The 144179-nt window shown below is 39.4% G+C and overlaps 7 protein-coding genes across 15 annotated transcripts in view; 1 reads left to right on the top strand and 6 right to left on the bottom strand.

Moving 5' to 3' along the window:
• The window catches only part of LOC129515737 (putative inactive serine protease 58), a 33056-nt gene extending 6773 nt beyond the window's left edge, over positions 1–26283 (bottom strand). The window contains exons 1-2 of the mRNA XM_055334772.1: positions 26247–26283; positions 7506–7647 (exon numbers count right to left, since the gene is read on the bottom strand). Coding sequence (XP_055190747.1) covers positions 7506–7647; positions 26247–26283 — 179 coding nt within the window. The remainder of the gene's footprint in view (positions 1–7505; positions 7648–26246) is intronic.
• Positions 26284–30443: 4160 nt separating this feature from the next.
• PRSS37 (serine protease 37) lies at positions 30444–35733 on the top strand. The gene is made up of 5 exons (XM_055334823.1): positions 30444–30477; positions 32703–32841; positions 34066–34319; positions 34896–35032; positions 35593–35733. Exons 1-5 carry the CDS (start codon positions 30444–30446, stop codon positions 35731–35733), a joined length of 705 nt encoding a protein of 234 aa, XP_055190798.1.
• An 18923-nt stretch (positions 35734–54656) lies between these two features.
• Positions 54657–55544, bottom strand: TAS2R5 (taste 2 receptor member 5). Its single transcript, XM_055334822.1, has one exon. It carries the CDS (start codon positions 55542–55544, stop codon positions 54657–54659), a length of 888 nt encoding a protein of 295 aa, XP_055190797.1.
• A 14064-nt stretch (positions 55545–69608) lies between these two features.
• On the bottom strand, positions 69609–70508 carry TAS2R4 (taste 2 receptor member 4). Its single transcript, XM_055334821.1, has one exon. The coding sequence runs from the start codon at positions 70506–70508 to the stop codon at positions 69609–69611; it is 900 nt and encodes a 299-aa protein (XP_055190796.1).
• Positions 70509–80120: 9612 nt separating this feature from the next.
• Positions 80121–81132, bottom strand: TAS2R3 (taste 2 receptor member 3). The gene has a single exon (XM_055334819.1). It carries the CDS (start codon positions 81130–81132, stop codon positions 80182–80184), a length of 951 nt encoding a protein of 316 aa, XP_055190794.1. The 3' UTR covers positions 80121–80181.
• Positions 81133–90399: 9267 nt separating this feature from the next.
• Positions 90400–106819, bottom strand: SSBP1 (single stranded DNA binding protein 1). 9 transcript variants are annotated; one of them, XM_055334831.1, is made up of 8 exons: positions 106632–106814; positions 105927–105993; positions 103732–103792; positions 102774–102914; positions 102474–102561; positions 100270–100358; positions 96997–97070; positions 90400–90695 (listed from the first exon to the last, which is right to left on the bottom strand). In XM_055334831.1, exons 2-7 carry the CDS (start codon positions 105948–105950, stop codon positions 97027–97029), a joined length of 447 nt encoding a protein of 148 aa, XP_055190806.1. In that variant the 5' UTR covers positions 105951–105993; positions 106632–106814; the 3' UTR covers positions 90400–90695; positions 96997–97026. The 9 variants fall into 9 exon arrangements, 8 of the variants coding, with proteins under 8 accessions (XP_055190806.1, XP_055190803.1, XP_055190804.1 ...); XM_055334830.1 differs by lacking the exon at positions 90400–90695 and adding an exon at positions 96357–96614; XM_055334833.1 differs by lacking the exon at positions 90400–90695 and adding an exon at positions 96357–96610.
• A 5464-nt stretch (positions 106820–112283) lies between these two features.
• On the bottom strand, positions 112284–143075 carry WEE2 (WEE2 oocyte meiosis inhibiting kinase). Its single transcript, XM_055334771.1, has 12 exons — positions 143033–143075; positions 133385–133413; positions 131487–131683; positions 129633–129684; positions 127509–127681; positions 126048–126169; positions 120816–120962; positions 120054–120161; positions 119842–119927; positions 118539–118709; positions 116720–116862; positions 112284–114158 (listed from the first exon to the last, which is right to left on the bottom strand). The coding sequence occupies exons 1-12, from the start codon at positions 143073–143075 to the stop codon at positions 114002–114004; spliced, it is 1428 nt and encodes a 475-aa protein (XP_055190746.1). The 3' UTR covers positions 112284–114001.
• Positions 143076–144179: the final 1104 nt, after the last annotated feature.

Genomic DNA, 144179 nt, shown 5'->3' with positions numbered 1-144179 from the left:
TTGAAAATTTCAGAGATAAAGAAAAAATCCTAAAAGCACTCATGACAAGAGATTCCTAACTTATATGGCAAGAAATATCAGATTAACAGCAAACCTATCCTATCTGGCAGGCCAGAAAGAGCTGGCAAGATATATTCAGGGTACTAAACAAGAAAAAACATGCAGCCAAGAATATTGTATCCAGCAAGGCTGTCATTCAAAATAGAAGGAGAGGTGAAGAGCTTCCAGGATAGACAGAAACTGAAAGACTATGTGACCACCAAACCAGCTCTGTAAGAAATATTAAGGGGGACCCCTAAGCAAAGAGGGAGCCCAAAGAAACAATTCACAGAAACAGGTACTGTAAGATAATACTATGAAGCTAAATTCATATCTCTCAATAGTTACTCTGAATGTGAATGGGCTACATGCTCCAGTCAAAAGACACAGGGTAGGGCAGCCTGGGTGGCTTCAGTGGTTAGCGCCGCCTTCAGCCCAGGGCCTGATCCTGGAGACCCAGGATTGAGTCCCATGTTGGGCTTCCTGCATGGAGCCTGCTTCTCCCTCTGCCTGTGTCTCTGCCCTCTCTCTCTCTCATGGGTAAATAATAAAATAAAAAATCTTAAAAAAAAAGACACAGGGTATTAGACTGTATAAAAAAGCAAGACCCATCTATATGCTGCCTATAAGAGACTCATTTTAGACCTAAGGACACCTCCAGCCTGAAAATGAAGGGGTAGAGAACCATTTACCATTCAAATGGTCCTCAAAAGAAAGCTGGGGTAGCAATCCTCATATCAGATAAATTAGATTAAGAGGGACACTATATCATATTTAAAGGGTCTATCCAACAAGAAGACCTAACAATTATGAATATCTATGCCCCTAATGTGGGAGAAGCCAATTATATCAACCAATTAATAATCAAAGTAAAGAGAGACATAAATAATATATTAATAGTAGGAGACTCCAACATGGCACTCTGAGCAAAGGACAGATCTTCTAAGCAGAAGATCACCAAAGAAACAAGGGCAAATGACACATGGGACCAAATGGATTTCACAGATATATACAGAACTTTACATCCAAATGCAACAGAATACACATTCTTCTCAAGTGCACATGGAACTTTCTCCAGAATAGAACACATACTGGGTCACAAATTAGGTCTCAATCGATACCAAAAGACTGGGATTATTCCTTGCATATTTTCAGACCACAATGCTTTGAAACTAGAACTCAATTACAAGAAGAAATTTGGAGGTTACCAAACACTTGGAGATTAAAGAGCATCCTACTAAAAGATCAATGGGTCAACCAGGAAATTAGAGAAGAGTTTAAAAGATTTAGCAAATAAAGCCTACAGCAAGCAAAAGAAGAGAAATAATAAAGATTAATAATAAAGATTAGAGAACTCAATGAATAGAGACCAGAAGAAGTATAGAACAGATCAATGAAACCAGGGGCTGGTTCTTTGAAAGAATTAGTAAGATAGATAAACCCCTAGCAAGACTTATTAAAAAGAAAAAAGACTCAAATTAATAAAATCATGAATGAAAGAGGAGAGATCACAACCAACACCAAGGAAATACAAACAATTTTTAAAATGTATTATGAGCAACTATATGCCAACAAATTAGGCAAGCTGGAAGAAATGCATACATTCCTGGAAACCAACCTACAAATTACCAAAACTGAAACAGAAAGAAATAGAAAATCTGAACAGATCAATAACCAGAGAGGAACCTGAAGCAGTCATCAAAAACTTCCCAAGAAACAAAAGTCCAGGGCCAGCTCGCTTCCCAGGGGAATTCTACCAAACATTTAAAAAAGAAATAATACCTATTATACTAAAGCTGTTTCAAAGGATAGAAATTGAGGGAATATCTCCAAACTCATTCTATGAGGCCAGCATTATCTTGATCCCAAAACCAGATGAAGACTCCATCAAAAACGAGAATTACAGACCAATATCACAGATGAACATGGGTATCAAAATACTCACCAAGATACTAGCCAATAGGATCCAACAGTACATTAAAAGGATTAGTCATCATGACCAAGTGGGATTTATCCCTGGGATACAGAGGTGGTTCAACATTCATAAATCAATCAACACAACAGATCACATTAATAAAAGAAAAGACAAGAACCATATGATCCTCTCATTTGATGCAGAGAAAGCATTTGACAAAATACAGCATCCTTTCCTGATTGAAAGTCTTCAAAGTATAGGGATAGAGGGAACATATCTCAAAATCATAAAAGCCATCTACAAAAAGCCTACTTTGAATATCATTCTCAATGGGGATACACAACAGGAATGCCCACTCTCACCATTGTTGTTCAACATAGTGCTAGCAGTCCTAGTCTCAGCAATCAGACAACAAAAAGAAATAAAAGGCACCCAAATTGGCAAAGAAGTAGTCAAATGCTCACTCTTCACAGATGACATGATATTGTACATGGAGAACCCAAAAGACTCCACCCCAAAATTGCTAGAATTCATATAGCAATTCAGCAATGTGTCATGCTACAAAATCAATGCACAGAAATCTATACACTAACAATGAGACTGAAGAAAGAGAAATTAGGGAATCAATCCCAATTACAATTGCTCTCAAAACCATAAGATACCTAGGAAAAAACCCTAACCTGAGAGGTAAAGGATCTGTACTTTATTAACTACAGAATACTTATGAAAGAAATTGAGGGAGACACAAAGAGATGGGAAAACATTCCATGCTCATGGATTGGAAGAATGAATATTGTGAAAATGTGTACCCAGAGCAATGTATACATTCAATGCAATCCTTATCAAAATACCATGGACTTCCTTCACAGGGTTGGAACAAACAATCCTAAGGTTTGGAACCAGAAAAGACCCCAAATAGCCAGAGAAATATTGAAAAAGGAAACCAAAGCTGGGGGCATCACAATACCTGACTTCAAGCTGTATTACAAAGCTGTGATCATCAAGACAGTATAGTACTGGCACAAAAACAAACACATAGACCAATGGAACAGAACAGAGAACCCAGAAATGGACTCTCAGCTGTATGGTCAACTGATCTTCGATAAAGCAGGAAAGAATATCCAATGGAAAAAAGTTATTTCAATAAATGGTGTTGGGAAAATTGGACAGCCACATGTAGAACAATGAAACTGGATCATTCTCTTATATCATACGTAAAGATAAACTCAAAATGGATGAAAGACCTAAATGTGAGACAGGAATCCATCAAAATCCTAGAGGAGAATACAGACAGCAAACTTTTTTAGCTTGGCCACAGCAACTTCTTGCAAGACACATCTATAAAGGCAAGGGACAAAAGCAATAGTGAACTATTGGAACTAAAACTAAAAGGCAATCTACAGAATGGGAGAAGATATTTGCAAATGACATATCAGATAAAAGGCTAGTATCCAAGATCTATAAAAAATTTATCAAACTCGGGATGCCTGTGTGACTCAGCAGTTGAGCATCTGCCTGCAGCTCAGGGTATAATCCCAGGATCCAGGATTGAGTCCCACATCAGACTCCCTGTGAGGAGCCTGCTTTTCCTCCCTCTGCCTATGTCTCTACCTCTTTCTGTGTCTCTCATGAATAAATAAATAAATCTTAAATATATATACACACACACACACACACCTCTTAAAATTAAAAAAAAGAACTTATCAAACTCAACACTCAAAAACAAACAAATCAGTCAAGAAATGGGCAGAAGACATGAACAGACATTTCTCCAAAGAAGACATACACATGGCCAAGAAGCACATGAAAAAAATGCTCCTGATCACTTGTCATCAGGGAAATACAAATCAAAACCACAATGAGATACCACTTTACACTGGTGAGAATGGCTAAAATTAACAAGACAGGAAACAACATATGTTGGTGAGGGTGTGGAGAAACAGGAACCCTCTTACACTGTTGGTGGGAATGCGAACTGGTACAGCCACTCTGGAAAACAGTGTGGAGGTTCCCTAAAATTAAAAATAGAACTACCCTATGATCCAGCAATTGTGCTACTAGTATTTGCCCAAAGGATACAAAAATACTGATTTGAAAGGGCACATGCACCCTGGTATTTATAACATCATTATCAACAATAGCCAAATTATGGGAAAAGCCCAAATGTCCAGACTGATGAATGGACAAAGATACACACACACACACACACACACACACACACACACACACACTGGAACATTACTCAGCCATCAAAAAGAATGAAATCTTGCCATTTGCAACAATGTAGATGGAGCTAGCGAGTATTATGCTAAGGGAAATAAGTCAGTCAAAGAAAGACAAATACCATATGATTTCACTCATGTGGAATTTAAGAAATAAAACAGATGAACTTAAGGGAAGGGGAAAAAAGAGAGAGGGAAGCAAACCATAAGAGACTCTTAACTACCCTACAAACTGAAGGCTGATGGAGGGAGGTGAGCAGGGGATGGGCTAAATGGATGATGGGTATTAAGGAGGTCACTTGTGATGAGCACTGAGTGTTATATATGATGAATCACTAAATTCTACATCTGAAACCAAATTTACCATATATGTTAACTAACTAGAAATTAAATGAAAACTTGAAATAAAAAAAGAAGGGCATGTGAATATTCTTTAACTTTGAACTATTACATTAAATCTCTATATTAAAATTTATAAAACAATGGCTACAAGAATAGGTTGTATATTCCTCATAAAAATGAAAGAAGAATTAAAAGGTACCTAAAATATTAAATAATAAAACAAAAGTATTTTAGACAAATATAAAAAGAGTAGAAATTCAAAATAGGTAGAAATTAGTCTGAATATAGCAATAATCAAAATAAATACAAATGGCCGAAACTTGCCAGTTAAAAGATAGAAATTGTAAATTGCATTTTTAAAAATCTTACTATATGTAAATTAATAGACATATTTAAATCAAAAAGATACAGAAGGGTAGAAAAGATATAAAATGATATACTAGGATAATACTAACCAACCAAAAAAGGAACAGCATTGGCATATTAATAACTGACAAATAGGATTTAAGACAAAAAATATTATCTATATGAGAGAAAGCAATAACATATAGTAATAGCTTTGATTTACTGGGAATGCACAAAGTACCTACATTTACATATACTTAACAAAATAGCCTAAAAATATTTTTAAAAAACAAAAAGTAATAAATTTATAGAACTATTTTGATAAATCTAAATACAGAAGAATATTTCAACATAAATCTATACATTATAGATATTAAGAAAAAACTTAGTAAGGATACTGAAGACTTGAACTACACAATTAAAGTTTGATATATATAGAAACTTCTACCCAAAAAAATGAGTGTGCATTCTTTCAAACACATGAGGATTTATAAAAATTGACTGTATACTAGTCCAGAAAGCAAGTCTTAATTCTTTTCAAAGAATCAGTATCACATTGATCATACTCTATGAACATAAAACAATTAAACTAGAACTCAAATATTTTTTTAATTTGGAAAGTTAACCCCCCAAAATTTATCCTTCCAAATTCTAAACTTATGAATGAAAGATTTAATCATGTGGACATTTTTTTAAATTATTGAGAATTAAAATAATAATGAAAATGGCTCTTTTCAAAGTTAGTGAACAGAAAATCCACAGGAACATATACATAAATTACTAGAAATAGTAAGAGAGTATAACAAAGCTAAAGCCATTAGATAAATTTATGAATGCCAACTGCATTTCCATCATCATTAATAAGCAGAAAATATAATTTTCTGAAAGTACCTCAATTAAAATATAATAGAAAAATATAAAGCATTTTAAGAATAAATTTAATAAGATATGTATAAGACATGTATGAGATAATATAAAACTATTGAAATGCATCAAAGGGAAACCAAAATAAGTAGAGAGACATGCCAGATCCATGGCTAGGAATAATCATGACCAGAAAAATATTAATTCTTCCCAACTAATACAACAAATCAAAGCAATTCCAAATAAATCCCAACAAACTTTTTCATAGAACTTGAGAAGTTGATTTTAAAATCTATTTAAAAATACTTAAGTGTTCCTGATAAAGAAAAACATGGCTGGCCTACCCTATCAGACATCACAAATTATAATAAAGTCATAATTATTAAGATATTGAGGTATTGGTCCATAATAAATAAACCAACGCAGCAGTAGGGAGAGCCCAGAAACAGACCCATGCACAGATAGAAAAACTTTGTTTTTTCAGATAGAAGAACTTTGATAGGTGACATAAGTGGTGCTGCACATCACTGAAGAAGGAACCATTAGATAAATCATATTTGGATACTTAGCTTACTATGTTTTAAAAAATGAAACTGGATTCCTACTTCACATCATTCATAAAAATCAATTCCAAATGACAAAAATATTTAAATATTAAATCAAAACTTTAAAAACTCTAGAAATAGGGACACCTGGGTGGCTCAGTTGGTTAAAGCATCTGCCTTTGGCTCAGATGATGATGTCAGGGTCCTGGGATCGGGCCCCAGATCACGCTCCCTGCTCATCAAGGAGTCTGCTTCTCCCTCTGCTTCTACTGCCCCCTCAGCTTGTGTTCTCTCTCTCTCTCTCTCTAATAAATAAATAAAATCTTTTTTAAAATAAATAAATAAATACATACATACATACATACATACTCTAGAAATAAGTATCTTTTCTGATCTTGGTATCATAAAGGTGTTTTCAACTAGGCACAATACTCAATAACCATGGGGCACCTGGGTGGCTCAGTGGTTTAGCGCCTGCCTTTGGCCCAGTGCGTGATCCTGGAATCCCGGGATCGAATCCCACATCAGGCTCCCTGCATGGAGCCTGCTTCTCTCCCTCTGCCTATGCTCTGCCTCTCTCTCTCTGTCTCTCAAGAATAAATAAATAAAATATTTTTAAAAAAGACTCAATAACCACAAATAACCATAAAAGACTGACAATTTAAGTGTTAAATTGAATTATACTCAAGTAAAGAGCTCTTTTTGCCAAAATACACATAAAGAGAAGACTGAGCCACAAACTGGAAGAAGGTATTTTCAACATATGTAATTGGCAAAAGAGTAATAACTAGAACATTTATAGAAGTCCTACAAAGCAATTTTTTTTAATTCATGAAATGTTCAAAGACCATGAAACAGTATTTCCCAGAAGAAACTCTATTAGCAGAAGGAGTAGGGTAGAAAAGGAAAGGAAGAAACAAGTTATGCCAATCATCAACTACTGATAAAGATAAAATTAAGAGTGTAACAAGAAATTTGACACAACCAGCAAAATAACAAAAAAGTTTGACAATACCCAATGTAGGAAAATGCTTATAAATTGCTGGCAGATGTGCAAAAGTGAACATTTGCATCCTCTATGGTCCAACAATGCCACTCCTAATTATATACTCTAGAGGTATATACCACGAGGTTATCATTGCAGGTATACACCAATATGTATATAAACCAACACACATTAATATACGGAGCCCTGCAGCCTTGGAGCCAAATGGACAGATCCCCATCACTTACGGTAAAAAGCAGTGTGCTGCTGTCAACACCCACTGAGGGGCAATCAAAGTTCCCACACAGGACTGATAACTGGAGCTCAGGTAAAATAAGTGGAGAAGAGGATTGAACCCTTCCATGTCTTCACTAACATATGAAACAACACCTGGAACACAGAGAGAAGAGAATCAAGGGATATAACCTGACTAAAGAAAACTCAGGGTGCTTATGGAGATTTCAGGATGCCAGTATCAGATAATATCAGCATTTACCACATATTAATCCCTCAGTCCCCTACTCTATGGTACTAGAGAACCATACTACAAACACTGTACTAAATACTTGATGTACTTTTTAAAATTTTTTTTCTAAAAAAAATTTAAAAAAATAAAAAATTTTTTTCTTCACAGGAAAAAAAGAACCTATGGGGTGGATAAATTTCATATTATTTTACTGATAGTTTATTGGAGAGACTGTCTTTTCCACACTGTAGTCTCCTTAGTCATAGATTGATTGACCACATAATTGTGGGTTTATTTCTGGGCTCTCTGTTCCACTGACCTATGTGTTTGCTTTTGTGCCAGCACCATACTCTTTTGATTACTACAGCTTTATAGTACATCTTGAAACCTGGAATTGTGATGCCTCCTGCTTTTTATTTCTCAAGATAGACTAAAATAGGATATTATGCAGCCATAATAAAGGATGTGATAGTGCCGTTTGCAACAATATGGATGGACCTAGAGGATATAACGTTAAGTCAAGTGTTACGGAGAAAGACGAATACCAGATGATTTCACTCGTATGTAGAATCCAAAAAAAAGAAAAAACAAACAAACAAACAAATAAAGAAACAGAAAGCAGAAACAGACCTATAAATATGGAGAATAAACTGACGGTTACCAGAGAGCAGGAGGACAAGGAATGGGAAATATGGGTGAAGGGGAGTGGGAGGGCTTCCGGGTATGGAATGAACAAGTCATGGAGATAAAAGGCACAGCATAGGGAATACAGTCAATAATATTCTAATACTGTTGTGTGGTAACTGATGGCAGCTACACTTATGGTGAACATAGTATGATATATAAATTTATCGAATCACTACACTGTACACCAGATACTAACGTAACATTGTGTGTCAACTATACTCAAATTTTTTTTAATTTAAATCATTAACTATTAGGACACTTGAGGCCATACAACTAGTGAATGATGGTTGGCTAAAGGATTCAGACTCCAGTCCATCCGATTTCAAATCCTATTTATGCACTTCTCTTCCGCAGGACCTCCCTGCTTCTCCTCACCCTGTTTGCTGCTTTCCAGAGCATCTCAGCTCATTTCTAATCTTCCAAAGGCTTAAGGATTCTGGGCTCTATCCACAATCAAGCAATGGAGCCTTTCCTATATAGCTCCTTGATTTTTCCTACTAGTCGACTGCAGGGATGCTCTGAAATTAGTCATCATTAAACCATCAGGAAAAAAAATTAAAATTAGGAATTTACGGGACGCCTGGGTGGCTCAGTGGTTTAGCACCTGCCTTCGGCTCAGGGCATGATCCTGGATCCTGGGATGGAGTCAGTCCCACATCGGCTCCCTGCATGGAACTTGCTTCTCCCTCTGCCTATGTCTCTGTCTCTTTCTCTCTGTGTGTGTCTCTCATGAATAAATAAATACAATCTTTAAAAAAAATAAGACTTTAATTCTGGCCTAAGAATAGAGGGAAAGGTACTTTGTACAGATACTTAAATACAGTGCACTACTTATGCTCTGGAAAAAAATTGTCTCAATTTGAATTCTGGTTGTATCCTTACTGGTAGCATGAACTTGAACAAATTATATAAATCTCTGTATCTTAATTTACTTACTTGTACACTGAGAGCATAACAACTTCTTTCCTAGGGTTGTTGTGAGAATTACATGTGTTAATATACATAAATTGCTTGGGAAATGTTTGGTATATAATGGGTTTTCAGTAAATGTAATTTCCTCCTAATGCAGTTTGAAGTAATTTTTTTTATTTTGAGAAAGTAAAAACAACACTCATAAGGAGACATAGACAAATTCCCTTCATGACTCCCAAAATAACTCAACATCAGATATTAATTGGTATCTCCTTTCTTTGCATTATTGCTATTTCTTTATCCATGAGAGCTCTATTTTAAGTTCCACCTCCTAAATAAAACTTTTGAGATATCCTATTCTGAACTGATCCCATTTCTCTAACTCCTTCTTCAGAATTATCCAGCACAAGCTCAAACTCTGTAAGACACCCTCCCAACCTCCCATGACTGGGGCACTCCTGAGGTTCTCTGGAGTATGTTCTCCCCACTGCATAAAGCAAAAAAAAAAAAAAAAAAACCCTCACTATTTTCCTTATTTCTGTGTTCTTGGTGGCATTTGGATGGTAGCTTCAACAAAGCAGGCTAAATCCTGCTTTCTTCAGTCTAGGAAAGGAGGCAGGAAAATATAAAACTATTTTTTAAGTTTTTGTTTTAATTCCAGTTGATTAACAGTTATATTAGCTTCAGGTGTACAATATAGTGATTCAACACTTACATACAACACCAGATGCTCATCACAAGTTCATCCCTTAATCTCCATCACCTATTTCACCCATCCCCCCAACCACCTTCCCTCTGGTAACCATCAGTTTATTCCTTATAGTTAGAAGTCTATTTCTTGGTGTGCCTCTCTCTCTTTTTTACCCTTTGCTTAGGTATTTTGTTTCTTAAATTCCACATATGAGTGAAATATGATATTTGTCTTTCTCTGACATATTTTGTTTGGCATAATACTGTCTAGCTCCATCCATGTCACTGCAAATGGCAAGAGTTCATTCTTTTTGATGGCCAAGTAATATTCCATTGTGTGTATATATACACCGTCTCTTCCTTATTCATTCATCAGTTAATGGATATTTGGGCTGCTTCCATAATTTGGCTATTACAGGCAATGCTGCTATAAATATTGGGGTGCATGTATCCCTTTGAATTAGTGTATTTGTATTCTTTGGGTAAATGCCTTGCAATACAATTGCCGAATCATAGGGTAGTTCTATTTTAAACTTCTTGAGGAACCTCCATACTATTTTCCACAGTAATTACACCAATTTTCACTTCCACCAACTATGCAAGAGGGCTCCTTTTTCTCCACATCCTCACCAACACTTGTTGCTTCTTGTGTTTTTTATCTTGGCTATTCTGACAGGTATGAGGTGATGTTCCATTGTAGTTTTGATTCTCATTTCCCTAATGAGTGATGTTGTGCACCTTTTCATTGGTTGTTTGTTTGCGTTTGTTATGTCTTCTTTGGAAAAAATGTGTATTCATGCCCTTTGCCCATTTTAATTGGATTATTGGATTATTCATTTTTGGGGATGCTGAGTTTTATAAGTTCTTTATATATTTTGTATATTAACCCATTATCAGATATGTCATTTGTAAATATCTTCTCCCATTCCATAGGTTGCCTTTTAGTTTTGTTGATGGTTTCCTTTGCTGTGCAGAAGCTTTTGATTTTGATATATTCCCAATAGTTTTTGTTTCCCTTCCTGCAGGAGACATATCTAGAAAGAAGTTGCTACAGCTGATGTCAAAAAGGTTACTGCCCTTGTTCTCTAGGATTTTTATACTTTCAGGTCTCACATTTAAGTTTTTAGTCCATTTTGAATTTATTGTGTTTGGTGTAAGAAAGTGGCCCGGTTTCATTCTACATGTGGCTGTCCAATTTTCCCAACATCATTTGTCAGAGACTGTCTTTTTCCCTTTAGATATTCTTTCCTGGTTTGCCAAAGATTAATTCACCATTCATGAGTTCGTTTCTGGGTTTCTATTCTGTTCCATTGATCTATGTCTATTTCTGTGCCAGGACCATACTTTTTGATTACTACAGCTTTGTCATATAAATAGAAGTCTGGAATTGTGATGCCTCCAGCTTTGCTTTTTTTTGTCCAAGATTGCTTTGTCTATTTTTGGTCTTTTTGTGGTTCCATAAATTTTAGGATTCTTTGATCTAGTTCTGTGAAAAATGGGTTGGCATTTTGATAGGGATTGCATTAAATGTATAGATTGCTTTGGGTAGTACAGACATTTTAACAATATTTATTCTTCCAAACCATGAGCATAGAATGTCTTTCCATTTCTTTGTGTCATTTTCAATTTCTTTCATAAGTGTTTCATCAGTGTTTATAGTTTTCAGAGTACAGGTCTTTCACCTCTTTGGTTAGGTTTATCCAAGGTAGCTTTCGGCTTTTGGTGCAGTTGTAAATGGGATCGATTTCTCTTTCTGCTGCTTCATTATAGGTGTATAGAGATGCAACAGAGTTAGGTATGTTGATTTTGTATCCTGCAACTGAACTCATGTATCAGTTCTAGTAATTTTTTTGGTGGGTTTTTTCAAGTTTTCTATACAGAGTATCATGACATCTGCAAACAGTGAAAGTTTGATTTCTTCCTTGCCAATTTAGATGACTTTTATTTCATTTTGTTGTCTGATTGTTGTGTTAGGACTTCCAAACCATGTTAAATAACAGTGGTTCGAGTGGACATCCTGTCTTCTTCCTGACCATAGAGGAAAAGATTGCAGTTTTTCCACCCAAGGATGATATTAGCTGTGGGATTTTCATAGATGGTCTCTATTATGTTGAGGAAAATGTTTCTTCCTACTGTGCTCTATTAAGAGTTTTTATTATGAATGGATGTTGTACTTTGTCAAATGCTTTTTCAGCATCTATTGAAAGGATTGTGATTCTTATCCTTTGTTTTATTAATGTGGTGTATCATGTCAATTGATTTGCAGATAATGAACCAGTCTTGCAGCTCAGGAATAAATTTCACTTGCCTGTCATGAATGATTCTTTTAATAGATTCAATTTGCTAGTATTTTATTGAGAATCTTTGCATCCATATTTATCAGGGATATTGGCCTGTAGTTCTTTTAGTGATGTCTTCATCTGGTCTCGTTATCAGGGTAATGCTGGCTTCACATAATGAGTTTGGAAATTTTCCTTCCAATTCTATTTTTTGGAAGAGTTTGAGAAGAACAGGTATTAACTCTTCTTTAAATATTTGGTAGAATTTGCCTTTCATGAAGCCATCTGTCCCTGGACTTCTGCTTGTTGAAAGTTTTTTGATTATTGACTCAATTTCTTTGCTGGTTATTGGTCTGTTGAAGTTTTTTTTTCCTCTTTCAGTTTTGGTAGGTTATGTTTCTAGGAATTTATCAATTTTTTCTACATTATCCAATTTGTTCGCATATAGTTTTCCATAATTTTATAATTGTTTGTATTTCTATGGTGTTAGCTGTTATTTCTCCTCTCTCATCAGTGATTTCATTAATTTGTATCCTTTATCTTTTTGATAAGTCTGGCTAGAGGTTAATCAACTGTACTATTTTTTTCCAAAGAAAAAGCTCCTGGTTTCATTGATATGTTCTATTTTTTTTTTTTTTTTAGTTTCTACATAATTTAGTTCTGCTGTAATCTTTATTATTTCCTTCCTACTCTTGGCTTTAGGGTTCATTTGTTGCTCTTTTTCTAGCTCCTTTAGGTGTATGATTAGAGTGTTTGAGAGTTTTCTTACTGCTTGAGGTAGGTCTGTATTGCTATATACTTCCCTTTTAGGACTGCTTTTGCCGCATCCCAAAGGTTTTGGACATTGTGTTTTCATTTTCATTTGTTTCCATATTTTTTTTATTTCTTCCTTGATTTCCTGGTTGACTCATTAATTTTTAATAGCATATGTTGTTTAACCTCTATGTATTTGTGGTCTTTCCAACTTTTTCTTGTGGTTGACTTCTAGTTTCACACTGTTGTGGTTAGAAAAGGTGCATGGTATGATTTCCATCTTTTTATATTTGTTGAGGCCTGTTTTGTGACCTAAAATGTAACCTATTCTGGAGAATGTTCCATGAGCATCTAAAGAGAATGTGTATTCTGCTGTCTTAAGATGGAATGTTCTGCATATATCTGTTGAGTTCATCTGGCCCAGATGTCATTCAAAGCCATTGTTTCTTCTTTTCTTTTTTTTAATTCAAATTCAATTAGCCAACACAAAGTACATACTTAGTTTCAGATGTAGAGTTCAATAATTCATCAGCTACATGTAACACCCAGAAGTCATCACATCACATGCCCTCCTTAATGCCCATTACCAAATTACCCCATCCCCCCACTGACCTTCTCTCCAGCAACCCTCCGCTTGTTTCCTATATAGTTAAAGAGTCTCTCCTGGTTTTTCTCCCTCTCTGATAACTTCTCATTCAGTTTTCCCTCCTTTCCCCTATGACCCTCTGCACTGTTTTTTTTTTTAAGTTTTTTTTTAATTTGTATTTATTTATGATAGAGAGAGAGAGAGAGAGAGAGAGGCAGAGACACAGGCAGAGGGAGAAGCAGGCTCCATGCACCGGGAAGCCGACATGAGACTCGATCCCGGGTCTCCAGGATCGCGCCCTGGGCCAAAGGCAGGCGCTAAACCGCTGTGCCACCCAGGGATCCCCTCTGCACTGTTAAGCCACTGTTTCTGTGGTTTTTTTCTGTTTAGATGATCTGTCCATTAATGTAAATGGGGTGTTAAAGTACCCTACTATTATTGTATTATCACTTAGTTCCTTTATGTTTATTATTAATTTTTGTTATATATATTTGGGTGCTCCTCTGTTGGGTGCATAAATATTTACAATTGTTATAACTTCTTGTTATATTGTTCCTTTTATTATTATATAGTTCCATTCTTTATCTCTTGTTATAGTTTGGGATAAAATCTAGTTTGTCTGACATAAGTATTGCTACTCTGGCTTTCTTTTAACATCCTTTTGTGTGATAAATGTTTCTCCACCCCCTCACTTTCAACCTGCAGGTGTCTTTAGGTATAAAATGAGTCTCTTTTAGGCAGCATATAGATGCATCTTGTTTTTTTTTTTTTTTATCTATTATGTCACCTTATGTCTCTTGACTGGAGTGTTTAGTCCATTTACATTCAAAGTAATTATTGATATGTATTTATTGCAATTTTATTACTTGTTTTGTAATGGTCTCTGGAGATTTTCTTGGATCCTTTTCTGTCTTTGTCACTTTTTTTTTCCAATTCAGACTTCTCTTGCTTTGTCAATTTATGTTTCTGGGTCTATGGAGTTTTCACCTGTAGATGATCAGTAGTAAAGGAATAATTATTTATATAATATCCCCCACTAACTACAACAGTGTATGGCATGAACATAATATGTATGTATTATACAAATGAATTAGTGAGCAGTTGGAATAAAATCCACTTTGTGGATTTTACTGGGAGGTACTGAAATTAATGAAATGGTTTTCTGCATCCATATGTGAAGCAAGCATCATCAGAACAATAAGAGTTAATGTTATATATGTGTGTGTGTGTACTTTTTTCCAAATTCATCTATGCATGCATTTATTTAAGAAAATATTTCCTGAATATTTACTACGTGCCAGGCAACACATTAGATGTTAAATATCAAAGGGTATCCAAGATAGAAGTAGACTTTGGATCCATGAAATGAGGGAGATAGACAGTAAGCAAATATATGAGGGAGATAGTAAGCAAATAAATACACAAATGGATAGTTATAAACTGTGATGATAAAGTAACAGTGTTCCTTGAGAAAGCAGAATAAGGGAGGGTAAATGAGGAATTGAATTTAGTTTGGGTGCACAAAAAAGTACTTGCTGGGTAAATGACAGGTATCTGAGACAGAGAGTTAAGAAAACCCAGCCATGGGAAGAACAGAATAAAGAGCTTTTTAGGAGAGGAACTACATGTGCAAAGGCTCAAAGAGGAGAAAGGACTAGGAGTGCTCAGGAATCTGAAGAAAGCCAAGAATATTGAAGCATAGAGGCCAAGGAAAAGATTGGCCTATGATGACCTTGAGAGGAGGCAGGGATCCCATCAAGCAGGGCTTGAAACCCATTCTCAGGAGTTTGGATTTTATTCTAAATGTAATTTAAAAAAAACTATTAAAGAATTTGAATGCATAGAAGTTATATGATCCAATCATTTTTTAAAACATCACTAGATTTTGATTAGAAATGGATTAGAGGGGTGCCTGGGTGGCTCTGGTTGTTAAGTGTCTGCCTTCAGCTCAGGTCTGAAGTCCTGGGATCGAGTGCCACATGGGCTCTCTACTCAGCGGGGAGCCTGCTTCTCCGTCTCCCTCTGCCCATTTCCCCAGCTCATGCTTGCTCTCACTTTGTCTCTCTTTCTCTCAAATAAATAAATAATCTTAAAACAAAAAAGTAGATTGGAAAAGGGCAAGAGTAGAAACACATAGGCTTACTGAGATAGACCCAGCAAAAGTGATGTGACTTGCACTGAAGTGGCAGCAGTGGAGCTGGAGAAGAGCACCTAAGTGGCGGGCAGTGGGGGAGTGGGGGAGACACACAAGGTCCACTTCAAAAGTAAAGTTGACAAGAAATCTAGTTAAACAGTATTTTGATTTGATATTTTGATAATAAGACACACATTTCTCTAACAAAGATAGTTAATTCACCTTTTTGTCATTATGTAAGTATTCAATCAATAATTATCATTAAAAGAGTCAAGATATTTTAAGATTAAAAGAGGCTCTCTTGGGCAGCCCGGGTGGCTCAGCAGTTTAGGCTTCAGCCCAGGGCATGATCCTGGAGACCCGGGATCGAGTCCCACGTCCAGCTCCCTGCATGGAGCCTGCTTCTCCCTCTGCCTGTGTCTCTGCCTCTTTCTCTCTCCTCTCTGTGTATTCTTATGAATAAATCAATAAAATCTTTAAAAAAGAAAAAAGAGGCTCTCATGCTCAAAAAAATTTAAAACTACTAACACAGATAATCTTCACCTTCCTTCTGACTTTAGAATAGTCCAGGGCATAAATTCTTATTTAATTCCCACAATCTATTCCTCACTCCAGACCATCTCTCATTAGCTTTAAGAAGTCTGCACTCCTACTAGTTCCATCTTACCTGTAGCAACAAGACAGAGTTCCTTCAGCCACAGGGACTACCAAGGAAAGCTGAGGAACAGGTTTCTCTTAATCAAGACTGAATTATATACCAGGTGGACCTCCCAACTAAATATTGGTCATTTGCTCTAAAAATGCTCATATTTCTTTCCACCAAAGCCCTAATGCCCTAACTCAGTCTTCACTGAGCTTTACAGTCACTGATTCTAAGAAGTCATTAGAAACTGATACATTGCCTCCTTACCCCTACATTCCAGTCAGTCCCTGTATGTTTTACCTTCCCTCTCCACCTGAGTTAGATTCCTTTATTCATCATTTTAATTATTTTCTTATTACTCTTCAGAACTCCCTTCTCCTAATGTCCTTGAGTTATACTTCAAGTGGGCAAGTCTTAACTCCATATTAACAGATATTAATCTGCCTTTCCGGTGTCTGCAGCTTTAACTTTCTTAATTCGTCACAAGCATAGAATACATTAACTACTTCTCCTCCTAGAAACAGACTCCTCTGACTGGTGTAAATTACATTTTTAATTTTTACAACTAAAAACCCCTGCACAACAAACATAGAAAGATTCTGAATAATGGAAAGAAGAAAGTGGACTGCCTAAGGGACCCAGGGGCTTAAGGAACAACATAACTCTAACTTCCCTGGGTATTCTTCTTACATCTCATAGATCTAAGATAGAGCACTGGAGCAGAGTAGCCTATAATCCAGAACCACTAAAAAGCAAAAACAAAACAAAAACAAAAACAAAACAAACAAAAAAATTCTATGAAGAACTGCTCCCCTTAGCCAAAGGAAAGGGGAAAGAGTGGTCTAACACAAAGGAACAATTTGACAACATCCACCCTACTCTAACCAAATAATAGTGGAAAAATGCCCACCTGCCATGGTTTCACCAAGGCTGAACAGGGGGTTTAATCTTCTACCTTCCCTCTAGGTAGAAGCAGGCAATACTCCAATTCCTCAACTAGGATAATATTAATGGGGCCCAGTGGAAATCTAAGCCTCTGCACAGTAGCCAAGAAGCTAATGGAAAAGTCTGAGGCAAAGCTAACAGTACTCTGCTTCCCTCCCTGTACCACACACGGCCCTGCATCTCCAGGACTCAGCAGGTTACCAAGCCTTCACCATCATTTGACAGATTGAATAAGGCTATGCAAGGCAGAGCTACTTTGAACACTGATTCCTCCATCTCCTGGTAAATGGATCCAGTAGATTATTGAGTTTCAATTCCCATCCTTCCACATGAAAATATCCTAGTGTATACAAGTCTTCAATTCACTTCACCCCTCCTTGGTGTGAGCAGAGCCCAACAGGGAACTAAGCTTCCAACCCTATTCAGTGACAGAGCTCCACTTTCACCTAAAGGATGTCAAGTAGTTGAGGGGGAAAGTTCACTTCCATTCCACTCATATTCAACAAGGTACTGAGGCAGCACTCCGCTTTTGCTGGGATGGTATAAGCAGGTTCAGAGAGAGGCTGAACATTGACCTTCACCAAGATCTGCAAACTACACCTAAATGGAGGTAACTGCCCGCTAAAAAGATTAACTAGGACTCAGAATCTCATAGCCTAACATCCAAAATAGGAATATCAAAATAGGAATAGGATCATCCATCATACCAAGAACAAAGATAATTATAACTCAAATGAGAAAAAATGTCAACACTTATATGACTAAGGTGACAGAACTGCTGACAATGATTTCAATGTACCAATCATAAAAAATACTTCAAAAAATACAAAAGAAACAATGTGTTTTTTCTGTTAGCCATTCTTATATCCTCTTTGGAGAAATGTCTGTTCATGTCTTCTGCCCATTTCTTGACTGGATTGTTTGTTTTTTTGGGGGGTCTTGAGTTTGATAACTTCTTTATAGATCTTGGATACTAGCCCTTTATCTGATAAGTCATTTGCAAATATCTTCTTTCATTCCATGGGTGGCCTTTTAGTTTTGTTGACTGTTTCTTTTGCTGTACAGAAGCTTTTGATCTTGATGAAGTCCCAACAGTTCATTTTTCCTTTTCTTTCCCTTGCCTTTGGAGATGTGTCTAGCAAGAAGTTGCTGCAACCAAGGTCTAAGAGGTTGCTGTCTCTGTTCTCCTCTAGGATTTTGATAGATTCCTGTCTCACATTTAGGTCTTTCATCCATTTTGAGTTTATCTTTTTGTATCATGTAAGAGATGGTCCAAGTTCATTCTTCTACATGTGGCTGCCCAGTTTTTCCAACACCATTTGTTGAAGAGACTGTCTTTTTTCCAATGGATATTCTTTCCTGGTTTGTTGAAGATGAGTTGACCATAGAGTTGAGGGTCCATTCCTGGGTTCTCTATTCTGTTCCATTGATCTCTGTGTCTATTTTTTGCCTCAGTACCATACTGTCTTAATAATCACAGCTTTGTAATACAGCTTGAAGTCTGAACTTGTGATGCCTCCAGCTTTGATTTTCTTTTTCAACATTACTTTTGCTATTCAGGGTCTTTTCTGGTTCCATACACATTTTAGGATTGTTTGTTCCAGCTCTGTGAAAAACACTAATGAATGGATAAAAAAGATGTGGTATGTATACATATATAATGGAATAGGACTCAGCCATCAAAAAGAATGAAATCTTGCCATTTGCAACTATGTGAATGGAACTAGTTATTATGCTAAGCAAAATGTCAGTCAGACAAAGAAATGCCACATGATTTCACTCATATGTGAAATATAAGAAAAAGTACAGAGGATTATAGGGGAAAGGAAGGAAAACTGAATGAGAAGAAATCAGAGAGGGGACAAATCATGAGATACTCTTAACTACAGGAAACAAACTGAAGGTTTGCTGTGGGGTGATGGGGTAAGGGTGATGGGCATCAAGGAGGGCATTTGATGTAGTGAGCACTGGGTATTATATGCAACTGATAAATCACTACATTCTACCCTGCAACTAATAATACAGTGTATGTTACCTAATTAAATTTAAATAAATTTTTAAAAATAACTAATGTAAGCACTCATGAAATAATTTTTTAAGTATAGAAAATATCAGCAAATAAGCAGAAGATGTAAAAAAAAAAAAAGAGAGAGAGAGAGAAATTTCCAATTTCTGGTTCCACATGTAAGAAACTTGGAAGTTGCCAATCTATCTTAACAACAAGTAAAAATCTATGCAGACCAAAAAATCAGCAACTCTTCTGGGATCCATAAGAGAAGTGAGGACACAGGGTAAACCACTGCCCTTAAGATTAGATACCCAGAGAGGTGAACACAGGAAGTCATGGCTTACCAAAGCAGAGACTCACAAGCAAAACCAACAGAGGGAACCAATGTCATGGCAGGCAAACCTGAGCTGTAATTAATGAACTGCTAGAGGCTCAGTACAGACAACCCTGAGAGTTAAAAACTCCAAAGGCACCCAATTATATGGGGCACAATCTGTGAAACATCTGTCTAGCTTCTAACCAGGTTCTCACAATAAATACTGGAAAGAAGTCCCCTCATGCTTCTGGCAAAGGGGAGGGAAAAGAGCTCATTTATAAATATACCAGTGCATTTTAAATATTGTAAATATATCATACTTCTTAACAAGGCCACCCTCAGGAGACACAACTTAGCCAGAGCCTAACCTGCTTGCGGTATTTTCAGAGACTGACTCACTTGGGAGGGAAATGCTCAACTCTAGCCCACTCTGACCATCCTATCCCACCTAAGGAAGAAGAAAAAAACCTGAGAAACACAGTCTAGAGGCATAGCCTCACTAAAATATTAAGATTTAATCCTAAGGGTACAATGTGTCCCTTCAGACCTCGCCACCACATTACTAAAGACCTATTTAAATCAGTTCCTTTGAGCCACCACACCATGTCTGGCTATGAAGAAAACATCCCAAAGCATATCAAGACGCAAAAAAACACAATTTTAAGAGGCAGAACAAGCATCAGAACCAAACATGACAGGGGGGTTGGAATTAGTATGCCAAGAATTTAAAATAATAATGATTAATATGCTAAGGGCACTAATGGATAAGGCAGACAGCAAGAAAGAAAAAGAAGAATGTAAACAGAGAATTATAAACCTCAAGAAAGAACCAAAAAATCAATGCTAGAAATTTTAAAACAATACCATAACAGAAATGAAGAATGCCTTTGATGGGCTTATTAGAAGATTGGACATGGCTGCGAAGAGAAACTTTGAGCCTGCAAATATATCAATAGAAACCTCCAAAGCTAAAGAGAGGAGATAGAGGGCAGCCCGGGTGGCTCAGCGGTTTAGCACTGCCTTCAGCCCAGGGCATGATCCTGGAGACCCGGGATCGAGTCCCACGTCAGGCTCCCTGCATGGAGGCTGCTTCTCCCTCTGCCTGGGTCTGTGCCTCTCTCTCTCTCTGTGCCTCTCTGTGTGTGTGTGTGTGTGTGTGTGTGTGTGTGTGTGTGTCTCATGAATCAATAAATAAAATCTTAAAAAGAGATAGAGAGAGAGAAGATAGAGAGGGGAGAGAGAGAGAAGAAAGACTTAAAAAGACAGAATAGAGTTTCCAAGGACTATGGAAAAACCTTTTTTAAAAATGTGTAACAAATGCATAATGGGAATGCAGGAGGAGAAGGACAAAAGAAAGAAACGGAAGAATACTTGAAACAATAAGACTGAGAATTTCCTTCAAATTAATGACATATATCAAAAAACAGATCCAGGAAACTCAGAGAGCACTGAGTAGGATAAATGCCAAAGACCTGCACCAAGACATATCATTTTCAAAGATAGAAAACCAAAGACAAAGGGAAAAGTCCTAAAAGAAGCCCAAGGAAAAAACACCTTACCTATGGAGGAACAAAGATAAAAATTACATCCAACTTCTCAGAAACCATGCAAACAAGAAGAGAGTGAAGAAAAATACTTGAAGTACAAAGAGACTAAAAACACCAGCCTAGAATTCTGTAGCCTGTGAAACAATCCCTCAAAGGTGAAGGAGAAATAAAAAGCTGCTCAGACAAACAAAAATTGAGGGGATCTGTTGCCAGTAGACCTGCTTTGTAAGAAATATTAAAATAAGATCTGTAAGAGAAGGAAAATAATATAGGTCACAAACATGGATCTTCTTAAAGAAAGGAAGAGCATCAAAGAAGGACTAAGAAAAGGTTAAAAAAAAGAAACCTTATTTTTGTTAATTGATATAATAGACACCAGTTTGCTCAGAATAGTAATAACAGCAATGTCAAGGATCTATGCTTACTTGTGTATATGCTCACATAAAAGTGAAATGAATGACAGCAATGATATAAGGGACAGGAGAGAGAAATCAGAATTATTTTGTTATTATAAGGTATTCAACATTATCCATGAACTGACATAATGTTTTTGAAAGTGGACGAGGGTTAATTGTAAATTTAGACTGCAAACTCTGGGCAACCATCTAAAAAACATTTTTTAAAAAAGGAAGTATAATGGATATGCTCAGAAAGGAGAGAAAATGAAATAATACAAAATACTCTGCTAAAACCACAAATGGCAAACAAAAAAAGTGAAAAACAAAAATGGGAACATAAAACAACAAATAGAAAACAATAGCAAATATGGTGGATATTAATCCAACTATATCACTAATCACTTTGAATGTCAATAATGCATACACATCAATTAAAACTGAATGAGAGGTCATCAGAGAGGGAGGAAAACCATGAGACTCTTAACTCTAGGAAACAAACTGAGGGTTGAAGGAGGAGAGATGGGTGCCAGATGGGGTAATTTGGTGATGGGCATTAAGGAGGGCAAGTGATATGATGAGCAATGGGTGTTATACGCAACTGATAAATCATTGAACACTATTATCTGAAATTAATGTATGTACTTTATGTGGGCTAACTGAATTTAAATTAAAAAAAATAAAATAAAACACAGAGATTGTGAGAACATATAAAAATATAAAACCCAACTGTATGTTCTCTACAATAAACCCACTTTAAATTATTTGAAGTTTTATTTAAGTAACCTCTACACTCAACATGGAACTCAAACTCATGACCTTGAGATCAAGAGTCACATTCTCCTCCAGATGAGGCAGCCAAGCACCCCTAAACCCACTTTAAATATAAAGACATAAAAATAAATAAATAAATAAATAAATAAATAAATAAATAAATAAATAAAAAGACATACAGACCAAAAGTAAATGGATGGAGAAAGATAGACCCCACTAACATTTCATCAAAAGAAAGCAGGAGTACTATATTAATTTCAGACAGAACAGACTTCAAGGAAAGTTATCAGAGATTAAGACAGGCATTATTACATTGTAGCATAGGGATCAATTATCCAAGAAGACATAACAATCCTTAGGGTGCATGTGCAAAATCACAGAGCATCAAACTTTGTGAGATAAGAGCTGCTAGAACTGCAAAGAAAAATAGATAAATCCACTCTCCTCTGTGAAGACTTCAACACCCCTCTCTCAGGAATGAACAGTTCCAGCAGGCAGAAAACCAGTCAGGACCTTGTTTAAGTCCACAGCACCTTCCACCAACTGGATATAACTGACAATCATAGACTGCTTTTGCAAAAACAGCAGAACACACATTTTTCTCAGGCTCACATGGAACACTCATCAAGACAGACCACATTCTGGACCATACAACACACCTACACAAACTTAAAAGAATTGAGAACCATACAATTTCTGCTCTCATGCCACAGTGGAATTAAACTAGAAATCAATAACGGAAAGATAAATGGAAAATCCCAAAATGTGGGGGGATTAAACAACACACTTCTGAATAACATATGGATCAAATGATAAATTGGACCTCATCAAAATTGAAAAAAATTGCTTTATAAAAGATACATGCAAACCTCCTAGCTGACAAAGGACTTGTATCTAGACCATATACATACTCTCAGACTTAATGGTCAAAAAAAAAAAAACAATCAGGCCACCTGGGTGGCTCAGTGGTAGAGCATCTGCCTTTGGCTCAGGGCATGATCCCAGGGTCCTGTGATCAAGTTCCACACTGGCCTCCCTGCAGGGAGCCTGCTTCTCCCTCTGCCTATGTCTCTGCTACTCTCTCTCTCTGCCTCTCATGAATAATTAAAATATTTTTTAAAAAATCTAATAAGAGGGCAGCCCCGGTGGCTCAGCAGTTTCGCGCCTGCCTTCAGCCCAGGGCCTGATCCTGAAGACCCAGAATCGAGTTCCCATGTCGGGCTCCCTGAAGGGAGCCTGCTTCTCCCTCTGCCTTTGTCTCTGTCTCTGTCTCTCTCTCTCTCTCTCTCTCTCTGTGTGTTTCTCATAAATAAATAAATAAATAAATAAATACATAAATAAATAAATAAATAAATAAATAAATAAATAATTTAAACCAGAGTGCATCTATACCCCAGAGTAATAGTGCATCCATACACCAGAGTAATAGTAATAAAAAGAATAAAGTGTTGATATACACACAACTTGGACAAATCCCAAGGGAATTATGCTGAGTGAAAAGAGCCAATCCTAAAATACACTGTATGATTCCATTTGTATAAACATTCAACAACATTAAGGGAATGGAGAACACTGTAGTAGTTGCCATGGGTTAGGGAGGGGGAGCCATGCGGAGGAGGGAGAATGTGATGGTGCATCCATAGAAGGACAACAGGAGGGACGCTGTGATGGTGGACTGTTCTATGTCTTCAGTGTGGTGGTGGGTGCATAGGCCTACACATGTGAAGTGCACATAGTTAAATACACCCACGCATAAAACTGAGGAAAGCTGAATAAACTGGATGGCACCAATGTCAATTTCATGGTTCACTATCATTTCCTGCCATAGTTATACAGCATGTTACCACGGTGGAAACTAGATGAAAGGTACATGGTACTCTATACATTTCTTACAACTTCCTGTATATATATAATTATCTCAAAATAAGAATTTTAAATCAAAAAAGGCGGTTGGAATTCTTCATAGTTCTTTTACACATTTCCATAAATTATTTTCAAGTAATGTTTTCCAACTCATTCCTATGAATTCAAATCCTGTCAAAATTCCCAAATTCCAAACTCTGCATCCCAGCTCAGCCCCTGTCATGAGTTCCCCACCCTTATATCCTGGTGGACATCTCCATTTGATGTTTCAAAAGTACTTTGAACTGAGTAATATCAAAAAAGTAACCTGTCTCCCTCTCCAAATACCTCCTTTTCCAGTGCCCCTGATTTTAGTAAATTGTACCACCATTCACCCAACCAGAAACCTGGATGACATCCTTTACTTTTTTCCTACCCTTCATTCCTCACATTCAACTGATCATGACTTCTATCTCATTATTGCCTCTGATATCCTTTTATTTCAGACTCACTGCCACTACCCTAGTCTACTCTGTTGCCCAGCAAGTTGCAACAGTCTCTTAAATTTCTCTTAAGATCTTTTCCACCTATAACCCATATCTCTGCCCAAATCCATTCTCCACACTACAGTCACGTGAATCTTTCTAAATCATATAGTAATAAAACTGATATTTTAAACTCATTAGGGGTGCCTGGTTGCTCAGTCGGTTAAGCGTCTGCCTTTGGCTCAGGGTCCTGGGATCGAGCCCCGCACCGGGCTCCCTGCTCAGTGGGAAGCCTGCTTCTCCCTCTCCCTCTGCTGCTCCCCCTGCCTGTGCTCTCTCGCTCTCTCCGTCATATAAATAAAATATTTTTTAATTAAAAAATAAAACTCTTTGGGATCCCTGGGTGGCGCAGTGGTTTAGCGCCGGTCTTTGGCCCAGGGCGCGATCCTGGAGACCCGGGATCGAATCCCACGTCAGGCTCCCAGTGCATGGAGCCTGCTTCTCCCTCTGCCTGTGTCTCTGCCTCTCTCTCTCTCTCTGTGACTGTCATAAAAAAAATAAATAAAAATAAAACTCTTTAAATGACTCCTATCATATCCAGGATCATTTCTAAAACTAAGGCTAGAAGACCCTCTACTATATGACTCTTAAACTACTTCTTTCCTCTTTGCTCCAGCCATACAGATGGTCTTTCAGTTAACATATCACACCTCATGCCCTTCACACTTACTGGCTCCTCTATCTGAAAGCCCTACTCCCTGCCCCACTTAACATGGTTATCTCCACTCAGTCTAGTATAGGTTTAGGAAGCACTGATGTTTTTGAAAAATGGGTATTTTTCTCACATTGCACATATGGAAATTGAGGCTCAGAGAGGTTAGGGTATTTGTCCCAGGCCATACAACTAGGTAGGAGAGCATAATTTCTTAATTACAGAGCCATACCAACTTCATTGCGGGCAAGTTACTTAATTACTTAGTTTCCTCATCAAAAAAAAAAGAATAATATTACTACTTACCTCACAAAGGTGTTATAAGAATCAAATGAGTTAATATGAAGAGAACAGTATCTATTATAAAAGCACTATATAGTTCTGTGCTTTTAAGTTAGCAGTGGTGATGGTGATTATTCTTATTATTCCACATTATATTTTAAAACCCAAGAGCAAAATCAACCTTTTCCTTTTGACCCTTACAGCAGAATACCTGCCTTTTTGTTTTCTATGTCTTTCATACGTTCCTATGCCCTCTTCCAGGCTCCCACCTCCATTCTCCCTTCTGGCATGCTTCCATATTTTAGCCCAAGAACTTTATAAGACATTAGGAGGAGGCTTGAGCCCACAGTAGAAGTTTTAGTTAGGTCCTACCGATGACTGAGCCTGTACATAAAATGAGTAATGTATCACCCATTTCCCAAACTTCCATGTCCCTGATCCCGCAGCTCTCCCTCCCCAATATATGGTGTCACAGTCTCACTCCCCAACTGAGTCCTAATGAACTTGACAAAGAATTCCCTTTGGTCACTCACCAGTCACCATCAGCAAAGTTAATAGGATACAATTCATGTTGACGCCTGAATCCTGTGCTGAGGATAAGGGTGTAGTGGAAACTAACAGGCACAAAGCAGGCAGAGAACTTATGTCCTGCGTGGGGATTCTGGGCAGCAGAAGGTGCAGGGGGGAGAAATGAGGATAAGGATTCTACAAAAGTCTGTCTTCTAGAGGTGTCTCCTGCCACTCTTGATCCTCTGCGTGAAAGGGGTCTCACCAGTCATAGCCGCCCACCAGTCAGTAGGCATGGAGGTCTTCTCAGGCTAACTGAAGCCCGCCCTATGGGAAGATGAGGCCCAAGGATCTGAGCTTTATCTATCTCAGCTAGGGAAAAGAATTCCAAAGCAGGAGTCAAGTAAACCGTCTGTGGAGTTAAAATTCATCCCAAGCCTCCCCTAGCCTCTCAGTTCTTATCACCAGTCCCTTCCCCCACAATGTGTGACCAGTCCTCCCTCTACATGTCCCATTGACCCCTGTCCTTTCTGGGCTACTCAGATGAAGCAGAGCTGTGTCCCGCCCTTCTGTGTGACATGGCCCCCACCCCCTCCCTTTTATGCGGGTGGTGCCTAGCCCATCCCTCCTCAGAACTGCTTCACCTGTACAGGTCGTGTCTCCCAACCACAGACACCATCTGAAGAAAACCAAACAATACCAACATAAGTGGCTCTTGTCAGGGCTCTAAATCTGTTCTCACTACATACCCTCCTCTGCTCTCTTTCTTTTTCTCCCTTCTCTATAGCTGCCTTTTCCAAATTGATTTTTGGTGGCAGGATATAACAAGAATATTACCTAAATAGAAAAATCAGGGTTTCACTCATACGTGGAATATAAGAAATAGTGAAAGGGATTACAGGGGAAGGAGGGGAACTGAGTGGGAAAAATTAGAGAGGGAGACAAATCATGAGAGACTCCTAACTCTGGGAAACAAACAAAGGGTTGCAGAAGGGGAGGTGGGTGGGCCATGGGGTAACTGGGTGACAGGCACTAAGTAGGGCACTTGATGAGATGAGCACTGGGTGTTATACTATATGTTGGCAAATTGAATTTAAATTTTAAAAAAATTTTGGGGGGCGGATCCCTGGGTGGCTCAGCGGTTTGGCGCCTGCCTTTGGCCCAGGGCGCGATCCTGGAGTCCCGGGATCAAGTCCCGCATCAGGCTCCTGGCATGGAGCCTGCTTCTCCCTCCTCCCGTATCTCTGCCTCTTTCTATGTCTATCATAAATAAATCTTAAAAAATAAATAAAAATAAATAAAAAAATAAAAATAAAAATAAAATTTTTAAAAAAGAAAGTCAGATAGTAGAATGAAACAATAACTGAATTAGAGTCTCTATAAACCAGATAATTTGTGGAATGAGGCTAGGAACATATATGTCTCCACATGTACAAGGAATCCAGTAATAATACTAACAAAAAATTAATAACAAAAAAATCACAGACATATAAGGAAATGCTGAGTTTTGTACACACACACATCCATCCACAGAATTCTAAGGTTATTTTTTTCAAAGATAAGCTTTAAGAATGATGTCCATATCAGATATCAGTATCCTAAAACAAAAAAGGAAAAAGAGGCACCTGGGTGACTCAGTTGTTCAATGACCGACTCTTGATTTCAGTTCAGGTCATGATCTCGGGGTCATGGGATTGAGCCCCACAATGCACCCTGCGCTCAGCAGGATGTCTGCTTGAGGATTCTCCCTTTGCCCCTCCTCCTGCTCTCGCTTTCTCTCTCTCAAATAAGTAAACCTTTTAAGAAAAAAGGGAAAAATAAATGGGATTGGCAAACTACAGGAAGCACTCAAAAGTCAACATAATATAAAAAGGTTATTAGTACTGAAATAAGAAAATCCACCCTTTGAAGTACTTTGTTAGGCCTGGAGAAAGTATGTGGGGCAGGGTGGGTGGAAGAGGGGTGGAGGAGAGAAGCTGAGAAGAAAGGGTTATGGAACACAATGAGATGAGGACCAAGGGAGGCCTCTACAGCATGCTAAGGGTTTATTCTATAGGCAATAGGGAACCACTGAAGAGATTTTAAAAGGAGCATGTCATTATTTCACATGCATTTTAGAGGGGGGAAGAAACAATTCTAAATAAAGAGAATGTCAGGTTCAGCAACACCAGATGGGCACATATATTAGTTCAAGCACAAGATTATGGCCTGGATTAGGATGACAGCAGTGTGAATGGAAAGGTAAGGATGGATTTAAGAGACTGCTGGAAGTAGGATGGTTTGAGGTTGAGTGGTGAGAAAAAGAAATCAAACAAGTAGGAGGTACAGTTATCTCCTAAAATAAGGAAAAGAGGCAAAAGAATGCATTCAAAGGCTGGGGGAATAAAGGGTAAAATTCTGACATGCTATATTTCAGGAACCTAAAGCAGATGCAAGAAAAAAAAAATGGTTTCTAGGAGACAGCTGTATCTGTGGGGATAGGAGGTCTGGGCTGGAGATACTAATTTGAAGCTCACAGACCAGCCTCCTCCAGGAAATCTGCTGTCTTTGGAAAGGCCTCAAACTCCCCTCCTGGTCCATAAGCTTTCTAAAAAAAAAAAAAAAAAAAAAAAAATCTAGAACCAACAACCTCAGAGTAATGAAAATATCTTTCTCTCTCTCTCTCTCTCTCTCTCTCTGAAGTTTCACAGTTTCACTCCTGTTAACTAATCCCTCCCTCACCGCAGAAAACCTTCCACAGCTCCATCCTGTCTTTGAGCCTTAAGCACGATTCAGAAACCAGCCCTACTCCCCAGTGAACTTCTGTGTTCACTGTGAAGGTCAGGAAAGTATGTGCCATGTCTCTTTTTCATTTCACACTTCAGGGAGTTTCTGTGAGGAAATGTATGTTTTCAAGATCCAAGAAAGCCAGTTGATTAGCTGAAGCTCGGAGGAGGCGGTTGAAAATCTATGTGTATCAACGATAAGACCTAGATTCTACTTCTAGTCTTTGCAATTTTGTGTGATTTTGAGACACTGATATAAATTCTGTTTCAGTTCTGTTACCTGCAGATCAAGATAAAAAATGATACCAGCCCCGCTAACCTTTCAGGCTTGTTGTGCCACTGGATTGAGATTATGGGCTCAGAAGATTTTGAAGGACTAGAGTGATACAAAGTATAATTAGTTTTATATCCCAGACTGACCTCATACAAAATCACCAAGGACAGTATCTATAAAGAATTTAGCTCAGGGCCTGGGATTTGGTTAAGTACTATTAGTGAAAGTGTTCTTCTAAGAGTGTGCTCCGAATTATCCGGGGATGACCCTAGCAGTTTACTACTGACTAAGAAATTTTTCATTAGGTAAAAAGCACTGACAGGTCCCGTCTTCTGAATTGTCACCAACACCCAGTAGGTCCTAGGTAATACACCGTAGAGCCTCTATAATCTAGAATAGAGATCATTCTCCAACTGTCAAAATAACTAGGTTCCCTGAGGGCTTTTCATTTCCAGATGCCTTTTGCGAGAAGCTGGTGATCAGGACAACAGACCAAGTTGGTGATGATGGCTGAGTGATGAAACAAACAGTGATCACAGGGAAAGATGAAGGAAGTGTAATAAAGATGGGAGGGGCTAAGCAAAAGTATAAGTATTAGGGGGTTCAGAGTAAACCTGGGGAGGTTCAGAGTAAACCTGGGGATACCGCCTGAGCTAAGGTGGTGAATCTTGTCCCCCACAGCCCTGGCCTCAGAAACTCCATATGGAAGATAAGTCCTGAGCCTGGAGCTCACTTCCCCATAGACAGCTGATTTGGGTAGATGGGCTTTTAGGGAGAGCAAGTAGAGGGACCTGGATCTGCAAGTCCTGAGCCTGGAGCTCACTTCCCCATAGACAGCTGATTTGGGTAGATGGGCTTTTAGGGAGAGCAAGTAGAGGGACCTGGATCTGCAAGTCTAAGTCTATGAAACTAGGCTTTTCTTTCTTTTCCTTTTTTTTTTTTTTCCTTCCCTAAAAGATCCAAGAGAGGCACAGTGCATCTTCCCTGGAGGAAAAGGGCCTTCATCTGTCTACCTGGAGTCCTCTTCTGCCCCCGTTTATGCCCAGAGCTGCTTTCCAAACCCATTTCATATCCCCATGCCTAACCATATCCACTGGTTCTACCAGGTGTTCCTGACAAGAACACTGTCCTGAGAGTTCCATACTCTGATCTTCTGCATCTCCCAAGGAAAGATCTGGACTGCTATGAAATTTATCTTCTATTTGGGTGTCCTTGCTGGTATGTATCCATGACCACCTACTCTGTCCTATAAGGCACAGGTTAATAGTCTAGGCTGGAGTAAGGCAGACTGGGGTGTGTGGAGGGTACAAAAGAAGAGCCTAGGAAAAATGGTCATGGACAGAATTAGGTATCTCTGCTCCTTGGACCCACCCAAAGGTTCTCAGGAGGCTGAACCCACCCTTCCAGTGCTAAGCTACGGAGTGGGTGATGGTGCTCACTCACCTTGGAGAATACTCAGCAATGAGCAAGGTGAGTCATTATGTGTGTCTCATCACCCACAGGGCAAGTCCCAGTGTAGTAAGAGGGACAGAGGACTCATTTTGAAGTCTGATATTCCCCGTGTTTCAAAAACTAAGAGACTCAGAATGTAGGGAATGAAGAAGGTAGAAACAAGATGACATGGGAGTGCCCTACTTCCTGCACCCCCTGACTTCCAAGAACTCCTTCTGATGGCATAATTTGCTGGTGAGGCACTTCCCACCACTTTCTGACTGCCTGTGTTGCATCACTATTAGCTGTGTGAGCTTGGACTAGTAAATTAACCCATCTGTGCTTCAGTTTCTTTAGTTAAAATGGGGATATTACTACCTGTATTATAGAGATATTATAGAGATGTTGTGAAATGTTAAATAAATCCATGTAAACCACTTAGAACATGGGGATATTACTACCTGTATTATAGAGATGATGGGGATATTACTACCTGTATTATAGAGATGTTGTGAAATGTTAAATAAATCCATGTAAAGCACTTAGAACAAGCTTAATGCCTCTTGTCCTTATTAATATGCCACCTTTTTTTTCCCTTGGGATTTCTGTGTGAACATAAAAGGGTGTAGGGAGGTATAGGCCAAAGCTTGGGAAGGATTAATGAAACAACGAAGGACAGCCAAGATAAGAATAGTACTTTATTCCTGACACTACAAGCAGCCTTCCTCTTTTTCTTCTCAAGTGTTTTTCTTAATTCATTTTTTAAAATGAGAGACTCTTAACTCTAGGAAACAAACTAGAGGGTTGCTGGAGGGGAGGGGGGTAGAGGATGGGATAATTTGGTAAAACAGAGCTACCCTATGACTCAGCAATTGCACTACTGGCTATTTACCCCAAAGATACAGATGTAGTGAAATAAAGGGGCACCTGCACTGCAATGTTCATAGCAGCAATGTCCACAATAGCCAAACTGTGGGAGGATCTGAGATATCTTTCAACAAATGAATGGATAAAGATATGGATAAAGATATGGTGTGTGTGTGTGTGTATAATGAAATATTATAATGAAATATTACTCAGCCATCACAAAGGATGAATACCTACCATTTATGTCGATATGGATGGAACCGGAGAGTATTATACTAAGTGAAATAAGCCAATCAAAGAAAGACATCATCATAAGGTTTCATTCATATGCAGAATATAAGACATAGTGCAGGGGACCATAAGGGAAGGAAGAAAACTGAATGGAAAAAAAAAAAACAATCAGAGAGGGAGACAAAGCATCAGAGACTCTTAACTCTGGGAAACAAACTGAGGGTTGCTGGAGAGGAGGTGGGGGGGGATGGGGTAACTGGGTGATGGACATTAAAGAGGGCATGTGATGTGATGAGCACTGGGTATTATATGCAATTGATTTATTACTGAACTCTACATCTGAAACTAATGATGTACTATGTTGGCTAATTGAATTTAAATAAAAAATATATATTGCATGTTCATATTAAAAATTTGGAAATATTAAAAAAAAATAAATTGTTCATAATCCCACCTCTCAGTCAACACATGCTAACATTTCAAATTTGAGCACACATTCATAATCTTTGTCTATCTTGGAATATTTCTTTATTAGGATACAGGTGATGCACTGTTTACACTCTTGATTCCTATGTCTAATTGCTTTGCAAACAGAATCAATTCACATCCCTACATTCAATGAAAGAGGGTCTTTTTCATTGTGGTTTCTGAGATTTTAATGTTATCAACATTAAAGCAAAAATTATTATTATAAATATTAGATAAAATGGTATGTCATTTTTATTAGAAAAAGAAGGTCAAACATTTTCACATTTCTTGGCCAATTCTTTAAAATTGTTCATATTCAAAAAAATAAAATAAAATTGTTCATATTCCTTTTCAACTAGGAAACTGCTGATTGTCTTATTTGTCTTAAGACCTGTCTTATCTCTTAAGAATGTTCTATATATTAAGAATACTAATTATTTTCTCAGGGACAGTTTTCTCTGCTCACTCTGTGCAAAAAGAAGACCATGCTCCCTATCTGGCATACCTCAGGTCTCACTTCAACCCCTGCGTGGGTGTTCTCATCAAAGACAACTGGGTGCTAGCCCCAGCTCACTGCTACTTACCGTGAGTGCCAGGGACCCTCACGCCCACACCCTGAAGCCCCTGTGACTCATTCTACATCAATGGTTCTCAAATGATGGCAACCTTCCTTCCAGGGGACATGTGGCAAAGTCTGAAGATACTCTGGGTTTGTTACAATGCACCAAGGAGGGTGCTGTGCTCTTGGCATCTATCTAGCAACCAGAGGCCACACCAAGGCAGCCACTGAACACCCTACAGTGTGCAGGCCAGCCCCCACAGCAATCATCCAGCTCCAATGTCAGTAGTGCTTCTGGTGAGGAAACCTACCCCCCAGAGCATGCCTCCTCAGTCTCCCTGCAGCTTTTTCAAGTTCTTTACTGAAAATATGAATGTGTCTTAATATGCCATATCAGTTAAGGGACTGCAGGTAACTGAGGGTGCACGCAAATTAGACAAACTGAGGAGAAGAGTTCAGTGCCCCCAGGATTATTATTGGAAAAGTATAATTACTACCCCTATGCTTAAGGGGTACAAGAAGAGGAGCAGGGAAGTGGAGGAGAGCGGGGGAGAGAAAGAGAAGGTGGGGAGCACCACGTGGTGGGACTGCCTGATAGGAAGCACTGTGCAGCAACCCTGCAGGAAGGGAGCTGGGTGGATCAATATTCCAGCCTCATTTTTCTCCCTCCAATTACTACCAAGTGCTTGCTATCAACCAAAACATAATCAGAGACCAGCGAACAGGAGAATCCATTGACTTAATCCACATATATCACCCTCCAAAGATAGAGAGCAGGATGAAATCGGGTTGTGAGTGGATCTGATGAAGCAAACAGCTCTAATACTTAGGTCATCCATTCTCTTAGCTGCACCATAATGGAAATGCCCATTTGGATAGGCTGGAGCTAGAGTAGAGGGAAAATAGTATTTCTATGCCATGCATAATTTTCCTCTCTTCTACATTAAAGATACTACATGAAAACACAGTGGATAAAGACTCCACCACTTACTGTGTGGCCGTGGGTGAATTACTAGTATGTGCCTCCATTATTTCACCTGTAAAATGGATTAAAATTAGAATCCACTTCATAGTTTAGTTGTGGTCAGTCAATGAGGTAATCCAAAGAAAGCAACTGGCACAGTACTACCTGACACATTGTAACATTCAATATCATCTTTGACAACAGTGATGATGATGATGATGATGATGATGATGATGATTGTGATGGTGATAGTGACAGTGATTACTTCCAACCCCTTCTCCCCCAGAAACCTAAAAGTGATGCTGGGAAATTTCAGGATCAGAGTCAGAGATGGCACAGAACAGACAATTAACCCCATCCAGATTATCCGCTACTGGAACTTTAGCCATACCTCCCCACAGGATGACCTCATGCTCATTAAGCTGGCGAAACCTGCCAAACTCAACAATAAAGTCCAGCCTCTGCCCCTCGCCACCAACAATGTCCGTCCAGGCACCACCTGTCTACTCTCAGGTTTGGACTGGAGCCAGGACAACAACGGTGAGTGTACCTCCCACAGTAAATCAGAGTCATCAGTTAGCGCTGAGGAAGAGTACCAGGTCCACATAGCTGAGAAGAGAGGAGAGGAGAAGGGGCAGAGACCATGGGTGATCTAGCAAAAAGAGATCCATTCAGAAGTCCAAAGCTCCTCCCTCCCCAGGGTGCTGACATACCACTACCTCCTTGAGGTTTCAGGTGCTGGAGCCACCAGGCCATCTGACTCTGCACAGAGGCCACACCATCCCTGACAGTCAGAGGCAGAACTCCCAAGGAAGAGGCTGTGCTCCTCCCTTGCATATAGGCTTGTTTTGCATGGAGAGGACATCTCTGAGAATCTGAATCAGGTCACCTCTTATTCCTCCAAGACTGGACACAGAGTAGAAAGGAAACTCTGCTTCTTAAACAGATGTAAAGGCTATTTTTAAATCCTCTGGATTAACTCCTATAACCATGCATAAGATCATTCCTTTTTGTTTCAGACATACACACAAGACACCAGTGGAAAGAGACAGTAGTGGTTGGAGAGACTCCATAACAATGGCAAACAGGAAGGCTTCTTTTATTGTCTTCCCTCAGGTAGACATCCTGATTTAAGGCAGAACCTGGAGGCTCCTGTGATGTCTGATAAAGAGTGCCAGAAAACCGAACAAGGGAAAAGCCACAGGAACTCCTTATGTGTTAAATTTGTGAAAGTCTTCAGCCGAATTTTTGGGGTAATCTTTTCTCTATATTCAGTTTTCATTTGCTTGTATGTGTCTAGTTAACCAAGCACAACAAAAAAAAAAAATTAGAAAGCCCTCATCCTCTCACAATTTTTTGAGAATTTTATAAGGCTGCAGCAAAGCCCCCATTGTGCCTTCAGTAATGTGCCCTCCTTACAGATGTCTTTATTCATTAAAGCATGTCATGTAGCACCTCCACTTTGCTACATTTATTATTTATTCTTATAGCTGGAAGTCAAAATGGGCTTAGAAAAATTCAAACTTTTCACAGTGGAAACTGGCTTCACCAGTCGAAATAAAAAAGGTTTGACTCATTTTATATGTGAGTCCTAGAGAGGTTTTTCTCGGACTTTCTCAAGACAAAACAAAGCTAGTCACAGCAAAAGCTAGATAAATGACTTCAGCTTCCTGTCTCCTGATCTGGTGCTGTTTTCATGATCTATCATGCTACCTCTAGGCAGAGCTTATCCATATTGGGGACAAGAGGTCTCCTATGACAAGATCTGATCATCTCTCTCTCTCTCTTCCTCTCTCTGCACAATCTCTGGTAGGAGGTGGCCGTCGCTACCGTCATCTGCAAAAACAAGCTCCAGGGGATTGAGGTTGGACACTTCATGGGAGGAGATGTTGGGATCTACACTGATATTCACAAATATATACCCTGGATTGAGAGTATCACTAAAGATAAATGACATCCTACTACTCCCTCTGCATCCCACTGGCTTTGTCATTGACTCTACCAGCCACTACTTTTCCCAAACTCAAAATAAAATTTCCAAGTAGAAATGTATCACACCAGTAGCCTATGTTTTCTTGGTTGTGTCTCTGCCCATATTCCATCATTTTATGAAGGACCAAGAATGAAATATAAAATGAGGACTTATCACACTGTACTAGGGCTACATACATTATCTCCTTTAATGCCTTTGAGGTTATCTTCCAACCCCACCTTACAAATGAGAAAGTTGAGAATAAAAAGAGTACTTACTGAAAAACAGTGGAGAGGTTCCTCAAGAAGTTAAAAATAGAGCTACCCTATAACCCGGCAATTGCACTTCTGGGTATTTACCCCCAAGATACTGCTGTAGTGAAACACTGGGACACCTGCACCCCAATATTCATAGCAGCAATGTCCACAATAGCCAAACTGTGGAAGGAGCCACAATGTCCTTCGACAGATGAATGGATAGAGAAGATGTGGTCTATACATACAGTATGTTACTGAGCCATCAGAAAAGACAAATACCCACCACTTGCTTCAATGTGGATAGAACTGGAGGGCATTATGCTGAGTGAAATAAGCCAATATGGCTTCACTAATATGTGGAATATAAGATATAGTGAAAGGGATTATAAGGGAAAGGAGGAAAACTGAATGGGAAAAAAATCAGAGAGGTACTCCAAACTCTGAGAAACAAAGGGTTGCGAAAGGGGGGTTGGGTGGGAGGATGGGGTAGCTGGGTGATGGGCACTGAGGAGGGCACTTTATGGGATGAGCACTGGACTTATACTATATGTTGGCAAATTGAATTTAAATCTTTTTAAAAAGAGGGCAGCCCAGGTGGCTCAGGGGTTTGGTGCTGCCTTCATCCCAGGGCGTGATCCTGGAGACCCAGGATCAAGTCCCATGTCAGGCTCCGTGCATGGAGCCTGCTTCTCTCTCTGCCTGTGTCTCTGCCTCTCTCTCTGTCTTTGTGTGTCTCATGAATAAATAAATAAAATCTTTTCTAAAAAAAATTTTTTAGGGATCCCTGGGTGGCGCAGCAGTTTGGTGCCTGCCTTTGGTCCAGGGCGCGATCCTGGAGACCCGGGATCAAATCCCACATCGGGCTCCCGGTGCATGGAGCCTGCTTCTCCCTCTGCCTGTGTCTCTCCCTCTCTCTCTCTCTGTGACTATCATAAATAAACAAAAAAATTTAAAAAAAATAAAAAAAAATTTTTAAAGAGTACTTAACATTATCTAAAGCTGACAGACATCAGAGCATGGAATGGAACTGCCAAATGTCAGGTTCTTAATCCCATGCTCTTAGCCCCAAAATTACAGGAGAGTCCATGGTATCACAACAGATTTTGGCTTCTATCTTCCTGCTACTTCTCATATTCAAAGAGTTTGAAGCTTTCTCTTGTGGCTAAGATCATAGATACTGCAATAATCTCTCCTAAGAATGGCCATGCTTTCTCTCACTGCTGAGCTGACTGCAGCAAGCTACAGGGAAAGAGTTAACAGATGGGTAAGAAGTGAAAAACAGAACCTCAGGACAGGGTCAATCGCCATATCAAGTCCAACAGGAAGCCTGGCAGCTCCAGAACAAGGTGAACTCATTTAGATCCAAAGAGAGTATAATCTCAAGACAGTAGGAGATTCCAGAGGCAGATATGGCTGAGAGGAAATGAAGGAAGGGCCAGAAACTGGGTTTAGCGACAGATTACGGGATTAACAAAGTCAAGAAAGTCCTTTGGTTGAGAACTTAGTAAAGAACCTGAAAACTGAAAATTCCAGGTATTCCAAATCTGGAAATGATAGAGAAATTCTGGATATCCAAGACACGAGGGAATACAGGACAAAAATGAGTAATCTCCTAGCCAATGTAGACTGAAGAAAGAACCATACTCTATCCTTGGACAATATTTTCTATATCCTAAATTTATTTTTTTTAATTTTTTTTAAGATTTTTATTTTTTCCTCATGAGAGACACAGAGAGAGGCAGACACAGGCAGAGGGAGAAGCAGGCTCCATGAAGGGAGCCCAACTCAGGACTCCAGGATCACGCCCTGGGCCAAAGGCAGGTGCTAAATCACTGAGCCACCCAGGGATCCCCTCTATTTCCTAAATTTAAAATGCAATCTATACTTTAAAGACTTTTGTGTTAGGCAGAATAATGGCTCCCCAAAAATGTTCACACTCTAATCCCCAGAACACATAAATATGTTATTTTACATGAAAAAGGTAGCTTTGCAGCTGTGATAATGTTTATGCACATTGGGATAAGAGATTATCTTGGATTACATGGGTGAGACCTGTGTAATCACATGAGCCCTTTAAAGTAGACAAGGAAGACAATATTTGGCCAGAGAGATGTGACAACAGAAGAGGTAGTGGAGAATTATACACACGAGAAGGACCTGACCAGCCATTGAAGATTTTGAAGATGGAAGAAGGGGTTATAAGACAAGAAATGTGGGCAGTCTCTAGAAACTGAGAATGAACCTCAGCTTCCAGCTAGCAAAGAAATGGGAACTTTAGTGTTATAGTGGCAAGGAACTGAATTCTGACAACAACCAAAATGGGCATAGAAATGGATTCTCTCCAATAAGAAACACAACCTGGACAACCTTGATTTTAGCCCATTGAAACTGGGCTAATTTCTGACCTATGGTACTATAACATAATAAATTTGTATTGATGTAAGATATTTGTGGTAATTTGTTACAGCAACCATAGAAAACTAATACAACTTTCAAAACACATTCTCTAAAAAGACCACTTTCTATCATGGGATATAAAAACCTTCAATGGTTGGTAATTTCCCTGAAAATAAACTCTAAACTCATCCAAATGGCATCCAAACCTTCTTGAGATCTCCTACCAACACTACCCTACTCCCAAAATATTTCTAAATACATCTTCTGCCACTTGACCCTGTGAAATGCAAATAAGAGTAAAAGGAATGTCAGAAGAAAATGTAAAAAAAGGCCCAATGCCCTCTGTCTTTTAAGTTGGCAACCTGGTCAAGACTTAAACTTCACAAAGTCAGATCCATTAAGAAAAATTCCTCAAGGGGTTCCTGAGTGGCTCAGCTGGGAGGGTGTCTGACTCTTGATTTCAGCTTGGGTAATGATCTCAGAGTCCTGGGATCAAGCCCCGAGTCAAGCCCTGTACTGGACTCTGCATTGGGCATGGAGCATGCTTGAGATTCTTTCTCTCCATCTCCCATACCTCTCCCTATCCCTGCTTGCTTGTACTCTCTCTCTCTCTCTCTCTCTCTCTAAAAGAAAAAATTTTTTTAAAAATTCCTCAAGCTGAAGGCAAGTCTTCAAGTGTTACAAAGGCAACAGTATCCCAGGCAAAGTCTTTCCTCTTTGACCACTGCCTATGACTTAGACAAAGACAAGGCATATCAATCACTGTTCAATCAACTCCTCAATGTAGGTTTTTTCTACCAATTTTTTTCAACCCCATTAATTAGAATGAGTTTCCCAGGCACAGTTACCAGCAACATGGGTTCTGAGGATGAATTATCAAGACTGTGAACCATCAAGATTTCCCTGAGTGCCAAGTTAGCTGCAGCTCACAGATCCCTTTCTCTTTGCTCCTCCCTCCACTCCTGGTTCCTACATCCAAGGCTGTACTGTGTTCGCTCCTTGAAGGAGGTACAGGTGATCTTCACTCATGTTATTTCACTGATCTCAATCCCCTACATCCCCAAAAGGGTTTTATTTTTTTATCTTTTTTTAAATTTTTTTTTTCCAAAAGGGTTTTAGATTCCATTCTGCCTTGGACAGAGAGGCAAATTTACTCCAAAATAAGAATACAGTTTTAAAAAGGGCCCAGTGAAGTTCACCTAGTTCTTGTTCTTTTGTTTGTTTAAATCTCCTCTTTGCATTATGGAGATTGTCAGAGTCAAACCCTCATCTGGAACCTAGAAATACATTGAATCTTGGGAGTATCATAACAAAATCTGCCTTGTTTGTTTGAATGAACTTAATAAAAATAGTGAAGGAAGATAAGCCACTATAGTTTGAACACCTACTATATATCAAGCACCATGTTAGACATTTTGACATGCATTATTTCCATATAACTCTTCAAAGTTATATTCCCCCACTTACTTGAGGTTTCTGAAAAAAGATATCTAGTACTTTGTCCAAGCCCACACTGCTAATAAACAGCAGATAAAGGATACAAACCTTGTCCCAGTGACTCCAAAACCTGTGCCATTACCTTTATATTTTTCCATAACTACATTTCTAAATACACAGATGTTTCCTAGATACTGAAACTTGCTTCTTTCCTCACATACAGCAAAAAGCCACTATTTAGATAACATAGGAAGTTTTATGGCTTTTCATATGATCCTTGATTTTAGCTCCTAGTGAAAAATTATTTGAGGCCTGTATATAGTGAGTCTTCACAATTCCTATTTAAATTTAAGACTTCTCTGGAAACCACTTCATAATATTCTAGTTCTACATTCCAGAAAATGATAGATTTAAGTCCAATATAAGCATAACTAGAATAACTTCACCATGATAGAAATAGGTGATTGACAATATAATTTCAACTTGTGTGTTTTGGTAAATAGCTTTGAATGAGGATACAAAGCCAAAACAACATTTTAAAACCAAATAGTTGGGGCACCTGGCTGGATTAGTCAGTTAAGTCTCCAACTCTTGATTTCAGCTCCGGTCATAATCTCAAGGGGTGAGATTGAGTCCCATGTTGGGTCCCACACTCAGTGAAGAGTCTGCTTGAGATTCTCACCCTCTCCCTCTCATTCTGTGCCTCCCTCCACTCGCACATGAGCTCGCATTCTGTCTCTCTCCCATTTTCTCTCTCTCCCTCCCTCTCTAAAATACATAAATATATCTTTAAAAAATATAAAAAAAAATAAAACCAAATAGTCCTATTTTGGATTAAAAAATCCATTCTCCTTTTACAAAGATTTTCATGTTTCTTAATGAACCAATAACATATTAGCAGAGATAAATTTAAACAATCTATAGATAAATGCCTGAAACATAAAGTTGAGTCAAGAATGAATTGTAGAACTATTAGTACATCAGCTTGGATGTACTATGATTGCTATTATAATAAACAATATATTATTTCTTAAAATAATATATTTAAGTCATAATCAAGGAAAACAGATTTTTAACCTGTTTCATTTTAGCCATTACTGCTTCTGACATAGATTTGAGCATAATTTATTTATCTTAAGGATATAGAAATTTCTATCAGTTATACATTCAAAAGAAAATTATTACCAAGAGTGAGGATATTTTCAATTCAGGACTATCAACCATATGTTATAGAATTACCTCGTGGACATAAATTTTTGTCCAAGAATTTAACTTGCAGACTGATGATTAACTCCAACATGAATTTTTTAAATACTCATTCTAAAATCTAGCAACAAATTGCAGAAATAATCATTAAATCTTTAAGATATTTAGATGAGTATCTACCTTGCTTCTCCTGATTAGAATATTCTACTGCAAGTGGATGTTAAGAAAAAAGAATAACTATATATATATCAATCATGTTCTGACTAACACCCATCCTAATCAATGTCACATCACATCCTTGGCTAAGGTGAATGCTCGAATGAAAAATAATAAGTAGCCAATGCAGAAGAGCTTCTGAAAAAAGCATTATGCATTTATTTTAGTAATCTTTTAAAGATTTATGAAGATACTGGTTTAAAAATACTTAATGTCAAATAGAGAATAATCTTGGCAGGGATGTAAGTGATATAATTTAGGTGTATCAGTCCACATTCTCTCAAAATTTATAGTTATTTGTTCCAGTGATGCTAAGGAAGATTTGAATAGAAAGGATCAGTTTACACACCATGATTGATCAATTGATCAATTGGCTTTCTTCCAAGAAATAAAAGAAAGACAATGCAGATAAAGAGACAATTGGTGAGAAAAAAATATTTTTCTATTTAGAAAATAGAAATCATGCAGCTTCCTGCACTATTCCACTTTCCCCCACAGCTACATAAATGTCCTCTTCTTTTGTCTTCTTTTGCAGCAGAGAGAAGTCAAGAACACTAGCCAGAAAAGATCAGAAAAGAAAAGCCTAGTATATCTGCCTTTTGTTGTTTATCTTTTCAGGGGAAAATACTAAATGCTTAAGATACAGTATTGTTGGTTAATATTTTGGAAAGACTATCATTTTTAATAGAACATTTTTTTTTGAAAATGTGGCTGGTTTATTAAGTTTTATAAATTATGCATATTAAAGTAGTATTTATTGTTCATAATTAACAAAAAGATTATTCACATACAACTGATCCAAATAGTATCTAAACGACAGAAGGAGAAATTATGTCTAGAATGGGGAAAAAAATCAGAGAATATGGAATACAAATATCCATGCATATCTCACACTTAATGGGTGGACAGAATAAACTCAAGTGTCTAAGAAGACCATCTTCATTATTGTTCCATACTCTTTTTCCACAGTAGAACAAAATCAGTGACAAGCTAATACAGGATGTTCATTCTCCAAGTATTAAAGACAAAAAACGTAGGTAAAGTGGCAAATTCCCAGTGAAAGAAGTAAAGAAAATATTCTTGATTAAGATAATTATTATATTTTAAGTCTGGAAAGAAGAAATTTTCAGAGCTTTGTTGAGTATATGGCAATAAATCTAAGTAATACTGGAGTATCAAAAATACAATTTCAAATAAGAGATCATTTAACATTTTTATATTATGAAGCAAAATTGGGAAGTACTGGGTAGATAAAAATCCCCCATGAGAGTAATCCAGATGGTCAAATACTGGCATGAAGAGTGAGATTAGGGCATCAGCCTGGAAACTAGGCAGACCTGTGGGACAAAAGGTTCCAGAAGTTAAGGCATAGGGAAACATAGCAGTAGACTATGGAAAAAGGAATTCCTATGAAACAAAGGGGATATGATGTCAAGGAAATTTGGTGGAAAGGACTATTGGTTCTATCTAACTAATATCTGTCAGGATTTGGTGGCAAGGGGATGACCTATTCATAATGTCAGAGATCCAGGCGGATTCTAGTCTGCAGGACTGGTACAAGCAAGGCAAGAGTCAGAAAGACAAAATAAAAGTTCTCAAGTAATAAGGAAAAAGTCAGGACACATTTTTAGCTCCAGATATAGCTGGTATGAACCAAGCAATAACCTGGGAAGGCCAAAAACCTAACTAAACAATATGTATTTCTGGAACAATTTTCTGCATAGGCTCCTAAACCACAAGACCAATGCAATGGTTTTTTTTAGAGTGTCTGCATTAACCCAGGGCAGTAGCATGTACAGGCGACCTGGATCAAGTAAGAATCTGCAGAAACTCATTATAGAATCTAGAACCTTAAATGAACACTTAGGGGAAAAGGCAAAGCAGTAAAACATAAAGAGGATAGAAGACATGAAAGAGAGGAAGGATAGTGTGGCAAATTGTATTTTCCAAGGACAGCCACAGTATCTCCCATCCCACAAGCTCTACTGCAAAGTGATCCTCCCACTCCCCTAACAAGAGGCAGAATCTCTGTAATCAGGGTTTCTCAACCTTGGAATTACTAACATTTTGGGTAATATAATTCTTGTTGTGGGGGCTGTCCTGTGCATGTAGGCTGTTCAGCAGCATCCTTAGCCTCTATTATAGGATGCCAGTAGCACACTCTCCTCCCTCAGGCACGCAATCACTGTGTCTGGTTGAGAACCTCTAATGCTTTGAAACTGGATGGGCCCTGTAACTCTTCTAACCAAAAAAAATGCAGCAAAAGGAATACCATGCCAATTCTGTGCACAGCACATAATCAGCCTGGCAGCATCTATTTTTTGACACTTTGGGAATGCTCCCACTTAGGAACTAGGTAACATACTAGGAGAAGCCCAAGCCATATGGAAAAGTCATTGCAGGCTCTCCAGCAGAGCCCCCAGACAATAGCCAGCATCACCAGTCAGCAGAATGGGTGAGCCATCTGGTCCAGCGAAGCTGACATCTGACTGCAACTGCCTGAGAGTCTCTGAGCAAAAACCACACAGCTAAGCCTAGGCAAACCATGGACAAATGAGAGATAATAATAAATTATTCTATTAAATCACTAAGTTTTGGGGTACGTATGCAGCACTGAAATAGGAAAGAATAAGAAGAACATCAGATGATAATATTGCATATATTATTTAAAATGTTGAACATCAATGTTACTAAAAGAAACTGTAGACAAAAAAAGTCAGTAATGTTTATCTTATAACCACAATACTGGTCATGAAATTCACTGACCATTAAGTATTTGTTTTGTAATTAAAAAAAAAGAAAACAGATATGCTTGAGTTGAAAGGTAAAGTTTTATTAGTGCCTGTCTTTAAAAGGGTTGGAATCATTTTATTTTATTTTTATTTTGAGAGAGAGAGTGCATGTGAGTGCGTTGGAGAAGGGGTTGGATCATTTTAATAAAAAAATAAATAAATGACGGGCATATGGGTGTCTCAATCAGTTAAGCCTCCAACTTTTGGTTTCAGCTCAGGTCATGGTCTCAGGGTCATGAGTTTAAGCCCTGCATCAGGCTCCACGCTCAGTAAGAGTCTGCTTGAGATTCTCTCTCCCCTTCTGCTCCTCCCTCCATTCACATTCTCTCTAAAATAACTAAATAAAACCTTTAATAAATAAATGAATGAAATAGTTCCACCATCTCTGCTCCCTAACAGCAAATTATTATAGTAAAAAATATAAAGTATACATTTTAGATTCATGTAGCAAAAACACATAAAAATATATTTTACGGAAGAGTGATTAAATATGGGCAAATACATTGTGGTGTGACATCCATTTTTAAGGAAAGATAAACAGCATGTTTCAGGGAAGTCTGAATAAACACACCTAAACAGGCAAATCATTTGTGGCCAATGTCCAGTTATACCAACTTTCTAGTTGTATTCATTCCAACTGTGAAACATTAAACATAAAATATAAGGATGGCTTTTATCATCTTGATAAACAACACTACCCTGAAAATTTTAGCCAATGCAATAGAATTGACAAGAAAAAATAAAGATGGAGAAGAAGCATGAAAACATGAAACATCAGGTTGCATTGAGACAATCACTGTGCAGGAGACAGAACAGTCCACTCTCTTGATTAGAAATCCCAATAGGTTTTACTGATTAAATATGGTATATACATGCAGTGGAATATTATTCAACCTATAAAAAGAAGGAGATCCTGCCATTAGTGACGAGATGGTTGAAAATGAAGGACATTATGCTAAGGGAAATATGCCAATCACAGAAAAACAAATACTGCACAATTGACTTCTATGAGATACTTAAATAGTCGAGCTTACAGAAACACAGAATATAATAATGATTGCTAGAGGCGGAGAGTAGGGGGGAGTAGGGAGTAGTTGTTCAATAGGTATCAAGTTTTAACTATGCCAGATGAGTAAATTCCAGAGGTCTACTGTATGACAAATTGCCTACAGCTAATGATACAGTATTACACACATGAAAATTTGTTAAGAGGGCAGATCTTATGTGACCTGTTCTTAGTACCAAAGAAAAAAAGAAACAAAAACAAAGGGTTGCAAGAAAACTTTGGGAGGTGTTAGAAATGTCTGTTACCTTGACTATGGTGCTACCACAGGTGTTAGCATAAATCTAATCTCATCAAACTATACACATTAAATAAGCACAGTCTGTATATTAATTTGTTATGTGCTGAATGCTGGTGTTTTCCCAAAATTCTTATATTGAAACCCTAACTTCCAATTGTTGTATAAGTGCCTGATAATTAGCCTTTTTCTATTAAAATGTAGACTGATATAAACTTATGATTGTTGAGCCATCCATTTCAAAGTCATCTATCTATGGCCAGCTAAGCAAATAGCTAAAGAGCCAGGGCACTCCACCCATGAAGTTTCCTTTTTAGAAAGCCCTGAGGGGGGACCTCTGGGTGGCTCAGTGGTTGAGCATCATCTGCCTTTGGCTCAGGGCATGATCATGGAGTCCTGGGGTTGAGTCCCATATTAGGCTCCCTATGGGAGCCTATGTCTCTGCTTCTGTCTCTCATGAATAAATAAATAAAATCTTTTAAAATAAAATAGAAAGCCCTGAGGGACCTAGATGGCTGACCACTTAAGTGATCTTGCTTTTTTCTCCCTGAGCTTTAATTCCAGCTTTCATGTTTTAAATTCACCAATAAAGAGTGAACTTCTAATCCCTAGGTACCCTACTCTTGACCCTAATAAAGGTAGAATCTCAGGTCTGAGCTTTCTCTCTATCGCTACCAAAGACCTCACTGCATGGCCCTTGAGCACACGCTATTGAAACTGTGAGTCAGAAAAAAAAAAAAAAGAAAAAGAAACTGTGAGTCACAAACCTTGTTTTCTCAAAATGCCCTGATGTTTGTTGCTGAGGCAAAATAAGAACCACTGAGGGCCAGTCTAGCCACAGCATTGTTTCTAGTGGGGAAGCATGTATAAGGCCTGCCACAAGTAGTATGGGCCCAAGTGAGTGCCCCCAGCCATTCGATAGTATCTCTATCTATAGGTTGAAATTAGCATAAAACACCAATACAATGGTATTAGTGGGGAGGTGGGGCCTTTGGGAGGTCGTTAGGTCATGACGGTGGAGCATAGAAGCCCTGAGAGTTCTCCAGCCCTTTCTAGCCCTCTTCCTGACCTATGAGGAGATAAGGAGAATATGGCTATCTACAAACCAGGAAATGGGCTCTCATCAGACACTATCCCAGGCTCCAAAACTGTGAGAAATGCTTGTGTAGGCCATCCAGTCAATGGTAATTTGTTATAGCAGCACAAACTAAGACCTGCTATACTTCAATAAAGCTGTTTAAAAATCAGAAAATATAAGGAAAATTATTTTAATGACAACATTAACCAAAACTAAAAACACATACAAATTATGGTCTACCTCTCTGAAGAAAATCACAAAAATTTTCTGGAAGGCATAAAATGAGACTTAAATAATTTCCTATTATAACTCATTGGAAAGAAATACCATCCTCTTAAATAGGAAAGTTTAATATCGTAACATTATCCAAAAAAAATGGTAATGAAGAAAAATGAGTAGTGGGATGGCTTGCCCTGTCCTACCAAATAATAAAATGTATTTTACAGCTTGATAATTGAAACTATTGCACAAGTATGCCTCTCAAGGCAGAACATGTAGCATTTTAATGAAAGAATTTGAACATGTATCTCTACAAACTATTTTAGTATCTTTAATATTAACTATAAGAAATACAAAGAAAAAAAAGAAATACAAAGAAATCAGAAGGTGAGATAATTTGGCTAATATATCCATATCTCTTTCTGTGGGCCATTCAAATTGAGAATGGGATCTGCTCTCTAGTTTTAATTTAGGCTTGCTTTTACTCCAGGCTTAGAAGTGCCTTATAAACTGTGCTACGTTCAAATGTGTGACATCCATCTTAAATGCTGACATGCAGCTGCTATCTCATCAAATGATCCAACAAACAATTATTCTGTAGAAGCAACAAGAAAAAATAGTGCTGGTTTAAATAGAAATTACAATCAATAAAATAAAAGATAACTCAAACCGCAGTGTAGATCTGGATTGATCACCATCAAAATCATTTGTCCTTAGCCTCAGCCAGAGGATGACCAAAAGGAAGTCTGAGAATAGAAAATCTAATTCACAATTCTACCTACCAGAAAATTAGCAGTCTGCAAAATGACCAAAAGCAAACTACAATCTACTCTGAAAAGAGAAGACAACAGATTCAGGATTCAGACTGAAAAAGAAAAAAGCAACACAGATTGCCCCACTTTGTACTCCCAGGCCAATTAAGTGACTGCCTCCTGCCCATTAACTCAGTGCTATTCATGGGCCATTTTCAAAAGATCACCCAATTTATGAATCTGAGAGTTAGCTCTTGAAAAACCCACAACCTCCCTTCTGTGGATATTGCTGATGTTCTGTTCTTAACAAAGTGTTTGCTTGCTGGAAAAATTACTAATAAATGACTTGGCTTTTGACATAGGCTTTTCTGATGATTTGTGTGTGGATTTTAACCACTCTTATAGCTCTTATCTAAAGCCAGGCCTCCACTTATTCATGAGATCTCATCCTCTCTCTTCTTAAGAAAATCACTCCAGATTTTCCCCTCTCCCTCTCCTTCTGACTCTCTCCCTATCCCTCCCTCCATCTCTTTCCTGGATCAGTCCCATCAACATACAATCATCCTTTTATTTTTCCCATTAATAATAAGTATCCATATCTCATTTCTCTTGCCCCCCTGCTGATTTTTGTCTCCAATTTACAGCAAACTTTAAAAAGGTTCACACTTTCTCCAATTGCTCTCCAACCCAATCTCTTATTCCAACTCAAACTCTGACTTTTACAAAACTTTCCCTCTAAAACTACTCTTTCTAAAATCATTGATGACTTAAATATTTCTATAAGGCCAAATCTCAGCTCTCATTTCTCTTGGCATTATCAGTATCATCTGACAGTCATTCTCTCTTCTCTGACAGTCATTCTCTCTTCCTAGAAACAGTTTCTTGACTTGGCCTCCAGGACGCAATCTTTTTCCCACTGACCTCACTGGCTACTTCTTCTCAGTCTGCTTTATTGACTCCACCACATCTCTCCATCACAGCTCCCCAAGTTTTAGTCTTTACTTCTTCTATCTACATACACCCACTTCCTTAGTGGTCTATATAAGTTTTACGATTTTAAATACCATACATACTCTAAAAACTCCCATTTGTATGTCTCCGGTTTGGACTTTTACCTTGACTTCTAGTCTCATTTATTCAACTGTCTACTCAACAGCTACACTTTGATATCTAATCTGTATCTCAAACTTAACATGTCCAAACTGAACTCCAAGTCTTACCTGAAGATCAATCTGCCCCATCCCTAGTCTTCCCCATATAAAGTGATGACAATCTGATGACCCTATAATTTACTCAGGCCAAAAATTTTGGAGTCACTTTTGATTCCTCTCTGCTGTCTCATATCCAATCTATAGATCCTGCCAGTTCTACTTCAAAACATTTCGACAATCTTACCACTTCTTCCTGCCTCCAGGGCTACCACCCTCGTAAGCCTGGATTATTACACTATCCTCCTAATTCAGCTCTTTTCTTCCAACTTTGCCTTATTAATAAACTCAGCCTGTTCTCAATACAACTATCAGTGATCTTTTTAAAAAAATTTTTTTTCATTTTGTTTTTATATTCAATTTAGTTAACATATAATGTATTATTAATTTCAGGGGTAGAATTTAGTGCTCATAACATCAAGTGCCCTCCTTCATGCGCATCACCCAATTATCCCATTCCCCACCCATTGCCCCTCTGGCAATGCTGTTTCCTAGAGTTTCTTATGGTTTGTCTCCCTCTCTGTTTTCATCTTATTTTTCCTTCCCTTCCCCTATGTTCATCTGTTTTGTTTCTTAAACTCCACATAAGTGAAATCATATGGTATTTGTCTTTCTCTGACCAACTTATTACCTCTATAATACCCTCTAGTTCCATCCACATTGCTATAAATGGCAAGATTTCATTCTTATTGATGGCTAATATTCCTGTGTGTGTGTGTGTGTGTGTGTGTGCGCACCACAACCTTATCCATTCAACTGTCAATGGACATCTGTGCTCTTTCCATATTTTGAGTATTGTGGACATTAGTTGCTATAAACTAATCTTTAACAAAGCAGGAAAAAATATCCAATGGAAAAAAAGACAATCTTTTCAATAAATGTTGTTGGGAAAATTGAACAGCAACATGCAGAAGAATGAAACTGGGCCACTTTTTTACACTGTACACAAAAATAAACTCAAAATGGATGAAAGACTTAAACGTGAGACAGAAATCCACAAAAATCCTAGAGAACACAGACAGCAACCTCTTTGACCTGTGCTGCAGCAACTTCTTGTTAGACACATCTCCAAAGGCAAGGGAAACAAAAGCAAAAATGAACTATTGGGACTTCATCAGGATAAAAAGTTTTTGCACAGCAAAGGAAACAGTCAACAAAACTAAAAGGCAGCCCATGGAATGGAAGAAGATATTTGCAAATAACTTATAAACAGCTAGTATCCAAAATCTATAAAGAACTTATCAAACTCAACACCCAAAATAAAAAGTGATCCTTTAAAATGTAAGTCATCGAGTTTTACCACTTGCCTCTGCTAAAAACAATCCAGTGGCTCCCCAACTCACTCAGAATAAAAGACAAGGTCCGCACAATGATCTATAAGGACCCTAAAAATCCCATTGCCCCTATGACCTAATCTTCCACCACCCCCTCTACTCCACCCACACCAGCCTTTTGCTCTTCTTTGGACATATTAGACACATATGCACTTCATATTTTACTTACCCATTCATCAGATGATGGAGAATTGAATTGTTTCTACTTCTTGACTGTTAGAAACAGTGTTGCCATGAACAGGGGTGCCTGGGTGGCTCAGCTAGTTAAGTGTCTACCTTCAGCTCAGGTCCTGTTTTCAGGGTCCTGGGATCAAGCCCCATGTTGGGCTCTCTGCTCGGCAGGGAGTCTGCTTCTCCCTCTCCCTCTCCCCACTCCACCCCATCTTTCAAATCTTTGAGTGCAGTAATTTCTAGAGATGAGTTTCATTACAGTTTAAAAATCTGAACCAGAGAATAGTCTCATCTAACTATATATATATATAGATAGATAGATATAGATATAGATATATAGATATATATATATTATATATATTTTAAAACAAACACAGGATAAATGCTTTCACAGCTACCTAATCTTTACTCATAATTTTGCCAGTAACTGATCATTGTGTAGAATGTAGAGGTCTTGAAGGCACTCTACTTAGTGTCCCACTAAAAGAAAGCACTTCAGCTGTTTTCAGCTTTTTTCTTAAAATGCATATATTGTTAAGGCTTTCTCCTTGAGAGTAAGCTGCCCCTGATAGTTTCTCTTGTCTTCAATCTATATGATTTATTTTTGCATCTATTTCCCCCCATTTCCATTATTTCATTCTATCAAAATAAGCACTGGCAATTATTTGTGCTTAGATACTTAGAATCATGCTCAGTTACATACAACATCAACTCCTTTAGTTGACTTGCGAATGTGATTTCACGTTTTTTTCAAAAGCCTTTAGAATTTCAAGATTTTCCTTGATGGTTATAACATTTCAGAATCTGCTCACTAACTTCATGACCATCAATCTACTATGTCTTTGCTAAAACTTTTATAATTCATTCCCTATATATAATCCATACAAAAATTTTCTGCCAGCCAGAAATACTCTTTAACTTTTATTCTTGGGGTTATTTGAAAATAGAAGGGAATTTTTTTTTGGGGGGGTGGATATTTTATAAAATAAAATGTAAGGCAAATTTTTTTTCTTCTGCATTCTACTGAGAAGTATCACTCATATTCATGATCTGCTTTTTCTCCCTTAAAGTTCTGTAAACTTTCTCTTGATAGTCTTATGATATATCCTTATAAACTTTCCTCTTTGATATTCTTAAATTCTTCTGTAATGTGCTCAAGTGTGAAGGGTCCCCCTTCCTTTTCTGTCTTGTTTGGCACTCTTTGTACTTTTTAAATCTGGTTTGTTTGTTATCTTTCTTGAACTCGGTGCAACTCTTGGTCATTAATTCTTCAAGTATTTCATTCTTTCCATTCATTTTTCCCATCTCCTCTGGGATTCCAGTCATACAATAACTACTCTGTTATTTCTATGTAACATATGGCTTTTATTTTCTTTTTCTTTTATATTCTTGATCTTCTTTACAGTTTCCTGTTACCTTTTAAGAGTTCTGTGAGCTGAACTCACAGTTCTTTAGTTATAGTTCATTAAGTATTTTTTTCATTTTATATATATGCATATATATATATTCCCATATATATATATTTTATTGAAGTTCGATTTGCCAACATATAGTATAACACCCAGTGCTGGGATGCCTGGGTGGCTCAGCAGTTGAGCATCTGCCTTCAGCTCAGGACATGATCCCAGTGTCCTGGGATCGAGTTCCGCATTGGGTTCCCTGCATGGAGCCTGCTTCTCCCTCTGTCTGTGTCTCTGCCTCTCTTTCTCTCTATGTCTCTCATGAATAAATAAATAAAATCTTAAAAAAAAAACCCAGTGCTTATCCCATCAAGTGCTCCCCTCAGTGCTCATCACCCAGTCTCCCCAACCCCCTACCTGCCTCCCCTTCCACTACCCTTTGTTCATTTCCCAGAGTTAGGAGTCTCTCATGTTTTGTCACCCTCTCTAATTTTTCCCACTCACTATGCCTCCTTTCTCTTATAATCCCTTTCACTATTTCTTATATTACCCATATGAGTGAAACCATATGATATTTTTCCTTTATTACTCAGCCATTAGAAATGACAAATACCCACCATTTCCTTCAACATGGATGGAACTGGAGGGCATTAAGTCTTTATTAAATCACCATCACCTGTATCAATTCTGCTGCTTAATCTAATTACTGAGTACTTTATTTCATTTAAAAATATATATTTCAGAAGCCAAAAAGAAATCAGACAGCAGGTGTGTGACCTAGAATCAGCCAATCAGAGGCTCACAGGAAGGACTTCAGACCTGGGAGCGATGACTTGGGCACATTCACAGAGGCAGTTTCAGTGTCAGAGGCACAATGCTCACAATTGAAACGTGAGTGGTGGTGCTAGCATCAGTCCCCATAGAGGTACTTGGTTATGTTCTCAGTTGTTTAAGCTCTCTGGTTCTCATTCTGATCTAGACTTTCCAGTCTCCCCAATGATTCTGTGAGATTGCCAATTTCCTTCCAATAAATGTATTTTCTCCTTAAGTCATTTGAAGTTGAACGTGCAATGGGATATGGGAAAAGTACAGGAGAAATGAAGCACTAATTTCTTCCTCCTATGTATTTGAGATTCTGAAGATATTGCCATATGTTATGGTTCAAAACAGTAAAGTTAAAAACATATTACTTAAATTATACAATTAATAATAAATAAAACTAATCAAATTTGGAGAGGAGAATGGTTTGGAGGTTAAATGAGATAATTCCCAAACTTTGATGAATAGGATTAAAAAGTTACAGTTTAAAGTTGATAAACCAAGTAAAACAGGCAAAATTAGAGTTGTGAAAGTCATCCCTAGAAGAATTAAGGCAAATGGCAAAATATAGCTAAATCTGGGCAGGGGACTAATAATGGGGAGTGGAAAGAAAACATGTTACTATTTAAAACTTTCTAGTCCGCCCCTAGGCTGCATCATACTACATAACAGAAAGAAAGGCTAGTGGTATCTGTACACATATGCACAAATGCACATGTGCATGGATCCAGCTGCAGCTCTGAGAATGCAAACTAGAAAAGATTTACATAAGGAATCAGTTCCAGAGCACAGATTTGCCTCCAGATTTGTTTTCTTGGATAAAACACAAAGCAGCCTCACACCCATCATGAGCTAAATCATGTTTAGAAAATGAAGGAAATCTAATCCCAAAAAGTGACTGGGAAAATGCAAGTGTTTTGTCCCTAAGAAGAGCAAGTCATAGAAACTTCAGTTGTGCTTGGGATCCTGGCTCCCATGGAACCCACCAATACCTTTCAAGTTGCAACAAACCTGATAGATTAGTTGTTTATTTCATCTGCTGAAAAATATTCATAAACTTGAGCATTCCACAGGAAACTCTCAGCATGAAGTCTTTAAGTATGAACAAGAAAAACTTAAGGTCTACTGGAAAATGCACAAGACCTAGAGTCCAAAACTCTGAGATTCTTTTTCCTGCCTCATTGATCTTGAGATGATGATCTTGAGCAAATCACTGCTCCAACCTGAGTTTTGTGATCTATAAATTGAGGACCGAAATATAACTACATAGAGTTGTTATTAAAATAAAAAGAGATAACGCGTTATCTCCTATATGTTGGCTAACTGAATTTAAATTAAAATTTTAAAAAAATCAAATGAGATAATGGGCAATATATAAGAATATCTGATAAAATGTAAAGCCTAAAACAAATGGGAGGTATCGTTATTATCATTCTTACAACTGGTCATGAGGGACATCTGTATAAAGATAAGCAGGGCGTAATGGAAAATTCATCCAACTACTAAAAATATAACCTATCTAGGTCCTGGCCTTTGAAGCTTCATACAGAAAATGACAGTCAAATGACTTTTATCATATAAGGCAAGTCTAGTGTTCAAAGAAACTTCTAGAAATATAAAGATGTGTTGTTTAATTTTTCAGTTAGATAACTAGACCTACTATAATAGAGAAATGGGAAAATTATTTGATATTTCATTTTTAAAAAGCTTATCTAAAATGACTAACGGATAATGGATAGGTGAAATTTAATAAAAATTAATGATCTTGGGGCACATAGGTGGCTTAGTGGTTGAGCATCTGCCTTTGGCTCAAGTCATGATCCCAGGGTCCTGGGATCGAGTCCCACATCAGGCTCCCTATAGGGAGCCTGCTTCTCCCTCTGCTTATGTCTCTGTCTCTGTGTGTGTATCTCATGAATAAATAAATATTAAAAAAATTAATGATCTCTATATTAAGTGTTCCTAATCCCTGTTCCCTATAATAGGAAAAATACAACTTATATATGTAATTTAAAAAGAAATGAAAAAAAGAAAAAAATAAAAATAAAAATAAAAATATGAATTATTTAGTATACAAACAGAATATAACACCTACTTTACCAAACATAAAGCCCCAGTCTTGATTTTTATAACACAATAAGACAGTTATACTTCACAGTGCCAAAAGACAAATAGTATTAGTTTTTATCCTGTATTTCCTATAGCTCATTTATTGATTTGGTATCAGAGAAGAAAAATTTTAAAAGATACGAAAGTCAGCTTCCTTTCAGAGAGCTACCAACAAGTGTCTCAAAAGGGTAGTCTGAGCACACATCTCTCTAGGATTTCCAAGCACACACTGTCTTCCACAGAATTCTCTGACAAGTCTGCTTCATCCTGGGATTCCCCAGGATCAGAATGACAGAATGAAGAGAAGGATAGGCAGCCATGACTGTCTCGGAGATGAAGACAACCAGGAGATCAGCAGAAGACTTGGAGGTAATGGAAAAGGGGCTGGCCAGGATATAAATCACATGAAGGATTAGGAAGCAGCCCAAGGACTTCAGTACAGTGATGTGAGCCTTGGCCTGAGCATCTCTCCTACCAGCTGTATGTACCTCCATCTTCTTGTGGTGTCTATACAAAGAGACAATCAGCATCCCAGAAGAAACAAGAAACACCATAAGAGGCAATCCACTTCCTGCGTTGAGCGTTACTATATACAGGTAGTGCCAGCTTTTAAGGGGGTACAGAATGCTGCTGTTGCCTTGAGAAGGATTATAGGGCTTTAAGCCAACATGCGCTACAAGTAACAAACTGATCATGAGGTACACCAGAAGGCACCAGAGACTCAGGCAATAGGCCCTCTGCTTCAGCCACAAGCAGACAGGATGTTCAAGGGTCATGATCCTCCTGCAGTAGAAGACGCTGAGGAAAGTGGCAAACCACAGGCTGGCCTGGCTTACCAGGATCCAGAAGATACTGAGATAGTGAAGCCAACGGCTACTCTGGAAAAATGGAAACAGGCTTAAGTCCATCATAATCAGACACTGCAGGAGAAATCGGCAGACAGCCAGGCCCAGGACAATGAGGTTGTATGAGGACCCATTGAATTTTCTGACCCATTCTCCAAAACTCCAGACCATAAGGACTCCATTTCCCACCAGGCCAATGAGAAATTCAGCCACTGCCACCACCATCAGCAGTGGTAGGGCAGCAGTCAGCATGGCTGGAGATAGGAGTCTCTCACTTCTGTCACAGAAGGTGTCCTGCTTCAGCAGATGAATGTGTGTGACTGCGGCTGAGCTTCAGATATCTGGGGGTGATATCACACTCAAGGTAAGTTTTCACACCACAAAATCTGGATTTGGCCTTGTCCTTCAGGAACCTGTCCTCCAAGACTGAACAGGTGCGACCAGACACAGAGAGTTTAGAAGTTATGATCCCCTCTCCATATTTGCATCCACATGAATGCACTCTGAGCCTATACTGAGAGATTTGAAACAATACCCCAGACACCAACTTCCCTTCTCCAGGGTCATGAGCTAGGATCTAGACACTAGCACATAATATATCAAGATTTCTCAATAAGAAGACCAAATCAAAACATTCTCAGGTTTTATACAGTGCCAAACGTGAGCTCATATTATAAAAAACAAATTTTATTTTTATGAGAAGTATTCTGAACATAAAAGCATGAAAGCTGAATAAACTCAAATCTAAAATATATTTCATTATCAAAAAATAATAAAGTAAAATATATTTCACTATTAAAGAGAGAAATAAGGGAAGTTCTAGGGAAGAAAACAAGCAGAGAAGAAAAACAGTATGTTTAAGTGCCAAATAAAAAAAATGGAAGTCAGAGAGAGGAGCCAGTACTGCTAATCAGGGTCTTTGAGGTCATCCATCTTTCATGATCAATTATCCATACACATCTCACACCAAGGTCTTAGGGGAAGGAAATGAGCTCAAATAAGTGAAAAAAGACTTGCCCAGTTATCAAGAAATATAGGAAAAGTGTTTCATTTAAATGTCCAGATTCCAACCTCCCTGGGAGCAGCCCACCACAAATGTTTATGGAAGGCTGAATTCTAAAACTGCCTCTAAGATTTCCACTCCTTAGTGTATATACCCCGAATAACCCTAGAGCAGGTGGGACAGTACATAAGACAGGTTGTTACTTCTGTAACTAGGTTATATTATATGCCAAAGATAAAGAGCTTTTGCAAATGTAACTAAATCAGTTGCATCTGAATTACTCAAAAAAAAAAAAAATTCCCCTGGGTGAGTCTAACTTAATCAGTTAAAGTCTTGGAAAGAAACTGTGCCCTCTTGCTGACCTGAACAATCTAGCTGCCAGGTTGTAAGAGACACACATGGCAAGAAACCATAGCATTGAGATTGGCCCCCAGAAGACAGCAGCAGAAAAACTGGGACCTTTGTCTAACAACCACAAGGAACTGATTTCTGCAAATAGCCAGTAAGCTTGGAAAAGCACCCTGGCTCCAGAAAAAAAAACACATCCCAGTCAACATCTTGATTGTAGCTTTTAAGACTCTGCGCAGAGGGCCCACTTAGGCTGTGCCTGGACTCTACCCACAGAAACTGTGATATAAATGTGTGCGTTGTTTTAAAGTGTGTTAAAGTATGTGTTGCTACAAAGCAAAGACAGTGGTCAAACCAGACCAGGAACTCTGAGGAAATGAGGAGAAGGAAGAACTGAATTCGAAAGAAGGAGGAAGGCTAGGAAGGCAACATGCTTGGGGAGGAAAGAGCAAAGCAATCTTAAAAGATCCTAGAAGAAACCAAAAACCTAGCCCCAGGCCCTCTGCTTCAGCCACAAGCAGAGAGTGTTCAGAAGTCATGATGTCCCCACAGTAGTAGACACTGAATAGCCAGCACGCACAGGACAATGAGTTTGTATGGGGATCCCTTTACGTTTTCTGATCTATTCTCCAAAATCCCAGACCACAAGGACTCTATTTCCAACAAGGCCGATGAGAAATTCAGCCACTGCCACCACCATCAGCAGTGCTAGGGTAGCAGTCAGCATAGCTACAGAAAGGGGTCTCACTGCCATTCCAGAAGGTGCCCTGCTTCAGTGATGAATGCATGTGGCTCCTGGCTGAGCTTTAGATCCTGAGGGTGATACAGTATTAGGGGAGAACATTTCATTTCTCAGAGTTTGGGTTCTGTCACTGTCCTTTTGAAATCCATTCTCTGACAAAGAAGGCACAGCTGTGAACACCAGTCACGTTCTCAAAGAGCTTCATTTCCATCTGCATCTGCATGAAGCTGGCCTAGAATCTAAGATGAAGAGCAAGCCCACAGCTAGATTGCCCTTCCAAAGGAAGCAAGTAAAATCTGAAGTACTCTTGAACCCTGCTCCCACACACCATAACTCTGCAAAACCAAAATAAGACATGCTGAGAATCTCAACAGTGGCAAACACAAAGCAGGGAAAGTATAATATTTATGAATAATTTGGCACATATTTATCAAATGCCTACCATGTGCCAGGCCCCTAAGGCAGGCTTTGGAGATACAATCACCACAAAAACAAAGTCCGTACTGTCACAGAGTTGACATTCTGGTGGGAGAGGCAAATAACTAATACTGTTCTAACATATTTGTAACTTGAATATATAAACCTAGCATTGTACTTATACACATACAAAGGTTTGTTTCAATGGCAGGGAAAACAAAGAAAAGAACAGGATAAGAAAATGAGTGAAAACAACTATGAGACAGGATAAATATTTATTGCTGAATATTACGTGCAGAAGAGGTCAAGGTGGAGAGAAATCTGGGAACCATAGTGCTAGTTCACTTCCATACAGAACTGTTATCAGCCACCAGACAAAGGGCTGTAATGAAGAAGTATATCTGGATAGTGAGAGCCTCAGTGTTCTCTAGTTTACCAGAGCAACCACTTGGGTTTACTTTTGATGTAACCTAACCATGTTGGTCATAACACTACCACATCTCTTTCTACCAAAGTCCTTTCCATTCATACTCCTACTATTCCACTACTCTGAGCCCTCCACCATTCTCACAGTACCTGAATCAAGGAAAAGAAGGCCATGAGAGACCAAGAGGAATATAACCATAAGAAGAGGCAGATGGGCAAGTTGTGGCTTTCTACTCAGCATCAACAGAGCAGTCTATCTTATAGAGCATAACAATATTGATAAGCTTCTGCTCAACAAAAAAACAACAAAATGAAAGGCAATCTACATTGGGAGAAAATACTTGAAAACCATATATATGATAAGGGGTTATCATCCAAAATATGTGAGGAATTCAATAGCAAAAAGCAAACAACCCAATTAAGAAATGGGTAAAGGACCTAATATGGTCATTTTTCCCAAAAGACACAAAATGGCCAACAGGTACATGAAAAGGTGCTCAACATCACTAATCATCAGGAAAATGCAAATCAAAACCAGAATAACATATCACTTCACACCTATTAGAATGACTATTATCAAAAACAAATAAATAAATGATGAAAAGTGCTGGTAAGGATGCAGAGAAAAGAGAAACTTTATACATTTTTGTTGGGAGTGTAAATTGGTGCAGCTATTATAGATATCAGTATGGAGATCCTTACAAACAATTTTAAAAGACCTATTATATGATCCAGCAATTCCTCTGCAGGATCCCAAAAAGGTATCTGTGCTCCCATATTCATTGCATTAATCACAATAGTCAAAACAGGGAAACAATCTAAGTGCCTATCAACAGACGAAGAAATTGTTTTAGATAGACACAGAGAGAGACAGTTCCCAATTTACAATGGTTCAATTTACAATTTCTCAACTTCATGATGGCACAAAAGTGACACACATCCAGTAGAAACTATACTTCAAATTATGAATTTTGATCTTTTCCTAAGCTATGCAGTATGACACTCTCTTGTGATGCTAGGCAGCAGCAGTGAGCCTTGGCCCCGAGCCAACCACATGATCACAAAGGTAAACCAAAAAACTTAACAACCACTCAGTTTTTCACTAATTCATTACATGATATATAATAGGCTTTGTGTTGGATGATTTTGCCACTAACTATAGGCTAATGTAAGTGTTCTGATCATAGTTAAGGTAGGGTAGGCTAAGCTATGGTGTACAGCAGCTAAATATTAAATAAACTTTCAAAGTACGATATTTTATTTTTTAAGGTTTTATTTATTTATTCATGAGAGACAGGGAGAGAGAGAAAGGCAGAGAAATAGGCAGAGGGAGAAGCAGGCTCTCTGCAGGATCCTGATGTGGGACTCAATCCCAGACCCCGGGATCACACCCTGAGTCAAAGGCAGATGCTTAACCGCTGAGCCACCTAGGCAAAAGTACAATATTTTCAACTTAAAATTTAAGTGATGGGGTTCACTGTAAGTTGAGGAAGATACGTGTGTGTGTGTGTGTTATTCAGCCTTAAAAAAAGAGATCCTGACATTTGCAACAACATGGATGAATCTAAAAGGCATTATGCTAAGTGAAATAAGGCAGAAACACAAAAAAAGAACGTGTGATCTCACATATATGTGGAATCTAAACAAGTCAAATAGAGAAAAGCAGAGGATAGAATTATGGTTATCAGGGCTGAGGAGGTGGGGGAAAAGAGGAGGTGCTATGTAGGACAGGTAAGTCCAGAGATCTAACAGACAGCATAATGACTAGAGTTAGTAACCCCGTATTGAATACTGGACCTGTGCCTAGAGAGTAGATTTCAGGTGCCCTCATCACACACCAAAAAATGGCATCCATGTGAGGAGATGATATGTCAATTAGTTTGACTGTCATTATCATTTTACTATGTATATGTATAATAATTCATCTTATTGTAGACCTTAAATATATACAATTTTTATCTAAAAAAAATAAAATGATTTCACATGGATATAGACAAAAAAGAAACAAAGAACAAGAGTTGCTTTCAAAAACTCAGGACACTTTCACCCCAGAAAGTGCCCTTCCTCTACCATGTTGCCAGACCAAGCATATAATTCCTTCCCCATTCTCCATCTGATACCTCCCAGTACTCGAACATTTTGTAGTCCTATTCACAGGCACCCATTTTCAGTGCTTCCCAGAATTGCACCTACTTTGCCACTAGACGGTGCTGAGGCAACTCTTTTGCAGCATCTGTTAAGCTGAGCAAGGTCATTTTCTTAATGAGCTGCATGAGTCCAGAAATTCAAAAATCGAGCAGATGAAGCAAGTGGTTAATAAGCATGTGTAACAGGAACAGAAATTATAAATTTGTGTATATTCATAGTCTTTCCAGTTTCCCTCCCCATCACCTTAAAAAGAGGTGGGCTTCTTACTCTGCTGGTCAGTTCCACCTCTTGGAAGGAGGTGTCTGGAGGGACAAGAAGGGGTACAGTCATGACCCACAGGGAGCAAGGATCACAATCCTTGAGGAAGTTTAAGAAAAGAATAATCAGCATTGCTGGGGTAGTGAAAGTAATAGAGTATACTTGGAACTTGGAAGATGAGAGAATAGGAACTATTTTTGTCTGATTCCATAAACATGAAAATTTGGGGAGAAAGCTAAATACAGCAGATAAAAGTTAGAAGACAGTCTAGAAGGCAAGGCTTAATTCTCCTTCTCTTGAGAGTGAGCTGGACTTCAAGACTTCTAAACAACAGACTCTGGAAACAGAAACAGAGTAACTGCACCTAACCAAGCACTCATGGGTAACATGACCAGTGAGAAGTCATGATGATATCAGGTATCTACCAACACCTCATAGCTGTTGGACTCCTCCCCAAAAGCCCACAACCCCAGTCTAACTATGAAAAAACCATCAGACAAACCCAGATTATGGAACGTTTTACAAAATGACTGAACAGTAATCTTCAAAATTGTCATGGTCATGAAAACAATGAATGATTGAGAAACATTACAGACCAGCAGAACCTAAGAACATCTGACAACTAAATGCAAGGTGATATGCTGGACTGGATTCTGGAACAGAAAAAGAACATGTATGACAACTGGTAAAATCTGAATGAAGTCTGTAGTTTAGTTCACAGTTAATGTATTAGCGCTAGTTTGTATCCCAATGAGGGCTGGTGCTAGCATGAAGATGTCAACATCAGGAAAACGGAGTGAAAGGAATCCGAGAACTCTCTGCACTCCTTTTGTAACTATTCTGTAAAATAAAATTAAAAATTATAACTTCATTTTTGTCAAGTTATAGACAACTCAGTTACATGCAGCCATTTGTATAAAAATTATGTTTTTAAACAGTTTGAGAATTGTGTTTCTCCAGAGGAGACTAAGGTTTGCCCATAACATTGTAGGATCATGCTAAGAAATGAGGCAAAACATTTCCGCTCATCCACAGGCAAGAGCTTGCAGGTGCATGTCAGTGCCAGCCCTCAGCAGGGCACAAACCTCAAGACTAGTTCCCTGGTGGGAGAACTTAGAAATGGAGTGTTTGGTGCCATTCAAGAAAGGCAACATGCTTCAAAGTCAGACAGATTCGAGTCTGCATCCCAATTCAAACAGTTAGTAGCCGTGGCCTTCAGCAGTCAATTAACTTCTCAGAGCATCAGGTCCCTCTTTATACAAATTCTGATACTGTACGATTCACCTCACAGGGCTATTATGATGATAAAAGGACGTATAAAATTACTTAGCCTGGTGCCTAGAAAATAGTGTTACCTAAGTAATGTTACTTTAGCTTTAATGTTACTTTTCTTTCCTTCCTTGGTGACTTCTCTCCACAATCCTTCCTTTCTATAAAGTCGGAGAGTGCCTGAAGTCTGCTATTATTCACGTATGTAAATAGAGGATGAATTGAGTAGCTGCCTCTAAATGAAGATGATCAGCATTTCTAGAAAGCAAGAATAAAGATGAAAGGCTGCTTAGCCCAGGCCTTTGACAGGAGTCAAAAGTATAGAGAGGTACATAGGAGTTAGAGAGCAATATCAATATCAATATCTTTATTTCCTCTGTTGAGATAACTGGATTCAGATTATAAAGTCATTGTCTCAACTATGAAAGCAGCAAAATTGAGACAAATAATTTTCCTGTATTTAAAAAAAGTCAATAATGCTTTGCAACCAGAACTAAATCACAAGAAGAAGTTTGGAAGGATTTCAAACACGTGGAGGTTAAGGACCATCATGCTAAAAGCTGAAAGGGTCAACCAGGAAATTAGGAAAGAATTAAAAAGATTCGTGGAAACTAATGAGAATGAAGATACAACCGTTCAAAATCTTTGGGATACAGCAAAAGCAGTCCTGAGGGGGAAATACATCGCAATACAAGCATCCATCCAAAAACTGGAAAGAACTCAAATACAAAAGCTAACCTTGCACCTAAAGGAGCTGGAGAAAAAACAGCAAATAGATCCTACACCCAGCAGAAGAAGAGAATTAATAAAGATTCAAGCAGAACTCAATGAAATAGAGACCAGAAGAACTGTGGAACAGATTAACAAAACCAGGAGTTGGTTCTTTGAAAGAATTAATAAGATAGATAAACCATGAGCCAGCCTTATTAAAAAGAAGAGAGAGAAGACTCAAATTAATAAAATCATGAATGAGAAAGGAAAGATCACCACCAATACAAGGAAATACAAACAATTTAAAAAACTTACTATGAGCAGCTATATGCCAATAAATTAGGCAATCTAGAAGAAATGGATGCATTTCTGGAAAACCACAAACTACCAAAACTGGAACAGGAAGAAATTGAAAACCTGAACAGACCGATAACCAGGGAGGAAATTGAAGCAGTCACCAAAAACCTCCCAAGACACAAAAGTCCAGGGCCAGATGGCTTCCCAGGGGAATTCTATCAAATGTTTAAGGAAAAAACCATACCTCTTCTACTAAAGCTGTTCAGAAAGATAGAAAGAGATAGAATACTTCCAAACTCGTTCTATGAGGCCAGCATCACTTTAATTCCAAAACCAGACAAAGACCCCACCAAAAAGGAGAATTACAGACCAATATCCCTGGTGAACATGGATGCAAAAATTCTCAACAAGATACTAGCCAGTAGGATCCAACAATACATTAAGAAGATTATTCATCATGACCAAGTGGGATTTATCCCCGGGATGCAAGGCTGGTTCAACACTCGTAAAGCAATCAATGTGATTGATCAAATCAGCAAGAGAAAAAACAAGAACCATATGATCCTCTCAATAGATGCAGAGAAAGCATTTGACAAAATACAGCATCCATTCCTGATCAAAACTCTTCAGAGTGTAGGGATGGGGGAACATTCCTCAGCATTTTAAAAGCCATCTACGAATAGCCCACAGCAAATATCATTCTCAATGGGGAAACACTGGGAGCCTTTCCCCTAAGATCAGGAATAAGACAGGGATGTCCACTCTCACCACTGCTATTCAACATAGTACTAGAAGTCCTAGCCTCAGCAATCAGCCTGCAAAAAGAAATAAAGGGCAAATAGGCAAAGAAGTCAAACTCTCCCTCTTCACAGATGACATGATACTGTACCTAGAAAACCCAAAATTCTAACCCTAACCCTAACCATCATCTAGAGAACAACCCAGCTGTTCTGACAGGTTAATACCGGTGCTTCCCCAGAAGAATGACCCCACACCCACCCCACTTAGCTAAGGGAGGATGCTGTGCAGTCTTTGTTCCTCCCCTGATGTTATCCTTACAAGGGATTCTCTCTCCCTTCCTCTCCCCACCTCAACCTCCATTAACTCAAATCACTTCCTCCTTGTTCACTTCCCTGCTGGGCAAATACTCAAACTAGTTCCCTTCACACTTTTTTTCCTCAGGGGATACAACTGGCATCAGCCAATTACCCAAAACCCTGGAGAGTTTTGCCAGGCTACCCACCTCCCTCTCTACTCCCATATCCAAGAGAAATGGGAGGCAGGGCATACAAAATTTGAAAAGAATTCCCAACAGATCCTAAATGCTTCTCACCTCTCCAGCCTTCCTTGAGAAGCAGTGAGTGAAACTAGAGGCTCCAGCTCTAACTTACAAAAAGAAGAAGAAGAAGAAGAAGAAGAAGAAGAAGAAGAAGAAGGAGGAGGAGGAGGAGGAGGAGGAGGAGGAGGAGGAGGAGGAGGAAGAAGAAAGAAGAAGAAGAAAAGAAGAAAGAAGAAGAAGAAAATGTATTTTAAATGCCTTCAGTAAGCTTCAGTTTCACCTGAAGTTTCCAGCATTTAAGGCTATCTTAAAAGTTACACTCAATTCATGCTTTAAAAAACTAACCTACTTCCTCTAAACCGTTTTAGTTTGTTTTTCAAACAACTAAAAATGGCTCATCAATCAGAGAAGGACAAACATAATATGTTCTCATTCATTTGGGGAATATAAATAATAGTGAAAGGGAATATAAGGGAAGGGAGAAGAAATGTGTGGGAAATATCAGAAAGGGAGACAGAACATAAAGACTCCTAAGTCTGGGAAACTAGGGGTGGTGGAAGGGGAGGAGGGCGGGAGGGTGGGGGGGTGAATGGATGATGGGCACTGAGGGGGGCACTTGACAGGATGAGCACTGGGTGTTGTTCTGTATGTTGGCAAATTGAACACCAATAAAAAATAAATTTATTATAAAAAAATGGCTCATCAACAGAATGCTAGTAAGAGTGGAAGCCCAAAGTCACACATGTTTAAGTAAAATTTAGGCAATATAAAGAGACTTTTAAAATCTTTGAAATGACCCAAAAATACTGAGAACAAACTGATGGGCGGGAGGGGGATAGGTGAAGAGGAGTGGGAGGTATAGGCTCCAGCTTCAGAGTAAATGAGTCACAAGAATAAAAGGCACAGCACGGGGAAGACAATGATATAATAGCTTGTATAGAGACAGGTGGTAGCTATCCCTGTAATGTCACAGCATGTAAACATAAATTTGTAACGTTATAGCATATATATATAAATTTGTCGAATCATTATTTTGTACACCTGAACTAATGTAACATTATGTGTCACCTCTACTCAAAATCTTTTAAACTGGTTTTGAAATGAAAAGGTAAAAATCCTTAGAATGCATAAGAATTCCATTTAGCTCATACATGAATTGTAGCCACTTTCCCAACACCTATTAGCCTATTCATTCCCATGTTGCAACATTCAAAATAAACTTAAAAATGCTTTCTTCTTTAATGTTGATAAATTTTTAGTTTAAGAATATATCTCACCTAAAACAAAAGGCAGGCGACCTACAGAATGGGAGAAGAAATTTGCAAATGACATATCTGATAAAGCACTAGTATAGTATCCAAAATATATAAAGAACTGATATAATGCAACACCCAAAAATGAATAATCCATTAAAAATGGGCATCAGACATGAAAAGACATTTCTCCAAAGACATCCAAATGGCGAACAGACACATGCTCAAAAAAAAAAAAAGAAAAAGAAAAAAGAAAGAAAAGATGCTCAACATGCTCAACATCACTCATCATCAGGGAAATGCAAATCAAAATTAGCATGAGATATCACCTCATGCCTGTCAGAATGGCTAAAACCAAAAACACAGGAAACAAATGTTGGCAAGGATGTGGAGCAAAAGAACCCCTATGCACTGTGGGTAGGAATGCAAACTGGCACAGCCCCTGTGGAAAACAGTATGGAAGTTTCTCAAAAAAAATATAAATACAGCAGCCCAGGTGGCTCACCGGTTTAGCACCACCTTCAGTCCAGGACGTGATCCTGGAGACCCAGAATCGAGTCCCATGTCAGGCTCCCTGCATGGAGCCTGCTTCTCCCTCTGCCTGTCTCTCTCTCTCTCTCTCTCTCTCTCTCTCTCTCTCTCATTCTGTGTGTGTGTCTCTCATGAATACATAAATAAAATCTTTGAAAAAAAGTATAAATACAACTACCCTACAATCTAATAATCAAACTACTGGGTATTACCCAAAAAAATACAAAAACACTAATTCAAAGGTATACCTGCACCTCATGTTTACTGCAGCATTATTTACAAAAGCCAAATGATGGAAGCAGCCCAAGTGTCCATCAATAGATGAACGGATAAAGAAGATATGGTATACATATATACAATGGAATGTTATTCAGCCATAAAACATAAAATCTTGACATTTGCAACAATATGAATGGATCTAGAGAGTATACTGCTAGGTGAAATAAATCAGAGAAAAACAAATGCCATATGATCTCACTCATATGTGGTATTTAAAAAAACAAAACAAATGAGCAAAAGGAGAAAAAAGAGAGACAAACCAAGAAACAGACTCTTAACTATAGAGAACAAACTGATGGTTACCAGAGGGGAGGTGAGTGGGGGGGTTGGGTGAAATGGGTAATGAGAATTAAAGAGCACATTTACCATGATGAAAAAAATAAAATAATAAAAAAATTTAAATTTATATATATAGAGAGATAGAGAATATATATGTATATATACCCATATAGAGAGAGCGTGCACACACATATATATGTGTGTGTGTGTGTATTTAGGTGAGGTGTGTGTGTGTATATATATATATATATGGTGTATATTTAGGTGAGGTGTGTATATTTAAGCCTAAATTTCAGGTTTAAAAGCCCACTATCTATTTACATGATACCATGACATTTGTTTTACCTAAGGAAACTAAGCACCCATAAGATCTTCATACCTCCCTCTCCCCCTTGAATTAGTATATTAGTCAACATTATGTTATAAAATATTAATTATATACATATACATACACATACACACATGTGCCTCTGTGTGTGTGTGTGTGTGTGTGTGTGTGTGTGTGGTGTGTACACACATATATATATTAGCAGCCCTGGGTGGGTTTTTCAGGCTGGGCATATTGTGCTTCTGACACTTTTGATTATTTTCTTCTTGTCCTAGAAGATAAAGCTTTATAACTGGGCATGATCCTACATTGTTCCAGTCTTTCCACACGTCTTGTGATGTAGTTAAAAAGAAATGGATTTTAGAATCAGAAGACAAACTGGAGGCTTGGATCTACCACTTCGTAATTTATGAGCCATTTATAATACCCGTTTGTGCCTCAATTTTTTCATCTGTATGATGGGTAATACCAACATTCTCTAAGAAGTTGTGAAGAACCAATGAAATTGCATGTGAAAATGTAGCTCAGACAATATTGGGTTTTAGCAATTCAAAGTTAAATGGCAATGTGCCCAAGCTATAGCTACCACAGTGTGCATTTCATGATGTTATACAGACACTGCCCTGGCACCCACCCTTCATGCCAGAGAGTAACTCTTCTTAACAAGGAGTTTTAAACATCCTTCCCTTTAATGAATAGGCAGAGAATATAGAGAGGTGCAGGGTATTGCTTAAAGAGAGCCTATGAATTATCATATATTGAAGAAATGAACTCTAAATTTTTTTTTTAATTCCTGGTTAGTCAGTATTTAGTGGCAGAGCATACTGGAACCAGCAAAACTCCAAACCCACAACATTGCTAAAAACTCTGCCCAAAGAGGACTATGGGCAAGCACCCAAACAAAGACATATGGTATAGTATAAGTTTGTTCAGTAAGGCAATAGAGACCCAAAACTACAGTCTGAAAGAATAGAGATGTTTATTTCCCATAAACAGTCCTGGAGTTAAGGTATAAACAGTCCAGAGCTGGTATAGCACTCCACAGTGTCAGGAACTGTGAAGCCAACTAGGATGGATGATTCTTCCGCTATCCCCAGGCAGTCACTTCATGTGTTGGTCCTACATGGCCAATCCTTACATCCATCATTCCAGACCACAGGAAGAAGAAAGGGAAAAGGGGACGGTAGGGCACACCTGTTCCAGGGGCACCACCTAGAAATTATACACACCACTTCTCCTCATATTCCATTAGCCAAACTTGATCACACATAATACCTACTTACAAGAGAAAGCTGTAAAATGTACTTTGCTGCCAAAATTCTGGGTAGCTAAAAATTCTGTTACTATGGAAGAGAAAGGAAAGAGAATGCATCCGGAGGGATCCACAAGGCTTTCTGCTACTTATTTAGAGTTCTTATATCATGATGTATATTTGATCATCCTCAGTAATCCTTTTATCTCCTAATCTTAAGATTCTAAGATGATGGAAACCTTTATTTTTAGCACAAAATGTTGGTTTGGGTAGTCCTTAATGAATAATGCAGTCAAGATTCTGGTGTCCAGAATGGGAAAAATCAGGTAATTTGTAAAATTTAGAGATTTTTCATTATTTAATAAAGAGATTGTTATTTTAATAAGATTATTTACTTTGAGATGTGTAAATATTGCATAAATATTTTATAAATACAAAAGAATTGTATAAATGTAAATTATTATTCCCAATTCCCATTTCAAAACTGATCAATATTCCATCTTCAGATTTCTGTTCCTCTGTAGCCAGTACTGCTGTCTCAACCCTCCTCCCCCCAAAACACCCAGTGTTACTGAAGAAGTATGCAGTGCCCATACAACCCAGTACATAAATTCATAAGCAGATGACATACATTCACCAAAAGTCTGATGCTCCCACTACCATTGGACTGGTAAACTCCTGGCTTTCCCCTGAATTCCATATCACAGGACAGGGGACAAACTTTTGTAAAGTTCCACTCAGATTGTGTTAATTTCACTGTTTGGCACTTGCTTTTGACCTCAGGCTAGCTCCTTGGAATTTAAGATCCTTGGAACTATCCAGGATTGGGCTTCTTTCATTCTAATCACTTTCCTCCACCCATCAACTCTGACCCTTCCCTTCTCTCCAGAACAACCTAGAAATTCAGTCCTAAAGTTTCTTGGTACTAATAGTTCAGTGACTGCGACCCACCAAGGGCTCTTTTTTCTGTACATCTGCCACAATATATACCTGTTAGCTTTCATCTTTCTCTTTCTTCTCTTTTCTCTCTAAAACTCTTTTCTTCCATTTCTCTCTGCATCCTCTTGCTATGTTTTAAGACAGTCTAGTGCCTGCTGATGATGATTCACCCATTGCTAAGCCTTTACCCTCAGCTAAACCTCAAAAATCTAACTAACCAAGTGAACTGTAATGTATTATTTAATTTGAGGGAACTCCCCCTTATACTTCAGTAGCCCATGGAACAGTGTGGTGACTTCTACTAGCCAGGGATGCAATACCCATGAAAACTACATGATACGTAATGTCTCAAACAAGTTCTTTAGAAAAAAATGTCTAATATTTTAAATTTTTTTAATTGCAGAATAAACTGAAATACAGCCACTTAAAGGCCTAGGAGGTCAGTTCAACAATTACAAAAATGAATTCCTCAGACCTCTGGGATAACTGCTGATGGAGAAAATCTTGCCCCCAAACAATGAGGGGACTCCAGACCACTATTTACTACTGAAATTCCACTATTTGTTGAAACAAAGAATCTTCTTTGCTTTTGTTTTCAGTTTAGGATGTGTGAGGATAATGAGAATAGAATGTCCTGGAGGGTAAAAGCTGGAAATAACCAAACAGATGGATCTGGTTCTCAAATCCATCCCACCATAAGGGAAATAATGTAGCAAGGTAGCAACTGAGTAAGGAATGTACAGGATGAGGAAACAGATCATCAGCTTCATAGCGCCCACATGAGCTTCAGTCTGAGGATTCCAAAAAATAGTGGTGTTTTTCTGCATCTTCTGTATATGTCTCCTTAAGGAATGTATCAACAAGGAAGCAGAAGTCACATTAATGATAAACTGGAGAACTGAGCGCAAGACCAAAGAGGTCACCAAAGACAAGACACTCCCATGGATGCCACATCCTGTACCATTTCTCTGAGTCACAAATTCAGGAAGGGATGATGTCTGTTTGAGCACAACATACAGGAGAGTGGTGAAGGCAGAAATCAGTACACAGGCTAGCAGCAGCCTGGGGATCTTTGGGGAGAGATTTCGCTTCAGCAGGAGAAATACTGCAAGTTGGAAGTCCGTAATCTTCACACAGTACAAGGCATTGAGCAAGGTTACAAACCAGAGACTATTAGAGTCCAAAAACATCCAACACGACAGGAAAAAAGTGGATAGGTGCACCGACCTTTCTATTTTTGGAGAGATGAAGAAGTAGATGATGTTGAGTAGAAACAGTCCCAGCATAAGAAATCTGGTGATGCCCAAGCTGAAGAGGATCCAATTAGAAGAGGAGATTCTATGGCTTTTGAGCCAAGTCCTATAACTGACCACTGCAATAAACAGATTTACAATGAGTCCCACAAAATTCAAAATTGCTGAGAAAATAATGGCAGATAAAAAGAATATCTGAAGCATCTTTCCTCATCGAGAACTTAGCAGCTGTGGTGCAGACCCTGGGAACAGGAGAAATACTGCGACATGCAAGTAGGCACCAGGACCCAGCCAGGAAGGACATTCCTTTTCTAATTGTCTCCAGGGTGACAAATGAGCCATTAATGGTATAAGAGCCAGCTGCTTTTCCTGAGATGCAAATCTTCCCAGGATTGCATTACTAGTTCTTCATTCATATCCTATTTTCCTTAGAAATGCCTAGTTAAAACAGCCCTAGTGAACCTGGGAGTCCACTCCGCCAACAGAAGGACAGCTGGAGGGAGGAGATGCAGAAGGCTCCAAGGACTTCAAGTTCAAGTGACAGAACTTCAGTCCAGCAATGTCTCTGTCCCTGCTTCACAGTAAACGAAGCTTTACTCAAGAACAACCCCAGAAGACAGTGGGAATTCCCAGGCTTCATTCCTACCCACTCACCCTCATCCACACATCCATGGAATACTGAAGTCCAGCGTCTCTCTCCCCTTGTAAGCTGGCGATGCTGCAGCTCTGTTTTCTCCATCTGTCCTTCTGGCCATGCCAACATTACTCTTTCATGCCTGAGCACCTACTGTGATTCACAGTTACAAACAGACCAAGTTCAAGGACGTCTCACTTCCTCAAGAAAGCCTTTTCTCAATGAATGCCATCTATCACGATGATTCCTTTACTTTGCATTCCCTCTCCAGTCCCATATACATTTGTGCCATAATCATTTGCTGTGATATGCTTTTGTGTAGGAAAAAATGTCAGCCACTTCATGTGTTTCCTTTTAGATGTGGGTTTATGCTTAGATCACATGGGGCTATTTCTTCTTAGGCATTTAACTGCCAATCAAAGTACTCTGGTACCAAATACATAGTAATGCTTTAGCTATAGTTTTGCATCTCGTCGCTTGATTCCTCTGTAATTTCTCACACAGGAAAGGGCACAATATGCTTGGCATATTATATTATCAAAGACTATGAGTGAATGCGAGAATATGGCATCTCTTAACTACTCCAGCAATTGGGGGAACCCAAGGTACAAACCTCTATGCAGCCACATAGAGGTTACCAAATTAGCATCAAAATAAAGCACACACAGTCCTGTTACTTTGTATGGGAACAGAAATACAAATAATAAAACAGAAGGTAAGGTATGAATCCCACCAGGTCCAAGAGGGGGAGTAAATTTATGAGGCCCTGTAAGACAGGTGACAGGAAAGCAAGCCTGGAGGGATTCCCTGAGCTGGAGCCCAGTGGCTTACAAAAGCATTTGTATAAAACTAAGGGGCACATGACAGAAGCGTGCCCAGATCAGTCAACCAAGCAAACACAGAGGGAATAAGTAAGGCAATGGAAGGGAAGATTATATCACAGCACATAATTCCACTTAATTATTTATAAAATAACTGTTAAAGTAATTAGTTGAAATACTAGAAATATCACATTTAAATAGAATAAATAATATGGAGTAAGATATAAGAATTAAATGTCCTAATGCTCGCTTTGGCAGCACATATACTAAAAAAAAAGAATTAAATGTACCAAAAGGGGTGGGGGAACCCAGTACTGAGCAGCAAGAAACCCTATTCAGAATGTGATATACGAGGTTGTTGGGTTCTTAGTAGCAGGAGACTCTATAATTAAGATGTGACCCTGTTGGCTAGGATCACCAGTGAGGATGCTTGTTCTGCCAGAATTTATTTCTGAAAAGGTCAATATGGAAAAGCATTAACAAAACCCTTTCTCCTTCTGCATGAGAATTTTACCTTCAGTTAAATGTAAATCTTATGGATACTGCTTTGAGCTTCCTTGAGTGTAGTGACTCTTCTGATGTGTGTGTCCTTTTTAAGTATTTTTAATGATTTTTATTTATTTATTAGAGAGATTGAGAGAATACGAATGGGGGCAGGGACAAAGAGAGAGGGAGAAGCAGACTCCCCGCTGAGCAGAGCCTGACACGGGGCTCCATCCTAGGATCCTGAGATCATGACCTGAGTGGAAGATAGATGCTTAACCAACTGAGCTACCCACCACCCTGATATGTGTGCCCTTTGACTCAATCTTGGCAGTTATGTCTATGAAATTATTACAAGAGAAACTGACACCCTTGGGATATGAAGCTTTTTAAGGCAGTCCCACCCCTATGCAACTGTAGATCTCTTCCTCTTTTACCTCAGCTCTCTGGCTACAGCAAGGACTCTGCAAAAGAGGAAGGTCTGACACTGCCCTGCTCATAAGCTAGGTGTCCCTGAACTATATCTACCTGAGTAGACCAGTGCCAGAGACCTGGGACAGTCTTGTAAATCTTACTATTTACTGGAGCCCAAGAAGACCCACTGGTGGGTGCACTGCCGTCATGAGTCCCAACTCTAGATTCATCTGGCAGATCCATCAGGAAAACTTTAGGGCAAATAGTCAAAGCAAAAGGATAACTTAGCTTATTTGATGAGGCTTTGAAGAATGAGGTCAGTCATGAATAAATGGGAATAACAAACTCTGAGCTGTTTTCAAAAGTACTGATGTTGCTTAGGAGGAATAAAGAAGGAAAATTCCACTTCTTGGGCTGTTTTCAGTGCAATTATCATTCTATTCCCAATAGGGCACCAGGCATCTTACAACTCAATTAATCCTTAAACAGTTCTAGAAGGAAGATATGGTTGTCCTTATTTCTAGGTGAGGACAATGAAGATGAGACAAAGTAGGTGGCTGACAAATTGCAAAGAAAATCAGCAGCTAAGGTGTAAGGTCTTTCTGAGGCCGAGCTCTTTCCACTTGTTACCCTCATTGATTCATTCATTCAATAAACTGTTATCATCGGCCAGGCACTGTGTCAGGTGCTGGGAAAATAGAAGAATCACCCACAGCACATCTTGCCTTCAAAAAACACACAGGAACAGGGTGCCTGGGTGGTGTTGTCAGTTAAGGGTCCAACTCTTGGTTTCGGCCCAGGTCCTGATCTCAGGGTTATGAGATTGAGCACCGCATCCAACTCTGACCTCATTGCAGAGTGTGCTTGGGGTTCTCTCTCCCTCTCTCTTTGCCCCTCTTGCACATTCTCTCTCTCTCTCTCTCTCTCTCTCTCATAAATAAAAAAATCTTAAAGAAAAAAATCACACAGAATAGTGGAGAGACAGACAAAAAGTCAAAGTTCAGTGTTTCTGGTGCTATGTGAAGGGAAAACAAAGCATGTAAGGGGTGTGCTGAGGCACTTGAGCCTCCCGTCTCAGAGGACTAGACCTGTCTTCGCACTCCACGAGGCTCCATCTCTGGCTGAGTGCACTGGTCACGCAGTGGTGGATCTCAGCAACAGAACAGAGCAGTGCATGTTTGTGGCTGGCACAAAAGGAGACTAGAGACATAGATCATCTGGGCCAGAATCCCTCAGCATATATGAAGCATTTTTTTTCAGTGACACAGAGATGAAATACTTGTTTGTGTGTCTTTAGTGCCCACCAGGTGTGATATTTTTGAGAACAGCAACTGGCATCTAGTATAGCACTTGGTGTTAAGTGACTGTCAGATAAATGTTTGAGGTATAAACAAATGAACTGGAATCAAGATGAACCAGAATCACAAAGGTGTGAGAACTTTATTTATTCCTAGAATATTACAGCAGCATCTGGCAGCCTGGCAGGAACCCCTCCCCTTCTTGAAGAGATCTGCTAGATGGGCAGTAAGGGTACAAACCTGCTAAGCAACCAAAAAAAAAGTTCACAAATCACCTCTCTTTGGCTCTGAGTACCCTATTTACCAACAGATGGGTGCTGAGGTTAGACAAAACACACAGAGGAACTCCACTCATGAGCTTCTGAAAAAATATTTTTCAGAGTTAACCTGGAAATACTGGTCTGGTCATCTAGCCAGCTCCACTAAGTCGTGATGACAATTTCATTATAGTGAGATCAACAAAATGCATTCACTTGGCAAACTCCTATGTGCAGAGAAAAAATAAAGTTCTTAATTTAGTCTAAAAGTTATATCATCTTTCTCCTGAGCCCCCATCTACTGGTTGGTGGTTAAGTGTGTTTAATCCAATGAGATAAATATCCTCAGAAAAATGTTTAGTCTCTTTTAGATTTAAAAATTAAAATCTGATATTCTACATATGAGTGAAACCATGATTCTTGTCTTCTCCAATTGACTTACTTCAGTCAGCATAATACCCTCCAGTTCCATCCACATCAATGTAATGGTAGGTATCCATCCTTTCTGATGGCTGGGTAATATTCCATTGTATATATAGACCACCTCTTCTTTATCCATCTGTCAATGGCTCTTTCCGTAGTTGGCTGTTGTGGACATTGCTGCTATAAACATTGGGGTGCAGATGTCCCATCATCTCACTACATTTGTATCTTTAGGATAAATACCCAGTAGTGCAATTGCTGGTCATAGGGTAGCTCTATTTTTAACTTCGTGAAGAAGCTCCACACGGTTTTCCAGAGTGGCTGCACCAGCCTGCATTCCCACCAACAGTGCAAGAGGGTTCCCCTTTCTCCACATCCTCGCCAGCATTTGTTGTTTCCTGTCTTGTTCATTTTAGCCATTCTCACTGGTGTAAAGTGGTATCTCATTGTGGTTTTGATTTGTATTTCCCTGATAACAAGTCATGTGGAACATTTTTACATTTTATATTTTACATTTTACATTTTACATTTTTACATTTTACATCCCTTAGTGAAAGGGACCCTGGGGGAGAGGGGGAAACTGAGTGGTGAAAAATTAGAAAGGAAGACAAACCATGAGAGATCCCTAACTCTGGGAAACAACCAGGGGGTGGCGGAAGTGGAGGTGGGAGGAGGGATGAGGTAACTGGGTGGCAGGCATTAGGGAAGGCACATGATAAGATGATCACTGGGTGCTATACTATACATTGGCAAATTAAATTTAAATAAGTTAAATTAAGAACAAAAAAATTAAAATCTGAGGCACCGTCTCATACCATCCTTCTCCCCTTTAATTAGGGTCCAGGTGTATGGAAAAGGAGGTGGAGATTAATGCTACATCATAGTGTTAGAGAAGTGTCATGTCCACTCTCTCTCTCAGTGTCCTTGTCTCCTCAGGCTTCCAGGGAGAGGTCCTTGTCTCCTGGTGGCTGCCTGCCCCCACCTGCATTCAGGGCTGAGTTGGTACCTGTGTTTTGCTCCCACTAAGGGCAACCTGGGAGCTTTTAAGCAGTCCTCAGAGAGACGGGGAAATGAGGACACTCACCTGCCCTCCTTGCTCTCCCTTTTCTCCTTCCCACCATCCCCTGAGGACAGGAAGGAGCAGGCTTTCACTTAGATCATATCCTCCGATACCACCAGCAACAACACACTCCATGGATTCATTGTCATAAGACTAGAACTCCATGAAGCACATTTTTTGGGCTCAACCCCGATAGGCTGATATTTGTTGCATAGTTACTATGCTTTAGTTGCTAAAATAATTTACAACTACATTGTCTTACTTAACCGTCACACCAGTCCTATGAGGTATTTTATAAAATTACCTATGTCATAGTAAAGGGAACTGAAGTCAAGATTCAGTAACTTGCCAAAGAGTATACAATCTAAGTGATGAGGTCAGAATTTGAATCCAATGTGTTAGGCTCCAGAAATAACACTATTAGCCCCCACACTACGTATTTTTCTAGCCCAGCAAAATATAAAAATACCTGAAAATAACATATAGTTGTCATCTGCAAGTTGTTGGAGTTTTTGAGGTCATTTTTGCCTTCTTAAAACAGAACTTTTTGCAGAATGTCAGACTTTCCTCTCCACCTCTCCAAAGACAAGAAAATCACAAACACAACTTTAAGATCTAGATGGGACTGTTCATCAACTGTTGGAAAACATCAGGGACATTGTTTAAAGCAAAGGACATTTCATTGATAGACATTGAAACTGCCTGAAAAATGTTGGAATGTATTTTTGGGGGGAGTTTTTGTTGTTTGTTCATTTATTTTCATTTATGATCCTTCAAGACCCAAACTACAGCTCAGTCTCATTAAGGATCAGGATCTGAGAAATTGGCTCAAGAGGTCAGAAAACACTAAAAATGAGAAGCAGGGCCCTCTGATGGAAAATTGGAAGGTCTCATGAGCTGTTATCATAAGTTGCTGCTGATTCATGTGTTAATACACCAAAAGCAATACACCAGCGATGCACTGAAGAACACATGTGTTTGAGAAAGGCAACCTGGGGAACACAGGAAACACTGACATGGAACTATACTCCAAATGCAGGGACAAGGCTCATCCCCAAACTTTGACCCATGGAACTTGCTCACAGTGGGGGGAAAACCATGCTCTGGTCCTTTGCTCATGAAACAACTAGATGTAAGAGTCTTAAGAGATTTTAGTAACGAAAACTAATTCATTGAAAGTAAAACAAAACAAAATGGCCTCTTAGGGTTTCTCAAAACAGGGCCTGAGGTACTAGGTAATTCTTCCTCATGTACTGGGACTCACTGAAAAGCTAGAAGATTAGGTAGGTATTCCCCCTTCTATTTAGAAGACCAGATCCTCTCCAAAATAGCCAAATTTCCCAGCATCATGCCTCTAGCAACAGATGAGACTCCCTTCCTCAGCAACTCACCCATTACCCAGACTCATGTCCCCACTCTCACCCCTAACTTTGTTTTTTGTTGTTGTTGTTTTTTGGGGTTCTTTTTTATTGGAGTTCAATTTGCCAACATATAGCATAACACCCAGTGCTCATCCCGCCAAGTGCCCCCCTCAGTGCCCATCACCCAGGCCCCCACCCCCGCCCACCTCCCCTTCCACTACCCCTTGTTCGTTTCCCAGAGTTAGGAGTCTCTCATGTTTTGTCACCCTCACTGATATTTTCACTCATTTTTACTCCTTTCCCTTTATTCCCTTTCACTAATTTTTATATTCCCCAAATGAATGAGACCATATAATGTTTGTCCTTTTCCGATTAACTTATTTCACTCAGCATAATACCCGCCAGGTCCATCCACGTTGAGGCAAACTCACCCCTAACTTTGATTACTGGGAGCCCATATATGACTAATGTCATAGAATAAAGTCCCATATTTTCCAGGAGCCAGCTCCCAAATTTCTCTGGAAGAAGAGACAGGAGGAGTTGGGGATGCCACACATATGAATCTGATTTCATTTACTCACCAGTTGGACTACCACAATACGCTCCCACTCAGAAGTCTCTGTTTCCAACCCACACTCCAGGCTCCAATGAAATGACCAATAGTCATACGTTCAGCATGTTCACTGCACCATATCTGAATCTGTAGGTTAGGGTAGGATTTAATGGAGCCACAGTGGGAACAGACAGGAAGGATTCTTCAAAAGTTAGCCAAGGGCACCAAGAAACAAAAACAGCCAAGCCAAAATCTTCAGTAAAATGTTACATTCAATTTTAAGAGAGAAAAAGCCCCACACCTAAGCTGGAAGACAGAATCAGGAATCCAGAAGGCGAGAGTTAAGCAGAGAAGTCAAAGTGACACAAAGTAGGAGCAAGTGTTCAAGAGTGGGTGACAATGAATTCAAGAGTAGGGACCAGGGATGAGGGTTAACAAAGCAAATGTTAATCAAGACAACATGGATTTCCATAGTTAAGCTTCCCTGAGCTGGAAAGCAGCATAGATCTGTAATAATTACAAAAGTATCCATTCAGAACCCTTATATTTTAGTGAATTATGAATGACTATTGAATAATTGTTTCAACAGATATCTTTCTGAAAGAGAATTTTATGTCAGAATTAGGAATTTTCCTAGTAGCTTCAAGAGATAAGTATCAATTCAAAAACAAACAGTGCAGACCAAAAGACATTTATTCCTGTAACTTTAAAAATGAATACATAAATCCCAGAACAATCCCCAAATTAATTTCTGGTTACATATGACCAAATGCCAAGAAGTATGGTGATCCTTAGTGCTATGTCAAAATACCACTCATTCTACACAATCACAATAATAATAGTAATAGTTATTGTTTACTCCACCTGGGACTCTAAGCACTTTTCATCTGGTAACTCACTCACTGCTTCCAGCAACCCTATCAACACACTATTAATATTCCCACTTTACAAATGAAGAACAATGAAATGAGAAAAGTGAAGAAATTGCCCTAAAGTCGCCCAGTTTGGGCAGCCCAGGTGGCTCAGCGGTTTAGCGCCACCTTAGGCCCAGGTTGTGATCCTGGAGACCTGGGATTGAGTCCCACGTCAGGCTCCCCTGCATGGAGCCTGCTTCTCCCTCTGCCTGTGTCTCTGCCTTTCTCTCTCTCTCTCACTCTGTGTCCCTCATGAATAAATATTTTTTAAAAATTTTTTTTAAATTAATAAAGTTAATCAGTTCACAGGGGCCAGGACAGGGGCCAGAACCCAGGCTACCTGTCTTTAGGCCCCAGATTCACAGCCATGATATGATGCTCTATACCTGACAGCCCCATTAGTGACAGAAATCTAGATTCAGATTTTCCATGGATCCTACTTAACATACATTCATGAGTTTGAGAATTCTTCACGATCATAAATAATAATATTCTCATTGACTTCTGTACATTTTTTAATGAAAGGAAATAAATTAATGCCTATGTAACTGTATTAAAAGAAGATGTACTGAATTTATAAAAAAACTGCTTATATTATTTAAAAAAAACTCTCAAGTTTTAAAGTTCATATGCATCTTGGTTAGTTTAAAAAAAAAAAAAACTGGGGATCCCTGGGTGGCTCAGTGGTTTAGCACCTGCCTTCAGCCTGGGGCGTAATCCTGGAGTCCCAGGATCAAGTCCCACATCAGGCTCCCTGCATGGACCCTCCCTCTCTCTCTCTCTCTCTCTCTCTCTCTCTCTCTCTCTCTCTGTGTGTGTGTGTGTGTGTGTGTGTCTCATGAATAAATAAAATCTTAAAAAAAAAAAACTGCTTGGACTTTTGCCCAATCTAAAAAATAAAAAATTACTTGGCGATTTACTTGAGCCAAATGACAAAGGAATGCCAGGACAACTGAATAAAATGACTACCTGGACAGGAGCCTAAGCCAAGGGTCTTGATTCTCATTCCACTGCTTCTGTCCTCACACAGTGGATATGTGAAAACCAGTCTCCTGTGGGAACTGCTCTTACTGCACAATTCACTGTGAGCCACAATACGAGCCACATCTAGTGAGGGCTCAACACCATACGCTATGCCTCCTGAGTCTCAAATACCCTATGAAGCCTGTGTCACAGTCCACATCTTAAAATAAGGGAAGGAGGATCAGAGAGAAAATGGAAGTAACTCACCAAAGACCAAAAGTGTTGGAAATGGACAGAACCAGAATTCAAACCCAAGTCTGTGGAACTGCAATGCTTTTGCTCTTTCCCTCAGGCCCATTACACTGTTTTATTTACATCAGCTCGTCACTGCCAGTATAAACTTTAAGTTAAAGCTAGTAATCAGCTCATGACGTTGACAGCTATTAAAATACAGCCCCACATCTATACAGTGAGTGTTCTTACTATACTGACATTTTTCAGGGACTGTTTAACTCTCTCCAAAACCACCATGCAAAGAGAAGCCATGAGACATGACCCCAGTGGAACAAGGCAATGCAGTAGGGTCTCTCTGCTACTAGGGTCACAGGACGAGTGCCACAGAAGGGTCAGGAAGAGCCATGTAGTCTTAAGCCAGGCAGAAGGATTCCCAGGCTCCTGCCGGTGCCCTCTGTCACTTTATGGGGCAAAAGGTCTCTTGAATCCAGGCTTCAGATAACCAGGCTCACAGCACAGCATCTCCATAAACATCTGCTTCAGCTTATTGTTTCCCATAATGATAACGAATGAGTGGCTGGCAGGGTAAAACATTGTAACCACTTCTCCAACTCTCTTAACCATCTCAGTTTCTGGTATGAAATAACTGGATGATGTAATTAAAAAGGCAAGAAAGTAAAGCAGGAAGAGAAAGAGGAAAGAGACGATGATTTTGATGGCTCTCTGGTGGGCCTCCGTGCTCAGATCTCTGGAGCTGGTGCCACTGTGCTTCATCTGCTGTGTGTGCCTCCCCAGGGAGAAGATGAGCAGAAAGTAGGAGGCCAGAGAAACAATTAGGGGAGGGAGGTTCCACAGAGTCCCAAGAACATGGGCCACTTTATAGTCATTTCTCTTCTTTCTAAAGTGCTCAGTCACATTCCCTGTACCAGCAATTCCACTGAGAATAGAATAGATCTTAAATTCACGGACCAGAGACATGGCACTGGCACACGATAAGAGCAGTGCACCCAAAATCATCTGTACGACCACTCTGGAAACTCTCCACTTGAGCCAGAGGAATGTTGGATGGGAGAAACTGGCAATTTTCAGGCAGTAGAGGACACTGAGACAGGTGGCAAGCCAAATGCTCAGGTGGTTCGTAAATGTCCAGAAAATATCAATAATTTCCATTACTGTCCCTTCATCATGTACTTTGCAAAAGAAGACCATTAAAACACCATCAACCAAGAGAATCCACAGCAGAACAATCCTGGAGAGAGCCAGGTTAGTGATGATAACGTCAGACAAAGAGACTGTCTTGTTCTTGAACCAGCTGCTGCCATTGACCAACACTATGAAACCATTCCCCAGCATCCCCAGAATGAACTGAGTGACAGACAGAACCAGGAACACGGATTTCCCCAGCCCTGACATGTCTGCTGCTAGGCAGACCTTGACCTTGCTCTTTCTATTGCTGTACAATCTCCTTGCTGACTTGAAATTTCTCCCTGCAAATCTGTCACCTCTACCTGCTGCTTCACTGTACCTGCCTCTTGTCTCGGCCCAATTTAGTCTGTTGTCGAGCACAGTTTAGTGAACTCTCTCGGGAGCTATCTGATTAGTCTGTCCTCTTCACAGATGACATGGACTGTCACATGCCATCTCTGACCTAAACTCGGCGGCTCTGTGCCAAAATGCAAATGGAACAGTATCCAATGTCACACGGAGAAGGAAGAGATCTGACTCACAAAGAAGGTGAGGATTTGCACTCGATTCCAAAGGGAAGAGGGTTCTGAGCCACCCAGGACAGAAGGGTGCGTCACCCAGAGAGGCCTACAGAATCACTCTGAAGAGTGAAGGGTCTTATTCCTGGGGAGGAGGACTCGGGGACACACACACAGAAGCAGGGAGATGAGAATTCCAGCAGAAGGCACTGTCAGAGTCACCCCTGGAGGGAGGTTTAAGTGCATGAAACAGAAAATGTCCAGGGCCACTGGTCCTGGGTTAGAATTAAAAGGTGTGCCCCTTAGGGTATGGCTTACATGAGGGGGCTCCACGTCCTTCCCTAGTGGGCCATATCATCAGAAATTCTTAACTAGCTGAATATCTGAATGATAATGATAACAGATTATATAAGCTATTCGAAATGTCAATCTTCAGAGTGCATGACCACCGTATCAGTAGTTCAGGTGGACTCACAGCAATCACACACAGACCACTTCTCCAACCAAAAAAGCCTTATTTATGTAAAACAGTGCTTTGCAAATTTTGACTACAGCCTACAGTAATACCTTTCGTATGTTTTTTTATATATCACTATATATTTGCATAGTATATAGACATATTATCCTGGGAACACATACATAGGGGTCACAAAACAGTATTTCCCCTTTCTAGATGTGTGGCAGTCTGATATTTTCCATCCTGTTCTATATCTTTCAGTACTGCCTGCATATCACAAACTTGAATTTACAACCTATGAATGAGTTGTGATAAACACCATTTGAAAACACTAATCTGAAGGATGGAGAGAGAATTGACGCCATCAAGATACAGAGCAGATGGTTTAGCGAAACCATCCAAATAACAGAGGGATGTGCCTTCAGGTCCCCTCAAAAGGACCCCACAGTAGCAGTAGTAGTGTGATAAATCTGCACAAACACTACAGAGTCTCTTCTGGAGACATGCCAAGGAGCCAGGTGAACCTCATCAGTCTTGGCATTAGGTGGTGTTCAATATGATTACAGAGCACTACAGAGAACACTCGGGCATAAACACAGTCCTCCTTAATCACTCTCAGCTTTCTCGAGCTAACTTAACAACCTGGCCAAATGCTCCTGGACTCTGTGCTACAGAATTAGAATAAGGCGGGTTCCAGCTGTCTCTGGGAGTCCTTTAGCAGAACCTTGGCCCCAGTTGTAGGGCTGATCCCACCACCTACCACTGACATTGTTCAGGTCTTTTTCATGGCTTCGGTTCTCTAGATGCACAATTTTTTTTCTCATAACACCTTTTATATCCCCTCATGAGAAGAAATACACTAGTAAGATTCCAGAATTATACACCAGAATTATCCAATGAGAAGAAACTTTAGGATATATAGCATATCAGACTTTATTTCACATGCCACTTATGTTTGATCATACTGGGTTTTTTTTTTAAGATTTTATTTATTTATTCATGAGAGGCAGAGACATAAGTTGAGGGAGAAGCAGGCTCTCTGTGGGAAGCCTGATGCAGGACTCAATCCCAGGACCCCAGGATCACGACCTGAGCCGAAGGCAGACACTCAACCACTAAGCCACCCAGGTGCCCCTGATCATACTGTTTTACTAATTCTATTATTTCCACTCCTTCCAAAATTGGAATGTTTACCTTTTTATAAGTCGTTGTGGAGGAGGGTTAACTATAATTTCAGGATTAACTATAATTTTTGTTTCTTAGTTTTTATTCTTTTCCAGGATGGTGTGTTCCCATGCATACCACATTAGCTGGTGGTTAGAGTTCATTTCAGAGTTTAAAAGACATTGTTGGGGGAAAAAAGGCATTTTTGGATAATAGCATTATCATTGCTATTATTCCATCAGGTACCAGTAATATGAATTATGAGCCCATACTGGTACCATTCCCACCTCTTAGCATAAATACTACAACTATCGTACTATAACTAATATCATAGCATTAACAACAGCTGCTTCTAAAATGTACATCATCCTCCACTGAAACAGCCACACATATTCAAGTCCAACTCTATAAAATGTGCATCTTTAAACATGGTTTGTTAGGGATCAATGTCATAGCCAACGTACTGAATCTTTGGATCTTTCATCCCCGGCTGCAGACATCTAGAAAGACTACTGAGAGATCACGCTCTTGCTCTCAACCAGTCTTCTGAGTAAAAGACCAAAGGAAGTGTATCAGTCAGGGCGTCCATAGGAAACAATTGGCACAAACTGGGTAACTCCAGAATGGTGTTAAAGCGAAATTATTTACAAAAGTGAGCACAGAGAATCGGGAAACCGTAAACAGCTAGTGCAGTGTCCCAGGGCTAGGAACCGCGGGGCACCACACCGCCATACCACTCTGAGAAACAGATGGCTATGTGGAGGGGACCTCCAGAGATATTCCAGTTTAGGAGACCCCAAAGAAAGTATGCTGAGAGAATGAACCTCAAAACACAGGCCAGCAGACTAACAAGATGCTGCACTGTCATCTTCCTCCCCTTCATTATTCAGGCGCTTTCTCCACAGGGACTTAGGCCTCATGGTCCAGGTCTCTGCATCATTCCTGCTCTGATGTTAGCAAGACAACTGTGTTGACAAACATCAGCAGTACACTCAGATTGACAGCAAGACAAGTCACAAATAACATCCCTTTCTATCAACTGCAGTCCACTAACCTGAAAAATGCAGAAGGAAATCAGCACAACTGGGTATATAGGGCAGAGATCGACCTACAATCGAGTGGAGTGCAGGCTTCTGGTCCCTTAAAATCCTGGCCAGGAGAGTACACAAGGGCAAGCTGTAAGTCTGAGGAAGTGCGCATCTCATCGAGTCCTGAAGGCCCACTCTTAAACCATATACCCATGTTTACATCCTCTATGTGGCTGATCTGTGCAAGCGCATCTTACCAACCTTGGTCTTGGGCTGCATACAACCCTACTACGGAACACGGAGCGTACGGCCCACTCCAAACAAGCACAGGTTTCATTTATCACCTTCCGTTCCATCCCCTAAACTGATAAAACTTTGTTTTACAAAAAAAGAGTCTACTATCCAGATGTTTTCAATATCATGCTGACATACCAGCTGCAGGCTGTGTAGGCACTATCCTGTCATAATGTTACCCAAAAAAATGTTCCTCCAGTCTTTTCCTACCAGACACTGGGGACAGGGACAGTCCTCCAGAATGTCTTTGCTCTACACCCCCCTCCCCCACCACCCCTCCACCCCTGTGCTGAGTGTGCTAAGTATTCAAGGTCCTGACCACCCTTGGTCTCGGGGCTATTTTGTGCAGCAAGCAACCAGAAAGGAGGAAGTCATGTGTCTTCCAGGCTTGTTTACTGCTTGCCATCAAAGCAGTGAGTTCTCCAGGATCAGTGTATCTCTCCATAATGAAATCCATCTGGGCCCTGTGCATTGCCCCTGGGTACTCGCAGGACAAAGGGAACTCATCCAAACATGCTGGTGTTCATGCTGCTTGTTGTGCTGCCGGTAATATGATCATTTGTCTCTGATCCAGAGGTTTCATGTCTTCTGCTAGCTTCCAGGAAGTAGTTGTCAGGCTAACTTATTAGCTTGTCAGCTGGGTAGAATCAAATCTCAAATCCACTACCAACAACCTCAGTTTGGTCACCGCTGTTTTCAATAGCCTATTCTAGTTAGTTTCCTATTTTCTCCCTCAAACCCATAAGCCCCACCTATAGTCCACTCTATACTGTGGGGCCTGGGATTCTATAAACCATTTCCCAGATGCCCTTTCCAGATGTCTTGCTGTTAGTATCTGCCAGTAGGTAAACTGGCAGATGAAAAGGAAGAAAATCCCTCTCACTCCAACAGGGTGTCACTTGGTGGCAGTTCCTTTGATTGAGGAAAGATGGATGGATGCAGACTCCAGGAACACTGTTGCCAGCCTGGCCAAGGCAATGGCTCTTCAACACAACAGAAAAACCATAATCACTTCCCCAGCAATGCAGCCACAGGTGCAAGCTCATAGGCTCCAGCCCAGGGATATCAGCAGTTTCTGTTCTCTGGGTATATAACCCTTTCCTTTTGCGCTCTGGCAGTGCCCTCCCTCCTCCCTTTTCCTCTTCCCACACTTCTGTAAACAATCTCTTACATTAAATTCCCTCTGTCTGAAATACCTTTACTGGATTCCACTTTCCTGCCTGGACTCTGAACAATACAGCCCTTCCACCTACTCTTAGCTTGAAATTTTAGTTGTCTCCTAATTTCAAAAAAGATATAACACACATCTCTCTCTTTCACATTCTCCTGGGGGTTCTGAGGTTTTTTCACAAGAAGAAAAAGAAATTCATCTAACCTATGCCATTTTCATACTGCCAGTGAGTTTTAATACATATTATTTTCATTATTTTAACTCACCCTATGTTGATAAGTCCAAAATGCACACCTTCATGCCACACCACTCTTCTGAGCTCTATACTCCCATATCCACCGACCCATCTAACTTCTTTACTTGGCTCTATCACGGCCATCTCAAATGTAACATGTCCAAAACAAAACTCTTAACTTATTTTCATTTTATTTTTTTTTCTTATTTTCATTTTAAAAGAACTGTCTCTTACCCTCAATCTTCCCTATTTCAGCAAATAGTAACATCAATCCAGTTGCTTAAATCAAGCACCACCTAAGAATTTGATTCTCCCTTTCCTGTAATCCCACATCAATTTATCAACACCTTCTCCATTTTATTCACAAAACATATCCTGAACTTTCCATTTTCACTGCCTCCATCCTGGTCGAAGTTACCATGCCTTCTCATCTGAACTACTCAATGGTCCCCTAACTCATTCTCCACTTCCAATCTCTTCCTCTGTAACAGATTCTCCGTAGAGCCACAAGAATGATCCTAAAATATGTACTAGATCATTTCACTCCACTACTTAAAACACTCCAAGGGCTTTCCAGTGCAACTACAACAAAATGTGAACTCCTTATACTATATACTAAGAATCTCTTCCTCATGTCCTCTTGCATGCACCAGGCTTCAAGATAAATCTTACCATATTGTATGTATGGTCTGAGTAAAGGAACAGGCTTTATTGGAGTAAGAGAAAACTCTTATGAACAACAGAAATAAGAGCATGGCTCCTTTTCATCCTCCTATGATTACACACACAAAGGACCAGAGCACTCTTCTGTTAGCAGTGCACTCTGTATGCCAACGGAAGTGCCCCATCCTCCCTATTGCTCTCACTTTTTGTAATAAAAGTGTGAACGCAACTTCATCAGTAGCAAAACATATGTGCTGCCAAAGCGAGCACTCATCAGTAGCAAAACAGTTTTAGGTGCCAGAAAATCTGGATTTGGGAAGCCAGCCATTACAGGAGTGTCTGAGAAGACCATATGACCAACACCTTGAAGCCACAGGATATTAGAGTTCCTACTGGTATTAGAGTCAACAGTTCTGTGCTAACTGAGCTTATGTGAAGCACTTTCTGGTGAGAGGAAGTGAAAGAAACTCTTTTTTCCCAGCTAGCTTGTCCTCCAGACAACCTAGTTTGAACTAGGGTTATTTTCAGACAATTTTTCTCATTGCAATATAAATCTCCTACAAAAAGAATGATCGGGGTGCCTGAGTGGCTCAGTCAGTTAAGCATTTGCCTTTGGCTCAGATCATGATCCCAGGATCCTGGAATTCAGCCCTGCATGGGGCTCCCCTCTTCTCCGGAAGCCTGTTTCCCCCTCTCCCTCCCTCTGCCATTGTGTTCTTTGGCTCTGTCAAATAAATAAATAAAATCTTAAAAAAAAAATATTTCAGTTTGTCCAGAACAATCATGGTATGTGTCTGTCATGCCAAGTAATTATTAATAATGCTCCATTTCAGTATTTTATTCACTAAACACTCAGACCCTAGGTTCAGACCTTGGCACATAGCAGAATCTCAAAAAATATATACTGTATAAACAATTTTTTAAGAAGATTTGAGAGAGAGAACATGCACACGGATGGGGGTAAAGGACGGAAGGAGAGGGAGAGAATCTCAAGCACACTCTCCACTGAGTATGGAACCTGAGGGGAGGCAGGGGTCCACCTCACAACCCTGAGATCAAGACCTGAGCCAAAATTGAGTCAGATGCTTAGTGGACTGAGCCACCCAGAATCCCCAAATAAACAAATATTCTAAAGGAAGCTTGACTTTTGTTTTTAGCTCAAGTTTCAGATTCATTTTTTAACTGATATTGACTCAGTATTGTTTCTAAAGATTAGTGTTTCTGGAATAGCTGTAATCCATTTACACAGTTGTATGTCCCTGTGTGAACATTTATTTACCATTCTCTATTGACAAACCTCTGGGTAGTTCCCTTTGGGTTGTTGGTTGTATTATTATGTACATTATTGCTAAGAACCCTCTTGGAAATGTTTCTTGCCCACATGGGCTAGAGCTTCCTGTAGGGTGTACCTTAAAGATGGAATAACTAGATAAAATTCCAACATCACAAGTCAATGCCAAAATGTTTTCTCAAAAGGAGGTGCCAATTTACACTCTCCCCACCAGTGCATAAGTTTCCTCTGGTACACATCTATCAAATGTTTTGAAACTTGTTAGTATGGAGGGCTTAATGAAGTCTCATTGCAGTTTCTGGTTTGCATTTCCTATTAACGAACTAAACCCCTTTTTATCAATAGATCATTTATATTTCACAGTCCCTGTGTCTGCCCGTTTTTCTACCAAGCTGTTGTTTCCTTTTGCTTCATAGGCCTTCATATATTCTAGATTGGATTTTAATTGCTTTGTAATCCTTTATATATTCTAGATTGTATTTCAGGCATACTATTGCAAATATCTTCTCTCCCAGTTTATGACTTGTCACTTTTGCTTTCTTTATGGTGACTTTTGATAAACAAGAACTATGTTTAAGTTAAAGGTATCCCTTTTCTATCTATATTTACATTTTTGTTTAAAAGAAACTTCTACACCACTAAATCATAAAGACACTTACATTTTCTTCCAGAATTTTTAAAGTTTTGCCTTTCACAAGTAAGTCTTTCAATAACCAGGAACTGATCTTTGTGTGAAGTGTAAGGTAGAGATCTGATTTGGTTTTATTCTGAATGAATAAAAACTAGCATAAGTTATTGAAAAAAATCTACACCCCCTGATCTATGTCACTTTTATCATTTATCATGTCCACATATACATGGTCTGTTTCTGGGTTCTCTATTCTATACCACTGTTCTGTTTATTCCTGCATCCATAGTATGGTTCTTTTATCACTATACCTTTAATAAAAATAAAAGTCTTGCCAACTGGCAAAGTAAGCACTCCATCTCATTCTTCCTCTCCAGGTGTATGCTGATTTATCTTGGACCTTTGCTTATTAATGTACTTTTAGAATCAACTCGTCCAGTTGCTCCAAAACACCTCTGGGAATTTTTATTTGCTCTGTAACATCAATTTGGGGAGGGTTGATATCTTTATCAATGCTTATGATAAACATGGTTTTCCAATTTGTTTAGCTTCTTTTAATGTATTTCAATAAAGTTTTATAATGCTCTCCCACAGAGAACACATACTTGTTTTCTGATACTCTCGTATACGGCATCTTTGCTGTTGTCTGTAATTGACTTTTGTACACTGATCTTATTTGCAGCAACTTTTAATCAACCATCTACAAATTCTTTTCTGGTTTCAATATAATCACAGCCATGTGTAACTTCCTTCCTTTTCATCCTAATACTTTTTCTTTCCTTCCGACTATGCTTGCTAAAGTCTCAGCATAAGTTGTCAAAGAGAAGTGGTGGTAAGACAACCTTCCTGTTCATTTTAAGAGAAATGCTCTTCTAATCTCAAAACGTTTTTTTTTTTTTAAGATTTTATTTATTTACTCATGAGAGGCAGAGAGAGAGAGAGAGAGAGAGGCAGAGACACAGGCAGAGAGAGGGAGAAGCAGGCTCCATTCAGGGAGCCGGAAGTGGGACTCGATCCCGGGTCTCCAGGATGACACCCTGGGCTGCAGGCGGCGCTAAACCGCTGCACCACCAGGGCTGGCCTCAAAACCGTTTGAACCAAACCTTTGACACATACCCTTTGTTTTTATGTCCAAACCACAACGTCAAGAACTCCCTTTCATCAGCGTGTTACCTTACTGCTCTAGTTCCAGCTTAGTTTAGAACTTGTCATTCAGGGAAATTCCTTTATTCCTACAAGCCCAATACTACAGATTGAACTGTGTCCACTCAAAATTCAGATATAGAAACCCTAATCCCCACTGTGACTATATTTTGAGATAAGACCTTCAACAACAAAGTGAAATGAGGTCATAACGGTGGAGCCAACACAAGAGGATTAGCATCTTTATGAGACACGAGAACTCACTCTCTGCCAGCAAAAATAGGTCATGTGAGCACAGTGAGATGGGGACCATCTACAAGGCAGGAACACAGGCCTCACCAACCATGCCAGCACCCTGAGCTTGGACTTCTAGCCTCAAGAACTGTAAGAAAATGTCTGCTGTTTAAATCACCCAGTCGTTGGTATTTTGGTAAGCCCAAGCTAAGATACCCAAGGATGTGATAAAAACTATGTCATATTTAGCATCTGGTTATTTCACAGTGGGAAACCTCCTCACTCCAGATTGAGTCTGACATACTGCTAGGAGGCATAGCATAAGGGTGGTATTTTCGTTAACTTAAGCACCCTTTACTTAACAAGGGACTGTTAATTAAGGCTCCATCTAAGCAAAATAATGTTCATTTGAAAAACCATGCTTATATTTATTCTTTTTAAGGCTAATTGCTAAGGTTTTGTGTACATGTACAGTCCCTCCTCAAATTGAGACTGAGAGATAGGTTAAACGTTTGAAGGATTGTGAGAGTAGAGGTAAGATTTTACTACTACTAGCAGTGAAAAGTCTTAAAAGAGAAAGAATTAAGAGTAATAAATTCATTGTGTATAGGAGATAAAGAATGTGTGAATTAGTAAGAATGAGGTTTAACTGCAAAGCACAAGTAACTGGCTTAAACAAGGTAGAGATTTATTTGTGTCTCCCAAAGAAGTCCACGGGTTGAGCGTCCAGGTCTGGTGTGGTGGTTCCACGGTCATCACAGATCCCAGCTTCTGTCTTCCATCCTGAAGGTCCGAGAAGGCTAATGGAGATTCAGCCATCGTGTCCACATTTCGGACAAGGGAAAGCCAGGTGAGGGTCTGGAGAAGCACAAAGGATGAGCCTCCCAACAAAGTTAGTCATTTAAGGAGCTTCCCTGGAAGCACCACCAGATGACTTCCGCTTGTACCCCCTTAGCAACCATCAACTGCAAAGGAGAACAGGAATGCAGTATTTCAGCTGTCACTCCCAACAGAATATGGGCTCTGTACTTCAATGGGTTCTGTAGAAAGGATAATGGATATTGTGTAGTGAATTAACTACCTTTCTTATTAATTACCTTTCTTATTTTCCGTATTTTACAATGCGTGACATCTTCGGCCCTGGCAGACCCTGAGGAACGAACCCCTCCCAACATTAGCTAGTTCCTAGAAATAGCAAACACTGGCCCATGAGCAGTGGGCCCATGTTACATGTCTGTAACATGCAAACCAACCAATCCTGATTCCGTATTCTCCATTAGCCTCCTTTTATCAGGCTCTTGCAGTCCAGAACACTATTCTCTGCCCAAAATCACCAGGTACCTGATAACTAGGGCTCACCCTTATTGCCCAAAGCCTGGTGAAAATTATTCTTGTCCCATTAAAAAAAAAAAAAAAAAAAAAAAAAAAAAAAAACCAAAAAAAAAACAATAAAAGCTCTGGTCCATACTTTCCTTCATTCCTTCTGCCTTCTGCCCTTCCTTGGTGCTTCCCCTAAGCGGTTCTAATGGTGTGGCATGAGACCTCCTCTTGAAAACTATAATAAACTCTTCTTTCAAGACAATTTTTTTCATGTCTGTCATCTTACCACACTTGATTAACACAAATCCCTACCACACTGTAAAACAGGTAAGCAACTGGAATCTGTCCCACAATATGGTTTTCCACAACAGAAAGCTAGAATTCTGGCAACATTCGTTATGTTGTCTCAGAAAATGTGCTTAAAAAGTGTTTGACAGAAGAAAAAAAATGTCACTCCTGTCTCAACTTCTGAGTTCCACTCATTAATCACCAATTATAAGCTAGGAAATCTATGATTAAACTATGTTCAAAACTACTCCTGATCTTTCCTCTTCTCAAATTGGCTCCTACATTCATGTTCTTTAGTCTCAGAAACAAAATGTCACTATCCATATGGCTGCCCAGTTTTAGAATTCTCAATGTCCTTTTCTCTTACCACCAGCACCTACTTGGTCCCCAGTGCATCCTGGGCAGGAGCTATATGTTCCGTGTTCTTCTTCAACTCAGCATACCTTACCCAGAGCCCAGCACAGGACCTGGTACGTAACTGTTGCACAGTGAATGAATCACCATGAATACCAAATTCCCCTCGTGTCACCTGTAATCCCCACTCTGCTAAGCTTGCTAGGCTCCTTCAGTAGCTTCCTAACTGCCTGCAGGCTCTCCCCCATCTAATCTTTTACAGATCTTCACTGTTCTTTCTACAGCACACTTCTGATATATCTAAGACATGTAGCTCCCCACTGCCAGAGTCCTCTTTCAAGGCCCTTTATAATCCAGCCCCAAACCCCTTTTCATGTTTTATCTTTGACCAATCCATATACTTCTATGTTTCTGGACCTCTGTTCATGCTGTTTCCTCTGCTGAAAACTATTCTCATCTGTGCCCACAGGACTTTACTTCTACCATTACTAGAGTGCTCCTCACACCGTAGCACACTTCATGCCTGGGCTCCTGCTTCTGTCCTCCCCACCCAGCCGCCATCATCCTAGACTATGAGTTCCTTCAATGCAGGAGTCCTGTTCTATTTACCCCTATATCCAGGTTTGTATTCATACATGGTACAAAGCAGGCACCCAACTGACTTTTGGGTTTAAAAAGATGCCCATATTAACTGTAAATAGCCATGGAAGATTAAAAGCAAACCAAAAAAGACTAAAGCAGACTATGTTCTCGGTAATCCTTGAACATGAATAACAAAAACAAAGGCCAAGTACAATTACCTAAAGTAAGTATCCTATGAGACTTGAGGAGATGGCCATGGTGACTGAAAGAGATATGCCTTGCTTAAAATAACTACAAGAGTAATAATGACCAGTATGTATCGAGCACTTGATTCAATTAATATATGCTGGGATCCCCTGGGTGGCTCAGCGGTTTGGCGCCTGCCTTTGGCCCAGGGCACGATCCTGGAGTCCCGGGATCAAGTCCCATGTCGGGCTCCCGGCATGGAGCCTGCTTCTCCCTCCTCCTGTGTCTCTGCCTCTCTCTCTCTCTCTCTCTCTTTCTATCATAACTGAATAAATAAATCTTTTTTAAAAAATTAGTATATGCTAAGTAAGTTATATGCATTATCTATTGTGTTGGTCACAGCAGGCCTATAAACTAGGACTACCATTTTCCCTTTTATCCACAGAAGAGCAAAGCGACAAAAAAAAAAAAAACAAAGCAGGGCAAGTTAATGAAGCTGAGCAAAGGTCACTCAGCTGGTAAGTACAGCAGATACAGGCGGTCTGACTACACCGCCTTAACTGAAACTATCACAATAAACCACCTTTTCCCCAAATGGGCAGGTATAGCAGGAAGGCTACAGAATGTCATGGTGTAGCACTACACAAACAACACCCCGAGGTCCCAGAGCATAGCAGAGAGCAAATGAATGGATTAAAAAGAGACAAGGAAGAGAAATTTCATTATTGTGGCTGCATGATTTGGACAGCCAAAAAAGCTAAACACCATCCTATCACAGGCTGTGGGAACAGCAGAGGCAAACATAGTAGTGAGAGCAAGCTGCAATGCTGTCAAGGACTGCCAAAAGTCTCATACTCTAAAAAGTGAGCCTGTCAAATACCTGAGCAACTTTGCTGACAACTTCAACTCTCAGTAGCCAGGAAACAACTGGTGGAAATAATAAGAGGAGCAGATACTATGAATAATAAGTAAAGAAACATTGCTTGAACCAAGAGGAATATGTAAAGATGACCTGGCAGAGAGATGAACTGCGACTTATTTTCCTGTAGGATCATCAGACTGAGAATGAGAAAGAATAAAGAAGCAGAGGTATTTCTCCCTCACTCCTGATTCTATCCCAACCAGAACCTATCACATACCACAACTCCCAATGTGACTTAGATGCACCCTGAAAGGCCAAGAGTTAGCCACAGGGGTTCTGGAGAGCAGGGCCAATGGAAGTGGGAGGCAGTAGGAAGCACACAGCAGGCAGGAAGCAAAATGCCAACTCCACACACCTAAACTCACACTCCAGGTGTCCCTCTCATTAGCTGCATGACTTTAACATTTTACTTAACCTCTCAGTTTCACATTTCCTCACCTGTAAAGTCAGAATAGTACCACCTTCTTAGGGTAACAGTGAAATGAGACAACGATAAAAAGAACTGAGCTCAGGGCCTGGCACCCAGGGAGTAGCCAATAAACGCCAGGTGTTAATATGGTAATTATTACCCTGTAAGAGATTTCTCTGTAACTCATCAACTTTTCTACAATGATTTGCTTATTGTTACTCCCACCAAGTTTCAGGGCATATAATGCAAACCCGGACAGAAAAGTAAGTAAAGTGATCCTGCCCTCATTTTCATATCAATGTTTCGGGGCAATCCAACCAAACGACATTTAGAAAGCCCTAGAATGTCACTGTGCTGGGCTAGGCTGGATGGGGCCCAACAGGTGGTTTGAGTATAAGGTAACTCTGCCTTCAAAAACTGCACGGTCTCTTCCAGAAACACACTACCAGTAATTTCTCATGAGTTGTAGAGGTTAGGTTGCAAACCAGTTGGCAATGACAAGTAATCCCCAAAACAGCTACAAAAACATGTCTTTGGTGTTTGGGGATGTCTTTGGATTAACTGTCCAGTAATCTTTAAGAAATTGACTGACTCTTTGAGAATTATACAGGCAACAAGCAGTGGATCTCATATGGCCTGGTCTTTAAAGCCAGTCATTCTGGTTATATGCATGCATTAAGATGAAAACAAAAGGAAAAGGAAAAAAAAGGTAAATGAAGTATCTAAGCATGTGATACTAACATGCAGAAGATAGGGATAAATACGTGGGAGACTATCTCGTTCACCTCTAGTCAAGCAGTATTAGGGGAAGGTCAAATCAGAAGTGCAAGCCTGGCTTGAAAATATTGGAAAGATTTTTTCCAAAGTGAAAATAGTTTTGTTTTTTCTTATTATAAAAGTAAATATAGATTCAATGCTAAAAATATAAATATTAAAATATATAAAAGTGCAAAAAATAAAGATCACACATGAATCTCCCCATCCAGAGATCAAACCTTTATATGTTTCTCCTTGCAGACTTTTCTAAACATATACTTGCATCAATTACCTCTTTTTCAAAAATGGAGTAATAACACACATGCTGTTTGATCCTCTTTCTCCCATGCTTCTATGTATCATACTTATCTTTCCACCCAACATGGAACCTGAAAATCAGTCATAGGGCAGTTCTCCACAGGTATACTCCCTGACACCGTAACAACATGAAAATGGGAATGCAAGACACAAAACTTGGCCTAGGAGACCAGATTCCACATACCCACTCCAAGACCAGCTTGGACAAGTACAGTATCTCAGCACAGGCGGCTGCCCAAGTGGGAAGGGCAGAGGTTTTGCTCAGGGAGCCTGCCTGGTTGTGGACCTCGGATCTGCAGCACCATGCACATGCTGCAGCCTCTGCACTGCATACCCAACTCTGAAAGCTCTGCTGCCCAACCTCAGAGCCTTTCATGTAACTGCCAGCAGGAACGTGCAGAAGCCTTCAGTTCACATGGATCCTGCTGGGTGTACCTTTCTGCCCCTGTGCCCTAGACTCAGAGCTGCTGTGGGCGGCTCATTAAATCATTTTGTTCACCATATTACCTTCCCACAGCACTAATATAACAGGAATACGAATCTGTATCACTTCTCACAACTTTTAAAGAGTATAAAAGTAGCTCTGCCAAGAGTGGCCCAAAGGATAAATTTTATCTATGTTTCATTTTGCTTAAGGAATGTGGCATAGGGGCACCTGGGTGGTTCAGTCAGTTAAGCGTCTGCCTTTGGCTCAGGTCATGATCCCAGGGTTCTGGGATCAAGCCCCACATGAGGCTCCCTGCGCAGCAGGAGTCTGCTTCTCCCTCTCACTCTATGCATGCTCATTCTCTAATGAATAAATAAAAGTCTTAAAAAAAAAAATAGTGGCATAAAGGAGTGAGGACTATGTTACCAGACAGTTTGAACATAAAACCTAGAGCTAAGGAACTCCCATCTTTCCTTGACCACACTGCACTGTAAATACAAAATGCTGCTCAACTGTGGGTCGGCGAAGCCACACAGTCCAGCCCTCAGAGGGAGGGGTCAAGACATGCAGCCTGGGGCTCACGTAAGCCAAAACTAGAGGCCAGGCGGCCCAGGCAGAATGAGGGATTTCTATCATCAGAACCGGGCACCAAGCTCAGCAGCAGCCAACTATGAGCAACTGCAGCCAGCTAGTAAGCAGACCTGTGCAGGTCCAACACAGACTAAAAAAGGACAAGACGCACTGAAAAACCGGAGTTTATTTTCTGTGATATTTATTAGGAAATTACTAGTACTTGGTAACTTCCAGAATCTTATGAAAGTTACTGTGTTGAAAGTAACTGTGTGTCCACAATGTCTGTATATGTGCATCCAGGGACCGTGTGGAAAAATAAAAGGAAAATGTCATAGCCAAGCCTCTAACCTATGGAGGTAATGTCAAAGGTTGTTTAGAGGACCCCCTCCCCCCAAGTTCTGGATAAGACTAAAACAATAGAGAATGGGGCTTAGAAAGATAGAAAATGGTGGAACCAGACCCCCTGGGGCATGAACTATTTCATCCTTCCATGTATTTTTAGATCTTTATTGCTGATTCATAAATGCTACAAGTGAAATTTGTCCAAAAACAAAAGAGGGGAAGAAGATAGGTTAGTCTTGAAGCAGTTTAGGTCAGATACCAACCGCTGTTCAGCAACCCCTTCCAGTTGGGGCCTAAAGCTTAATATCCCACTGGGATCATTCATCTGTCACCGGTGATCCAGTATCTCTTCTGTACCACACATTTGGTAAGGTGCAGGCACACAGAGAAGACACAGTCCTTGCTGTCTAGTTTACAGAGCAAAAAGTAAGAAAACCATTATTCACAACCACGGGATAAATGCCTGACACACAGTGAAGTTCAACCACTACTCAGTGGCTGAACCAATACTATAAATAGAAGTGTGCACAAAAAACAAGGAAGTCTCCCAAAGGACACTTATCCCTTTGTCCTAAGACAGATGAACCTGGCAGTCCACTATTTCACACACTTGTACACAAAAACCATCCCTAAAAGATTAAACGATTAGCTGCACAGGTCTATGAGACCGAAAGGGGAGGGGCAGTAATAGTCAAGAGAACTATTATCACTCATTTATATAAAAGAATATTTTAATTCTTGACCTTAGGAACTATAAAGACTATACACGATTTGGAAATAAGACTGTACCAAACAATGGCCAAAGGAGAATCGTCCACTCTATGCCTTCTCTTTGGTCTGGTCACTCAGAAATATAATGTTATCTGTAAAGAAACCAAATCATAAATATTACTTTCAGAACTCTTTCTCCATCTCCTTTAATTGCTCGCCTACAATGCACCCATACGTTAGTGCTGTTAACAGGATTCTAGAAAAATTCCTAAATTGTGAAATAACTCCTGCTATGTTCATCATGAGAGGCATATATGACAGGCACCAAAGGAGCTAAAAGTTGGGCTTCAGCTATGTGTCAACAACTCAGACCTTGTTAGAAGTGTGGTATTTCTTGCCTTCCCTGAAGATAATTCTAATTGCTCAGCAATAACTTCCTACAAAAGAACTAGTCATAAATTTCAATGCCTGCCAGACTCTGATAGATGCCATGAAACCAGGCAGCACATCCTCACACAGAAGAGGATCCAGGCATAGCATTCCACTTACTTGAGGTACAGAGAAAGGATGGGGTCTAGTATATGGCACTATTAACAGAGACAGATTCATGTCTAAATAGGCTGTAACACTCACACAGAAGACATTCTATTTTTACATTTTAAAAGAGATTGAGATTTATATACTCATTCTTGGGAAAATTTTTACGAATCAGTATCACAGAGTATTTTCATACAAGGACATCAGACACTGCACTTAAAATGTTGTCCCAGATGGAGTTAGTTTAGGACGAACAAAGGAAAAGTAGTAGTACTTCCTGCATAACTTGAAAAAATCCAGATTCTTATAACTTTAGAATTATTCAAAAAGTGGGTATCACAATATTTATAACTATAGTCTTCTAAGTACATAGTATCTTGATACAGAATAGTTATTGCAGATTATTGCAACACCACAGTGTAAAAAGGCAACAGTGCCATCCACTGGTAGTTACTTTTATATTAAAGACAGGGACCCCTACAAGAAAAAAAAAAAAAAAGCAGTCAAGTTTAAACTGTTTCTTTCAATTCAAGTGTCACTAAAGATCTACTCATCTTTACTACTAGCCATAAATCTATGTTAACTAATCAATTAATTAACTCACCCATGCTGTGAATACAAGTGACAAGAAGAGAACAAAATGGCAGATAATCTGAACCATTTCTATTTACCCGTTGGCTTGGTTCAGAACAATCTATACAATGCAGTTTACTCACACTTTGGTTTATAGTGGAATGTCAAAGTGTTAAATGCTTCATAAATACATATTTGATAGACTTAGAAATGTCAGCTATTTTATTAGAAAGTCAGGTTTCCACTGCTAAAATCACAGGTGTAGATGTATGTCCTATAGAGATCTATAAATAAATTTTTGAACAGGTAGGTATCTCCGGAGACACGGCCCAAGGAAGAGCATGCAGAAGTGAAACACTGTCAAGACATCCAAAAATCATGAAATCAAAATAGCTGGGACCTCGTCTAAGGTCTGATAATGAGGGCAGAGAACTATGTTGGCTTCAAAGGTCAATATGCCTCAAAGAAACCAGTAAGAAAATATATTTTTTAATTATTATTTATGACAAGTTATAATTTAGCAATATGGTAGAGTGGTTAAGACATGAACTCCAGAGCGAGGTAAAAAGGAAAGATAAAAGGAAAATCTGTCAATTAAAAGAGACTTAAGTTCTCAGAGGTCTAGCCTCCACAACTATGAGAAAATAAATGTTTATTTAAAACAAAATAAGAGACTTAAGATACATATAAACAATGTAATATAACATATGGACTTGTACTTATAAAGCTATCAAAGAACCTTAAAACACTGTGATGCCTAGTAAAACTTTTTTAATGATTTCTTAAGATTAGGTGTGATAATAGCACCATAGTTATGCTTCAAATAGGAATCCGTATCTTTCAGAAATACCTACTGAAAATATTTATGGATGAAATAATATAATGTCTGGAATTCACTAGAAAATAATTCAAGTGGAGGAAAAGCGGGCTGTGGAAATAGAAGAAATAATATTGGCCATCAGTCTATAATTGTTGAAGCTAAATGACAGAAGATCTTTTTTTTTACTTCTATGTTTGCGTATGTCTGACATTTTCCATAATTAAAAAAATTTTTAAGATACCCAGTTTTGACATATCTCAGAAGTTCATAAACACTAAGACATTACTTGCTTTCATTTCTCTGTATTTACTTATAAAAAGTTTCTCAGTATTTATTTACATCCATAAAAAGAAAACAAAAGAATAAAATTAATGTTTAACTCTTATTTTTTAATAATTTACTGACGAGGTAAAAAAAATCATCTCTCTTACTAAAAGATGCATTTCCAGCAAGATTTCAGTTTTCAAATTTATGTATTAAAATTGCGTTAGTAGCTTATGTCCTAAAAACCACTATAATGATAACCCAATCAAGAAGAAATATATCATTTATAGGCTTCGTATCACAGAATTTAAGTATTTTTAAATTTCTGTTTATGTATGAGTTTTTGTTAAGAATGTAATAGGATGAGTAATAAAATATTTTTATCCATACAATATATATCAAGATGTATTTCTTAGGAGAAAATGGAAAAACAAGTTCAGAGAAAAAGAAAGAACATAAAATTTCCAAATGTTGAAGAGCTCGTTCATGTACTTTTTTGAAGGATGACGGGATCAAATTGCTATGGTTTTTACACCCATTACGCATTTCAGAGTAACAATTTCATATTGAAAAAAATGTTCATGTCGACTTAGACATGTACAAAGGGCTACGTTTGTTTCAAAATTCTTGTAGAGTTTTTTTTAAAAGTTTGAAAACCCTGCTCTAGGAGAGATCTACTTAGTCTTCTTTAAGCTTTGTGTCCCTATTTTCTACATTGTTTTGCATTTTGTCTAACGAAAACAACAGGAACTTAAAATCATCATGTTAAGACCAAGCAGGCTGTGAATAAGCCTGCATAAACGTCTAAAGCCACTCACAGCAGCCAGCGCAACTCTATCTCGGCACAGGCTTCTGCCTATGTAGGCCATGTCCTCAAAGACATTAGTTTCTCTCACTTCAAACAGTTAAGTACTGACACAGACGCTTTACTCCAAAGTTACCTGTGAAATGAAACTGTGTATAGAGATAATTTTCTGAAGGGGCAGGCAAATGCAGAAACTCCTAGCAAACTCACAAACCAGACTCCCGCTTCTCATGGTGAGCTGCCTGACAATCTCAGCAGCAGCACTCAAAGCCCCCATGAAAGTCACTTACAAGCCAAGGGTTTAAAACAAGGGGGATGGGAGGAGGGAATAGTATTATCACAAGCTTCTTACCAGCTATGATTGTTGTTGCTTGTCGCCTCACATTATTTTTGTCTGTGTATTCACCATAGTCTACTTTCCCTTCTACATAAATTCGGGACCTAATAAAAATAAAATTTACAGTTTTCAGTCTGGAGATTCCAATCTGTTTTATAAGAAAGAGGAGGATGAAACACAGAATCAGGGATGCCTGGGTGGCTCAGCAGTTGAGCCTCTGCCTTTGGCTCAGGTCGTGATCCCAGATTCCCGGGTTCGAGTCCCACATCAGGCTCCTTGTGGGGAGCCTGCTTCTCCCTCTACCTGTGCCTCTGCTGCTCTGTGTCTCATGAATAAATAAATAAAATCTTAAAAAGAAACACAGAATCATGCATAACCTCATTTTTGCTACCACATCTCAAAGTTCAACATTAGGAGTACTGAGAGTACTGAAACACAAGGTTTCAGACACACAGACTCGACACATCCAGGTAAAAAAAGACAATGTTCTCAGCCTTCAGCTGACAGTCCTTATTGAAATTTTTTTTTTAAGATTTATTTATTCATGAGAAACATACAGAGAGGCAGAGACACAGGCAGAGGGAGAAGCAGGCTCCCCACAAGGAGTTTCATGTGGGACTCAATCCCAGACCCCAGGATCACACCCTGAGCTGAAGGCAGACGCTCAACCGCTGAGCCACCTGGGCGTCCCAGAATTTTAATTTTAAAGTGACTTTAAGACCATGAAACGGGGGGATCCCTGGGTGGCACAGCGGTTTAGCGCCTGCCTTTGGCCCAGGGCGCGATCCTGGAGACCCGGGATCGAATCCCACCCACATCGGGCTCCCGGTGCATGGAGCCTGCTTCTCCCTCTGCCTATGTCTCTGCCTCTCTCTCTCTCTATCATAAATAAATAAAAATTAAAAAAAAAAAAAGACCATGAAACGGAAGAGCAACACGTGGCATCCTTTAAATCTCTAGCATTGATTCCCAACATGTCATTGTCTCCCACTTTTCATTTTGGACTCCCTAAAGGATTTACCTATTTTCGTTTATTTTTCAATTCCTTTCCACAATCAAGTTCATGAACCTACTTCAGGAAGAACTGGCACGATTAGCAAGGGTTTAACATAGAATATGCAGCAGGCCTTGTATCTTAAGAGTCCAAATTGAAAAGGATATGCCATAAAAACATAAGGGACTTTCAACTGTAACTTAACTTTGACAAAGGTAATATTTTTACTAATATTCTCAAGGGACTTAGATTAATAAAATCAAAACAGAGGTTTTCAGCTTAGCATTTCACTTGGAGTTAATTACTAAGCCCCTTCTGCACTGTTTAGAAGGCTGAACCCCAAGACAACCGTAACTGATTTTAAAGGGCAGAAAATGCATGCTGGCATCAATTTTCAGAGTCCAAAAAAATAAGTAAAATATAGAAAGTGGACAAAACTGGTAAAATGACTGAGTACCAAAGGGAACACACACAGATTCATCAATTGTGGCTGAAATTGCATACAGGTAATTTCCTGTATTTATATGTGGGTGTAAATGTGCAAATTCACACGTACATAAAGGACTATGGAAGTACATATAAAAAAAGTCACGCAGCTATTAAAAAGAAATAAATTTTATTTATTCCTAAAATTGTATTTTGGAGAATATAGTTCATTTCTGTAAGTACATTTCTAAAATGTTAACTATGAATACAACTGCTGTTCAACACAACTTTTTGTCCTTCTACAGGTTTGGAAAAGATATTTTTTATTTGTAATCAATCCAAGCATTCCAAAAGGGGACTATTAAGCTGATACAGGATTATCAAATATAAAATAACTGCTGTGAACACTGCCATCCGTGTGTCAGGCTTCAGATGTCCCAGATCCTGGGTTAAGGACTCTGTGTGGAAGCCAAGAGGCAACAAGGGAATCCCTAAAAGCATGGGTTGCCCTTGCTCACACGGCATTCAGTACGCTCTGCATTCTCTCTTGCCTCACCTGCTTCTATTCACGAACAATCCTTATTTGCCCTAAGCTGTAAGTTCTCAGAAAACTAAACCATGTTTTATACACCTCTGAATTAGTCACACATAGCAACGCGTCATGCATATAGTACTAAGTTCTGAATAAATATCCTGACCTAACAGAGTAATAGTAAAATAAAGGAGTTAGGCATTCCCTGAGAACACCTATTACCAGTTTTTTAAACCAATCTGTAAGATCCTTCCTTCCTCAACTTACCCCTTTTTCACATACTGATATGCCACATCTCTGAGACCTGGTCGGAATACTGATATTCTGTGCCACGTTGTCTTTTGACTGACATCACCTAAATCATAAGAATAGGAAATGCAGTTACAAACGCCAGCACACAAAATAAATGCCAAAAGACAACATGCCCAGCAAAACCAAACCACAATTTGTAAGAGAAAGGAACAGAATTAGAGACGAAAGAGTCTCAAAGAAGCTCCTCTCTAATCAGCTGAGAATAAATGTCTCTTTATTGCTGATACAATTAAAACCCCAGTGTTTTATACTCACCCATTTGGTATGTTTCACTCTCCCCTGACCGCCACATCTCATTTGTCGCTAGAGAAAATATCGTGACTGGGTTTTTCCCTTCTACCTGCCTCATGACAGGGTCCTGACCCACTCGCCCAAGCAGCTGCACACGGTTCAGAGCTGAAATGCAGCATGTAAATAAAATGAGATTCAGAGAAAAGGTCCAGAAGGGGAACAGCTACAAATAGTACTTTAACTCCAATCTCAGCATTAAGCAAAACCCACGTTCTAGAAGATCAGGTGTAACTTGGGGTGAATAACAAGAGGTTGGGAGGGGAAAGAAGAGCTGTCGAGAAGAGAGAAAATATTCTTAGAGAAAGTATCCCACAAAACACACATTATGCTCTTTATTTTATCTTAAAATCTTAGGCTTTTTTTGAAAAAAACTATATGGGGGATCCCTGGGTGGCGCAGTGGTTTAGCGCCGGTCTTTGGCCCAGGGCCCGATCCTGGAGACCCGGGATCGAATCCCACGTCGGGCTCCCGGTGCATGGAGCCTGCTTCTCCCTCTGCCTGTGTCTCTGCCTCTCTCTCTCTCTCTCTCTCTCTCTCTGTGACTATCATAAATAAATAAAAATTAAAAAAAAAAAAGAAAAAAACTATATGGTTAAAAGAACAAATCTGAGCTCTGAAAATCTGTATACATAAATATATCTGAGAATATATATTTCTGTGAAAGAATAGCTTGCACAAACTTCCACTCCCTCAGGCAAACAGCACGTGACCCTGGGGGACTGAGGTCACCAAACAGGACTCAAGGAAATTCTACGAGGCCCCTGCAGCCCGATGGGGCAAGACCAAGAGGGGAAAGGCAAACAGGAGCCTAGAGCCTGGTCATCAGCAGATTACACCCTAACTAGTTAGTGCACCTCGTCTACGATATTTGCACGTTGCCATAAACAACATACTTTGAACTTGGAAATTAGCTATTACTTACATCTTTCAAGGACCAAGCTGCTGGCTATTTCAGACTCACGTCTCACAAACTGATGAAATACCTAAAGTGTAACAAACAAGTAGAATGGCTTTAATTTGGAGGAAAGGGAAACGCAGAAGACCTGCTCACACTCGGTCACCATGGAGTCAGCGGCTCCTACAGCACACATATGCCCAGAAGACAAGCGTGTTCCCCCATCACGGCACCAGGAGGAGCAAGCAAACGCTGGTGGGCCGACTGCCACAGAAGCCCAGGGGTAGACTGCTAGATGGCACACACAGGAGAGTTAACCTGGAATCCTGTTTCTTTTGTGGCAACCCTCCCAACTGTGGTGCTTCTGTGGCTCCACACAAAGGGTTAAAGTCATATATGTGTTGGAAAAAATCATGCTTTCAACGGAGCAAAGAAAAAAGTCTAAGATAGAGACAAATCCGATTCGCTGATAAATACAAAAATGGGACTAGTCAAGTCAGTCTGTCAGAGAAAAATGGGACTAGTCAAGTCAGTCTGTCAGAGGAAGGTAGTACCTGACACAAAGTAGCAGCATTCAGTGACATAAGCCATCACTACTGAACACCAGCTAAGTGTTTTACCTCTTACAAACCAGTCCTTGGAATAAATCTATGAACTATGCAAAACTAGGACCCCTGGATGGCTCAGCGGTTGAGCATCTGCCTTCTGCCCAGGGCATGATCCCGGGGTTCTGGGATCAAGTACCATGTTGGGCTCCCTGCGAGAAGCCTGCTTCTCCTTCTGCCTGTGTCTCTCATGAATAAATAAATAAAATCTTTAAAAAAAAAAAAAAAAGATTCCCCAGCATTACCATTCCCTGCTGCCCAGCTCTCATGTTCATCAAATTCACATGGCGTTACTATAGGTCAGTCACTGAACTCATTCTTTAATATGACAAACTGATACATTCACTTATGCCCCTAAGGCCTAAAAGCTCCCTTCTGTACTGGTTTATTCTTTCCTGAATGGGGAGTAAATTTTTATAAGACTACCTCACCCGAGTTCATTCCCCAGTAAGAAACATCACCTGTTCTGATTTCAACTTTTTAAAGAAGTAGACTTCTGTTGCCCAAGTCTGTGTTTTTCATAGTCCAAGTGGAAGAGTAAATATCTCACATCCTTGTCTTTGGTTTTAAAAGTCATCATGTGATGCCTGGGTGGCTCAGCAGTTGAGCCTCTGCCTTTGGCTCAGGATGTGATCCTGAGGTCCTGGATCAAGTCCCATGTCGGTTTCCCTGCATGGAACCTGCTTCTCCCTCTGCCTATATGTCTGCCTCTGTCTCTCAAGAATAAATAAATCTTAAAAAAAAATAAAATAAAATAAGCTGCTAAACAGACGTGTAGGTTAAAGTGAAGATCCAAATACAGAGTCAATTCTACAGCAGACTGGGGGAGACATGAGAACAGGTTTCAGAGAGGAAATGATTCTTCACCAGTCTTAACAGGATGGGGACTAAGAGAGGTGTTACAAACCAGAACCTATAAACTTGGTGCCCAGACCTAAGTGAGGGAAACGAGTCGTTTGGGCTGGTGGAGGGCTTGGAGAACTAAGGAGTCAGACTGGGGGGAGGAAGCACATCTGCACTGACGGGCTGACTTTCTTAGCACAGGGAGATGGGGTGGAAAGCTGAGGGCCGGGGAGGCCAGTGGTCAAAAAAGGAACCCCATGGGCAGCCCGGGTGGCTCAGCAGTTGAGCACCAGCCTTCAGCCCAGGGCGTGATCCTGGAGACCGGGATCAAGTCCCGTGTCGGGCTCCCTGCACGGAGCGTGCTTCTCCCTCTCCCTGTATCTCCCATGAATAAATAAATAAAATCTTTAAAAAAAAAAAAAAAAAAAAAAAGGAACCGCATGCCTCAGAGAAGAATGCTGGAAATGACTCTCCTAGTCTTTAGCTCACGCAAGACACTAAAGGCTCTGTAACCGATGTAAACGCAAGTTACGTGTTTTTAAAAAATTGACTCCCCCCCCAAAAAAAAATAAATAAAAAATAAAACAAAAATAAAAAATTGACTCCCGTTATATAGGCAAGCTGGAAAATCTTTGTTGTCCTTGAGAACAGCATTTACTCAGGTGAGATCCTCGTAGGTCCTTCGCCTACCGAGGTCAAAACCCTGAAGAAGCCTCGTCACCTGTGCTGGACGAGAACGCATCTCAACACCATCACGGAGAAGCGACTGATTACCTGTAATACGGGTCTTCGAAACATGGCTTCTATTTGCTTTTCCTACAGTGTAGTGTGTGGTCTCCCCCTGGAAAAGAGAGAGAGAGAGAGAGAGAGAGAGAGAGAGAGATGTTACTTAGAGCAAGAGCACAAACCCACTAACCCTAACGTCCCGACTGCATTCCTAATTTTACGCAGTCCCCCTGGCGACCATAAACATCCCTGCGCATTTTACCAGGACTCTCCCTCTCAAATGATGGAAAAAAAAAAAAAAAAGTCTAAGTCGTTTTTACTCCCTTGCTTCTTCCTCTAACTCCTACCAAAAAAAAAAAACAAAAAAAAAAACTGATTTTTTTTTTCCCCATTCGCATTCCACGGTCTTCTCAAATTCCAGCAAAATGCAAGCCCCCTTGGACTCCCAATTAAAAAAAATATATATGTAAAAAAATAAAAATGCAAAAAAATAAAAATGCAAGCCCCCCCCCCTTCCCAGGGCTGATTTATATTGACTGCCACATCCAACACTCCTAAGTTTGTTCCTGACCCATAGTGGAGGCCCAACAAGTGTGACAACGTCACCAAGGGACGTAAATCTGAAACCTGGAGCTGCTAAAATCACTGCCTTCCATCCCGGGGCAAAGCCCACGGAGACCCCGGGACCCCCCGCCCCGGCCTCCCCGCAGGGACGGGCGGGTCCCCTTCCCACAGGTGGCGCTCCTAACCCACCCCGTAAGAGGGCCTGGGCAGTGACAGAAAACCCTGAAGTCCTCCGCACGGGGGAGAAGACGAGCCGAGACACACACAGAGCAGCCGCAGCACCTCGTCGCCATCCGCGGAGAGCCGCACGCACACCCAGCAGCGACGAGCTCCCGGCTGGCCCCCGTCCCGCACCGGAAGCTCCCGCGGGTTCAGCGTCCCCGCCACAAGCACTTCCGGGGACAGGGAGAACGCACGCCTCGCGAGAGGAATGAGAACGCGGAACGGCGGCGGCGTGCGTCGTAGAAACGCTCCGGGCAACGCTTCCGGAAGCGAGCGTCGTAACGCGGTAGTTCCGCCAGCTTTTTTTTTTTTTTTTTTTTTCCCTCCGGGCGGGCGGAAGCGGATGAGGCAACGCCGCCGAGCGGTGAGTAGCGGAAGTGATTTCAAGTTTCTAATAAAATGAAATGATTGGACAAGCTTCCCCTGTGGCCCAGGAGGGAGCGAGAGGTGGGCGAGGGCAAAGGATGCTCGGCCTGCGCGGGGGGGGGGCCTGCGCGGGGGGCCTGCAGCGGGGAAACCAGGGGGAGGAAGTCGAGCTGAGAAAGGAGAAATTAATGGGATGCGAAAAAAAAAAAAAAAAAAGATTGGCGATCAAAATAATATTTTAGGAAGAGTCAGGGTAAGATTTTTAAGAATGTTAGTTCAAAAAAGAAATCTGTGATGAACAAAAAAAAAAAAAATCAAAAAAAATTTTTTTCAAAAAAATCAAAATTTTAATTAAATTCTGAGCCATATTGAATCCTGAGGCACAAGAGGGGGAAAAAAAATGTTCGTTTTCACATATACCTCCCCCACCAAAAAAAAAAAAAAAAAAAATTGGCGATCAAAATAATATTTTAGGAAGAGTCAGGGTAAGATTTTTAAGAATGTTAGTTCAAAAAAGAAATCTGTGATGAACAAAAAAAAAAAAAATCAAAAAAAATTTTTTTCAAAAAAATCAAAATTTTAATTAAATTCTGAGCCATATTGAATCCTGAGGCACAAGAGGGGGAAAAAAAATGTTCATTTTCACATATACCTCCCCACCAAAAAAAAAAAAATTGGCGATCACAATAATATTTTAGGAAGAGTCAGGGTAAGATTTTTAAGAATGTTAGTTCAAAAAAGAAATCTGTGATGAACAAAAAAAAAAAAATCAAAAAAAATTTTTTTCAAAAAAATCAAAATTTTAATTAAATTCTGAGCCATATTGAATCCTGAGGCACAAGAGGGGAAAAAAAAATGTTCGTTTTCACATATACCTCCCCCACCAAAAAAAAAAAAAAATTGGCGATCACAATAATATTTTAGGAAGAGTCAGGGTAAGATTTTTAAGAATGTTAGTTCAAAAAAGAAATCTGTGATGAACAAAAAAAAAAAAAATCAAAAAAAATTTTTTTCAAAAAAATCAAAATTTTAATTAAATTCTGAGCCATATTGAATCCTGAGGCACAAGAGGGGGAAAAAAAATGTTCATTTTCACATATACCTCCCCCACCAAAAAAAAAAAAATTGGCGATCACAATAATATTTTAGGAAGAGTCAGGGTAAGATTTTTAAGAATGTTAGTTCAAAAAAGAAATCTGTGATGAACAAAAAAAAAAAATCAAAAAAAATTTTTTTCAAAAAAATCAAAATTTTAATTAAATTCTGAGCCATATTGAATCCTGAGGCACAAGAGGGGGAAAAAAAATGTTCGTTTTCACATATACCTCCCCCACCAAAAAAAAAAAAAATTGGCGATCAAAATAATATTTTAGGAAGAGTCAGGGTAAGATTTTTAAGAATGTTAGTTCAAAAAAGAAATCTGTGATGAACAAAAAAAAAAAAATCAAAAAAAAATTTAAAAAAAAATCAATTTTAATTAAATTCTGAGCCATATTGAATCCTGAGGCACAAGAGGGGGAAAAAAATGTTCGTTTTTACATATACCTCCCCCACCAAGAAAAAAAAATTCCATAATATTAAAATACTTGAATATCGAAAATTCGAAGAGAAGGTTTATTAAAACGCACCCCATTAAGTTTATATTATTTATGCCAAAACCGGAAGTCAGTGTAGTTCTACTTTCCTGGCTTCCCTGGAAGTAAATTGATGCATAATATTTACAGCAATCTACTTCTTATGCTTTCCTTCTTTCCAGCCGGGGGCCTTGCATGTGCGACCATGTCTCTTAACCAAGTTGCAATCTTTTTTTTTTTTTAAGATTTTATTTATTTATTCATGAGACACACAGAGAGAGGCAGAGACCCAGGCCGAGGGAGAAGCAGGCTCCATGCAGGAAGCCTGACCTGGGACTCACCCCCTGGCCCCCCGGGGTCACGCCCTGGGCTGAAGGTGGAGCTAAACCGCTGAGCCACCCAGGCTGCCCTAATTTTAATATCTTTAAAATATTGCATTAAAGTGTCCTTGAGCTTGGTTGCTGTGTTTCTTGGCACCGTCAGCCTGGGGCCTGCTCAGCGGGAGGGTACTGGGGTCTTACAGGTTGCAGGACCTGGGCCAGAGGCGGCCTCCCCAGGCCTCTCCTCTGCTGGCCCCGGGGGCCTGTCCTGGGTTCCCCGCCAGACCAGTCGAACAAGCAAATTGCCATCTGGGGACCCTATACCTAGAGAGGTCTTCACTGGCCCATTTTTGTCCCAAAAGGAGAAAATACAGACTACTTAACGTGGCTCCCAACGTACATTTTAACCTGCTCCTAAAAGCCTGGCTGATGAGCTGGTACATGCTAGACGCTTACCTCCCGTTTAACCTCTACCTTCACAATGTTCAGCTCCTGAAACAGCGTGTTGTACTGCCTTCAGGCCTCGCACAGTTATTAATGGTCCCACACCCACCGCCGTTGGTGCTGCTGTCAGTGCCCTGCAGTCATCTCCTGTTTAAAAATCTCACTTCTAGGGGCTCAGTGCAAGTCTAACTCTTGGTTCAGGCTCGGGGTCCTGAGATCCAGCCTCACCTCAGGCTTGTGCTCAGCCCAAGCTGGCTGGAGACTCTCTCTCCCTCTGCCCCTTCCTCCCCTACCTCTAAAATAAATAAAATCTTGGGACCCCTGGGTGGCTCAGTGATTGACCATCTGCCTTTGGCTCAGGGCATGATCCTGAGGTCCTGGGATCGAGTCCCATGTCGGGCTCCCTGCATGGAACCTGCTTCTCCCCCTGCCTGTGTCTCTGCCTCTCTCTCTCTCTCTCTCTCTCTCTCTCTCTCTCTCTCTCTCTCTCATGAATAAATACATATTTTTTTTAGAAAATGTTGAAAAAAATCCTTTAAAAGAAAAATCTTCCTTCTACTTGAGCTGTTCAGATGAACGAAAGCAAAATAAGCAAAATTCATCCTTTCCTCCAAAACCAATTTCCCCCTTCTAAACTCTGTTTACTTTAATGGTACCAACATTATCCCTGAGTTGACCTTTGGAATCATCTTTAAAACCTCTTCCTAATCACCTACATCCAGTTTATTCATATCTGCTCAGCCCTAAATTTATTTCATTATACCATCCCCTCTTTGTATTTGCCCATACTTCTGAGGAGCACGGAAAGGGTTGTTTAGAATTAAAAAAGCAGAAAGCATGCCAATTGAAAACAGCCTTGAGGAAACTCATAACTTTATACATAACATCTTAATCTAAATAGCATCTTAAGCTAATCTCAATTCTCAGACAGGAATTACCAATACACATGTTCTTAGACTATTGGACCAAATTGTATGTGCTGCTTTCTTTAACTCTTAACAAGAAAAACATTAAAATATACAAAATATATAAATGTGGGCAGCCCAGGTGGCTCAGTAGTTTAGCGCCGCTTTCAGCCCAGGGCCTGATCCTGGAGACCTGGGATCGAGTCCCAGGTCGGGCTCCCTGCATGGAGCCTGCTTCTCCCTCTGCCTGTGTTTCTGCCTCTCTCTCTCTCTCCTGTGTATTCTCATGAATAAATGAATAAAATCTTTTATATATATATATATATATATATATATATATATATATATATATATTATATATATAAAGTAAAAATATATATTATATAAAATAAAAATATATATTATATATAAATAAATCTTTTATATATATATATAAAAGACATCATGGAAGAATGGAGTTAAAACATTTTCTTATAAACCACATCCTCCTTCCCCTCAACAAATGCTCCAGCCAGGCATTCTCAGTATCTGAGAATGTTCTCACTGTTCTGTTATCTGCAATGCCCTTCTCCATACTTTCAAAACCCTCTACTCAAAGTCCTTACTTTGTTCTTCCATTTCACTTTCTTACACACTTAGTCTTGTATTATGATTTAGATGACCATGAAGGTAGCTCATCCTCCCCATTGACTGTGAGCTCTTAGAGGACGGGGACCTTGTGAATATCCAACCAAAAATTATGCTTTAAAGCAAGGAGAGGCTTTAGAACGGTGTAGGTCACAGGCCAGAACAAAGAAATAGGAAGATAAAGTAGGAAGAACCCAGAAGGATACTCAAATAAGCCTGAAATTAGAAGACTAAAAACAAACAACAAAAGAATCAGAGACATGGAAGAGTGGCTGAAATGGATTTTTGTAATAGAGATGCCTCTTTCAAGAATCTCCAATTTGCAAGATTGTAGACTCTCTGTAGTTCATTCATGGACCCAGAAAGGGCCTTCTTAATGCTGAGAAGTACTGACAGACAGCAATGTGACTTTAATCAGCTACCATTACTCCTGGCAGTAGTGGAATAATTCAGGGCTTTCATCCTTTGCAAAGGTAGTTGAGAAAGAGAAGTATCTGTCATAGATGCCCAGGGCCACAAAGTTATCTTTGGCCTTGCCTTTTTTCCCCTCTAAATTAGAAAAAGTCTTAGCCACATAGGCATTAAGTGGTAGAGACCAGTGTTGGCAATGCTTTATCACAGATTGTCCAAATCTTCCTATTTCATTGCTATATAAAAACATTTTTTGGAAATTTCAATCCAATTTTCACTCTGCTTCTAAATCAGTTTTTCTCAAGCCTCATAATAACGGGTGGAAAATTATAGCACTTACTATCTAAATGGATTACAGCAACTACTTTAAAATGGCTCAAAAGCAATTTTAGCAGCACTTCATAGTTATTAGTTATTATAGCTATTTTTTGTTAAATTTTTTTAAAAAATCAACTTGACATTTTTATGTAATTCAGGATTGAAATTATGGTTCATACAGAGATAAAAAAAAAAGCTTAATTTTTCAGGCTGAAATGTTGACCTTTATCTTTTAATGTTCATCATTATACAGCTTTAGATAATGGCATCTATAAACTGATACATATGTAAGAGTTTAATAAAGCACAATATCATTCCTTTAAGTCTCAAGATTATCTGTTGGCAACTTAACATCAGTGTATGTTTAAGATCTATAGAAAAGTAGCACAAATTTATTATTAAAAAAAGTAGCACATTTATATCCTAAAATATTTAAGTTCAACCTGTTTAATATTGTAACTCCAATGATGTTAATATTTGATAGTATGACATTTGATAACTAGTTCCTAGGTTACCTTATGATCTCTGTGCAAAAACAGAACTTTAGGACTGAGGATGGGGCATCTTACAGAGGCAAGGGGTCAACTTCAGCTTCTAGCTGAACTGAAAGGGATGAAATCCTCAGCCCAGTGAAGACTCAGTCCCTCTCACACTCAACAGTGTCTGTGTAGCCACCTGCTGGTTTAGTAACTTTGTGGTACTCTGGAGTCCCCCAGAGAGAGAGGGAGAGAAAGCAATAGTCTGGCACCAGATCCACTCAAGTGCTGACATGGGTGGGCTCTGAGGAGCAGGGTCAAGAAGAGGTCATAGACCTTAAAAGTACGAGCGGTCAATGTCTGAGAAGACAAGTATAATTAAAGAATTCTGGTCTGTACATTGCATATGTTTAACAATATACCTGTTTCTAAATTGCAAATTGTGGTTGACCTTGTACTGCAATGGATATGGCTGGGAGGCAAGAGATAAATTAACGCCATTTTAGAAATGTGAATTGAGACTAGATTTTTTTAAATGACAATGAGCAATATAGAGCACTTTACCCCCACTTAACTGCATGGAAATAATTGCTACTCCAAGACAGAACAAAGAATGCTATGATGGTCTATTCAATTTAAAAACACTTGTTTTTTTTTTTTTTTTTTTTTTTTAATGGAGGGTAAAGAAGAATATAAGGCAGCAAAAAAGCCTACAAACCATTAACAGGCTACCTTAATTAACATGATGCACTAGAAGTTGTCAAATGCCTTTATGACAGAAGTATTTTATATATTAGAGCCTGACCATTATTAGCTTTTAGGCCCACAAAGCTGGGCTTTGCAGCCAAGACCTGTTACTACCAATCTACCAAATGTTCTCATCTATCTACTCCCTATCTACTCATGAAATAGTTTCCAACAGAAATTTCTCACTCTTTGATAGTTACATATTATAAAGAAGAGTACTTTACCCATATCTGACTTTGGACAAGATAAAAACCTTTATTTACAAATGTTCTATTCCCTTAAAACATATACAGAGAAAATAATCAGGATTAAAATATGATAAAAATCACAGGAAACAAAGCCAAATTCTGATAAAAGTCAAGGAGAATTTGGTGACACCCAGAAAATCAAAACCAGTCCTAACAATTACAAGAGGGTCAGGGCAAATATTTTGAAGAACCACCACATTAAATGTTCCTTGAACCCCATACCCAGTGTCTTGTTCCATAAGTTAATATCCAGTTCAGAAATTACAAGTTATAGATAGTCTATCTCTACCCACCTCACATAATGGTGAGGCCATTTATTTAATAAATATAATATCAGAGGAAAGGATTGTCTTCAGTGAAAGAATACAGTAGGAAAACCACTTGCTCAAAGTGGCTGAGAATTATTTTAGGAATACCATCATTTACCCCTAAGAAGCATTACTGAAATACATGCACATTTCTTGAAAGCAGTTACCTCAATTCAAAACAAAATTATATTCCTTTCTATGTGCAAGGAGAGTCCCTGTTCCTCAGTAGGCAACCAGCTACAGCAGCCTCTTATTCCATATGGCGTGCCTAGGGCCACTGCTTTCTCTTTCAGTTCAGAGATGCGTGCTTTCCCACTGTGCATCAGTGAGTGTGACAAGGGAAAAAACTGTTGATAGGTAGCCTTAGGAATATATCAATGGAGAAGATAAATGCTTCCAGTTATTGTATCTGGGACGTTGCTAATACAGGGCCTTACTAGCTTGAGGACCTTGGCTGTAAATGCTAAATTAGGAGTGGTTATTGAAATCTTTGGGCATTCAAGTTGGTTAATCTTCCCATTTACAAGAAGGTTGACACGGTCAATATTTCTGGAAGCACTAAGGCAAAAGAGGGGTTGGTGTGAAGGGAGTTCTTATGGGGAAGACTTCCCACAGGTGAAGCTTGAAGACTTTGCACTTTTTCCTCCTACCAGGCGTTTGGTACATCTTGATCCTGTGGGGGTCCCAGAGACCCCAGGGTCACTATGCTCTTCCTGGGGGGACCAGGCCTGCTGGGCTTCTCTCAGTTCCCTGGCAATTAAAGGGAAAAAAATATATATATTACTTGATCCTAAATTAAAGATGATATTTATGATCTAAACTAACATAGATTTTTCTTTTTTATTTCAGTATTTATAGAAACAACACTCAGCTATACACAGAATAGGAAATTAGCTCCTGTGATTTTCTTTAAAAATGGCTGGCACACACATGCCACAACACATGGCAGATTAGATTTCCTAATTCCTACTGATTGGGGCATAAATTATGTTAAGAATTTTTAAAAATACCAAAAAAAAGAATTTTTAAAAATAAAAACTAGATAAAGATACCACTAAAAAAGGACTACAGGTCAATACCTCTGATTAACACAGACACAAAAATTTCAATAAAATACTAGAAAACTGAATTCAACAATACATTAAAAAAATCATACACCACAACCAAGTGGAATTTATTCCTGGGTTGCAAGGGTGGTTCAATATTCCCAAATCAATCAATAAGATACATCACATCAATAAGAGAAAGGATAAAAACCATATGAGATCAGTTCAATAGATGCAGAAAAAGCATTTGACAAAGTAAATTATCCATTCATGATAAAAACCCTCAAAAAAGTAGGTTTAGAGGAAACATACCTCAACACAATAAAGGCCATTGGTGAAAACCCACAGCTAACATCAACAACCTTAATGGGGAAAAACTGAGAACTTTCCCCCAAGGTCAGGGACCCAACCAGGATGTCGACTCTTACCATTTTTACTCAGTATAGTAGTGGAAGTCCTAGCCACAGCAAACAGAAAAGCAAAAAGAAAAAGAATCCAAACCAGTAAGAAAAAAGCAAAACTTTCATTATTTGCAGATGACATGATACTATATGTAAAACCGTAAACACTCTACCAAAAAACTGTTAGAACTGATGAACAAATTCAGTAGAGTTTCAGGATACAAAATCAATATGCAGTAATCTGTTGCATTTCTATACACTAATAATGAAGCAGCAGAAAGTGAAATTAAGGAATAAATCCCATTGACAGCTGCACCAAACCCCATAAAACACCTGGGAGTAAACCTAATCAAAGAGGTGAAAGACCTATACTCTGAAAACTGTAAAAACACTGATAAAAGAAATTGAAGATGACACAAAGAAATGGAAAGACAATCCACACTCATGGGTCGGAAGAACAAGTATTAGTAACATGTCTATACTACCCAAAACAATCTACACATTTAATGCAATCCTTATCAAATACCAACAGCATTTTTCACAGAACTAGAACAGGGAATCCAAAGATTTATATGGAACCACAAAAGACCCTGAATAGCCAAAGCAATCTTGAAAAACAAAAGCAAAGCTGGAGGCATCACAATTCCAGAGCTCAAGTTATAGGACAAAGCTGTAGTAATTCAAACAGTATGGTCCTGGCACAAAAATAGACACTGATCAATGTGATCAATGGACATCCAGAAATAAACCCACAATTATATGGCAAATTAATCTTCAATAAAACAGGAAAGTATATCCAATGGGAAAAAGTCTCTTCAACAAATGGTGTTTGGAAAACTAGACAGGACATGCAAAAGAATGAAACTGGACCACTTTCTTACACCATACACAAAAATAAACTCAAAATAGATTAAAGACCTAGGTGTGAGACCTGAAACCATCAAAACCATCAAAATCCTAGTGGAGAACACAGGCAACTGGGAGAAGATATAAGACAAATGACATGTCTGATAAAAGAGTTTCCAAAACATATAAAGAATACAACTCGACACCCAAAAAGTAAATCCAATTAAAAATGGGCAGAAGACATGGACAGAAATTTCTCCAAAGAAGACATCCAGATGGCCGACAGACACATGAAAATTTGGTCATCATCACTTATCAGGGAAATGAAAATCAAAACTACAATGAGACATTACCTCACACTTGACAGAATGGCTAAAACCAACAACACAAGAAACAACAGGTGTTGCTGAGGATATGGAGAAAAAGAAACCTTCATGCACTGTTGGTGGGAATGCAAACTGGTGCAGCCACTATGAGAAACAGTGTGGAGGTTCCTCAAAAGCTAAAAATAGAACTATCTTACAATCCAGCAATTGTTCTACTGGGTATTTACCCCAAAAATACAAGAACATTTTCAAAGAGATACATGCACCCTTATGTTTATAAGCAGCATTATCTGCAATAACCAAATTTTGAAAGCAGCCTGAGTGTCCATCAATTCATGAATGGCTAGAGAAGAGGTGCTATATATATTTAATGGATTATGTGGCCATAAAAAAGAATGAAATCCTGCCATTTGCAAGGATATGAATGGAACTAGAGAGTGTGGTCAGAGGAAGACAAATACCATATGATTTCAAACATATGTAGAATTTAAGAACAAAACAAACAAGCAAAGGGAAGAGCTAAGAGAGATAAATCAAGAAACAGACTCTTAACTACAAAAAGCAACCTGATGGTTACCAGAAGGGAGGTGCATGGGGGGATGGATTAAATAAGTGACTCTTGATCTCAGGATTGTGAGTTCAAGCCCCACATTGAGCCAATAGCTTACTTTAAAACAAACAACAAAAACTACCTTTCTAGTGTGGCTGTCTTGGACTTTTCCAAGTTAAGTTGCTGCTGGAGCTCTTCTGCTTTCCTGAGGGAGGGCCGGAGAACTCGACTTCTGGCCAGACCTGCTGCAGAAGGTCTCTCGCTTGGGTCAGGGTGGATCATGTTCTGTTGATGTCGGACCAAAACGAAGGCAATAGAAACTTCACTGCTGGAAAAATCTGCCCACCCAATCCAACTCCAACCCAGCTTCTGCTGGTGAGTTTTATGAAACTCTGCTTTTAACTTTATAGGGGAAGAAATAAATAAAAACTTAGTTCCACCGGGGATGGAACCATCATCCCTACACAGTGGCATCCGTCATCCGTACCTTTGACTTGTCCTTATCATATTTTAGAGCTAGTGGGTGATTAGCTAGTCAAGTGTGTTCATTTTAAATGGGAAGAAACAGAGGTCCTGAGATTAAAAGTGACTTGTCCAAGTGACTTGCTTTCACACTGAGGTCCAAGATAAAAAGTGACTTGACCAAGACTAAAACTCAAGTTACCCAACTCCTAGTTCCATTTACTTTCAACTACAACATGCTCCTTTGCAGCTAAAACTAAGTATACCCCACCATGACAGTATTCCTAAAGCATTCATCTTCAGGTAGAGAGTGTCTTAACCTAAAACGACATAAATACAGTAGAAAATAGCTTAACTATTTATAGTAATTAGCAATATCATATAATGGTTCATATAATATGAACCTTCTATTTGGGGACCAATGTTCAGAGCCAGATCCACCATTCACTAACTAGCTTGAGAAAGTGGCTTGACTATGCTGAAACTCACTTTCTCTTTCCTGATATCTGGGATAACAATATTCACCTTTCGGATTACTGCAAGAATTAAATGAATTAGCATATATGTATAACAAGTGCACTGGGCCAGCACTGAAGAACTCAGTATGTATTAACTAAATCTAGGAGCAGTTTACACATAGAAATGGGTAATTATGCTATTCATGAAACTCCACTGTGAGCAAGGGTTTGCCTTGTTTTTTCAGGAAAGCAGCAGCATGGAAGAGGGACAAATCTGTAGCTAAAATTGAAGTTTTCAGGTAAACTGTGAAACTCAAGTTTAATCCCCAGGAGTAGATGCTTCTAAGGCTATTGTAGGGATTGTAACTAATCCTGTTCCTTTAATCATGACTTAAGTCTTATGTATACATTTTGTTTTCTTAGTATGATCTTAAGCTTCTCAACGTTGTTTCCTTGTACCTCTTTCAACATAAGAGCCTCCTTTCCTTGTCCCACACATGCTCAGATGCTACTGAGTACCAGTAACACATAGGTTCCTGACATTATGCCTTTTTCCAATAGTCCAGACGTTGGGTGGTATTGCCAGTGATTCATCAATAAAGTGGCTTATACTTTCTTCTATACACTCAGAGATCAGATTTTTTCATAATATCGCCATTACCAATGACAATAGTTAAATAAAAAGCAAATAGACCAGGTTTGCTTTTAGAGTTAAGCAATCATCAAAAGGTGAGAATACAAGTCCAGGAAATGCTCTGAGCCTAGGTTTCCTGACTACCCATCTTAACAGGGTTGTTGGGAATGGCAGAGAAAAAAAAATTTAACAGGATTTTAAACTAGAACAAACAGGTGTTATAATATCCTAAGTTTCTCTGAGAAACTTTCAATCTCTCCTGTGTGTTTTCTGGGCATCAGGATCCCTTTCTCTGTCAGTGGCACTACCAACATCTTCTTTTCCCTTTCCCTACCTACTTGCAATTATGTTTTTTTTTAAAAAAAATAGACATTTCTATCTTCTCTTCATCTCCTAAGAGATACCACCTTGAGTAGATTGTGAAATTCTTCTGAGAGCTTCTGAGGAATGTCTGGAAGGTTCCCCTCACGGATATGATGCCATTTGGCACCATTTGCGGGTAAAGATTCTGCTCCTGCAGCTACTGCAATTGTTAATCCCAAGGCAAATATGTCTGCTTTGGGAAGGTGCTGATAATCCTTCAAAACAGAAGACAGGAATGCCAGTTAGTTTGCCAAGTGAAGTGAGTCTAGACTAAAGACAACTGTTAAAGAGAGGTTCATTTGAGTGCGTATGAGCCTAAACAGACACAATGGGCCAGGTCACATCTGACATGGCTAGTGGTTTACTTCTAGAGAAGACAGAGGATACGGCACAAATACACCTGATTCACACTACTGTGCCCTGAAGAGTATAGGGCAGAAGCAAGCATAGATTGGTCACAGATATTATCCTTCCGGATGGTATTAAATCTTCCTAGCCCTGACTCCACAGACATCCTAGAAGGTGTGCAATAACTGAAAGCCATTATTGGAGCTGGTCGTACTATCAAAAGGATGACAGCATGATAAAGATGGGCTGAAGCAATAAAAGCTTCCTTTTTGCTTGGGAATCCATGAGTTTAGGAATTCTAAGAAATACTAGAAACAGTAAAGGACCTTTATAAAGAACAGTAAAAATATTGATTAATCTACAATTGAGCCAGCTTTCCTCATGCTATTTTTTGGAAAAGTTTATCATCTTTGATCTCAATCCTGAATAGGATAAGGGATAATATAAATTTAAATTATAAATACATACTTTTTGGGTGGCCTGGGTGTCTCATTCAGTTAAATGTCCAACTCTTGATTTCAGCTCAGGTCATGATCTCAGAGTCATGAGATCAAACCCCTCCCTCATTGGGCTCTGCACTCAGCACTGTCTGCTTGAGATTCTCTTTCTCTCTTGCCCTCTACCCCTCCCCCCACTCACATGCTAATTCTCTCTCTGAAAACCTTTTTTAAGAATTGTAAACATACACTTTTCATTTCTTGCACTGTAAAACAAATAAAATCTTTTTTTAATTATATATATATTTTTTTCATTTTTTGCACTGTGAACCCTCATTTGAGAGTCAAAAGGTTCAAGGAATTATAAAATACTCTGTCTGGGGCACCTGGGTGATTTGGTGGTTGAGCATCTGCCTTCAGCTCAGGTCATGATCCTGGGGTCCTGGGATCGAGTTCTGCATCAGGCTCCCCACAGGGAGCCTGCTTCTCCCTCTGGATATGTCTCTGTGTCTCTCATGAATAAATTAAAAAAAAAAAAAAACACTGTTTCCCTAGTCTTTACCTCTTGTAAAATCTCATTGGCCAAGAAGCGACTATCTCCCTCCTCCACTTTTGGTTTGCTTATTGATGTCACATGACCCAAGTCACCTGAAAAAAAAAAAAAAGGAAAGAAATAGAGCCCTCTAAAAGCATGTCTTTAAAACTGAAATAGGTGAAGTCATCACTATAAATCTTACAGGATAACATACAGCTCAGGGCTTAAGGCCAACTCACCAATTTTATACATCACATTGGCAGAGAGAAACCAATCAGCTTCATTTTCAATCTCCTCTGGGACTACAGGAGAGTCGCATTGCATTTTATGACAAATGAAGATGTTACCTAACAAAATACACAATTGACCTAAGTAATGATCCCTTTGCTTTTTCATCCCAAAGATTCTTTTCTGTGTTTGACATTTTAGCCACCCTCCTTTCTGTGTATTTGTAACAAGACTATCAAGATTTCTTTTCCTCACACTACTTCTGAACAGCTCAGTGATTGAGGATACCTATTTTGAGTGAAACTGACCTCAGACACACTCCATCCTCTGAAGAGGCTAGTAGCCTCAGAACAAAAAAAATAAGCCTGGAAAAAAAAAATGGTAACATCATTTCCTGGAGTTTCACATTGAGTGCCAAAACCATTCATTTCTGTTCACTTTAGTCAGTGCTGAATTAGAAAGAGTATATACAGCACTAGTTGTCAATACATTCCGGATGCAGCCAATATGCTGTCACTTAGCTATGCAGTAAGTTAGAGACCTATTTTCATACTTTGGCTTCGCTGTCTGGGAAAGAGTCTTCTGTCTCTCTGTCCCCTGGGCCCAGGGCAAAAATAGATAAACCCGTTTAAATTTTTTAGGGAAACAAAAGAAGGAAACAGATTTTGCCAGCAAACAGCATCTTCAATGCTTAGTAGACACACAGGCACCAACTCTGACATAGCGGAGAGAGAAAGAAATCTGTTGAGAGGAGCAGAGGGAGCCATACTGACTAGGTTTGATGTCCAGATGCACCATGCCAGAGTTGTGGATGTACTTAAGCCCAAGGGAAATCTGCAGAAGGATGTCCTTGAGTTTCGGCTCTGGGAAATGATTGCCAGACTTTGTGTTTTCAGATATAGCAGTCTGCAAGCTCCCACCTAGGAAGGAACAACAGAGAGCAGCCCCGCAGAATGGAGAAAAGGTATGAATCTGAATAGATAAAAGCATAATAAACATTTAAGAAAATTCTTATGAAGGGGTTTAATCCAACAAGTCTAGATTATTCAGTTTTAGTGTAAAACATAATATTGGCCCCGTCTATTCCACAGATGTGTTGGAGAAGAACTACAGGACTTTTAAAGAAGAAAATAAAATGCCATACCGCAGGTATCCAGTATATGGTTCTATTGCCTTGAGTCTGCCCCAGCTAACATTTTAAAATTGTTATCTAATGATTAACCAGAAGCTCAATCAGGCCTAGACAAATAACTACTGCTGGCATTGATGATTAATTCAGCGTCAAGCTAGTAATTATAGGCTACTTGTAACTTTAATGAAATTGATTCTGAGTTTAATTCCATTAAAAATATCTAACAAAATCAGGATATTTAATGATTGCTGACCCAAGGAAAATATTAAATTTCAATATATACCTAAATCCTATTTGAGCCATAGTATTTGCTTATCAACTATAGATAGGCTCCTGATTTATCATTGTTATAAGTTTAAAAAAAAAAAAAAGGCCTGGACTCATCTGACCATCTGGATCTTGTTTGCCCCTTTCCTAAGGTATTAGAATGCTTCTGAACCCTTTATTTATTAATTTTCATTTACTGGCAGCTTCTTCAGTCAAATTATAGTCTGGGGTCTCCCTGGCAGTTAGGGCTCCAGCCTTCAAGTATCTGTCCAGAACAATAGGATCAAAATAAATAAATAAATAAATAAATAAATAAATAAATAAATAAATAAATAAATAAATAAATAAAATAAAAAAAAAAAGAACAATAGGATCAGAGGTGGTAATGGCATTTTTTTTTTTTTAGGAAATCCATACTTTCATGTATCCTATGTAAAATTCAGTATAAATATTGACCTGTCATGTTAAAATAATTACATTCAGAAAGGAGAATTTCAGCCCTTTTCAGAAACACCAAGAGGCCTAAAGTAAATGGTGTGTCTTTTTCCTGGGAATCTTCTTAGAATTTATGTTTGGAAAGGACATTAGATAGAAAGGAAGAGTGTGTTGAAACAAAGTCACCTGAAGTCTGAGTTTGCAGATGAAGCTGTGAGATATGGCAAGAAGAAGGAAGCCTACATCCAAGGATCTCATGTCCACTGGAGTCCATCTCCCTCCCTAGTAGGCTAGGTGCTCCTTCAAGACAGGGCCCCAACCCATCCATTTTCACTTTCTCAAGGTCTTGCATGTCATCTATATATTCTGAACTGAAGGTCTATCCTGGCAACAGAGGGAAAGGAAAGATGAGACAGGGCCCCCGTAAAATGTGTGGAAAGAGGTAAGCATCCTGGGTGTAGGTAGGAACCCTTCAAGATGGTCCTTTAGATTATAAGCAGAGATGTATTGCCAATTCCCTGAAGAGCTACAGGGATTTATTAAGGGTAACTACACCAGTGCTAGCAGCACTTTTAATTACTTAGAAGCTCTGTAGGTAATATTAAAAGTTATCCAAGTGATAATCAACAGTAAAACTCACTGAAAAGCATTTGTGCAAAGTCAGGAGAATGTCTTTATTTTGCCACAGCTGAAGCTTATTGTCTCCCTCTCATCAGAGGGTTATTAACTGTTCTTTGCTAAATAGTACTAAGGAAGTATGTGTTTATAGACAGAGCAATACCAAATGAACTAAAAATTTCATCCTTACTAATCTCAGCTACACTGGAGTCTTAACTCCATACCCCAAGGTACCACCCGAAGTTGGTACCATAATTGCCAGCATTGTGCCCTAAGAGGAAACAACCAGCTCTCAGCTCTTATCAAATCATGTTTATGAAATGGGTGACTGAGTTATTTCCTTTAGATAAAAGTGCTTTCCCTACTTGGCAGGGGGAAAAAAAAAAAACATAAAAACGTATCTACATTTTTCCATCTGCTTATGAGACCTGACAGATACTAAAATAAATAGCAAATGCCTTCCAACAATGAAAGGTAAACAGCAGAACAATTCAACAGGATAGTTTGCTCATATACTTGTATTCTCAAAATCTTGATTTTATGTTGCTATCTATAGCACAATCCTGTTTTTCTGCTGGTAAAGTTATTCCTTGTTTGGTAGAAAAATATAACCAGGATTCATGGTGTTCCACAGAGGACATGGGGACTTCTGGATGTCACATCACTAGACCAAATGCAAGAACCACCATCCTAGGAGAGCACGCTCTGTAAAGCTTCAGTGACAGAAGTTATCACAAGAAAATACTGTGTGTGTGTGGGGGGGGGGGGATTAATCATCGCAACCTGAATTGTTTGGAATCCTGGTGGTTACACAATTGATCTACTAGGTGGAAGACCTTCAGACTTCAGAGGCTGGCCCACAGGTGACACGTAGGGAATCTTGACAAGGGTGAGGGTGGAGGAAGGAACATTTGATTGGTTCAGGGCTCAGGACACACAGTAGGGGGAAAAAAAATCAGATAACTGCTGGTCTCTACTAGTTATGATGTAAATTATCTAAATCATCTAATTTATAACCTTAGTAAAACCATAACCATACATGTTCTAGCCTGACTGCTATGACAGGCTGGGGGTATAGGGGAAAGAGTGGCAGGCACGAGGAGGAAGAGATGAGCAAGAGGGAGAAGGAGAGGATGGAGTGGGAGAAGTAGTAGAAGGAATCGGATGCTGGCTACTTTGCTATTTTGCAAATACTTAGGACTTAACTCTCCTTCATTTAGAGCCATAGGGCTAAGTCTCAACATGAATTATCCATAACCACAAACAGGACAAATATAAGGGTGTGCTTTATTGTCGATGATCAGTTCACATTTGAAAGCAATGTATGTGAATTACAATTTGAAAAATCAGAATTACATTTTAATTGACAAATACACAGTGAAGTTAGTGGATGCCATGGGAAACAGACAATGATTCCTCATAATCTATCACATCAACTTCAAAACTGACTGCCTGACATCCAAAAGCCAAGTCTTCCCACACTTTACCTTGCTGCTCTTATTTCCTTTTATAGGGATCACCTCCATCCTCTCAGTGTCCTTACTGTCCACTGGTACAGACCCATTCCCAGTACCCTGCCCTTTGTCTGCATGCTCTTCCTCTAATGGAAGTCTTCCCTCTACTTCTTAAACTCTGGTAATCCTGCAAGGTCTCCTTCAAGTCTTACCTCCTTTATGAGATTTTTCTTGGACTGCTCTAATAGCAACTATTACTGAGTTTTTACTATGTATCAGGTATTGACACTGCTAGCATTTGGCATAGATTGTTGCTATTTCTCAAACTACTCCCATAAATAAATATTATGATTTCTTTAATCAATGGGATTGACATCCCAGAGATCCTACAGCAAGCGTGCAGCACTAGTCTTAGATCCAGCTCGGCCTGACTAGGCCCACAGCACCACACTATGCTGTCACCTGCTCACATCCATCTTCTCTGAATGCTTTTTATCCACCTGACTTTGCAGCAAATGGTCTCTTATGTATTCATTGTAACAGAGCAAGAGGAGTAAAGCTCCTTGAAGGACTTACCTTAGCTCACTCTATAGTATATCTCACCCTAGAACTTAGTATAGCGTCACACTTTGAGAAGGTATTCAAATGTTGAAAAGAATCAGATGATTTGTAATAAGATCACTCCATCTTATTCTTTTTGAATAAGATTACTTTCGTTTTGTTTGGCTTTCTTGGTTAATTTTTGTTATTTGATATAATCTTTGTTAGTAGCTGAAATTCATGAAGATAAAACCAATTTTGGGACTGGTAGAGGAGAATAGGGAATCCCTGGTTATGATAAGAAGAAATTAGGAAGAGAAGATTAAGAAAAATCTCAACCTCTGAATCACAAGGAAAGGATCTATTTTTTTTTTTTTATCCTAAGGAGATTATTAGAAAAAAAGGATTCAGGTGAACTTGGGGAAAAAAAAACACAACAAAGTTCACAGTTAAGACTCCAAGGAAATCAGGCCCTAAGGAAACAACAATAAGGTAAATACCAAATCATTATTTTGCAGCATGTGTGTACTATTTTCTATGTTTCTAGCATTTCATAATATTATCATTTAACCTATTTGCATGTATAATGATGAAACTTTATCACTGTCCTCAAAAGTCAGACTGCACATACATACTTGGGGCTATCTGGTGGTTACTAAAATTACTCGAAGACTGTACTATTAGAGAAACTTAAGGGTGGGTGTACATGTTGTTGGGGAGCAGGTTTGGGAGGCTTGCCATTTTCCCATATTACCATAGCCAGAATATGGGTTGCTACTCCTAAAAAGCTGGCAAGCTTCTACTTAATTTGGTAGCACTTTCATATTTTACCAGTGAACATTTTGGTAAAAAATATTTCTGAGAATAATCACATGTAACTCTACGATTTTATCAACCCCTTAATCACAGATTAGAAATATGTTAAACCAAAAGACTACTTTTTGGATTTAAGTAGCCCAGAAAAAAATTTTTTACCAGTTTCTTGTGTATGTCTGGTTCTGAAGGACCTACCAGAATATATCTGAAGCCACTGCATTTCATTCCAGCACCCACCCCACACACTGTAGTGAGAACACTAAAGTTCAAAGATAAGAAGCATCTAGATGCATGAACTATCCCCCAATTCAGGAACCCACTTGAAAATTAATCAAAAGTTGGCTGTGTAAGTTTACCACTCCCTTCCCCCCAAATAGTAGGGTTTATAGCTTGCATGCATCTTTTAGAATACCTTGCAAATGTAAGAGGAGGAGGATTTACCTACTATTCAAACCACTAGAGTAAAAGTTTTCTAAGTACTGAGTAAAATGTGAAGGGATTGATAGCTTCTATGTGTCAGCCACACATCAGCTCTGAAAGAAATATGAAATAGCATAAAACAAATTCATTTTGAATACAACTCAGTGTCCCCAGCTCACTACTTCCAAGCAAAACTGTAGTATTACAGACTTTTTTAGGTATGACTTGCTATCCTGACCTAAACTATGAAGGAGAGGCAAAGATTTTTTTTCCTATAGATTTAAAATTCATCTCCCTCTCCAGATACTACTCTACATACTTACCATTACAGTATTCATTCTGAATGATCATGTGGTCATCTTCTGCCCATGCAGAGTAGTAACGGACCACATGAGGGTGATGCCCAAGCACTGCATGAGCATAAACTTCATGCAGAGCCAAATTCCTAAAAGACAGAGAAGCATCAAGAAAAATGAGTCAAGATGATATACATAAAAATGTTTTTTTTAAAAGACAAGATATAAGGGATGCCTGGTTGGGCATCTGTCTTCGACTCGGGTCATGATCCCAGAATCCGGGATCGAGTCCCACATCAGGCTCCCCATGCAGAGCCTGCTTCTCCCTCTGCCTGTGTCTCTGCCTCTCTGTGTGTCTCATGAATAAAAAAAAAAAAAAAGACAAGATATGAGGCATTATTTACAGGGGCAGAACACTGACTACTCACTGCTTACTATTTTATCTCACTTAATTTCCATAACTACTCAGTAAGACATAGTGGCAGGGATGAAGGCTTTAGAAAGCTCAGTGACTGACCCAATGTCAAGCCAGTGATGATAGACCCAAGAACCTTGGTCATCCTGGAACCAAAATCCATGGTTTTTGATTAAACGGCATATGTAAAGAGCAATCTTCAGTTGTTACTATCTTGATGGCAGACAGGCTGGCTTTGAGTCTTAATTTTACCGTATCACAATTTTTAAAAACCTCGACAGGCTTAACAAAAAGGCCTTGGTAATGGCTATTGTGATAGGTCCTCTATCTTCTCTGTAAAGGCTAGACAGTCATTAAAATCAATGTTTTTTCCACCAAGATGATGTAGTCACAGGGACAGTCTCGGGCAGAGATAGTCATTATGGAATAGAAAATCCAACACACACACAAAGTAAAATGTAGTACTTGATGAATTTCGGTATAAAAAAAATGAAGAATTCAAAGGTCCATAATTTCAGATTCAGCAAACTAATAATACATTCCCACAGTTCACAAAAAGCACTGGCTGAATCTGAAAATAATTGTCTTCTTTGTAAAAGGAAGAACTTCTAGACAATTAGTTCTGGGAATGAAACTTAAATTTTTGTTAATTTGTCCTCGCTTATAGTCTTCAAAACACCGAATTCATTATTGAATTTGTTACTAAAACAAAGTCAAGATAACCAGTGAGTTAACAGTAACTTCCTACTTGGCAATATTTCTAATGAACAGGCTGAAGATCATTCCATAAATCTATTCATTAAAGCAAAAGCAGTAAGACCAGTAGGAAAAGTCTTAGGAGCCATGAAAAAACACAGCATGATTGCACCCAAATGGTCATGGTATGTTTTGGGAAGTAACTGATCTCTGATTAGGAAAATTCAGAAAGTTTATGAATGTGAGACCACATATAATAGAGAGGGTAGCAACAGGCATATTTTTGGTGACATCAGTACTATTATTTAAAATGTTTTGACAAGAAACAATTTTCCAAATCCAAGTGTGCACTTCTAGTACATTTCAAAGGTACTTACTCATTTGATAATCCTGCAACAGGTTTCATGGACCGTTTTATTGCATAAACACATCCATCCAGCCTCTTAATACACTTGTAGACTGTACCAAATTCCCCAACTCCAATTTTTTCTACCTCCAAGAATTCTTTTTCATAGCGGGAAGCCATATTGGTTTCTCGTAGAACACATCTCTGAAATATTTTATTAAAATATTAAAATAATTCTAACATATTGTGAGCAATAAACTTAAGGCATATTCAAAAGTTTCTGTATGTTTTCAAAAAGACTTTTGAGGCCAATCTATTGGATTCTGTTTGTGTCAGTATTCATGGTAGCAAGAACCGCCCCAATTGCTGACTACCTTCTCCGTATTCTGTATAACTGTCTAAACAACTCTGCACTGTCATTTTTTCATATATTAAGTCTTTTTCTATGTTATTTCTTCTGTCTGGGATATTCTTCTTCTCAATAGGTTTTTAGAGGGGACACACTTGCTCACTGCAACAGCTACTGTCCTCTCCTGAAGGAATGGCTGAGATCCAGGTAGAATATATTAAGAATAAAAAAGAGCACCTCCCTTTGACTCTGGTCTACTTAGATCACACTCTGGCTGCTAGTGTTTCCATCTCAAATTGAATAAACTTATTTGTGTTCAATTTGCTTCCTAAAAAAATCTTAGTCTAGAGAACTAAATTGTCAAATTGATTATTTTAGTTTATGTGCTTAGGTATAACAAGCCCTCCACCTACTGGCTGACCAGCAACATCTCTCATTACTCAGCTAGTAGGTAACCCTAGGCAAAAATCACTGAACTCTTATTAGTTTCCTGATCTAAAGTAGTGAGCATCTTAGCAACCACTCCTTGGGGTGCTTTTGAATATTACATGAGAAAACGTGTGGGGGGAGGAGTGGGTGTGGGTGTGTGTGTAACTTAGCTCAATGCCAAGCACACAGTAAATTATCAGGAAATGGTAGCTAAGATGACAAAAATCTCCATGAATTTATATGAATCTCAATCCAAATTAATTTATCTGGGAAGTCATCCTTTCCTAAAGTCCCCGTTAGCAAGAATTTTTTCATCTAATTTTGAGTTTAAACAATCCTGACCCTTACTAGTTCCTCGTTTCAACATCCAATACCAATCAGTCTTCATTAGCAAGATCTAGAATTTTCGTTGCCCTTAGCCAATCTCCAATTCTGTTTCCCCCGTGTCTGGAGCTGCCATAGCTACCAGCCCTCTTTCCATCTCTTCTAATAGTGAAAATTATTTTTGCAAAATGATAGAATCCGACATACCTAATTGTCTCCTATAAGGAAACCAAACTTCTGGTCAGAGACCTCAAGGCCTTCTACCAGTTGCTCAGCCACTACCTTCCCATCTTCATCTCAGACACCAAATAAGCCAGCTTACCATCCACATCACTCATCCATCAAGCCCTCTCCCTCTACTTTCATAAACTGAGTATTGAACACAAGCATGCTTTCATGGTATTATAAACTTCTTAATGGCAATTTAATATTTTATAAATTATAGTTTATTTAAGCCATTATTTTATAATTGGACATTTAGTACTCTCTCTCTTTTTTTTTTTTTGCCATTATAGTTAAGGCTGCAATAATGGTGATAATATTTACAGTATTTTTTCTTAGACTAGGTTATCAAATGAGGGATGCTATCTCAAAGATTGTGAACATTATTTAAAAATCAGTAGATACTGACACATTTAAGAGCCAAAATTTTACATCTAAACTTACAGCTTTATGCCATTTTTTCTCTCTTCTGCCTTTCCATTTTTGGACCTTAAATATCTTGAATTTTCCCTTCACCCTTCTACCCCATGAATATAGAATTTTTCCCTAAATCCAAGATAGAAGCAGTAGCCATCAATTTTACAACACTCCAAGGTAATGATTCAGCAATACGCTTTTCAGGCCTGTCTGATACAGTAATAACTAGCTAAGAATATAGACCCTGATGAGAGTCCAGATCAATTCAGCTGCAAAGCACATTTGTAAATCTACAAAGTGAGTTGCGGGGTTGGTAAGGAGGGAGAGAGAGAAAAAAAGAAAGAGAGAGAGGAGAGGGAAGCAACAGGAAGAAGTGACTAAGTTAGGACAGCTACAACAAAGAACTGTGCTCACCTTGGCAGGCAGCCCTTGTTCTACCTTGCCTTCCCCTGGGTCAGCTTCCTCACTTAAAAAAAGAGGGAGAAGAAGTGATATCAATGTATGATTAGCACCACTAAGCTTGAAACTATACTAGGTTCTGGGACTGTAAGAGTAAATAAGACAATTCCTTCCCTCCTTCAGTTTATATTTTAAGACAGGGATAAATAGAACATAAGAAACTATGAAAGGATAAGAACAAGATATCATAGGACATTACAGGCAGCATAAGAAACTATGAAAGAATAAGAACAAGATATCATAGGACATTACAGGCAGCACCCAAATCATGAAGTCTTTCCCAAAAGAGAAGATATGCAAACTTAGTTTCCAAGAACGAGTAGGAATCAGCTAAGGTTGGTAGTGGGGTTCTGGGCAAACAGAGCAACCCTGAACAGTGGGGATGAGAGTACACAGAGGATTGGAAACAGAGCCCTCTTCCTGGCCTCACTGCGACCTGCCCCTCCCACACCCACCTCCCCTGCTCTGCACTAGATTCTCAGGCAAACCAACAGTACAGCAGAATAAACTCTAACGCTGGCTAAGATATTTTCAGTTACTTTCCAATATGCTGAAGTCTCTGACAAACATCCTCTTTGGCATGAGCGGTTGCACTCTGGATCTCTAAGCCATATTTCAATCTCTAGAGCAGCCAGCTATAGATTTTTCTTCTGGAGAAGCAGAGGATAGAAAATGTAAACAGAGGAAGACTTTACACTCATGGGGACAGATTGACACTGGACATTCGTGACTTAAGTTTAATAATACATTCTAATACTTTATAACACCACATCAAAAATAACAGTACACTAAGTAAGGGAGAAAAAGTACTCAGAAGCACTAAGAGCTGTTACAAAAGCGCCATCACTTTCATTGCAGGGATTTAAAATTAATGGTCTCTTCTGACTAGCTTCAGTGAGAGGTGAATCAATTCTGATGGTTTGCAAAGAATCCTCAAGAGCTAAAACCAATAGAATTCTTGTTAACAAAAGTGGACCTGTATACTTGTACTAAAGTTCTGTTTACTTAAGATGCAGGAGATAGCATTGAGAAAACCTATTCTGGCCACAAAGCTGATTGATACGGAGTCATTGATTCCAAACAAAACAACTCAACCTAACACATTAAATGTTCTCTGTACTTCAGATTGTTAGCTGTACATTTATTTTGCTGACTATATGTGAGCACAAATGACTGGCCCATTTCAGAGAGGCTTTCATCATGTAATAAAGAAGCAATGAAGAGACGTAGTAAAGAAGTGTCCCTCAGTTATATGCACAATCCTCATTTGGACGATTCCTAATATTCAGTGGCCTTGGGGAGTTGTGCAGTTTGGCTTTCTGTTCTTAGCACCTCTAAAAGCAACACTATGTTTTTCTCTTTAGCCAATCTGCCATCACCTGCAGAGAGGTTCAAATCCTTGCTCTATATCTCTCAGTCACACAGTCTAGACTCGAAACAGCAGGATACTCCTTGAACTGTGAGCTACACCTGCCCCAATGGCTAGCCTTTTGTTATCCAGAGACCACATGAATGCAATTCCATAGCTCGCCCACTTTGCTAATGGAAGTCAAAAGTCTATTGCTTACTCTGGCCTATTCTTTTATAGAGAAGACACCTTACAGTACATATCAGAATGGGGAGACACTAGAATCTCCATGACAAAGCAGGTTACAACCAACATTAACATTTAGGAAGGAGGGGATGTGTGAACATGATATCAGTTGCATTCAAGTTGAGTTCTTGTTCCTAATCTTACTTTCATGCTCTCCCCTCTACTTGACATTAGTAAGACCAGTTCCCAAAAGTTAGAGGGGACAGTACACTTACAGATCTCCTCGAGTTTTCCTCTTGCCATTGGATCGAAGGAATTGTTTTCTATAGGACTCTGGAGTAAAGGGATTAATATTGACCAGAGCTGACGAGGTCATCTCATCCACAAAGGGAACAGGTGTGAACCTCAAATGCTTAGAGCCTCTGGAGGGGAGCTTCTCTGTTGAAGAAATCACTGACTGGCTTAGCAGACTCTGAATGAGGATGACAAAAAAGGGAAAATGGAATGAGGTTAGTGAAAAAAAAAAAAAAAAGAGTTCCATATCAGCTAGTTAATATTTGAACCAAAGAATGTTATTGCTGAAAAGGAATTAGAGGTTATCTGGTTCAGCACAAACTAGTTGCATTATAACTGGTCCTTTTATGAAAAATACAGATTCCTAGTCTTCCTCTAGATATTCTGATTAGAGGATCAACACAGGAATCTGTACTTTGGTTAAGCTCCACCTCCTTCCCCTGGGCAATTCTGAGGCCAGCTAAGAAAAATATCAACTCTAGTTCTACCTCTGGCTTTTTATTTTTTATTTATTTATTTTTTTTTTTTACCTCTGGCTTTTTAAAGACTATACTCCAGCTTAGACAAATGAAAAGGACTCTAGAAGACCTGGTCCTTTTAGTCTCAATATGTACTTTGACATCCCCTTCAAGTATTCACCCAAATATTTGTTTGGTGCCTACTAAGTAGCAGATGCCAGGCTGGATGCTGAGGTGGACAGAGGTGAATTCCACCTCTTAAGGGAGGCACAGTCCATTAGTCAACAGTTCATCAACCTTTCAGAAATAATCACTTTGTACAAGAAAGACTATCTAAACATGAAAAGAAGTTTCCAGTTCCACTTAAAATACAGCACCAAATGAAAAGAGCTCCATAAAGTAGAGTAAGGAAATTGAAAAATAATCCTCTGAGCCCTTAAGATTCAGGGCTTTGCATTGGCTATAACCAGCATACCAATAAGTAGGAAAATGTACAGGACTTACCACTCCAAGTGGGGTACAGTAAGAGAACATATGCCTACAACCTAACCAGAACTAAACCAAAGGACAGAGGGGATAGGTAGAAGACAAAGAATTCTGATGAGACAGCAGAATGCCATTATAACCTAAGTCAGGGGCCAGAGAGCTGTGTTATGGTGTACAGCAGTAGACGCAGGGCCATGATATAACCACATAGTATAATCGTTGTACCGTGAGGCTCTTTCTAAAAGAATTCCACTATTTGATAATATCTGCCCATGGCTTTTCAGCATAGAAGCAGAAGCTAGACTATGACATGATATAAAAATGTGATTCAAGAATGAAGATAAGGGCATCCTGAGTGGCTCAGCGGTTTAGCACCTGCCTTCAGCCCAAGGTGTGATCCTGGGGACCTGGGATCGAGTCCCACGTTGGGCTCCCTGCATGTAGTCTGCTTCTCTCTCTGCCTCTGTCTCTCTGTGTCTCTTATGAATAATAAAAAAAAAAAAGAATGTGAAGGTACAAGGAATGAATATTGAAATTATAAACCCTAAATGATAAAAGCAGAAATGAAGGAAACTATAGAGTATAACTAGTAACCTAACCTTTTTTTTTTTAAGTGAAGAAAAGTCATTGCTAGAGTCCAGTTTTTACAAAGGTTTTACAGGTCTTAGAGTTTACAGGATGAACAACCCTGGGGCTATTGTCAGACAAAGCCATCAAAGATAAACTCACAATTTTCCTGTAAGTGGAGTATAGGGCTCAGTGTTTGCTCAAGTAAGTACAACTATACCATATATTTCTCAGTTGTCTGTGTGACTGAGGAAATGAACTTAGAATTACACTAAATCATTCCCTGAGGAACAGTTTTTTTGTGATGCTGATGATTATATGGGAATTAAAATGTGTCTGTCACATCTGAAACAGTGGGGCATCCATACCCGGAATGCTGCACACTCTGGTTGCCACACTTTAAGGACAACAAAAAAGGCCTAGAAATGTTTCAGATAAAAGGCAGGAAAAGCATTCACATCAGGGCAGACAAGACCAGAATTCCTAGTCTGTAAATATGAAGGCAGATAGATTTTGTGAGTTCCACTTAGGATACAGAGAAATATATTAATTATACTAATATGGATTTTATTGCCATAATGGTAAGTAATTGTAAGTAATCCTTTTGGAAATCCAAAAGAACTTGTATTTATGAAAGTTCTTGTTTGGAACAAGGTTTATGAAAGGAAGTTCTGCCTAAAAGTAAAGCAGATTGAAAATTTCTGGAAAGATGTCCAGGTTTAGAGTATAAATATGTTCCAGGGAGTGTAGCTAATTCTGTAAGTAACAGCTCTGTTACAGATGATGGAGGGAAGGGAAGATTAAGGAATAGCTCCCTCGCTTCTGAAGATGGCAAGAGGAGAAGGCAACCTCCCACCTTCAAGATACAACATCATAGTATCTCAGGACTTGCAAAGACTTTAAAGACCCGTTTGGTACAATTAGTCCCCTGATGCTTGAATACTTTCTACAACGTTCCTGCCAAGTGGTCATCAACTAGTGTTCAATGCATTTAGCCACAGGGACCCACGACCTCCTCGGGAAACTCTTCTATTCTAGATTGTTCTGCTAGGAAGTCTTCAGTGACCTCAAGTCACTTCACATGATTTCTAGTCCTCTCCCTTTGGTAAGGCTGAACAGAGTCAATCCTCCATTACTCTGCATCCTTGTCTTTAGCATAACATCACCACTGATCATTGCCCTCTCTCTCTCTCTCTCTTCTGATCCAAACTATATTCCTCATAAAGTGTGCACTTTTTCATTTGCATTTCCAGTTTCCCTCCCAAGCTCTGTTCTTTTCCTGCCCCTCAAATCTTGGCACTTCCAGGATTCCTAATTTGGACCACTTCTCTTCTTACTCTGGCACTCAGGCTACTTGAGCTTATCTGCACCCAAAGCTTCAACAAATTCCAAAATGCTAATGATATCCAAGGATAGATCTCCAATGTAGTTTGGTTTTCCTGCACCCCAGAAACATTTATTCAATGATTTATAGGACACCTCTGTTTTCTCCAAACCTATAAATGCCTCTAGCATCAACTGTCTTGACCCAAGGTACCCTTTACTCAATCAAACAAGGCAGAAACTTCACAGCACCCTAGATCCCTCCTTTTCCCTAGACCCCTCCATCAAGTTGATGAGAGAACAAAAAGCAAGCTGAGTGTAAAACATGAGCTGACACCCTGACAAGCCCCACCCCCTTAAGGTGAGATGGATAGATAGATAGCATTATTATATGTATATATAATGGATATATACATATATCCATTAATGGATAGATAGATAGCATCATTATTATATGTATATTATAATATGTATATAATAATGCTATATGTAATAATATATAATGCTATGCCCAATAGCATATATATGTCCAATAGCAATATATAATGCTAGCATTCCTTGGGCACCAGTAACTGCCTAAGAACACAGGCAAAGTTGAAAAATAAATGATCAATTGATAGAGATCGCAGTCATGGGACACCTGGGTGGCTCAGTGGTTGGGCATCTGCCTTCAGCTTGAGGCATGATCCCTGAGTTCCAGGATTGAGTCCCACATCGGGCTCCCTTGAAAGCCAAGCATGCAGGGGGAGGTCCTGTCACCACGCTGGGTGGGAATGGGATGAAGGCACCCTCCCACGTCTTAGTTTCCACCCTCAGGTCCTCCAGGCCTCCCACCCTTCTAGGTAGACTGGTGTCCCTGCTGTCCTCTAACCCCCAAGGGTTCACAGCATGAATTTTGCTTAAGAACATTTGAGGGGCTCCTGGGTGGTTCAGTCAGTTAAACGTCAACTCTTGATTTTGGCTCAGGTCAGGATCTCGAGGTTGTGGTGTGGAGCCTCAAGTGGGGCCTGGGCCAGCTGGGTGGGAAGTGTGCTTGAGAGTCTCCCTTTCCCTCTTCCCCTCCCAATGCAAGCTCTGTCAAATCTTTTAATAATCAATATTGAAGATATTTGAGAAATCTTTATCATCTCTGCAGAGGTGCCTTCATATGTGTAACAACTGTGTAAATGCCTTTCAGGGACCCACCCTGATTTCTATCAGAAAACCCTATTAATATTTATTGAAGTATAGTCAACATACAATGTTACACTAGTTTCAGGGCTACAATTTAATGACTCTATGCTGTACATTACTCAGCTCTCCCCTGAGAAGTGTAGTCACCATCTGTTCCCGTACAAAGTTACAATAGTACTGACTCCATTGCCTAGGCTGTACTTTCTCAATTTCTGTGGCTTCTATATTTGAGAACCAGATGCTTATAGCTCCTAATATTTATCTATTTTTCCCATCTCCCACCCACTTCCTCTCTGGCAATCAGTCAATGTGATCCATCACATTAACGAGAGAAAGGACAAAAACCATACGGTAATCTCAATAGTGGCAGAAAAAGCATTTCACAAAACACAACATAAAAAGCATAGTGGGTTTTGAGGAAATGTCCATCCACAGAATAAAGGCTGTGTAGGAAGGCCTGTAGCTGACATCGTACTTTATGATGAAGACCTGAAATCATCTCCCCTAAGAGCAGGAACAAGACAAGGAAGTCCCCTCTTAGCCCTGGAAGTCCTACAGTAGGAAACAGACAAGGAAAAGAAATGGCCCTCGGTGTCCATCGAAAGATGAATGTATAAAGATGATGTGGACTATGTATACAATGGAATATTACTCAGCCATTAGAAACGACAAATATCCACCATTTGCTTCGACGTGGATGGAACTGGAGGGTATTATGCTGAGTGAAGTAAGTCAATCAGAGAAGGACAAACATTATATGGTTTCACTCATAGAGGAAATATAAAAAATAGTGAAAGGGATTATAGGGGAAAGGAGAGCAAATGGGAAAAATTAGAGATGATGACAGAGCATCAGAGACTCCTAACTCTGGGAAATGAACAAGGGGTAGTGGAAGGGGAGGTGGGCCAGGGGATGGCATGACTGGGTGACGGGCACTGAGGTCACCAGTGCCCATCACTTGATGGGATGAGCACTGGGTGTTATACTATGTGTTGACAAATTGAACTCCAATAAAAAAAATTTTTTTAAAGGGGAACAAAAGGACTATGGGCTTATTGGAACATTTTCATGTCCATTGCTCAGGCTGCAATACTTACGGGTAGGAGAAAGACTGTCATTTGACTGGAAGCTAGTACCCTGGCGGGAATGATTAGAAGACCCAGAAACTTGATGCCCTCTCTTTATTCCTATTCTTATACAAAGTTGTTTTTCTTGGGCATAAGACAGCCACCTAAGTCACTAGGGTAGCTGCCAATCTTAAGAATCTTATGTAAGGTTTCTTTCTCTTTGGTCTAATATGATCCCTCCAAATTCCTGGACTGGCCACGTGACAGTCCTCCACTCAGAGCTGGCTGAAACCAGTACCAAACTGAATTAAAACCCAACTGAGGATCCTTCCCTAGTGAAGTCAGCTATAAAAGATTACATGTATTGGGAGATTACTTAGATCGTGATGGATTTCTATCTTTACTATTCTTCATCAATGTCCCCTACTGACTACTTAAATTACAATATTATATAATTCCCCCTGTAAAACTTTTCTGGTATTTTCCATGAGTTAAGAATGACAAGTTCTCCATGGCATTTTGGTTCATTCACTGGCACCCATTGGTAGTCTAGAATGCAATGCGGAAGCTGAGGGACACCAGGATCCCTCCTACAAGGCAAGGTGGTGTTCATATCATGTTCTTAGAAGGACGCCTCTGGTCACTTTGACACTAAGAAGCTCTGACATGTCCTGTGTAGGATGCCACCTAGGAGTCAGGGGGGATTTTTGGTAATGGACCTTCTCTACTTTTCTGGGAGCATGGGGTTTTCTTTGGTTCTTAAGGATTCTCCCTTGGGATGCCTTTTAACTCACTGGAATCAATTCACATTGCAAGATCTAAGGAAGAAAAAAGAAAGACTGATCTTCTGTAACATTGAATGGCCTCAGTACTCCTTAGGAAATGAAGGAAAATGGCCCTTTAATGGAACATTAAACTTCAATATGATTTATCAGATCTCTTCTATAGGAAACAGGGCACATGGACTGAGGTACCTATGTCCAGGCCTTCAATGCCCTAAATCGGATCCCAATCTAAGGGCCTCTTGCATAATGTGTCTAATCACCAACCAGGTTAATAAATCCCCTCTGAACATACTGAATGATGATTGTTTAAATAGGCCCATTCCTCGTAACAAACCCGGGTCACTGGAGAAATCACCAGCCAATCCAAAGAGGATACTGGCTCTGTTACTAGCTCTCCTCCTTATGAACCTCAAGACCCCTCTGCTCCCAGCCCACATCTGAACATACCAGGAGGGTAATTCCCTATCTTCTAAGTCTTCCACCTAAATCTGGATTGCATCCTCTTAGGGAGGGCGCTAATGGAGAAATGGGCACAGTTAGAGTCCATATCCCATTCTCCATAGCAGACCTGGCTCAGATAAACATCAATTAGGACAATATTCTGAAACCCTGTTCTCAATTCATTGAGGGCTTTCAACAATTATCTATTATGGTTGATTTGACCTGGCAAGATACATTCATCATATGAATTCATTGTTGTACCCCTGAAGAAAAGAACCATACCTGGGCAGGGGCTCAAGAACTTGCGGATGAACTAGCAGTCAGAGATAGATATTGTTATCCAGTAGAGGGAAGTGCTGTTCCAGTACTGAACCTCCCTGGAGTTACCAAGATGATAGGGAAGGGAAAGACAGGATCATGTGATAACTTGTTTAATGGAAGGAATGAGAAAAGGATTCTTTAAACCTGTAAACTTTGATGAAATTCAGGAAGTTACTCAAGGAGCTGATAAAAATCCAACTCTATTTCAGGGTTGTTTGATAGACACTGTCCCTAAGTATACAAATCTGGACCCAATCTCTCCTAAGGGAACAATTATCGTAAACATGCACTTTATAAGTCAGCTGGCCCCTGACATCTTCTGAAAATTAACTAAAATGGCTTTAGGCCCTCAAACACCCAACCCCCCACCCCCTGCCGCCCAGTGCCCACTAGAGGTAGCTGCTGGGGTCTTTAATAATAGAAGTATGGCCATAGGGAAAGAAAAGGACTGGAGAGCTAAACTGCAAAATAAAATTCAGGCTCCAATATTGGCTGGCACTATTGTGGGTGAATTCCCCACAACACCAGACTAACCAGGGGCCAAAGAAAAATCTGGTGTCAGACAAAGGACCAGATAAGACCCCATGCTGCAGGTGTGGCCAAATCAGCCATTGGAACAAAGAATGTCCACACAAATGCTCTCTACCAGGGCCATGTCCTGTCTATAAGAAAGAAGGACATTGGAAGAAAGATTGTCCTCATCTCCAGGGAGAGGAAGACAGGAATTCACTTCCCTGCTGGAGAGCAGGAACCAGAGGATCCAGCCTCATGGGGCCTTGGGAGTGTTCTGGCTCACTTTGAAATCAAGATGACTCAGCCCCAGGTTACCCTGGATATGGAAGGAAGTTTATTGATTTTCTTACTGATACAGGAGCCGCTTACTCCGTTCTTATTCAGCACTGTGGCCCTACTTGTCTTTTAACTATAAATTGTTAGCATAGAAGGGGAAACTAAAACATGCTACCCAACAATGCCTTTAACCTACAAGTACAAAAATCAGTTGGTTACTCATGCTTTTCCTAGTCTTTCCATCTTGCCCCACTCCGTCACTTGGATGAGACTTAATGTATAAGTTAGGAAGCAGGCTTGTTCTTACTAAAGAAGAGGACAGCTTGTTCTCTTTGCCCTGATATCCCTTCTAAAATCTGGAAGCAAATCCACAGGTTTGGGATTGTAATGTCCCAGGAAGGGCTCTTAAAGCCCAACCAGGTAAAGTGACCTTAAAAGGACCCAACCACTATACTTCATTTAAAAAAAAAAAAAAAAACTGTCCCTTAAAACCTGAGGCAAAGGTTGGGTTACAACCACTTATTGGTAAATTTCTCAAACATGGTATTTTAAAACCTTGTCAATCTCCTTTATAACACTCCAATTTTACCAGCAAAGAAGCCAAATGGAGACTATCAGATGGCACAGGATTTAAGAGCTATAAATGAAGCAGTTATACCTATTCATCCCATAGTGCCAAATCCATATACTGTTCTCATCCAGGTCCCTGGTGATGCCCACTGGTTTATAGTACTTGATTTAAAAGACACCTTCTTTTGCATCCCTCTAAATGAAGAAATACAGCCACTAATTTGCTTTTGAATGGGCTCACCTTCAAGCCTACAGACTGCTCAATTAATTTGGATAGTCTTTTGTCACAGGGATTAAGAGGCAGTCCTCACTTATTGGGGATGCACTTAGCACAGACCTCTGTGTTATCTCCTTGCCTCAAGGGACTACATATAGTTCAATATGTGGATGATATTTTAATCTGTAGTCCCACAAAAGAAATGTCTGATAGTAATTCTGTAACATAATTTCTTGGCAGGCAGAAGGTATCGCATCTTCTCTCAAAAGGCACAAATATCAAAACAAGAAGTGCAATATTTGGATATGAGCTAACACCAGGTCATTGTACCCTATCTACTGACAGAAAAAAAGGCTATATTAAATCCTGGACCCCCAGCTACCAAAAAACCCAACTCTGTACCTTACAAGATATGGCAGGCTTTTACCCCCTATGGATTCCTGGTTTGGGGCTCTTAGCCAAACCATCATATGATTCAGTTAAAGGCCCTGATGAAGACCCTTTATTCTGTGTGGAAGGGCCAACAGACAGCCATTCAAACATTAACCACTAAGCTTTCATCAGCCCCTGATGAAACTTTTCTAAACTTTGGCTTTCCCAAGTTTAGAAAAACCTTTCACTTTATATGTAGCAGGAAAAACAAGGACAAGCTTTAGGAGTTCTTACCCAGAAATTAGGAAATGAAACAAAACTGGTGGGCTATTTTTCAGTCATTTATACCCCACAAGGGTGGCCAGCTTGTCTTCAAGCAGTGGCTGCAACAGCCCTCCTGGGTAGAAGAAGCTTCAAACTTTACTCTGGGACAATTCTTGATGGTGATAACTCCATATCAGGTCCAAAATGTCCTAGAGACCAAAGGCCACCAATGGATAATGGGAGGCTGACTTTCTAAATACCAGGCTATGCTTTTAGACACACCTGAAATAATACCGAAAGCCTGTTAAACTTTAAACCCAGCTATCCTTATGCCTGTACCTGACCATCATACATCTATGCTACAACATGACTGCTCAGAGATTATTGATCTTGTTTATTCTAGCGGACCAGATTTAAAAGATTCCCCTACTGAAAATGCAGAGGACAATTGGTTTACTGATGGCAGCAGCATGGATAAAGGAAAAAGAAAAGCCAGATATGCTATAGTTAGCTTAGCTAAGACCATTGAGACAAAAGCCCTTCCAATAACTACTTCTGTTCAAAAGACTAAATGAATAGCACTTACCCGTGCTCTTCACTTGGCAAAAGGCCGAAAAATTTTTATACTGACTCCAAATATGCTTGCCTGGTGCTACATGCCCACGGGGGAAATTTGGAAAGAAAGAGGGTTACCATTATTATCAAGCCATAATTCCCCGATCAAATATGGGCCTTAAATAATTCCTCTTCTTGAGACTGTACAGCTACCTAAGAAGGTAGCTGTAATTCATCTCAGAGGATGTCAAAGGATATGATCTTGGAATCTAACAGAAACAATTTGCTGGACCATGTAGCCAAGCAGGCAGCACAAAACAAATATTAAGTCTCATACCAATCTTAACTCCAGGCAAGTCAATAACTCCAGTCTATTCAGACCAAGAAATTCACATAGCCCAGGAACAAGGAAATTCCAAAAAAGGACAGAACTGGCTTATTAATAATGAGGGAAAATCTTTACATCCAAAAATAACTAATGGAAGGTAATACAGAGTTTACACCAAACTACTCATTTGGGCAAAAATACTTTAAAGCATTTAGTTAAAAATATATTTGATGGAGTGAATTTAAGAGTTATAATAAAACAGGTTTGCCAATCCCATATGTTTGGGCACAAGTAAATACAGAAGGTGCAGTCCATGCCCCACCCTCCACCTGTTTTGAAACCAGTCCAAAGCCATGGTATATATCCAGGAGAGGACTGGCAGCTTGATTTCACACAAATGCCTCCTTGAAAAGGCTGTAAGTTCCTACTAGTGTTTGTTGATACTTTCACTGAATGGATGGAGGCCTTTCCATGTAAAACTAAAAGAGCCACAGAAGTAATCAAAGTTTTGTTGAGTGAAAATATTCCTAGGTTTTTGCCTTCCATGATCCTTCAAAGGGACAGTGGCCCGTCTTTTACTGTTCAAGTAACTCAACAAATAGCACATGCTTTAAAAATTAAATGTTTTCTACATTCAGCCTGGCATCCACAATCCTTTAGCATGGTAGAGAAAGCTGATCGTACTTTAAAAGGACACTTACTTAGTCTAGAGACCCAGAAAAATTGGGTTACTCTCTTACTAATAGGACTTCTTAGAATAAGAACCACTCCAAAATAACCTCCAGGACTGAGCCCTTTTGAGTTATTATATGGAAAACCATTTCTTACAGTGGACTTGTGATTAGATGAAGATTATAATCCTTTGTTAAACTATTCACTCAGGCTGGTTTAATTCATAAGTTACTTAATGGATATACTGATCATGTGTTCCCAAAACCTGACTTACTTATAACTGAAAGTCCATCCCATGTAAGCCCCAGAGACATGGTTTATTTAAAAGATTGGAAGTCAAATACATCAGGGGACTTAAATCCAAAATGGAAAGGTCCATATCAGGTTGTGTTATGTACTCCCACCATAGCAAAATTAGAGAGCCACTCCTCCTGGACTCATGTACCTCCTTCACAGGAAACCCATGAACAAACTAATGTGCCTTCTTACTCCTGTGAACCTGGAGAAGATCTCAAACTCCTCTTTAAATGAGGATGAAGATGGTTCATACCACCCACAGATTACCTCTTTGCTGTCCACAATGGCCTCAGCTGCCTCCACCTTTCATAACTCCCCCATGTTTCCCTATTGAACAATGTTGACCCATTGGAAGGTACATCTCCATGCCCCTATTCAGCAGGAAGAAGCTACAGAAGATGAGATCTGCTGGGTTCAACAATCTTAAAGACTTAAGGATCAGTTTTGTTCAAGGGGGAAAATGATGAGAGAACGAAAGGCAAGATGAGGCAAAACATGTGCTGACACCCCACCAAACCCTCCTCTCCTTAAGGTGGGATATATACATAGAACATTTCCCAGGCACTAGTAACTGCCTAAGAACAAAGTCAGGGGGAAAACAAATGGTCAATTGATAAAGATCCAGTCATGTAGGACATGAAACTCACTATGCTTTGTAACTGTCTTAATGATTTACAAGAAAAACACCATAATAGACCTATGGGAACCTATAGACTCGATTTCCTGGAGACCTAAAGTCGCCATCACCTGGCTATAAAACCCTATATAATCAGACACTCCTCACAATCACAGCACAGCTCTTTCTGCCCACAGGTCCTGTCCCCCTGCTAGAATAAAAATACCTTTTTGCACCTTAAAACGTCTCAAGAATTCTTTCTTGCCCATTGGGCTTGACAATCCTGCAAAGTCATTTTGCAAATCCTAACCATCCCTCAATTTATCACTGTGTACCACCAATGTAGTTTAGATCTTTCTCCTTTGTCAACAGATCTGCTATGAATACTGCTCTGCTTTCAGGGTCTCTCCCACTCCAAGCAGCCTGCACATGAAGGTCAATTGTTCCAAAAGGCCTCTGATCAAAACTATTTAATGAAGGTCTCAAAGCTTTCAGAATAAAATCTCAATCTAGCTCCTGCCTACCTCCTCTGATCTCGCTGCCTGCAACTTCTCGTATACAGGCCCCGTATCTCTAGCACCGTGCAGTTTCTAGGTGTGACATGATCTTTCCTCCTCCTAACCTGTTAGACACTTTTTCCTTGGCCTCAAATTCTCATTTGCTTCCTTACCTGGCTCACGCTAGCTCATCCTTGAAGACCGCTCTCAGACTTGACTTTCTTTGGAAAGGCATCCCTGATCTTGGGACTTAATTCCCAATTCTTTCTCATCATGCCACACCACTTCCCCCACACCCCTAATCTGAACTTTATTGTCTCAGTTGTTCATCTTCCTTCATTTTAAGGACACTTTTTGACACAGTGAATCATTTGCCAGCAGAAGGTCTGATATCAAGGTGCTCCATTTTAAATGAATGAATGAAATAGACATACCGTGACATGCTTCCTTGTCTGCGTACCCTTGCTCAGAGACACACTCTTTCAGCCCACTCTCTCACTAATCTACATACACCAAAACCATTCTCGAAACACCTATCACATAGTGTCTATAGATACATCCCCGGTCTTTCTGCTGATTATAAAGCACTTTGAGGGCAGAAACCATGTCTTGTGTTCCTTGTTCACATTGGGTTCTCAAAAAATAAATGGATGATTGATTGGTTGGCGTTGGGACGATTGGAAAATCCACGGATGGACACACAGGCATTGTAAAGTAGTTTGTCTACAATACAGACAAGAAGCCTGGTACTTCCTAGTGGATGTGGTGTGCATACTCAGCAGGAACAAAAGCGGCCTGCTGACAGTGACTGTGTCTGCAATCAGAAGCACAGATGTTGTTATGACGGCATGAGTACCTCAAGCTGAGCCAGCAAAA

Source organism: Nyctereutes procyonoides, unplaced genomic scaffold, assembly GCF_905146905.1.
Source record: "Nyctereutes procyonoides isolate TBG_1078 unplaced genomic scaffold, NYPRO_anot_genome, whole genome shotgun sequence".
In the NCBI taxonomy this organism is placed as follows: Eukaryota; Metazoa; Chordata; class Mammalia; order Carnivora; family Canidae; genus Nyctereutes; species Nyctereutes procyonoides.
Note: the sequence above shows the minus strand (reverse complement) of the source record. Positions and strands in the feature narration are given on the sequence as shown.

What these genes read in the sequence shown, in the direction of transcription:
- TAS2R4 (XM_055334821.1), bottom strand. Translation starts at nt 70,508, where the DNA reads ATGCTTCAGATATTCTTTTTATCTGCCATTATTTTCTCAGCAATTTTG.
- WEE2 (XM_055334771.1), bottom strand. Translation starts at nt 143,075, where the DNA reads ATGGGCAAGAAAGAATTCTTGAGACGTTTTAAGGTGCAAAAAG. An exon ending in ACGTTTTAAGGTGCAAAAAG is followed by an intron (nt 133,414 to 143,032) that starts GTATTTTTATTC and finishes TTGTCCTTAAAG; the next exon opens with TGTGGCAACCAGAGTGTGCA. An exon ending in TCAGAATGAATACTGTAATG is followed by an intron (nt 120,963 to 126,047) that starts GTAAGTATGTAG and finishes GTTCCTTCCTAG; the next exon opens with GTGGGAGCTTGCAGACTGCT.
- TAS2R3 (XM_055334819.1), bottom strand. Translation starts at nt 81,132, where the DNA reads ATGTCAGGGCTGGGGAAATCCGTGTTCCTGGTTCTGTCTGTCACTCAG.
- PRSS37 (XM_055334823.1), top strand. Translation starts at nt 30,444, where the DNA reads ATGAAATTTATCTTCTATTTGGGTGTCCTTGCTG. An exon ending in CTATTTGGGTGTCCTTGCTG is followed by an intron (nt 30,478 to 32,702) that starts GTATGTATCCAT and finishes TTATTTTCTCAG; the next exon opens with GGACAGTTTTCTCTGCTCAC. An exon ending in CCAGCTCACTGCTACTTACC is followed by an intron (nt 32,842 to 34,065) that starts GTGAGTGCCAGG and finishes CTTCTCCCCCAG; the next exon opens with AAACCTAAAAGTGATGCTGG.
- TAS2R5 (XM_055334822.1), bottom strand. Translation starts at nt 55,544, where the DNA reads ATGCTGACTGCTGCCCTACCACTGCTGATGGTGGTGGCAGTGGCTGAA.
- SSBP1 (XM_055334827.1), bottom strand. Translation starts at nt 105,950, where the DNA reads ATGTTTCGAAGACCCGTATTACAG. An exon ending in GAGTGAAACATACCAAATGG is followed by an intron (nt 102,562 to 102,773) that starts GTGAGTATAAAA and finishes CTTATGATTTAG; the next exon opens with GTGATGTCAGTCAAAAGACA. An exon ending in TATCAGTATGTGAAAAAGGG is followed by an intron (nt 100,359 to 102,473) that starts GTAAGTTGAGGA and finishes TATTTTTATTAG; the next exon opens with GTCCCGAATTTATGTAGAAG.